The 141,457-nt window shown below is 37.8% G+C and overlaps 11 protein-coding genes and 6 long non-coding RNA genes across 37 annotated transcripts; 9 read left to right on the top strand and 8 right to left on the bottom strand.

Moving 5' to 3' along the window:
- Positions 1-5,066: 5,066 nt before the first annotated feature.
- Positions 5,067-8,608, top strand: LOC126619965 (APETALA2-like protein 3). 3 transcript variants are annotated; one of them, XM_050288406.1, is made up of 11 exons: positions 5,067-5,904; positions 6,005-6,030; positions 6,126-6,156; positions 6,268-6,355; positions 6,452-6,597; positions 6,849-6,893; positions 7,001-7,104; positions 7,206-7,342; positions 7,482-7,598; positions 7,956-8,230; positions 8,345-8,608. In XM_050288406.1, exons 1-10 carry the CDS (start codon positions 5,441-5,443, stop codon positions 8,205-8,207), a joined length of 1,410 nt encoding a protein of 469 aa, XP_050144363.1. In that variant the 5' UTR covers positions 5,067-5,440; the 3' UTR covers positions 8,208-8,230; positions 8,345-8,608. The 3 variants fall into 3 exon arrangements, with proteins under 3 accessions (XP_050144363.1, XP_050144362.1, XP_050144364.1); XM_050288405.1 differs by having other exon boundaries at positions 5,068-5,904; positions 7,956-8,608; XM_050288407.1 differs by lacking the exon at positions 6,849-6,893 and having other exon boundaries at positions 5,069-5,904; positions 7,956-8,608.
- A 9,446-nt stretch (positions 8,609-18,054) lies between these two features.
- LOC126619971 (uncharacterized) lies at positions 18,055-22,852 on the bottom strand. 2 transcript variants are annotated; one of them, XR_007622208.1, is made up of 4 exons: positions 22,515-22,852; positions 22,312-22,422; positions 20,919-20,985; positions 18,055-18,262 (listed from the first exon to the last, which is right to left on the bottom strand). It is a non-coding gene; the product is annotated as an uncharacterized LOC126619971 (long non-coding RNA). The 2 variants fall into 2 exon arrangements; XR_007622209.1 differs by lacking the exon at positions 20,919-20,985 and having other exon boundaries at positions 22,515-22,845.
- A 1,108-nt stretch (positions 22,853-23,960) lies between these two features.
- On the bottom strand, positions 23,961-26,983 carry LOC126619969 (uncharacterized). Of its 5 annotated transcripts, none has more exons than XR_007622207.1 (3): positions 26,662-26,967; positions 25,153-26,569; positions 23,961-24,381 (listed from the first exon to the last, which is right to left on the bottom strand). It is a non-coding gene; the product is annotated as an uncharacterized LOC126619969 (long non-coding RNA). The 5 variants fall into 5 exon arrangements; XR_007622204.1 differs by having other exon boundaries at positions 25,153-26,538; positions 26,662-26,966; XR_007622206.1 differs by having other exon boundaries at positions 25,153-26,037; positions 26,193-26,965.
- A 9,136-nt stretch (positions 26,984-36,119) lies between these two features.
- Positions 36,120-37,435, bottom strand: LOC126619972 (uncharacterized). The gene is made up of 3 exons (XR_007622210.1): positions 36,571-37,435; positions 36,303-36,480; positions 36,120-36,171 (listed from the first exon to the last, which is right to left on the bottom strand). It is a non-coding gene; the product is annotated as an uncharacterized LOC126619972 (long non-coding RNA).
- A 3,655-nt stretch (positions 37,436-41,090) lies between these two features.
- LOC126618042 (uncharacterized) lies at positions 41,091-41,602 on the bottom strand. 2 transcript variants are annotated; one of them, XR_007621637.1, is made up of 2 exons: positions 41,517-41,602; positions 41,091-41,375 (listed from the first exon to the last, which is right to left on the bottom strand). It is a non-coding gene; the product is annotated as an uncharacterized LOC126618042 (long non-coding RNA). The 2 variants fall into 2 exon arrangements; XR_007621636.1 differs by having other exon boundaries at positions 41,509-41,583.
- Positions 41,603-42,842: 1,240 nt separating this feature from the next.
- On the top strand, positions 42,843-45,627 carry LOC126617694 (L-ascorbate peroxidase 2, cytosolic). The gene is given in 12 exon segments (XM_050285737.1): positions 42,843-42,980; positions 43,157-43,289; positions 43,398-43,572; positions 43,710-43,721; positions 43,723-43,776; positions 44,376-44,424; positions 44,515-44,597; positions 44,692-44,771; positions 44,954-44,999; positions 45,002-45,061; positions 45,194-45,252; positions 45,370-45,627. Coding segments are annotated over 11 exon segments (753 nt in total). The 5' UTR covers positions 42,843-42,980; positions 43,157-43,170; the 3' UTR covers positions 45,386-45,627.
- Positions 45,628-45,758: 131 nt separating this feature from the next.
- LOC126617695 (uncharacterized) lies at positions 45,759-50,075 on the bottom strand. Its single transcript, XR_007621486.1, has 2 exons — positions 49,436-50,075; positions 45,759-46,412 (listed from the first exon to the last, which is right to left on the bottom strand). It is a non-coding gene; the product is annotated as an uncharacterized LOC126617695 (long non-coding RNA).
- Positions 46,330-47,222, top strand: LOC126617696 (uncharacterized). The gene is made up of 2 exons (XR_007621487.1): positions 46,330-46,680; positions 46,817-47,222. It is a non-coding gene; the product is annotated as an uncharacterized LOC126617696 (long non-coding RNA).
- Positions 50,076-65,551: 15,476 nt separating the features above from the next.
- On the top strand, positions 65,552-72,496 carry LOC126619543 (probable LRR receptor-like serine/threonine-protein kinase At1g67720). 2 transcript variants are annotated; one of them, XM_050287948.1, is made up of 15 exons: positions 65,552-66,062; positions 66,389-66,920; positions 67,120-67,625; positions 67,801-67,933; positions 68,042-68,113; positions 68,231-68,299; positions 68,375-68,443; positions 69,208-69,276; positions 69,568-69,722; positions 69,819-70,057; positions 70,630-70,756; positions 70,833-70,901; positions 71,019-71,205; positions 71,644-71,779; positions 71,947-72,496. In XM_050287948.1, the coding sequence occupies exons 1-15, from the start codon at positions 65,996-65,998 to the stop codon at positions 72,286-72,288; spliced, it is 2,772 nt and encodes a 923-aa protein (XP_050143905.1). In that variant the 5' UTR covers positions 65,552-65,995; the 3' UTR covers positions 72,289-72,496. The 2 variants fall into 2 exon arrangements, with proteins under 2 accessions (XP_050143905.1, XP_050143906.1); XM_050287949.1 differs by having other exon boundaries at positions 65,553-66,062; positions 66,392-66,920.
- A 9,446-nt stretch (positions 72,497-81,942) lies between these two features.
- LOC126619984 (nuclear transcription factor Y subunit B-like) lies at positions 81,943-85,359 on the top strand. 4 transcript variants are annotated; one of them, XM_050288440.1, is made up of 7 exons: positions 81,945-82,129; positions 82,261-82,491; positions 82,596-83,212; positions 83,331-83,405; positions 83,546-83,596; positions 84,324-84,447; positions 85,080-85,359. In XM_050288440.1, exons 2-3 carry the CDS (start codon positions 82,268-82,270, stop codon positions 82,729-82,731), a joined length of 360 nt encoding a protein of 119 aa, XP_050144397.1. In that variant the 5' UTR covers positions 81,945-82,129; positions 82,261-82,267; the 3' UTR covers positions 82,732-83,212; positions 83,331-83,405; positions 83,546-83,596; positions 84,324-84,447; positions 85,080-85,359. The 4 variants fall into 4 exon arrangements, with proteins under 4 accessions (XP_050144396.1, XP_050144397.1, XP_050144394.1 ...); XM_050288439.1 differs by lacking the exon at positions 84,324-84,447 and having other exon boundaries at positions 81,943-82,129; positions 82,257-82,491; positions 85,115-85,359; XM_050288437.1 differs by lacking the exon at positions 84,324-84,447 and having other exon boundaries at positions 85,115-85,359.
- Positions 85,360-89,681: 4,322 nt separating this feature from the next.
- Positions 89,682-97,210, top strand: LOC126619976 (E3 ubiquitin-protein ligase UPL4-like). Of its 4 annotated transcripts, none has more exons than XM_050288421.1 (17): positions 89,682-89,928; positions 90,555-91,135; positions 91,209-91,358; positions 91,448-91,564; positions 91,648-91,806; positions 91,897-92,058; positions 92,309-92,461; positions 92,549-92,670; positions 92,750-93,923; positions 94,239-95,414; positions 95,521-95,751; positions 95,837-95,941; positions 96,054-96,134; positions 96,214-96,282; positions 96,369-96,497; positions 96,595-96,678; positions 96,779-97,210. In XM_050288421.1, exons 2-17 carry the CDS (start codon positions 90,575-90,577, stop codon positions 96,842-96,844), a joined length of 4,539 nt encoding a protein of 1,512 aa, XP_050144378.1. In that variant the 5' UTR covers positions 89,682-89,928; positions 90,555-90,574; the 3' UTR covers positions 96,845-97,210. The 4 variants fall into 4 exon arrangements, with proteins under 4 accessions (XP_050144378.1, XP_050144375.1, XP_050144374.1 ...); XM_050288418.1 differs by having other exon boundaries at positions 90,461-91,135; positions 96,405-96,497; XM_050288417.1 differs by having other exon boundaries at positions 90,461-91,135.
- A 3,060-nt stretch (positions 97,211-100,270) lies between these two features.
- LOC126619978 (pentatricopeptide repeat-containing protein At3g09650, chloroplastic) lies at positions 100,271-102,954 on the top strand. Its single transcript, XM_050288424.1, has one exon. It carries the CDS (start codon positions 100,523-100,525, stop codon positions 102,746-102,748), a length of 2,226 nt encoding a protein of 741 aa, XP_050144381.1. The 5' UTR covers positions 100,271-100,522; the 3' UTR covers positions 102,749-102,954.
- LOC126619977 (probable DNA helicase MCM8) lies at positions 102,779-108,470 on the bottom strand. 3 transcript variants are annotated; one of them, XM_050288422.1, is made up of 16 exons: positions 108,142-108,468; positions 107,705-107,963; positions 107,387-107,609; positions 107,140-107,303; positions 106,663-106,926; positions 106,153-106,248; positions 105,902-106,054; positions 105,338-105,408; positions 105,140-105,258; positions 104,744-104,873; positions 104,457-104,508; positions 104,165-104,321; positions 103,880-104,054; positions 103,436-103,606; positions 103,238-103,351; positions 102,779-103,083 (listed from the first exon to the last, which is right to left on the bottom strand). In XM_050288422.1, the coding sequence occupies exons 1-16, from the start codon at positions 108,325-108,327 to the stop codon at positions 103,030-103,032; spliced, it is 2,388 nt and encodes a 795-aa protein (XP_050144379.1). In that variant the 5' UTR covers positions 108,328-108,468; the 3' UTR covers positions 102,779-103,029. The 3 variants fall into 3 exon arrangements, 2 of the variants coding, with proteins under 2 accessions (XP_050144379.1, XP_050144380.1); XR_007622213.1 differs by lacking the exons at positions 102,779-103,083; positions 103,238-103,351 and having other exon boundaries at positions 103,460-103,606; positions 103,880-104,076; positions 108,142-108,470; XM_050288423.1 differs by lacking the exons at positions 103,880-104,054; positions 104,165-104,321; positions 104,457-104,508 and having other exon boundaries at positions 108,142-108,469.
- A 2,740-nt stretch (positions 108,471-111,210) lies between these two features.
- Positions 111,211-115,769, top strand: LOC126619979 (uncharacterized). The gene is made up of 8 exons (XM_050288425.1): positions 111,211-111,485; positions 111,974-112,171; positions 112,284-112,547; positions 113,061-113,095; positions 113,176-113,268; positions 113,582-113,732; positions 113,839-114,464; positions 114,696-115,769. Exons 1-8 carry the CDS (start codon positions 111,353-111,355, stop codon positions 115,296-115,298), a joined length of 2,103 nt encoding a protein of 700 aa, XP_050144382.1. The 5' UTR covers positions 111,211-111,352; the 3' UTR covers positions 115,299-115,769.
- An 871-nt stretch (positions 115,770-116,640) lies between these two features.
- Positions 116,641-117,627, top strand: LOC126618163 (NAC domain-containing protein 41-like). The gene has a single exon (XM_050286249.1). It carries the CDS (start codon positions 116,641-116,643, stop codon positions 117,625-117,627), a length of 987 nt encoding a protein of 328 aa, XP_050142206.1.
- Positions 117,628-126,008: 8,381 nt separating this feature from the next.
- LOC126619980 (interactor of constitutive active ROPs 2, chloroplastic-like) lies at positions 126,009-130,686 on the bottom strand. 4 transcript variants are annotated; one of them, XM_050288426.1, is made up of 4 exons: positions 130,379-130,686; positions 128,898-128,996; positions 128,129-128,303; positions 126,009-127,945 (listed from the first exon to the last, which is right to left on the bottom strand). In XM_050288426.1, exons 2-4 carry the CDS (start codon positions 128,924-128,926, stop codon positions 126,287-126,289), a joined length of 1,863 nt encoding a protein of 620 aa, XP_050144383.1. In that variant the 5' UTR covers positions 128,927-128,996; positions 130,379-130,686; the 3' UTR covers positions 126,009-126,286. The 4 variants fall into 4 exon arrangements, with proteins under 4 accessions (XP_050144383.1, XP_050144384.1, XP_050144385.1 ...); XM_050288427.1 differs by having other exon boundaries at positions 128,129-128,300; positions 130,379-130,685; XM_050288428.1 differs by lacking the exons at positions 128,898-128,996; positions 130,379-130,686 and adding an exon at positions 128,741-128,887 and having other exon boundaries at positions 128,129-128,300.
- A 3,272-nt stretch (positions 130,687-133,958) lies between these two features.
- Positions 133,959-134,789, bottom strand: LOC126619985 (salt stress-induced hydrophobic peptide ESI3-like). Its single transcript, XM_050288441.1, has 2 exons — positions 134,568-134,789; positions 133,959-134,208 (listed from the first exon to the last, which is right to left on the bottom strand). The coding sequence occupies exons 1-2, from the start codon at positions 134,646-134,648 to the stop codon at positions 134,125-134,127; spliced, it is 165 nt and encodes a 54-aa protein (XP_050144398.1). The 5' UTR covers positions 134,649-134,789; the 3' UTR covers positions 133,959-134,124.
- Between the last annotated feature and the right edge of the window lie 6,668 nt (positions 134,790-141,457).

Genomic DNA, 141,457 nt, shown 5'->3' with positions numbered 1-141,457 from the left:
CCCCTGCGGTAGTCTGTACGACTGAATTCATAGCTCTAAGTCAATCTAGCCGGAGTCACTACAATGACCTATACGGCAATATACTGCACATAAGTCGAAACCACTAAAAGGGTCTGTACGACAAGATTGGGTGTAATATAGTTATGCTTAATTTTACTCTCTCATAATAGTCGGGCGATAAATCGCTAGTCACCTACGAGTCGGAACCATAATTAAGGTCTCTACGACAAGACTGTGCACTTAAGTTAGATCCAATATGAGCATATGGTGTGGGAGGTGACATAAATAAACAAGCATGTACTTCATATCTCTAGCTAAATCACAATCACCCTAGGTGTAGTTTTATGAGCTCAACATTATTCAATCACATATCACATCATCGATGATTCATATAACCAAACATGACTTACCTGGGCCTACCTAAGCGTCCACAACACCACAATTATATATAACGTATCACACACCAATTCATAAACGAATTATACACTCATATGCATGGCATTCAAGGCATAAACATTTAAACATATTTTTCTGGGAAAATATCAAGTATATAGTATATACTGAAAACCAAAAGCCCACTCACTGGTATGTCGACGGGTCGTAACCCCCGAGTCACCCGTGGATACACTCGTCCCCGGGATAAGTCTCACCTATATGCGAATTAACTATAAAAACGTTATTTTAAAGCACATAGACAAAACAAGCTAATAACTTCTCATACATAGCTCAAAACGGGTATATGAATATACCACAGTGACCTACACAACCTCAGGATCATCCCCATATTTTTAGATTAATTTTTGGACCCCTTACGCGCCACCACGTGCCGGCGAGTGCATGGCAAAACGCGAGGCCACATGCAGGGAATCCTGACGGATTCCTTAACTGCCGTTAGGAATATTTCGTTAAGTCCAACGGTAACCGTCCAAACTAACTGACGGCGTCATCATATTCCGTCAAAACTGACAGAAGATTCTGTCTTCGTCCTCGGCGAGTCGCCGGTCGCCGGAAAACTGGGTAAAACTTTAAAACCTTTGTTCTCACTCGTTTTTCAACCATTTTTCATGAAATTTGAACCATATGAAAGCTTAGAGTGAGAAGAATGGCGTTATACCTATTTGAAGCTTCAAATCTCACGAAATCATGTCGAGGAAACTTCAAAATTCTGACCAAAACTGCAACTCACCATTTCTCGCGATCTCGACGTCCAAATTCCTCGAACGAACTACCCCGAGACTCGTGAGGACCTCATTAAGCTTCCTATGAGCTTAGATTTCCCAGAAACTGGTGTTAAACGATTCGTAGCACCACGAGGAACACAATGGTGACAATTACACCCTCAATCTGCAAGGTTTGGGGTGAGTTGAAGCTTGTCCGTACGAAAAAGGGAAGAGAGAGTGAAAACCGAGAGAGAGAGTACGGGAGTGAGAGAGAAAAGGGAAGAGTGATGTGTGTGGTCCAAAACTAGTCAACAACCCAATCACAACCAAAGCTTCTTAGTTCCTAAGTGGTTCCAAAAACTTAGGAGAAGCTTAATTAATCCATCTCAAAACAAATCATGCGCCACACATTTTAACGTCCAAGGGTAAATTAGTCTTTTCACATCAACGATAATTATTTCTCGAGACGGGCTGTGACAGCTACTATTTACTTTACCCTTTATTTTGTCTTTATTGTTCAAACTCAAAGTTTTCAAGCCATTTTCATTAGTTTTCTTTCTTCTTTTTTCTGGACAATATTTTTACACTAAAACTATTTCCAACTCATGGGATAAAACTTAAAATATAAATTTTAAACACCCCCCAAACCATCTCCAACCATTGGACTAAAATAAATCTTGGGGAGAAAATATATATTTGGGCTAGATTCTCCCCAGAATTAAGCTGACTTAAATTATTCTGGACCCACCAAACTATCATATTTCAAACATTTTTTTTACTTAGAATCCAATGGCTGTGATCAAATGAGATTAAATCTAATAGAAAAAAAAAATCTAAGACCCAAAATTAAATCTAATGTCTAAAAGAATTTAAAAAAAGTATTTAAATCAAATTTCACTTAAAACTTATGTGATTCTTAATTATTTATTGAAATTTAAATATTTTTAGGTTAAAATGTTCATAAAATAAATTAGGATAATATACATAAATTTTATTTTAAAAAAGTTACCAAAACAAATTAGGCTAAAATCATTGTTTAATAATCTCAGGCTAAAATTTGAAGCTGTAATCATTGGAGAAGAAAATCAGTTTCTGAGTTATGACAAAAAAAAAAATTGGCTTAAATTTTTATAGCTATTTGGATGTGCTTTTAAAATAATTGAAAACGCTTTTGGTAAAAATGTTTTTGGAATCAATTTTTAGTAAAAATGCAAGTAATTCCTGGAAAAGCACTTAAAGTGCTTCCTGGAATAAGCACATAACTGGTGCTTTTTGCAAAAGTACTTTTGGAACCTAAAATCATTTTCTCTAAAAGCTCTTTCAGTCAGTTTAAAAACACATCCAAACAATCACTTAAGCTTTATCCTTGTGGTTGGAGATGATCTAAGGGGGTGGGGGTGGACGTAGCCTCATAATGAGTTAGCAATAATGTGGTTTAAATTCATTTTAGCGAGAATCGAACCTATTACCTTTCACTTACAAGTTAAGAGGAATCATAGTACTAAGTGAATTTAACAACTATTAATAACTCATCTAATTCAATGTTTGATTCACTCATCCTATGTTGTAACTTCACAAGCAAACATTAAAAAAAAAAAAAGATAAAAAAGAAAATGCATAATGTGTGTCCAATTTAACCCCGACCAAATAAAATCAAAAAGTTATAAAACTTGTACGAAAGAGTTTTTTAAATAATTGAAAATGTTTTTAAAAAAATATTTTTGAGTTTCAAAAACATTTGAAATATTGCAAAAAGTATAAGTAAAGTGCATTTTACAGGAAACACTTTCATGTATTTTTTTTTAAATTTACTTGTATTTTTATCAAAAATTGATCCTAAAATAAATTTCATGAAAAAGCTTTCAATTATTTTTAAAACATTTCTAAAGAAGCTCATAATGTTTTGGACGAAGTCTTTATTTATCGATATATGCGAATGGCCAAGTGTCAGCCATGTGAGAGAGGGGTGGGGGTGTGGTTGTGGGTGTGAGTGTGTTAAGGTGAAATCTGAACAGGAAAGAGGTGTGCGCGTGTGTGTTTGGGTGCAATATGAACAAGAAAATGTCTTTTCACACCACATATTTAAGATCCGACACATTTTCACACCCCGTTTTTTGACTGATTTAACCCCCCCCCTCTCAATTCTCAGCCCACCATTGAGGATTTGGATCCTCTCATGAGCAGTGGATTCTAATCATCCTGAGCATATAACAATGATCGTTGAATTTTGATCAAATTGCTACAATTATTATAATTTTTAGAGAGATCTCATGTTTGTAGCTGTTGGATTAAAATCCAATAGCCCTTGTTATCTGCTCAGGAGGATTCAGACCCCCCCCCCCCCCGGAATGCTCAGGAGAGGATCCAAATCCCACCATTGAAACCCCCAAGTCCAAGTTTTTCATCTTGAAGGCAATACAACGTTGATTCTTATTATTGAATGTTGTCTTAAATAATTAGAAGTTAATGATTCTTCTTTAGTTTTTTTTTAGTGTAGATAATATCGATTATTTAAAAAAAATGATTGTTCTCTAATCAAGTATCTTATATATTTTATGAATAATCGTTTTGAAATTAACGTTTTTAAGAAGTGCTATTGTCAATGGTTGAAATGCGCGTTGAAACTTACTCAAGTACAAGAACTATTATTACTTAACGACAATGTTCAGTTACATAATATTATTTTTTGTTTGAGTTGCAGTACAATCAGACAACCAAACAAGCGAACAATTTATAACTGTTGATGTATGTGAGACCACGTTCCATTATCTTTTTTTTTTTTTGGGTTAAAAAGAGGAAATTCATTAAAAAGAAGAACTAGTACAATAATAAAGGGCCAAAACAAAAGGTGAGGAATAACCCAAGATAACTAGGGAGGTTCAGACAAGCTTAAACTTAGCAAAAGAAACAAAAGCAACAAAAACCTCTAAATCTCCAACACCGGAGAGTAGCCCGTTGCGCCTGCACTGCGCATCATGCTTGCACCAAATCCAAAACCACACACAAACCATAAGATTAATCTTGAAGCATCGAATCAAATCGAACCTCCGAGATCCGATGTCGTACAACACCTGCAAAGAGAACCAGAGAACCAAAAGAAAAGAAAAGAGGAAGGGTAAAACGGTGTGTGCAAAACGCCTTTATTACGACATAAATAGTTCCACACTTGGTTCAAATTTTTCAACATGCGAATAAAAAAAGGGGTTGGGAGGTTTGAATCCAGAATACTAATTGGGCCAAGCACTTGAAGAATAAACTTGTGGGTGAGCATGAAGTGGGATGCGGGAAAGAGTGGCACGTCCCATTAACCTTGTCTCATGAGTTATAAACATATAAAATATCAATGATATCAGAAATATCGATAGTCTAAAAATACAGAATTTTTTATGGAAATATCGGGATATTATCGATATCGATAAAAATTAAATAAAAACTACGGAAATTGTAAGAAAAACTTGGAAATTTTTATTGAAACTTTACATGATATTTATTAAGTTAATTATTTATTAGTTTATCACAAAAAAAAAAATTAGAAGGAAATGCATTGCATGATGGATTTAACTGATTTAAGTTGATTATATAGTGAGCTGACAAACATTATGAGTATATAAAATATGTAGTAATTAATGAAAGAAGTTTAAACACACATAATCATTTATATGTAATGAATTAGTATAATATTTTACACTACATACATTGCATGGTAAGATACATGAGTGACGTAGTACTACATAGAGTTCCTATCAAGGTCTAAAATATCGATAATATCAAAAATATCGGTAATCTAAAAACATGAAAATTTCGATAAAAATATTGGGATAATATTGATATTTTTTATCTTGGTTAGCTCTTGTATATTGTAGTAGATGCAAAAGCTACACGCGCCAAAAACAAAAGGAGGAAGAATAGAAATTTGGAAACTAGGAGAGAGGCACTTGTTCTTTCCTCCATCACCAAGCGGTTAATCTAACCTGTCTCTCTCTAACAACTTTATAAACTCCTCTATTTCTTGTGGGTATGCATGAATGAAAGAGAAAGAGAGACTCGGTGACTCACTCACTCACACAGCTGGCCTCCGCCTCCCTACGATTCTCCCACGCCGGCGCTTCCAGATTCTCCGTCTCTAAAATTCTCTCTCGGTACTTTCATCAAACACGTTCAAAACAAAGCACCTCCATGCCTCCTTCCCACCCCCTCCTCCCTCATTTTCTCCTCCCCACCTCCTCCTCCTCCTCCTCCTCCGTCCTCTGAATCAACGTCCCAATCCGAAACCACCAGCAATGCTAGATCTGAACCTCGGCTTCGTCTCCCGCTACGACGTTTCCATGTCCCAAAACAAGCTTCTCACCCCCTCCCCGGTCGAATGCTCCGGAAGCTTCAACTCCTCCTCCAACCTCACTGTCACCGGCGACGACGATGACGACTCCACTACTCTCAATTTCCTTGCTCCGAACGACGGCGTATCCGCCAATCACCAAGACGGTCGGAGGACCATCCAGCTTTTTCCACTCGCACAATCCGTAAGCTCTTCTTCTTCGTCGTCGGCGGCTTCTAAAAAGCAGTGGCTGGGACTGTCGTCCGGTTCCCGATTGGAGCTTGAGCCGACTTACTATGCTCCCGCGGTGCCGAGGATCGCGCACCCGCAGCAGGTGAAGAAGAGCCGGAGAGGGCCCAGGTCCCGGAGCTCGCAGTATCGGGGCGTTACGTTTTATCGAAGGACCGGGAGATGGGAATCCCATATTTGGTTGGTGTTTGGTTACAGTGATACTGATGTACTATTACTCTGTTTGGATACTCTGATTGTGTACTGAATTTGAGTCCTCTCGCTGTCGATTATTTTGTAGGGATTGCGGGAAACAAGTGTACTTGGGTAAGAAAAATGAATCAAAATCCACCATTTAATCTTTATTATTATTATTTTTTTTATTTCTAGCGGATTATTTTTAATTTTTGAATATTTTTTAGGAGGATTTGACACTGCCCATGCTGCTGCTAGGTAAGAACTAAGAAACTCAGAAGTGTTAACAGTAAATATTTCAATGTAAAACTTGGTTTTCAAGCGGTTAATTTTTTGGGTAATTTTGTGGTTGTGGTAAAATGATCTTAGGGCGTATGATCGAGCTGCGATCAAGTTCCGCGGAATTGAGGCTGATATTAATTTCAGTGTCAGTGATTATGAGGATGATATTAAGCAGGTCGGTTTTCTGAGTGCATTGTGGATGTAATGTGGAGAGCTCTACTGGTTTTGTTTTGTTTCTTTCGATTTGGGATTGATTTTGATTGCAATGCAGATGAGTAGTTTTACAAAGGAAGAGTTTGTGCATATCCTGCGTCGCCAGAGTACCGGTTTCTCCAGAGGAAGCTCAAAATTCAGGGGAGTCACTCTGCACAAATGCGGCCGCTGGGAAGCTCGTATGGGCCAGTTTCTAGGCAAGAAGTAAGAACCCTTTGCTTTTTCACTGTTCTTATTTGAAGTATCATTTTGTCCCTTATTTTTCGGAATATGGATGTTCATAGTCCTTTATGTATGTGGTCTAAGTGATTATGATCAGTGAACAAGGGAACGATACAAAGAATTGTGTTCATCGAGGACCAAATAAATAGTTGGGACTTGGTTTTATGTAAATTGATTGGATGAATTGGGAAATTGGTTTTCATTGGGTATGGTATTTCATTGCTTGCCTGCAGGTATGTATACCTTGGCCTATTTGATAGCGAGATTGAAGCTGCAAGGTCGTTACGATATTATATAGGCACCATTTTACTCGATATCTAGACTTTGAGATCTTAATGACCTTGGGATTCACTTAAGTCAGTATAGTGTTGCTCTTTGAAACCAGGGCATACGACAAGGCTGCCATCAAATGCAATGGACGAGAAGCGGTCACCAACTTTGATCGAAGTTCGTATGATGGGGAGATAATGTCTGAGGCCAATAACGAAGGTATTAGTGTTGTTAGAGAACATCAATTTAGCAGAAACCAAATCAAACAATTCTTTTTTGTTTTTGTCAGTAAATATGTATATAATATCCTCTTGGTACAGGCAGCCACCAGAGTCTTGATCTGAACTTAGGAATTGCTCCGCCTTTGGTTTCTGAAATCCAAAAGGAGAACATGAATTTGAGAAGCTTTCCTTTTCAGCTAGGCTGCGACGACATTCCCATTCACTTGAGAGCAAGGGTATGTTAAGATCAATTTCTGAATACCCCTATCAGTTCAATTCGCATTTTATGTTGTGTAGAAATCCGTGATCTTGTATCTATATGTTCGTTGCAACTTAAGCTACTCCGTTTTAAGCAATTCGTTGTTCTCTTTACAGAATGAGATCTCTGTTCCAGCACCCATGAGGTCTCATCTTTCTCATGGGTCAATTGTGGCGTCTAAGGAGCCTCCTATAATGAGCAACATGAATTCCAGTTTCTTTCCCTTTCATATGGTAATATTTCGTCACTTCTAGTCATTATAACTTTTTATTCGGATATGAAGTTATAAAACCTTAATTCTTCTTCCTTAAGTATTTCTTGTTGACCCTTGCAAATTTTCATTTGATTAATGTTCTTGTCACTGTTAAATTTTTTTGTTAAATCTTCAGTGAAATATTACTTTTCGGGTTTTCATTTCTTTCTTTTGTTAAACCTTATTGGTCCTTTCTTTTTCAATTTGTGGAAGAAGCATCGCAATCTTCCCTAATGCAAACGTGACAAAATTCTTTGTATTTCATGTTTATTGCCAGTTACTGACAATTCTCATTTTACTTTGTCCGTTAACAATTCAATGTCTCTATTGTTTTCAGGAAAGAGCAACGGAGAAGAGTATGGATGTTAACTCATTTCCCAATTGGGCATGGCAAGTCCAAGGCCTGAATGGCGGGGCAACCTCCATGCCACTCTTCTCTGCTGCAGCATCATCAGGATTCCCCTCTTCAACAGCCACTTCATCGTCATCAGCTGTCACTCAACTTCATTTCCCTAACACGGCCATTCTCCACCACCATTTTTCACCATCATTCACCAACAACATCCCCCATTTCTATTGCAGAAGCTGAAAACCAGAAGCAGGTCATGATAGGTTAGTATTTTAATCTAGAATGTAGTTTCGGACTCTTTAGGGAGGCAAGGTAACAAGGAATGAGAAAAGTAAGTTTAGTAGTTGTCAACCTTATTTTGCTTGCATTTTGTAAAGCTTATGAAATCGAGCATCTTGGTATGGCATGGAAAAACTGCGGTATCTTTGCCTTCGGCCAGCGAATATCATAGACTTCCGGTCACACATTGTTCTCCATGCTTCATTTGGGGTGCCGAAACGCAGTCGGAGCAAAGTGTACTTTTTGCAGCTTTAGAATAAAACTTCAAATCTTGTTTTACTTATGAAGCGTTTGTACTTTGTAGTACTTTAGCTGGAATGCTAATATGTTTCTGATATCCCAGATTGGTCCTTGTTTTCAAACTTTGTGTATGTATTATGAGTTAGCAAGCCCTTTGCACTAAAGTTCGAAGTTCTTTTTCCGTAATATATAGATTAGTTAAGGATAAATTATCACCTGTACAAAAAATTATATACTAGTACGGAGTTTTACGATATTAAAATTCAAACATATATTCAATTTGAAACTAATTTAAAAATATGAGGAAGAGATTTATGTTGGTAAATATGTTCCATATCTGTGCTGGGGGATTCAAACTTGAAAGTAAAAGGCAAAGTAAAAAGTATCCGCGTTCCTGGGCTTTAAGGCTGAAGAGGTGGTGATGCTTTATCTGCCTGCAGGCCCTGCACTGCAAATAGGGGATCAAAGGACCGATAGAATCCTCGTCCAGTCTGTAAAATTAAAAGAACAAAACAAAAGAGTAAGATAATAATATTAATATGGTGTGATTATTTTGTGTAATTTAGTGCTTGTGATTAACGAGCAGCATGAAAAGCCTGTTCTACTTTTATACGTCTCGAATACTAAAACTGTAAAACCATTCATCATTACCCCAGAGAGAGTCCCCAGTCTGAACCACCGCCGGGCACCAGCCTTTTCGACTTACCTGCCCTTTATATTATTAAGAGGCAATTGCAGATATGATTAGTCAACTTTAGCCAAATTCAAATTTTAATTTCTGAATTAAAAATTCGTATATATTAGTTTTTGGATTCATTAGAATTGTTGAATAATGAGTATTTTGGCTAATTCTGTTAAAATTCGTATATATTAGATGGAAGATATAACAGAGTTAGCTAAACAAATCATTGTTTCACATTATAACAAGTTCAAAGAATAATACTCACTAACTTTTAGTTCAAGAACCAAAATCTTAAAATGGTGTATTGTATTAGTGGTTGAGGCATTACTCAACCTATTGCGTCTCAAATTCGAACATTCTCCTTCATAGTAATAAGAATATTGTTTGTATTCAAGAGTAATTCAAAACTAACTACTGTATCTGCAAATAAAAAGTGGTTATCGTATGTTTTCTTCAAGCATTTGAGTCGATAAATTAAAAGAGCTTATCTGATTTATGGGTATCAAACTCTTGTTTTAAGTAGAAAGTGCCAAAGTTGTAAGCCTTTTTATACAAATATCTTTTTCTCAGCCACTTTTAAGATCTCTCTCTGTCTCTCTCTTTGTTTCTCTGTTTCTCTGCAAACTTGTAGGGGTTAATAGGAAAGGACAGGATAGGATAGGGCTGTGGGCTATGACTGGCATCTTGGTACAAACCTGAACCTGACGTCATGTCATAGCTTTATTTGGCGCTTCACAGCAAGGTTTTCTGTTAGCCTTTCGCCTCCTCATTTCCACTTTTTCTTTTATTTTATTTTTATAGAATTTGCAGTCTTACATATTATATATATATATATACATGGAATTATTATTAATATTTTAAAAATTTTATTTTATATTTCAAATTTTTTATATTAAGAAAAAAAAAACTTTTATAATAATTGTAGAATAAAATTTTTAAAATACCAATAACAATTATATATATTTATATATATCAGTTTCCACATCGGGTATTCAACCAATCTCTTAATTCACTACTGTTCATTGATGCTGCCATTGCTGGTGTTGTCTTCGTACCTCTTGAATAATCAACTCATCAAAGTAACCCTAGCTCCTGCCCTACTCTATCAATCTTAATCTCACTCCCTTTTGTCTATCATTTTTTGAATCTCGGTCTCCGGAGCTCACAAACTAAAAGATCATATATCATTGATCGAGAGAGATTCAGTTCCCTCAATTTCAATCATATATTTTACCTCAATCCATTGATCCACTTCATAAAAAATAAAAAAAAATAAAAAATAAAAAACTTGAACCATTCAAATCTTTCTCAGAGTGAATCTCATTTCCATTTATAGGATGCCCTATCGTGGGAAAATAAGAGAAGAAACTTAGATAGATTGAGTACATCGTCATGTTAAGATTTCAATTCAATAACATAATGACACATGTTGTTCTTACTTTATATGATATTGTCTTATTAAATCAAAATACAATTATGATAGTGTACTTTTCACATTTAAAATAAAATCTTAGAATAAAACTTTGAAGTGTAACTGTTTTACTTTGCTCTCGTTTTTTTGTTCTTTCATCACCAGAGACTAGAGAGATTGAATAATGAAATGGTCCGTGGCATATTGAAAATTTTTAGACAATAATCGCTTGATTTAATTCACAAAGAGAATTGAGAACTTATTCTCAATAACCAGTAAAAATCTGCATAAGATATAATCCTTGCTTAAAACGCTTTCTCTTAAAAGAATATATTTCGATGTGTTAATAATAGTTTCTTAACGATAATTCATAACAAAAATGTTCTACCTAGTAAAGCAACCTCTGTACTCTGCACGCGAAGGGTAATGTTTGCATTCACTGCATGGCAGTTGGGAGTATTTTACTCTCGAGTGGCACTATTTATGCATATGGAGATGAATAGCTTGTTCCACACGAACTGTACACAACAGTACCAGACTCATTAAATTTGTTTTCGAAACTACGCCACGAAATCAAGTGCTCGTCTTCATACAATATATGAGTCTGAATCACAGACTTAGACAATAATCAACGATTCAAATCATATAGTCTAAGAATATAAGCATCCTAGATTTTAAGATAGTCAAGTGAAATATTAAGGAAAGAGATCTTCTCAAATGAGAAAAAGGATTTAATGACAAAAAAAAAAAATGAATGAGGAGCCGTCATATACAGTTATGTAGATTGGCACAGTAAAGATGACTTGTTTGTCAACTTTTCCACCAACCTTCAAAAAGCTAAACTCTACCGAAGTAAAGTTGCTAGTGTATACTTAATCTTTGAAAATCACTATATATACATATACTTGGTATAGGCCATAATTTACAATAATATTATGTAGTCTTAGTAAGGGGGGAGGGTAAATAAATAATTTGAAGTCACCTTTTTTTTGTTTTTTTTCTGTCAAAGTTTGAAATCACTTTCTAGAAATAAATAAAAATTAGCTAAAATCTTCACATTTGGTGCATCCAATTTGATAACTGTCGTTAATTTAAGTAATTAATTTAAAAAAAAAAAAAAAAAACAGTTAATGGTTTTGTCATGACAATTTACCTATTTCAAAAGTCAAAAAATAAGTATCGTTAATTTGGTGCATACAATTTGATCGATAGGCAAATAACAAACACACAATGCTGGGATGTCTGGAATGGAATGCATTACCACATTGTACGTACGTCCTTGCAAACTATTTGATACAGAAAAATAATGCAGTAGTACAAACAAGTACTTACACTACTCTCTCCCTCTCTCTCACTCTCTTTCTCTAAACCCTAAACCTCTACATGTATACATACATACATACATACACATATATATACATACACATATATATATACACACACATATATATATATATATATATCAGAGAGCTTAAGGGGAGGGATCCCCATTTTTTGAAAAAAATGGGGATTAGATGTGGGGCCCACTTCACATCTAATTTCAACGATCCGAACCGTCTATTTTGATAGTCTCGATTCATAGATCATCCTTGCAAAAATTCAATTCAATCCGAAACTATTTGCCTATTTAATTATCAATATCAAATTTCATATTTTCTTATATAACAAAGTATTCGTTCATTTCCTTGAACCCAATTAGATATCTTAAACATTTCCAATTTAGCTAATATTTTGCAAGGATGATCTATGAATCGAGATAACAAAATAAACGGTTCGGATCGTTGAAATTAGATGTGAAGTGGGCCCCACACCTAATCCTCATTTTTTTCAAAAAATGGGGATCCCTCCCCTTAAGCTCTCTGTATATATATATACATATATATTTGTAGATGGTGGTGTGGCAGCAGGAGAGATGAGTAAGGTGGTCCAGTCAAGAGGGTCTATCATTAGGGTTAGGGTTGAACAGTTGTGGACATTCATCGTCCCTCTCAACCTTGCATGCAAATAAACCTGGGTTCCTCCTAGGTTTCCTTTCACAATAATGCACTCCCCAACATCGTGACACGCATCATCATATTCACTTTTCTTCTGTACCTCTGTATATGATCGAATCTTCAGTGGGATGAAAACGTTGATGAGTCACCATCAAAGCAGCCTATATACCAACCTAGCATTCTGTTTTTACTGTGTATTTATCTACCTCCCAGAAAGAATGTTGACTGACATATTTACCCATCATTTTTCTTTGGTTTTTCTCTTCGGCGGATCAGCAAGAGGGAAAGCTTCACTTTTTAAAGGCAAACAAGGTCCCCAATAGTTAGTTTGACTACATGCGGACCATCTGAGTGACCATTTGAATTATTGGAGTGACAGTTCATGAGGACCTCCTTTAAACCCTCTAGAGAGGAGAGGAGAGGTCTTCTCGTCCTTCAACTCTAGGGTTTCAAGATAGCTTCCATGGCTATGTGTCTCACCAGCTCAATTTAAGACTTAGGGTGGACGCGGTGCGGTTCGGTACGATTTTGAGTGAAACCACAACCACAACCAAAATTGAAGCTTTTTACGGTGCGGTTTTGAAGCCAAAACGAATGAAATCAAACTGTTTGATTCGGTTCGATGCAATTTCAAACGATTTCGGTTCGATTTTTTGAAAAAAAAAATTACAATTTGAAATTTACACCTATCATCATACATTAATAAATAAACCTGCAGCAAAAGAGTTCACCAAAATAAAATAAAAATACTACAGCAACGGAAGTCAGAGATAGAGAGATTTGTCTAACCATATGCAACAGTAGCACCAATCTAGAATACACAAGCATTAAAGAAAGTATATATGTATACATCTTTCATACTGCACAATTTGTTTAAGTTATATATCAAGATAAGCATTGTTATGAAGCACATTTCTCAAGCGAAAGAATGTTGCTATTTACAGGTGTGCTGCATTAATCAGGTTCAAGCTTCTAGCACATCTATGAACTTTGTGAGTTATTTAGATCGAGTGAAGTGTTGTGATCAAGGGTTGGAATTAGTAATTCTACTGCAATATGAGTACTATTGACTGCACAGCTTCTTGCGTGTGTCCAAATAGATGAACATGAGTTTTGAGAGAGAGAGATGTATGGACTTGAATAGAGGTGCAAAATTTGATGACATTTTATTCTAGTGTAGTTGAGTCCATACCATAAATGTATGGACTCTAATAAAGAACCAATTAGAACATAACACTCAATATATGGTGCGGTTTTGAAAACCCAAAATCGAAACTAAACTGTTTTCTTGGCCGCAGTTCAGTTTCGAAACCAGAACCGTTTCAAAACTGCAAAACTGAATCGTTCAGTGCAGTCCAATTTGATTCGTGTTTCGGTTTCAGTTTTCGGCTCCAAATGCCCACCCCTAGACTTAGGTTTTCCCACTAGGGTCCATTAGGTGGATAGAATCAGAATTTTGTATCAAACCTAAGACTAATTTTGATTTTGAATTTTAAGGGTATGTTTGAGAACTATGCTGCTGACCAAAAACACCTTTATCTAGGAATGGGCATAAAAAATGGCCAAACCGTAAAAAACGAAATCGAATTATGATAAAATAAAACTGTAAAAAATTGTGTTGATCCAAATAGTAAAAAATGGGGACAAAAATCGAATAGACTGTCTCAAATCGGTTTCGGTTCCAGTTTGAAAATACTAAGACCATCTCCAACTGAAGGGTCTATGTTTACCCCATTCTACCCCCTACCCCCAGCCCGTCCAGATTGTAGCCCTGCAAGAAATTATTTTTTTAATGAACAGTGCCGAACCATATTTATATACCATTTTCAACCGAATGGGGCTATTTGTAGCCCCCTCAATAATAATGGGCTATTTTTAGCCCCCCTCAATAATTTATTATTTTAAGTTTGTTCTTTAATTTTATTGGTTAATTGAATTAAATTACCATATTAAAATAAGGTTTTTGGACATATTTTGAGTGTCACTTGTTGCTAAATAAATAAGCATCTAGACATATTTTGAGTGCCACTTGAAAAAGTGACCATTTGAAAATTATTGAAAAAATTAAAGGAAGGATTATTGGAAGAGGTAAGAGGGATGTGTATTAAAAGAGTGTTTGGGGTGAATAGAATGTGGAGAATTGAAAGGTGAATAGAATGTGGAGAATTGAAATAAAATGAGGTAAAATAGTATGTAATTGTGAAAAGGATGTGAGAAATGTCTTAGGTATTTATAGGAAAAAAATTAGAAGTTTAATTTTTTTATTTAGTAAAAATAAAAATAAAAATAAAATTGCAGCTGGGCCCAAATAAAAGGACGGGCTAAAGATGGGCAGCCCCCTGGCTATATCACTGGAATTTGGCCAGGTGGGTCTCAATATTTTTGGCCCATACCTCAATTATATTGGAGAAGGGTTTTGTGTCAAAAAGGAATATCCTTCGGCCTATTACCTTATGGCCGACCCGGTTGGAGATGGCCCAAGAACCAGAGGAATCGAACCAAACGGTTTTTAATATAAATTATTATGGCTAATTATATTAGCACCCCACAAGTTGTTGAATAAACCCCACATACTTAAAACACCCCACATTTACTTTTTCAATTAAAAATGATCTTAATACACCACACTTCCTTCCCCATAATACCCTCACACTCCACATTCTTAATATACAACTTACATTTTCTACATACACCCCCACATTTCTCAAATATTGTAACACTCATTTTTAATTTTGCTAATGATTTCAAACCATCTGAACGTTAGTTTGCCGAATGATTTCAAATTGAATGATTTGAAAAAAAATGTTTAGGTTCATTTGAACGTTTTTCAATAAAAATAATAATAATTTCAAAGCTACCATGTTGTTTCCATTTTCTTGTGCATATTTTGGTCAAACCAAGTCGACCTACAAGAAAGCACCTTATGAATGTCATTGACTCAATCTGCAATCAGTTCGCATGCCATGGTTTTTGAATTATGAGATTCATAAGTGCTAATTCTTGAATTATTAGATTGAGTGAGATTAAATAATTATCGATGTCGTCGAAATCACTAAAACAAAGAAAAATATGAAGTCTTACCTCATGTAAAGCTTTCGAAACACTGATTTCACGTTCTGGTCAAAAATAATTTTTCTCAATCAACATGTTTGTAGTTTCATTGCTTAGGGTTTTATTCAACAATGGAGGGTGGGAGAGGTTTTGATAGTTGAAATAGATAAATAATACGTTAAAAGTGATTTGGGGTGTATTTAGAAATTTTTTATTTTTTTTAAACCTAATAAGGTCAAAATTGTAATTGCATAGTAGGGTAAATAAGTTATTAATATTAAATTTTAATGTGGGGTACATTCAACATTTTGTGAGGTGCTAATATAAAATGCCATTATTATTTTGTTTTTTTTTTTTTAAAGAAGTCATTTTTCCAAGAACATGAGCCCAATACTTCTAATTTCTGAAAGACCGTGGAGCAATTAACCAATATATATATATATATATATATATATATATATATATATATTGTGTACATTTTAATTTTAGTTTAGGATATATACTTTGGTCTTGAATTGAGGTTTTCCATCTTTTGATTAAATTTTATACATACACTTTCTATAGTCTGATCACAAATCTTGTAGATCTAGTAGTGAGAACTCAAATTTACATGAATTTGTGGTTTAAATATGTATTTGGTATTGGAAGTAGAAGATTCGAAAAACTATATATATAATTTTGGTTAGAACTATAAATTGGCATGAAACGAACCGGAATCGGTGTGAACCGAACCGTATGATTTTAGTAATAAATTTAAGCGAAACTGCATTAAATCGAACTGTTGATATTTTTCAGTTCCGATTTGAGGGTGGAACTGGCCAAATCAAAGCGTGCCCACCCCTACTTTTATCTATGTTTGTCTTATATCAATGTGTCATGCAACCTAATGAATCTGTAACGACCCGTCCCATATTTTATGGCTTTATAATTTTTAAAGCGTGAATTTACGAAATGCCCTTTGATGTAAAACGTTGACTTTTGTTGACTGCCGCGTCGTGTCACATGAGATTCATTTCTTGGCGTATCCTTGTAGCACTCATTACTACGAACGTGTGGGTGCAAGTGGAATCAAAATTGGAGTTACGATGAACGTTTTACGGAACTATGAAACCGATGGGCAAAATAGTCAATTCACCATTTTAGATATTAGGGTTATATATTTTATTATTTTTTGTCGTGTGGGGCCCACACCCCACTTTCTCTTCCTCCTCGTGTCATCTCCCTCAAATCTCTCGAACCCTCTCCCTCACCTCTCTTCTCTCAAACTCTTTTCCACTCTTCAAGCACGAACCACCCACACCAACACCAATTTTTGAGTGAAATCCATACCAATATTCCTTGATTTAGGCGTAGCTTGACCTATGGACTTGAATGGTGGCATTGCATGTGAAGATCAAGTACTCAAAAATGAAGAAAGCCAACCATTCCCTCTAAGTGAAAACTCTCCGACGAGTTCTAAATCAAACCCATCCTAAACTATGGAATTTCTCATTTGAGGTAATGTCCTGAAACCCTTATATATTGAATTTGAAGTAGAATTAAGGTTCCTAACTTCTGCAACTCATTTTTAAACATGACGACATTTTTCGACGAGAACCATAGGTTTAAGACCACTTTTTCGGCCACGGTAGGACCTTGTGTTGGTATATTCCTCTTCCTCTTCTCTTAAGCTTCATTTTGGTAGGAAGAGTGTGAAAAATGGTTGAGTTTTGACCCTAAACCGGTCCAACTCATAAGACCTAGAACTCAGATCCAAACCGGATCAAACTCAGCCCAACCTAGCAACTCGGCCTAACCCAACAACCCAAGCTCAGATCCGACCCGACCCGAGCCTGATACCCAGCTTCCACGATTAGCTCGTGGATCCGCGCGTAGGAATTGTTGTGGTCAGCGCGTGGAGCACACGCTCTTCTTTGCCGTCCAGGGCAGTGCCAATGAATTTTTTGGCGACCCATCTTGGCGCGAGGCAGCACATGGCATCTCGGGTAGCCATACGGTGGCGACGCGTGCTGCGGCGTGTGGAGGAACCCGAGGTCCCTCTTTGGGTTTTCGACGTGCTGCATCCGAATCCGCTGTCCATTTTCCCAAATTCTATCGTTTTAGTAGAGTTTTACTAAATGGTTTCTAATTGTGTTTAGGTGCATCGGTGGAAGTGACCTTGTTATCCCTAGTTTGAGCAACTCCCAGGTAACGGAATATTCGTGAGTGGACCCCTTCTCAAATTGCATGTTTTATAAAGTATTAGGATTGTATACATATCATATTTCATGAATTGAGCATGTTTTATATTATGTTTTACAGATTTCCATATTTATTGACACACCCCGACCGAAATCGAGACATGCTGGCCGTCACATGAAGGTGACGTAGCCATGAGCGTAGAGCAGAAGTGATAGTGATATAAAAATGTGAGTAATTAAAAACCAAAACTAACTAATTTACACTAAGATAACTATAAAAGTGAGCAGATGTGTTTAAAGTAGTAATGCAAGTACTCAAAGCATAGGTAACCTAGATGCAATCCATCCAGCTAAATATTAATTATACAAGACATGAAGGAAATTCCTACATTATTTGAAGTCTATCAGAACCGCCGTAGAGTCTTCGTAAGCCACCAACACGTACGTCTAACTAGAACCTGAAGGGGCGCAAAACAGAAAACATGAGTGGGCAAAAACAAAGCTTTTTAAAACCATTTCTCTTTCCAAAAATATAACCCCTCACCGTAAAACCCGTATAATTTCCCAGAAAATAATAATACATACATATTTAGAAATCATGCTCGAGAGTAGTGAAAACCAACAATATGCCATGTCAAGTATCTCATCAATGAAATAAGTAAGCCATGTGAAATAAATCAATGTAAATTGATATGTCAGCTGGAGTCACCTAACATGACCTGTACGGCTAAACCTATAGCTCATCTACCAATTCCTACACACGAGTCGGAACCACTTAATATGGTCTGTACGACAGGTTGGGTGTAAATAGATAAGTCAAGTGCTACGATCACGAGAAGGCTGTGCGAAGTATCGCAAGTCACCTACGAGTTAGAACCACCTAATGTGGTATGTACGATAGACTGGCACCTACCTTGGATCCAAGGTGAGCGTGTGGTGCGGGAGGTGAACGATCACGTAAAGGCTAGGCCTTAGCCTTGGGCAGAGCACTAACACCGGGGTGCAGGATAATGAGCACTAAATGCATATAAACATAACCATACACACTGCAATCACTATCATCAATATACACTCACTTGAAGCTTACCTGGGCGCCCGCAGCGTCATGCAATAATATGCATATCTATACTAATGCATATACTAAAATGTAATGTAATTAACATGGCATTTAAAAATGTAAATCCATTTAAAACAATTTATGGGAAAATGGAAAACATATATACATATATATAGAAAACCAAAAGCCCACTCATTGGTATGTAGTAGGGTCGTAACCCCCGAGTCTCGCCTGGCTATGCTCGTCCTCCGGAAACGTCTCACCTATATGCGAAACAACTAATTTAACATTAAATTTAAGCACATAACCAAAACCGTGTAATAACTTCTCATACGTTGCTCAATTGGGGTGTTTGAATATACCATCATGGCCTACTTAATACCGCAAGCATTCCCATATTTTTAGAAAAAAATTCTGATGTCACACGCCGACCAAGGCACGTGCCTGGCACATTGACGGAATCCCTAACGGCATTAGGGAATATTCCGTTTAAAAACTAACGGAGTTACCTAACGCCGTCAGTATATTCCATCAAAGTTGACAGAATATTCCCCTTCTTATCCGGTGGATTCGCCAGAGCCGCCGCCGGCTGCTGTCTGTTACCTCAGAAACTGGAAACCTTTTAAAACTTCAATATCTCCCTCATTTCTCAACCAAAATTCACGAATTTTATACGGATTTGAAGCTCTTGAAGTATAGAACACAACCATACCTATTTAAAGTCCTCAAATCGATAGAAAACGGTCGAAAAAATCCTTCAAGATTCCGGCTAAACCTACAACTCAGTGAACCTGTGTTTCCCGACGTCCAAATCACTTCAAAACTAGCCTAGGGTCCCTATAGAGTTGGTTAGGACCCTCTCTAGACCTTAAAACCTTGTAAAACCTCGGCGATCACATCGGAGTAAACTTCCACCTCGTCGGAGCTCGTAAATTCTCTGGTTTTTTAAGTCATTTCCTTGAGCCAATGGTACTACCAAACTTAGGAAGTCGAGAGGAGTACGAAGATGCTAACCTCGATCCGTGGTGTTTTGATGGTGTTTGAAGGTTGGAGAGCTCGGGTCGTACAGACAAGAGAGAGTGAGAGAGAAGGAATGAGAGATGAGGGTTGCATGTATGTGTGTTACGGGATTGGCCAATTTCAAATGGTCTCAAGCCCTAATTGGGCTATAGAATTTAGGGCTTAAGTAATTGAGTCCAAATGGAAATAAAACCAACCCCAATTCCACTTATTCATTTGTAACATTTATGTTACGAACCCGATTCAGCCCTAACTCACGTCAACACGCTCGTGACGACGTGTACAATTTAATTACGTCAGTGAGAAAAATAATTTAAAACTATATGCATACATCCACATCACCAAGCAAATGAGGGCATAATTGTCATTTTCACACATTCGAGGAGAAAATATATATTTATTCGAGACGGGTCGTCACATTTATGGTTTACGGAGAATATATGATTTATTTAAATTACTTTCACGAAATATTTATAATTTATCAAATGTACATTTTACTAAAGGATATAAATTATGGGATATTCGTATGTGAAATTCTGTGCACTTACGAATATGAATTATCATGGGTTTATGAGATGAGGTTGTGAGCTTTTGAGCTTTGGTGATTTGGTATGATTTTTTAGATATGTTTTCGGTGCTTATCTAGTGGGTTATCATATAGCACATACACACAACACGGGTATGTAGACGTCTATGGCCATAAGACACAGTTAAGTATATTTATGTCATACCCCCAGCTTCACTGGTGAAACCAGTGTCGGACAGTTTCAATAGCCACTGCCAGTGTCAGTGTGTTATGTTATATGTATATACATATTATCAGTGACACACTCTGACCTGGAAAGTCTCACTTGGACTTCGAATCGAGTTGTGCTGGCCAACACCTGAAAGGTGACGAAACCATAAAGTGTAGTGTAGTGGAAAAAGAATGTGAATAAATTTAAACCTAAAAGTGCCTAAACAAAGGAGTGCGGGAGTGAGCTTCACACGTGATGTTAGAGCATAAGACAGTATAATGAATAGGATAAGGGTTATACCACTAATGATAACCATCTCCTGAGATTTACCAGAATCCTCGTTTATACGTAAGCACATCTACTAAACCTGGAGGGGCGAAAAACAAAGTTAAGTGGGTTAGCAAAACAACGTTTTGTAAAAACCTTTATTTTCGAATATACTAACCCCTCGCCGTAAGACAAGTACAGTTTCCTTAAAACATACTACGTAAGTATGTAAACAAAAATACAACAGCATTATAACTGGAAATATGCCAAGTCATGATATATAAATGCCACAATAATAAAAGCATGTGATAATCAAGTATAGCTAAGTGCTCATCCATCTAAGCTGACACACAAGTTCGAACAGATAATTTCTGACAAGAACAGGACTGGGTGTAATCAATATGCTCTAGTACTACGATCACGTGAACGCTGGTGCAGAAGCACGATCACATACAAGTCGGATTGCCTAATGCAATTTACCCGACAGGACTGGCACCTAACTTGGATCTAAGTAGATCGAATGGTGTGATGTGAACATACACATGAAGGACTGGCCTTGGCCCTGGGGCGAGTACTAACACTGGTGCAGCAAGATGAGCATGTACAGATATGTATGAATGTCATGATAGTAATATCCCAACCATATAGCAGCATTTATCACAATTCATATCACAATAATGATACTAGGCAATATAAGCGTAAAATGAAGTAAATACGCATTCATGGAAACTATAATATGTATAGGTATAAAAACAAACTGCCCACTCACAAGTACGTCGCTAAGTCGTAGCCCCCGAGCCTAGCCTGGCCCCGCAATTCCTAGGGATACGTTTCCCTTATATGTGAAATAACTAAAATAGAATTAATTAAAGCACATATACGGAAACCTAAATAAAACCCCCATAGTTTGCTCAAACCTAGGGTTTAAATATATGAAATCGATTTACTCGACGTCATGGACACACACGTCGGCTGGAGGTCGGACATGCCGTCACATGCCGCCATAAAGGGCTACACAACTTGCCACGTGCTGCACGCGCTAATGGCATATAGGTGGTCAAGCGCGTTCACGCGCCTACGAGTACGCGTGTACTCGCTTTCTCCACGATTTTCTGCAGTTTTTGCAGATTTTTGCGCCAACTTCCCGAGGCCTTAATGAGCTCGATTCTCAACCAAAAACACTTCTACAAAGCCAAATTAAAGTTAGGAATGTGATGAATCGATCCATTTTCACAGAAGGTTCAAGTGTGGTCCGTGTTATCCAGAAACGTGGTCTGAAAGTGGCCAAATGACCATGGCCAAACTTTTCCAGAAAGTTGGGAAATTTCTTCCCAACTTCCAGAGTTGAGTTCTAACTCGAAAGTTAACCAAATTCGATGATTCAAAAGCCTTTTTGAAGTTAAGAATGTAGAGAATAAGTCTATACCTATTAGATGCTCAATCGTGGTCTGTGTTGGTCGGGGAAATGGTTTGAAAGTGGCCTGATGGCCATGGTTCTCCTCCAAAAATCTGGGGTGTTTCTTTCTTCAAATCGATTCTGCATCAAATCGTCAACAAGAAAAACCTATAACCTAATGATTGTTGCAGGACAACAAAAAGGGTATAAGAAAGAGGGTTCTCATGGCCTACCTTGATCAGAAAATGAAGTTTCGCTGGAGAAGGAAAGTGAACAGTGGCAGTGGTCATTGACAGTGTAAGTCCTAGTTCTTAGGTTGAGAAACTCGCATATCTCATCGGAGCAACCCTGCTAGTAGTGGTGATGGTAATGTGGCATGACAGAGGTGGAGGAACTCGCCGGAACGACGTTTGTGTGGTGGCGGTGTCCCTGTGGTTATTCACCAAGAGAGAGAGCTTGAAATGAGAGCTTTAAGTGAAAGAGAGCACCTTCTAATTTCTGATTAGGTGCAAGGTTGAGGGAAAACAATTTGATTGGTGGAGAGGAAAAGAAGGAAAAAGCAAAAGTTTGATGGTTGATAGGTGTGAAAGAAGGGATCGGATCCCTTTTAAGGATTGGATGGATTTGTACAATTTTTAATGTACAAATATATCTTTTCAACAATGTTTCGACACCATAAATTTGTACGCGCGTGTACAAAATTACCTGTGACTAACGTACTTTAATAGAGCGTAACTCTTTCGTTACAGATCTGATTCAAGTCTAACACGCACTCACGCATTCATAGCGACGAGTACTATTTTAGTATGAAATCAGGAAAATGAAACTGAAAGCCGAAAACCACGTCCACGTCAGATTCCACTTTTGTCCAAAAAGGGTATGACCGTCAAATTACACCAACAATTAGAAAATTACAATGAAGAGTAGGGACGAGTCGTCACAATCAAACCCTTTAACAAGAGGGATCCTCATTTTTCTAAAAAAATGGGGACACCCTCTTGACCGTTGGATTGGCATTAATGAAATTGTGTGGTTGAAATTAAATCACAGGCCACACAATTTCATTAAAAGCCAATCTAACAGTCAAGATGGTGTTTCCATTTTTTTAGAAAAATAGGGATCCCTCTTGTTTAAATGATTCCTATGTATATATTCTTTGGCATAACCCAGAGTTGTACAGCTTCACCTTCGGATGATGGGGCCTACCATGTTTCTTCACTGGCGTAACCCAGTGTCTTACAGCTTCACCTTCGGGTGATGGACAGGTTATGCCTTTGGGCGACTATGATACCCCTAGTTGGGTACATAATTGATGTGATTTACAGATGTTTTATGGATTTTCCTTCGAGCGGCTATACTACCATCTCTGAGCACTGTTTTATATGTACGTATTTTATGAACATTTTTCTTGGCATGCTAGAGTTTTCAGGAAAAGCCTATTATGTAGTATTCACTAGTACAAAAAAGACTTTGCGCGACATATGTCCTTCGTCACGCAAAGTCAAAAATTAGTCCAACGAACCTTCGTCGCGCATCCACCGTCGCGCCAAGGCAGTGACAGTAAGGTTAGCGCGACGAAGAATTGACCTACATCGCGCAAATCTTTTTTTTTTTTTGGCAAAATTTTTTTATATTTAATTTTTAATAAATACTGTAATTAAATTCTAAACAATAATTAATAAACCAAGAAAAAGTATTTAATTATAAAATATATGAAAATGTACATACAAGATGTCTAAACAAAAGAGACAAAACTACAAGTCTTCTAGGTTCAATACATCATGCTATTGGGTATCGGCTGGGCGAAGCGGCTGGGAAGTCGAAGGTGGAGCAAGATCAGGTGCTGGCATCAGGATTTGGAGGCCGGACATCGCTAAGACCCGTACAATCATACTCATCTTCTCGTCCTGGGCCCTAATGTGCCCGACTCTGGAGGACGAGGAAGAGTGATCAGAAGGCTCCGGCTCCAACAAACAATTCATTCGAGAGACATCACAATGATCGACCAGGGCAATGCTTACGTTGTTGCGCGATGCTCAACCAGAATATGCCCTGCACCTAGAGCTGCCTCACGTACAGACTCATTTTCATCAGCAAGACCTGTACAAGTATAAGATCCCAATAAGTTTAAATAGTGCACCAAAGTCCTATAGTGATACATGATACCATATTTTACAGACTACCATCCACAAACTGTACTTACCATCTAAAATACCATATTTCACTAAATACCTTGAAAGTAAAATGGGTCGAGAATCATTTAATTAACCGATAAAAAAAGCATACGATGGATAAAATAAATGGCCTAAAAAGTTATGACATTATAATTCACAGCATAAATAATTAGCTTGTAATTATTAACAGTATCAATGAAAGCTGATCTAAACTTAGTGGGAATGGAGTGAAAGGAAATCAATGTATATTTAAGTTACCAAGTATGCAAAAGAAAACTCTTATTTTCAATATACAAAAAGATACATTTAAGTTACCAGATATGCATATGACCATGTTCCCAGCTTTTCAAGCATGCAATTCAATTTCCGTTTACAAATTAACAATTAATATGAGATGCAATGGAAGTTTAAAAGTGCTCAGACAAAAAAATAAATAAATAATTTCTTATTTTAAAGAGTAAAACTGATCTCGCTCAACCCTTGAGCTGCTCCAGAGCGCTCATCAGATTTAAGCGTATCAAACTAACACCATAGCACACCATGTTGCAACCGTATACTACTTTGGGAACCAACACGGCTGCACCCACACAAATTCGAAACCCACACGTGTTCGCGTCTTCACGTTAAGAGGCGCTTAGACTATCGATGATAATATTCATAATCAATCGCAGTCAGTCAACAAACAAATTCAAATTACCTCAAGTTGGGCTGAAATGAATCTTGGCACAGCCAAACAATCTTGCTGGCATGCCCCCTAACAAACTTCAGTCGGAGAAAGCTTGTTTCTAGCTTTCTCTGACATTCCCGGGTCAATCTACCCCCATTCTTGGGATCATATAGTGAGCTGGGGTTGCTATACAAACACCGGCCAATGCCACTGTATCAACGTCCATCAAACAAAAAATCTTCTAGAGAAAGATATTGCAATTTTCCTTAGTTCCAAAATGATGTTCCCGCCACTGAAATCCCCAAATGCTTAAGAAGCAGAAAGCCTCTTCCTAAGAGGAGGCAAATCAAATAAAAAATAGCTGCAAATGCTATCCATTTCATAGTCTCCGTGCTCTCCAAAGCCTCTTCAGATTGATTGCAAACGTCGCTGCAGGAAAACCCATATTTAGTGAGAGCTAGAGCAGTAGAAAAAGTTTCGTATCATGATCAGTTGATCACTACCTTCTCAATGTATTTATCTCTTCCTGTTGTTCACTTGGAAAAAAGAGAAAAATAGAACTTAGAACAACAACAAGAACATGTCAAGGAAATGGCTACGTCTTACTTTGATCACTGTCACACATAATTCAACAGAAAATGTAAGCCGGTCGTACAAACCAAACCCAACCCCGCCACACCCATCAGGACGTTCTTCGTGAAGTTGAATTTGCTTTTCCATTTTCAATTCTGAATTGTTAGCATTTTTAGCCATTTTACTGTTGCAGCAAGTGTTATTTTCATCTCTTTCTCTTTCCTTGGGGATCAGTCTATACAACCATGCGATGCAACACCAAATCCAAATATACAAATAATAGAACAAGATAGCTTCACCTGTAGGTAGCAACATGGCGGGTTTGACATTTCCAAGGTCTCCCTAAAAACAAGGGCATTAATTAGAAAAAAAATATCAATACATATACACAAATGGATTATGTTCTGCTCCCTGCTACCTGCACAACTTGCATTAAAAGTAATATAATCATCTATTGACATTGTCAAAAAAATAATAAGAAGTCACCAAATCCTCACCAGTGTTTTAGAATATGTGTCCTCCCCTGGTCCTTTCAGCCAATCTGGTAAAGAAAACCAGGGACCAGAACCGAGGTCCACCGTGGAGCTTGTAGACAACCCGCATGGATACGTGTTAGGACAAACTTGAACCAATCATTAGCATTAAACTATGTATAATACTTTTAATTAGCCACCAAATCATCACACAAATTCAAATGTCTCAAGTTGAGCTGAAAGGAGTCTTGTACAGCAACACATTCTAGCTGGCATGCCCCCTAACAAACACCGGTCTCTGAAACCAACACGGCTGCACCCACCCTAATTCGAAACCCACATAACCTCAAACCCTCACAAATCTGAAACCCTATCAAATCAGAACCAACATCCAATTTTATCTGGAGATTTCGACAAAGTACTCAGAAATCAACATGCAATTTGACCCTAAACCCTAAATAACAAAAACCCATCGAAAATCAGAAACCCTTACCTTGATTTTGGGACTTGATTCGCTTCGGCTTCGAGATTCGCGTGGCTGCCCGTCGTTTAGAACGAGAGGGAGAGAGACAACCGACAGAGTAGTGGTGGTGGTTGGATTCGAGATTGTGAAGAGGAAAGACAGGTCTGGGTTCAACATTTGGGGTTCAAGGTTGTGAAGAGGAGAGAGAGGTCTACGGGAAAGAGAGAGGGAGAGAGGAGCGAGAGGGAAGAGAGGTCTACGGGAAGAGAGAGATCTATGGGCTTCAAGGTTGCCAAACTTGGAAAATTGAAAAAACAAGGCCTGTGTTTCACTATTGCACAGCCAATATAATCACAATTAGCGCGTATACAATTTGACGTCGTGTAATGTATTATTTTTTTAAATATTATAAAAATTGTTGAAAATGTGACTTTATTCTTTTCAAATTTAAATTTGTTTACATAAATACCACAATAATATATTTTTTTAACAAAAATCCATAATAATTTTTTTTACATATATATCATTCAATTTCTTAAGTGTTATAAGTACAAAATAAATAAATTAAAATCTACTTAGTAAATATATATATATATATATATATCATTGAACTTGATGGGAAACGCATTGTACGAAACTAGTTTCAAATATCCAACCATCAAACTTATTTGTATATGCTTCAAGATCGCATTCGCCAAAAATCACAAAAAACAAATATGCAGAGATCAAGTAACGGAATAAAACTTTTTAACGGTTATAAATGAAAAAGCACGATTTAACTGTAGTTTTAACTCTGATTTTGATGATTTTTTACAACTACACTCCTAGATCCTATATGAATACAATGAACTAATTCAATCGTCAATTTAAAATATTTACACAAGTTAATACCACAAAATCTTATGTTATACTTAATGAACGTATAAATAAACTCAAAGTGTTAGTGAATCTATTGTTTTGATGGGAAACACATTGTACGAAACTAGTCTCAACGATCCAACCGTCAAACTTGTTCGTATATGCTTCAAGATCGCATACGCAAAAAATTGCAAAAAACAAACATGTAGAGATTATGTAACGGAACAAACCTTTTCGACGGTTATAAACAAAAAATCACCACTTAATGGTAGTTTTAACTCCAATTTTGATGATTTTTTACAGCTACACTCATTGATCCTATATGAATACAATGAACTAATTTGATCGTCAATTTAAAATATTTACACTAGTGGATATCATAAAATCTTATGTTATACTTAATGAAAGTATAAAATAAACTCAAAGTATTAGTGAATCTATTGTTTTGATGGGATACGCATTGTACAAAACTAGTTTCAATGATCCAACCATAAAAAATGTTTATATATACTTCGAGATCACATCCGCCAAAAATCGCAAAAACAAACATTCAGATATCAAGTAACGGGGCAAACCTTTTCGATGGCGATAAACGAAAAATCACAATTTAACGGTTATTTTAACTCCGATTTTGATGATTTTTTACAACTACACTCCTTAACCCTACATGAATACAATGAACTAATTTGATCGTCAATTTAAAACATTTACACAAGTGGATACCACAAAAGAAAAATGCAATGCAAGAACCCCAAAAGAAAAGCAAAAGGGAAAACAAAAAAAAAACAAAACAAAACACTTTGCGCGACGAAGACCTACGTCGTGCAAAGTGTTTTTTTTTTTTTTCTCTTATGAACTAATTCGATCATCGATTTAAAACATTTACACAAGTGGGTACCACAAAATCTTATGTTATATTTAATGAAAGTATAAATAAACTCCAAATGTTAGTGAATCTATTGTTTTGATGGGATATGCATTGTACACGAAACTAGTTTAGACGATCAAACCATCAGGCTTGTTTATACATAATTCGAGATTGCATATGCCAAAAATCACAACAAACAAACATTCAGAAATCAAGTAAAGGGACAAAACTGTTCGACGGTTATAAATGAAAAATCACCATTTAACGGTAGTTTTAACTCCAATTTTGATGATTTTTTACAGCTACACTCCTTAATCCTATATGAATACAATGAACTAATTCAATCATCAATTTAAAATATTTACACTATTGGATACCACAAAATCTTATGTTATACTTAATGAAAGTATAGATAAACTCCAAGTGTTAGTAAATCTATTGTTTTGATGCGATACGCATTCTATAAAACTAGTTTCAACGATCTAACTGTCAAAATTGTTTGTATATGCTTTGAGATCACATACGCCAAAAATCGCAAAACACAAATATTCAGAGATTATGTAACGGGACAAACCTTTTTTACGGTTATAAACAAAAAATCACGATTTAACGGTAATTTTAACTCCGATTTTGATAATTTTTTACAATTACACTCATTGATCCTATATGAATACAATGAACTAATTCGACCGTCAATTTAAAACATTAACACAAGTGGATACCACAAAAGAAAAAGGTAATGCAAGAACCCCAAAAGAAAAGCAAAAGGAGAAAAAAAAAAAAAAACTTTGCACGACGTAGGTACGCCTGCGCCGCGCAAAATAGCTTTGCGCAACTTAGGTGCCCTTGCGTCGCGCAAAGTTGGGAAAAAATGGGTAAAGCAACTTGGTTTGGCACTAAAATCCTGCGCGATGCAAAAAATGTCACGCAAACATACTTTGCACGACGAAATTTGCTGCGTCGCGCAAACATGTTTTTGTACTAGTGATTATATGAGTTTTCAAAATAGGAGGTTAGTATGTTCAGAAAGAAAATGTTTTTCCTATTATTAGTATTATTATTATAAACCATAAAATGTTTTTCCTATTATTAGTATTATTATTATAAACTTTGGTCCACTCACCATTTGTTTTGCGGCCCCTTCAGGAGTTAGAATCGTGGCATTCAATCCCAACGTCACGGCACTTTCGTATAGGTATCTTCGAGTCTTCTCAGCATAGGACCCACTCCATTATTCTTACATTTTTTTAATTGTAATTTTTTCACATTATTCTTAATTAGTTGTATGCTCTGAACATGTTTCCGCACTGGCATAATTCTTTCTAATTACCTATTTTATTTGTATGCGTGTTAATATGGCTTCGTCACCCTCGGGTGTCGGCTAGCCTTGCCTATCCTGTATTTGGGGATATCGAGGTCGGGGGGTGACATAATTAGTTGGGAAAAAAACAAAATTAGAAACAAAATGATAATGAGCATGTGTGAGTGTATGTTCCGTTTCAAGTTTTAAGTTTGACCGAAACAACGCACAACGTCACCACTTTAATGTATGCTTTGATAACCGTCTTTTATGGTTGTATGTTTAACTTTCAATTTTTCCATTGACGGTGCTTATAGTGGTCTGTTTTGATTCATTTTATTAGCTTATGAGAGTTAGGGATGTAATTATAAGACCTCGTGGTTTTAAGTGGATCGAGATAGGAATAAGAATTAGAATCTTCTCATGCATTCACTAACACAAAATTCTGACTCCACTACTGTTTATAATGGGCGGCAAAGTTATATTAGGGACTTAGCGTAGATACCTTACTCTTCTCAGTTTGTCCGATTTCCGCATAATGGCATCGGATTTAGCTTCCTCTAAAACTATAGTTGAAAACTTTAGCAATGACATATGGATTTTAACACTGATGACTTGGTATAATTTAATCTTTTGGATGATCAATAGTGAGAATCCAATTGCATCACATCCTCTTTTTAAAAAAAACCCACGAGGAGCTGCCTCCGATAGGACGCAACGACGTAACTGTTTTTACGATTGTGAAACTGATTGCTGTTCATCGTAGCAATAATTTTCCCCTCGAATACCAATCTGCTGCAGCAACTGCTTCTTATTTTTTTGTTTCCGGGGCAGGATCTTTGGTTTTGGTGATTGACCATTGAGAAAGATGGAGTAATTAGATTGATTTGTTCTAAAAAAAATGCATTGGTTTGTTCTCAAAAGGAAGGTGGAGTATTTCGAAAATGCTTTGGTTATTGCCAAAATGGCAGAGAAAGATATTGGTATGAGAACATATGCCTCGAGTCCTAATTCTCCCGCTTCTTAATCTGTTGTTGATCAATTACTCGAGACCCTTTTCATTGGGAAGGCAGCAAATGGGGAGCTCCTCATCCCCTGCATTAAAGCTCTTGGGAATTTGGCCAAGACATTTGAGGCATCAGAAACAACGATAATCGGTGCATTGGTCCAACTTCTTCATGGACCAGAAGTTGTGATCGCCGAGGCTTGCATTGTGCTCATTAAATTTGTATGTATAGACAATTATTTTCACCTTGATCATGCCAAGGCAATAGTGAATGTGAGGAGAAGGATAAATATTATGTGCCTACAAGAAACTAAGTGGGTTGGTCTTAAGGCAAAGGATCTAGAAAATTTAGGGTTTAAACTTTGGTATTCGGGCACAAATAGAACGAGAAACGGTGTTGGCATCATCGTGGACAAGACCTTGATACAAGATGTTGTAGATGTCAAGAGGGTAGGAGATAGAATCATGGCAATCAAGATTGTAATAGGACAAGAACTCATCAGTGTGATTAGTGCGTACGCACCTCAAGTAGGGTTGGATATGAGTTCGAATGAGAAATTTTGGGAAGACCTTGGAGACTTGGTGCAAGGAATTGCCCAAAAGGAGAAGTTATTTATAGGAGGAGATTTAAATGGACACGTGGGCAGGGAGACATGCAACTATGGAGGTTTTCATGGTGGCCATGGTTTTGGGGAGAGAAACGAGAATAGGGAAGCTATCTTGGATTTTGCAATGGTATATGATCTCTTCTTAGCCAACACCTTCTTTAAGAAGAGAGAAGAACATATGATCACCTACAAGAGTGGGTCGTCAAAAACACAAATAGATTTCCTTCTAATGAGGAAAGGGGATCGTATAACTTGTAAGGATTGCAAAGTTATACCGGGAGAGAGCTTGGCTAATCAACATCGCTTGTTGGTGATGGATGTACATATCAAAAGAGTGAGAAAAAAGAACAAGACTTGGAAGTGCCCAAGGACTAGATGGTGGAATCTAAAAGGAGAAAAACAAGCCATTTTCAAAGAGAAAGTAATCACCCAGTGTGGGTGGGATAGAGAGGGGGAAGCTAGCCAAATGTGGGATTCCATGGCTAGTTGTATCCGAAAAGTAGCAAAAGAGGTATTAGGAGAGTCCAAGGGCTTTGCCCCACACCAAAAGGAATCTTGGTGGTGGAATGAGGAGGTACAAACAAAGGTGAAGGCTAAGAAGGAATGTTGTAAAGCCTTATACAAGGACAGGACCGATGAAAATGGTGAAAGGTATAGAAGAGCGAAGCAAGAGGCGAAGAAAGCTGTGAGAGAAGCTAAATTAGCGGCTTATGACGACATGTATAAGCGACTAGATACCAAAGAATGAGAGTTGGATATCTATAAACTAGCTAGAGTAAGGGAAAAGAAGACAAGGGACTTAAACCAAGTGAGGTGCATCAAGGATGAGGATGGAAAGGTTCTTGCTACAGAAAATGCGGTCAAAGACAGATGGAGAGGTTATTTTCATAATCTTTTCAATGAAGGACATGAAAGGAGTACTTCTTTAGGGGAGTTGAGTAACTCAGAAGAGTGTAGAAACTACTCCTTTTATCGTCGAATCAGGAAGGAAGAAGTGGTTGTAGCTTTGAAGAAGATGAAGCATAGAAAAGCAGTGGGCCCAGACGATATACCGATCGAAGTGTGGAAAGTCTTGGGAGAGACAGGTATAGCATGGCTCACTGACATTTTCAATAGGATTTTGAAAACGAAGAAGATGCCAACTGAGTGGCGAAAGAGCACTTTGGTGCCTATCTACAAGAATAAGGGCGACGTACAAAATTGCATGAACTATAGGGGTATTAAGCTAATGAGTCATACAATGAAGCTCTGGGAGAGAGTCATTGAGCATAGATTGAGGCAAGAGACACGGGTTTCGGACAACCAATTCGGGTTCATGCCAGGGCGCTCAACCATGGAGACAATTTATCTCTTACAAAGATTGATGGAAAGATATAGAGATGGGAAAAAGGATTTACACATGGTCTTTATAGATTTGGAAAAAGCGTATGATAGGGTCCCAAGAGACATTCTTTGGAGGATTTTAGAGAAGAAATGAGTACGAGTAGCATATATCCAAGCTATAAAGGATATGTATGAAGGAGCAAAGACTGCCGTAAGAACTCATGAAGGACAAACCGAAAGCTTCCCCATAACTGTAGGATTACATCAAGGCTCATCCTTAAGTCCTTACCTTTTTGCGTTGGTAATGGATGAGTTAACAGGACATATTCAAGATGGTATTCCTTGGTGTACGCTTTTCGCAGACGATATAGTATTGATAGATGAAACTCAAGAAGGGGTAAATGCGAAGCTTAACCTTTGGAGAGAAGTGTTGGAATCTAAAGGTCTTCGTCTAAGCCGATCAAAGACAGAATATATGGAGTGCAAGTTTAGTGCAAATGGAGGTCAAAATGAGTTAGGGGTGAGGATCAGAGATCAGGAAATACTAAAGAGCGATCGTTTTCGCTACTTAGGATCTATCTTGCAAAAGAACGGAGAATTAGATGGAGATCTCAACCATAGAATGCAAGCTGGATGGATGAAGTAGAAGAGTGCATCCGGCGTGTTGTGTGACCGCCGTATGCCACTGAAGCTCAAGGGAAAATTTTATAGGACGGCAATAAGGCCGGCGATGCTGTATGGCACAGAATGTTGGGCGGTGAAGAATTAACACGTACACAAAATGGGTGTAGCGGAGATGAGGATGCTTCGTTGGATGTGTGGGCACACGAGAAATGATAAGATTAGGAATGAGGATATCCGAAGTAAAGTAGGAGTAACCGAAATTGTAGGAAAATTGAGAGAAAATCGGTTACGGTGGTTTGGACATGTGCAAAGAAGGCCTACTGACGCTCCGGTTAGAAGATGCGACTACGGGACAGAGGTTCAGGGCCGAAGGGGTAGAGGAAGACCTAGGAAAACTTTGGAAGAGACTCTAAGAAAAGACTTAGAGTATTTGGATCTAACAGAGGACATGACACAGGACCGAGCACAATGGTGTTCTAAGATTCATATAGCCGACCCCACTCAGTGAAGAAGACTTTGGTGTATTTAACACAATACATTGAAATGAAGCAAAGCTTATTTATTGATATCTCCGATAAGTTACAAATAGGTACATATACATGAGTCAAAATAAACAAACAAGAGGGAGCCTTCACAAAGGTTGCTTAGAAAAAGTTTCAGCAGTCGGTAGAGCCCCAGAAAGAGAAGGCATCGGAGGGGGATCATTCGGAGCCTCAGTACTGGACAGAACCCTAGAAGGATGAGGCATCGAATGTTGATCATTTGGAGCTTCATTACGCGATACAGCCCTAGAAGACGAATGCAAAAAATGCCTTTGGAACAAACCCACAAACCGCTGATGATCAAGTAAAACCTGACCATCAGATTCCTTCATCTGGTCAAGCTTCCTCTTCATGTTTGTAGCATAGTCATGTGCGAGCCGGTGCAACTGTTTATTCTCATGCTTGAGCCCTCTAATCTCCTGTTTGAGACTCATCACTTCAGCCGCCAATGATTCAACTTGGCGGGTTCGAGCAAATAGGCGCTGGGCCATATTAGACACTGAACCTGCACACTGAACACTTAGAGCCAGAGAATCCTTAACAGCCAACTCATCAGACCGTTTGGAAAGTAGTCTGTTATCTTTGGGAGTGAGAAGGTTCCTGGTCACCACCGCAGCAGTCATATCATTCTTCATCACGGAATCCTCAACGGTAAGAGGACCAGTAGGGGATAAGAAGGATGGGCGCCATATGTTGTCTGGAGAATGCGTGGTTGCCTCTTCAACAAGGTTCAAGTCAAAACGACGGTCGGATGGGCCAGACATTTTCAAAGGTGTTGAAGAGAGAAGAGGTCGGACAAATCAAGATCTTAGAAGTGCAAGAAGGGAGCTTCTACTGGTGAGGATTCAAGTGTGCTTTGGAACTTAATGCCAGCCTCTATAAAAATCTGCACTCGACGGAGCTTCAGAAATCGAAGAGGTGCCTGCCCAGAAATCGAAGAGGCGTTTGCTTTCTCAAAAGCTGGGCTGCTCAGAGACCACGAGGGCCGATCTCAGAAATCGAAGAGGCGTTTGTTTTCTCAAAAGTTGGGCTGCTCAAAGACCACGAAGGCCGATCTCAGAAATCTAAGAGGCGCTTGCTTTCTCAAAAGCTGGGCTACTCAGAGACCACGAGGGCCGATCTCAGAAATCGAAGAGGCACCTGCTTTTTTCAGCCTTGTCAGCACCTGTCACATGCATACTCAGCTTTGCTGAAATTACGGGCATTCTGTTAAAGATTTCTGGTGAAGTAGAAAGCACGTGAATCTTACTATTCAATCATCCACTTTCCACACGCACCATCAGCTCATAGGTACCACAGATAACTTTGCTAAAGATCTCTGACAAAGTTTAGACACGTGAAACTTGCAGCTCCCACTACATCGCTATGACCAAGAAGGGTAAAAGAATAGCAAAGAAACAGCACTAACAAAGTTTAGACACATAACTTTTGAAGGTCTAGCTACCATATTATTACCCACAAGGGTAAAAGAACAGCACCGTTGCTAGATATTTGGAAAGTCCCTGTGTGTCAACCTCTGTGCTCTGTGGCAAGGTAGACTAGCAAACATGCCCAACCTTTACTTACATTCGAGAAAACACTCCCACCAAGATTGCTTGCTCCAAAATCGAAGATGCACCGTCCTCCGAATCTCGAGAGCCAGACTCCCAACATGATTACCTTCTCAAAAATCGAAAAGACACCGCTCTCCGAATCTCGAGAGCCAGACTCCCAGCAGGATTGCTCTCTCAAAAATCGAAGAGGCACTGTCCTCCGAATCTCGAGAGCCAGATCCCCGACAGGATTGCTTGTACAAAAATCGAAGAGGCACCACTTTCTCAACTTCGAGAGCCAGATCTCCTTGGATAAATCTTGTCTGCAATCTTCACACGCAACATCAGCTTTCCCGATACCACAGACCACTTTTTCAAAGTGCTCTGACACACGTGAAGCTGGCAGCTCCCACTACCGTGCTATGACTAAGCAGGGTAAAGGAATAGCATTACTACTTGTTGTTAGGGAAACTCCTATATATGTCGACCTCCATCCTCAACGGACAGGCAGACCTGCAAAAATGCTCAACCCTTTCTCATATCTGAGAGGGCACTCCCAACGAAGCCTCTCGAAATACTCAGCTTTCTTTCCCCCCCCCCGATAATACCTCTGCAAACAAGCTACACCAGAACAAGAATATCTCATATCATCAGGGTTAAAAGCAAGAGTATTCCATATCATGCTTTTTCCCTGTCTTTTCCTTTGGCCTTGTTCTTACCTGCAAGACAAGGAGAAAGAAAGCAATCAGTCAGCACTTGGAATCAAGCTTCCAGTCAGGAACTGACTGCCTGAAACCCCTTACCTGATTACTTACCTGGCATTACTTTCGAGTACTCATCTTCAACATCTTATGCTTCCAGGGAAGATACCACATCTGCCTGAGGAACAGATAGGGAAAGTGAGAAGGATACAAGGAAGCATGTGGAGACAAGCGTAACAGAACACGTGCTGATACATCCACTACTTTGTCAACAGCAAAAGTATCTCATATCAGCAGGGTCGAATGTACTCTAGATTTGATGGACTTGTTTTGACCCTCAAATTCTTCAGTCGGCCTTATACTCTGGAGGAAACCAGACAATCCTCCAGCCCAGTTCAAGAATAAGCCTATGGAAAGTTACTTCTTCAAAAGCAAAAGTATCTCATATCATCTATTCTCCTTTTCTTCTCTTTATCCTTCATGCTGCCTGCAAGATAGGGAGAATGAGAACAATCAGCCGGAACTCGAAATCAAACTTCTGATATGGGACTGATTGCTTGGAGCTCTGATTGCTTACCTTGTCTGTCACCTCTTTCAGCAGATCCCCTAGCTCGGCGACTTGGGGGACTCCCATTACATGGTTTGTATCGCGCTTGACCAAGCCTAAAACTACAAGTAAGCTTCAAGTGAAATTGATACATTACCTTGTGCATCTCCACCAGTTAAAGATACCACCCCTGGATGGAGGAAGCGTACTTCCAGAGAAGATGCCACATCTACCTATGAGACAGATAAGGCAAGTGAAGACGAGAGCTTGAACATATGTCATTTGTACTAAATCATTCACTTGTACTCACTAAAGGAGAGCTTGAACCTATGTACTTGCGTAAACCCTTCACAATTAATGAGAACTCCTCTACTCCGTGGACGTAGCCAATCTGGGTGAACCACGTACATCTTGTGTTTGCTTTCCTATCTCTATCCATTTACATACTTATCCACACTAATGACCAGAGCAATCTAGCGAAGATCACAAACTTAATACTTTCTGTTGTACCAAAGTCCTCACTGATTTTGTGCATCAACAATCCTTAAGTCATTACCTTTTTGCGTTGGTAATGGATGAGTTAACAGGACATATTCAAGATGATATTCCTTGGTGTATGCTTTTCGCAAACGATATAGTGTTGATAGATGAAACTCAGGATGGGTAAATGCGAAGCTTAACCTTTGGAGAGAAGTGTTGGAATCTAAAGGTCTTCGCCTAAGCCGATCAAAGACAGAATATATGGAGTGCAAGTTCAGTGCAAATGGAGGCCAAAATGAGTTAGGGGTGAGGATCGAAGATCAGGAAATACCAAAGAGCGACCATTTTCGCTACCTAGGATCTATATCTTGCAAAAGAGCGGAGAATTAGATGGAGATCTCAACCATATAACACAAGTTGGATGGATAAAGTGGAAGAGTGCATCCGGCGTGTTGTGTGACCGTCGTAGGCCACTAAAGCTTAAGGGAAAATTTTATAGGACGGCAATAAGGCCGGCGATGCTGTATGGCACAGAATGTTGGGCGGTGAAGCACCAACACGTACACAAAAGGGGTTTGGACATGTGCAAAGAAGGCCTACTGACGCTCCGGTTCGAAGATGTGACTACGGGATAGAGGTTCAGGGCCGAAGGGGTAGAGGAAGACCTAGGAAAACTTTGGAAGAGACCCTAAGAAAAGACTGAGTACTTGGATCTAACAGAGGACATGACACAAAACCGAGCGTAATGTCGTTCTAGGATTCATATAGCCGACCCCACTTAGTGGGAAAAGGCTTTGTTGTTATTGTTGTTGTTTGTACATGTATCAGTAACTCATGAGAAACTTGCTACGTCTTGAGTGCTCATCATGCTTCACTGCACATCGACCACCAATCTTATCGCTCAAGGTCAAGCTCTCCTTGATGGTCTGAAGGCTGCTCGCAAGGGGATTTTCTTGCTTGGATGTGGAGATGGTGATTCTAATGTCCCTGTTGATGCTTTGAATGAGAACTCCTCTACCCTTAGCAGCTATCTACTTTGGAAGCCGAAATTCAGAAACTTGCTTGCTACCTCCAAGACATTTCATTCCGTCATATCTTTCGTGAATCTAGTTTTGTGGTGGATGCTCTAACTAATGTTGGCCATTTGTCTTCTAATGTTCATATGAGGTGGCAAAATCTTCCTGTTGAGGCTCGTCCTACTTGGTTTTGGGACTTTTATAGGCATGCATAATCCCCAGTGACCTAGAAAAGGTGAATTTTTTGGACCAACCCTAGAAAAGCAAAACCTAAATTAGATGACTGCAAGCAAAAATGCCTATAACAAAAGGACGAAGACCTAAATGAACTACAAATGGATGAGAGACTAGAAAAACACGAGGAAAAAAAAACACCAAGATGCAAAGAAATAAAATTTCTAGAGCGTACTACTGAATAGAGAAAATCTTAATTGTAATCGGGTGTATACACTCAGGAATAGCTAAGGTTCTCCCCTACTTAGCGGTCTCTGATAGTATATGCCCTAACAGTCGACCAAATCACTACCACTAACTTAACTTTCAATTCAGCATTCATTTGTGACAATTATACACTTGCTCACTAGTGAAAGTAATAAATCTTTAACAAAGGTCAATATTGGGTACCATCAGATTCATCCATTGAGTAAACAAACGGACGGACTTGTTAATACCAGTGCCCTCAACTCTGCCTGCAAAAAAAAAACAACACAAATAACTAATTACTATGTTGAGAAGCATTTTTCTGGACATGCGAACTTTAATTTGTCCTCCGCAAACACAAACTATCCAAATTTACAAAAATAAGTGGCAATTTTTCAGACATTTGGACTGTATTATGTTTTTCTTTAGCACAAACTAAGCATATGCTGTAAGTGCAATCACTATAGTCTATAACACATTGCAATGCATATCATTGGTCAATTCAAAATCTCATTAACATAAATCTTGAAAACGGACATTATCTGTTTCAATATATATGATGTATGTATAACGTATCTCACCTTGCTTTTAGAAGTTGCAGCGGCCCATCAGTGTTCCCTCATATCAATGATAGCATATCCATATCCTTGCTTAGGTAACATGTGGCTTCACTACATGGAGACTGTTTAACTGCATTGACAGTTACAAGACAGACCAGGAATGTCGGTACTCGAGGCCTCTTACTAGCAAATGAATGCATAAAATTCCTTCTAGCTGATTGTTCCATTCTGTCAATGCAGTGATCCTTGAACCCATTACTTTGTCTTTTCAGGAAACATCAAATTCCAACAAAAAGAGAGACAAAGGATGAAGCTCCATCACATAGAAACAATCAACATCAACCAGGTCATCCACTCAGTCACACTTGACCCCAGTCAAACGTGAAAGAGAAGCTCCAGCTACAGAAAATCTCACATTTCAAATGATCTGTTGTTTATATGACTGAAGTAACTTGTTGGAGAAGGTATATTCTCATAACAGGGAATGAGCTTGTTGAATGCCAGTAGATTGTTTCTCAGTAGATTTGATAAACCAAGACTGTAACACTATTGACCCCATTCCATTGCGCCCAATCATTATTTGATAAATTCATATCACTGGAGTGTTGATTGGGGGTTGCGCAAATGAAGATGGGTTGTTGGGTTGGAATTGATCTGGCTGCTGTGGAGTAATTCTTTGTGCATCATTTAGGTAAGAATAACTATTCCTGAAATGGTCTTGAAATCCTAAGTTCTGCGGGGTAGAAGTTGTCTGTCAGCATATGAAGCCTAGCATCTGGCTCAAAAGAATAATAGGACAAAATTAAAAGGACCAAGAGGATTGGAGGAGGGCAGTGAGTTAGTGTACTCTCTCTACACTTAGAGATGGGCGCCACTACATAATCTCACTCTCTCTCACAGAGAGCTCGGTTTTTAGCCACGACATAATTTCACCATTTTCATGCTAGTTGGGTCTTCAGCCACCACATAACCTCACCATTTTCATGCTAGTTGGGTCTTCGGCCATGGCAACATCACCACCCATCACCTCAGCCACTAAACCATCCATCCCCCTGAAAACCCAAAAACTTTGGCAGCTTCTTTCACAACCCTGCTTGCTCTTGGATGACTGTTGTTTGCTATTGGTACCAGTCCTCCAGGTACCTTTGTGAGTAATGATGCCCACAAAAAGTTGGTTTGGGTTGTCGATTTATGGGTTCTATTTTCTACGGACTGGTATTCTTATCTGCAAGATTAAAATACCATCTCTATATATGGGCTGGGTTATCCCTCACTTGGATAACATTTTGGTTCGGCGTCCATCAAGACGTTCATCCTATGAAAGACTTCCACTATCCGGATGAAGTCTTTCATGGGATAACCGTCTTGATGGACGCCGAACCAGAATATTATCCAAGTGAGGGATAACCCAGCTCATATGTAGATAGGGTATTTTAATCTTGCAGATAAGAATACCAGTTCGTAGAAAAAAAGAACCCAAAGAGAAACTGACAACCCAAACCAACTTTTTGTGGGCATCATTAATCACAAAGGTACCTGGAGGACTGGTACCAATAGCAAACAACAGCCCAAGCAAGCAGGGTTGTGAAATAAGCAGCTAAAGTTTTTGAGTTTTCAGGGGATGGATGGTTCGTTGAGGTGATGGGTGATGCTGTGATAGGTGATGTTGCCATGGCTGAAAGCTCAGCTAGCATGAAAATGGTGAGGTTATGCGGTGGCTGAAGACCCAACTAGCATGAAAATGGTGAAATTATGTGGCGGCTGAAGACCAAGCTCTCTATGAGAGAGAGTGGGATTATGTAATGGCACCCAGCTATCTGTCTAGAGAGAGAGCACTACATACATTAACCTGAAACGATACCAAGTGCTGCCACTCCAACAATTTCTTGTCATAAGGTGTACGACATACTGGACTGTGGCCCTCCTTTCCATCCTTCTCTCCCATTTCCATAATGTGATGCCAGCACCAAACACATACGTACCCCAGCAAATGGCGAACAATCAGAGGATTAGAGGAAGTCCACAAAGAAATGCCACATAAATCTGAATACATAGTTTACTTACCATGAAAAACTACCCGAAGAAATCAAATCTTTCGCCAATTATACGAATTACAATGTCATCAAATTTACACATTCATTCATCCAGACTTTTATATCAAAGTTATTTCCACTATAATCGACGAGAAAATACACACATTGTCACAAAGAAATTACATACAAATAAAACTAGCAAGTGAATTTAGTGTTTCGCTCAGACCTCATAACTGCATTTCCACGGCTTTAGTTGCTGATCCGTCAAATCCATTTCCTCGGCACATATCAGACACGTTTTCTCTTCGATTTCACTCATGATTTTCCTGGGAAACAAACAATGCCATAACTACTACTACCCAAACAAAGCAGTTATCGCACATCGACATTGATAATGTACTATTCAAATCCAAAACTATCCAAACGAAGTCCCTCGGAGGCATTGAAGCAAAGACGTACAGACTTACAGCGTGGGACGAAGAAGGAGGAGACGAGAAACAGGAAATGAAGTGTAGGTGATGAAACCCTGGACAGGATAAAGCAAGGAAAAGTACAGAGAGGGGGTTTGAGGGTTGGGAAAAGTAAAGAGCCTTTTTTGGTGGTTTTTTGCGCGTCTGAGTCATCTCCAACCCAATGGTCCAGAGAGCTAAAAATAATTCGATTTCCAACTGAAGGTTAGGTCAGAGGACTCGTGGGCCTCACGAAATCTGAACGGGCCAGAGGGCCAAAAGGCTGGCCAGCCCACTTTGATTTTTTCTTTTCTTTTCACTTGCCCAGCCCGGTTCCATTTTTGTGTTTTTGTTATTTCAGCCCATTTTAGGGCCTTCAATTTTTTGTATCAGCCCATTTTTTTTGTTTTTTTCTTATCAGCCCACTTTTTTTATTTTTTGGAAGTTTTTTATTTTTTAATTTTTAATTTTTTCCTACACCATTTCTCACATATTTTTTCACCATTTCATACTGTTTTACCTCATTTTATTTCAATTCTTCACATTTCATACTATATCCCCTTGGCCCTTGGTTGGAGATGGTTTTTTGTGGCAGGGTTAAAATGAGCCATCTGGCCCTTGTTTGGAGATGGAGGCAAATATAGCTCTGTATTGTTCATTAAAATATTAATATCTTGAAGGGCTAGATGGCTAAAATGAGCTATCTGGCCAACATTCGGTTGGAGATAGCCTTACAAACATCTTATATTTTCATTAAAAATAAATTTAAATCGCATTACTATAATTAGTTGATTGTGTGGCCTCCTTAGGTTTGCAACTTTGCTACGAGTGAAGCTAGATTTGTGTTGTGCTAAACCACCTTAATATTTTGATAAAGATGGTTTTGATTGGAAGTGGATCCTGTTCGGATATATTTTGTGAAGATTCTAGGGATTCTTACATCTCAGTCATTCATCGTAGATTGTGCGGTTATTTTTCGTCAGATACTATTTATGTTTAATTTTAAATAAATTTTTTCTATTGCACGATACACGATAAATGACTAAGATGTAAGAATCTTAGAATCACAACAAAATGAATCTGGATGGAATCCAATTCCGTTTTGATTGTTATGGTCTCTAGAAGCTACTGCTCAATTGATTCAATCATTTTATGAAGAAAAAAACAAAAATTAATGATCCAAACATCCATGTACGTCCAAGTAGTCACACTCTACACCACCCTCCATCCGACACGTGGCCCAACCAATTGCAAATTTCTGTTTCCTTTCCCGCCTCTAGTCCACACCTCAGCCCTCGCATACTTGGCACGATCTTGGCCGTTGGTTCAGCACCAGAAGACTAAAACAATCGCTAGAACCTTCGTCCCCGAAAAGCGCTTCCTATATATCCATTTTGCTGTGTCTGAAACTCACTGCTGAGACCTGTGCTGTGCTCAAATCCGTAGCGTTTGCTTCTACTTTCTAGCTAGATTGTTTGGATCGTAAGTTTTATTTCTTATTTTCTTATAAATTTCGATTGCTGAAATGCTTGTTTTTCAGTATTTGATCGATATGTGGCCGTTACGTAATGGATATGTGATTAAACTTTCATCTATGTGTTCATGAGTATTTGATTTTGATAATACACCTACCTTTGTATAATTTGAATGCGTGGAAGGATTGATCGTCAACATGGTGAAACAATACCCGACTATGAGCGAGGAATACCAGAAGGCAGTAGAAAAATGCAAGAGAAAACTCCGAGGGCTCATCGCTGAGAAGAACTGCGCTCCTATAATTCTCCGATTAGCGTAAGAACTCATAAACCTCTATTTATATATTTATTGATCTGACTCTTTTTGTCGTTGGCAATGATCGAGTGGGTGCTTAGTGTTGGATCTTTTGAATGATGGGCGCAGATGGCACTCAGCTGGTACGTTTGACATAGAAACGAAGACTGGAGGACCATTTGGGACCATCAGGCACCCGGAGGAGCTCGCTCATGAAGCAAACAATGGTCTTGATATTGCGGTTAGGCTTTTGGAGCCGATCAAGGAGCAGTTTCCGATCCTCTCATATGCAGACTTCTACCAGGTACATATCCATTAAGGGAATTCGTCTTATAAAAGCGATGTTCGACACTAAATTAATCATCGAATCCTAATCTTTTATTTGATGTGATTAGTTTTGTTATTTTAATGAAATTTGATGTGTTTTGCTGTGAATTGAAGTTGGCTGGAGTTTTTTGCCGTAGAAATAACAGGAGGGCCTGAGATCCCTTTCCACCCTGGTAGACCAGTAAGTAAACCCTTGTTTTTCTCCGCAACTTTAACTTTTTTTATTTTATTTTATGACACTTAATGTCCCGTATTGTGAATGGAAACTTGTTAGTGGGCTTATTTATAATTTATACACTATGATTTCTTTACCAATTTTTTCTCCCCTTGGTAATAATCAGAAGTTTTGGTAGGATTAAAGGATTTGGTCGACTGAAATTTGGCTCTAATGACATTCACAATGCAATATATGGTTTACACTCTTAGGCATCGTTTGGTATATTGTATTGGATTGAATTTGATAGCTTGCTAGATTTAATGTATGTAGCAAAAAGTGGATTCCAACTCCCAGACCTTGTTCGAGTTGATGGTAGAAGATGGATTATATATAAAGGCCTTCCTCCTTGGTAGGATTGGAAGGTGAGGAAGGGAGAGGTATTCATCTTCTACCTTCGAATTGGATAAGATTTAGGAGTTAGACAACCGTTTCTTGTTCAAGTTTAATCTAGTGACTTATCCAAACCACTAAACGAGGCCAGACTTTAGGATAGAGTAGATAATAATCATTGGTCGAACTTGTTTTCCTTCCTAGAATCATCTAACCTTGTGTACTAATTTTAGGATAAACAAGAACCACCACCAGAAGGTCGTTTGCCAAATGCCACCGAAGGTTAGTAGCTGCTAAATCTAGCAATTTCAAGTGTATGATTGTAAGACGAATGTCTTTAATTATTTCTTTCTGTGTTGGTATGTGCTCTAGGTTCGGATCATCTGAGGGCTGTCTTTGGACACATGGGACTTAGCGACAAGGACATTGTTGCATTATCCGGTGGACACACCTTGGTCTGTGCATGACCGTCACATTCGTCCTTCTGTCTAATTACCATAAGAGTATGTAATACTGAAGTATTGTGTATTTGGGATCTTTTTTTTGCAGGGTAGGTGCCACAAGGAGCGTTCTGGATTTGAGGGACCCTGGACAACGAACCCTCTCATCTTCGACAACTCCTATTTCAAGTAAAGATTCATTCCATTCAGTTTTACTTTTGCTGAATTAATAGCACTTTGCAGATTAAATGGAACCTTGCGCTGCAAGTCATCTAATTATCCCTTTTATACTGTGCATATGTTAATTTTGGTACTACTAACTATTTGTAAAAAGTATTGTCTGCCTGATTTACCATCATTTTTCCAAACAGGGAACTTCTTAGTGGGGAGAAAGAAGGTCTTCTTCAGCTGCCATCAGATCAGATAAAGCTCTACTCGAGGATCCAGTCTTTCGCCCTCTTGTAGAGACTTATGCTGCGGTTTGTATCTAATTGTGCAATTCTACTTAATCTAAGTAACTTATGGTTTTACCATGCAGTGTATGCATATGCTCTGCCACATTGATGATCGTCTGATCCAACTTTTGATTTCTTTGGTTTTGCTTCAATTAGGATGAAGACGCCTTCTTTGCTGATTATGCCGAAGCACATTTGAGGCTCTCCGAGCTTGGGTGAGTACTGGAAACTTAGAACCCTAGTTTTTGTTGTTTTTCCTTTGATTATTCTCGAGTATTTCAATTTATTTATAAATCTGAAAATTTGACTCGTGTAACATTTTTCTTTTGCAGATTTGCGGATGCTTAGTAAAGAATTGTTATTTGTAGATTGGTGGGGGGCTGGCTTGTGCGATTTCTTCTAGATTTGAATGAACAAATGATTGTAAAATTACGGTATGTTATTTTCTGTCGAAGTTTTTCTCCTTGTGATTGGTAATAATACTATGGCAGCATTTGCTGCTTATAATATAATGTCACGTGTAGTCATAATGAACAATGCTAGGAAGACTTTATTATAATTTCATGCTGTGTACCACTTTTTCAATGTAATGTCGCATGTGTACCCGTAATGAACAATGCTTCTAATGAATGTAATGTCACAGGTCTGCTGAAACTTGGCTTTCATGACATTCACAATGCAACATTTGGTGCACACTTTTGGCCTTGCTTGGTGGTTAGTATTGTAAGAACAGTTTATAAATTCTCATTCAAGGGATATAGATTCAACCAATCAACCACAACTCATATCAAACAATCAACAAGCAAACCGAAGAATGAATACCCTTAACACTTCCGTGCGGATTCGACCCAGATGATGAAGCCATTGCAGCTTCTTGTGCTCAAACCTTCTCTTTTACAAAAACAATAGCTCTTTCAATCAATAGGTTCTGGAACAAATAACAAGCCGGTGATTGCAAGAGCAGTGGTTTGAACTTTATATAGTGTTCCTCCAACTATTCCCTATCGGAATATACAAACCATAAAGATCTATGAATCTAATAAGAGTTCCAGTACTAAGTTCTAATCCCAAAAGTATTGAACTACACTCAATTCTGTTATCCCAAAACACTAGGGATAACTAATAGCTTTTAATCAAGACTTTTCCACATCAATCTCAAACATTATAACCGGTTCTAACATATGCTTCATATTCATAATCTTACAAGTATTCAGAGGCGGATGCATTGAGGGGGCAGGGGGTTAGCTGACCCCCCTAACTTTGGTGAATGTATGGATAACTTGAGTGTTGACCTCCCGAACTTTGGTGAATACCCATAGATAACTTGGATGGTGCCCCTTTGTAGATTGGAGTTGGCTTCATACATGCCCTCCAACTGTAAGAGTAGCAATTCTTATTATTTTTTTTTTAATAAATATTACTTTGTCAAAAAGACATAGTTTTGGACCCTTAGTTTAATATAAAAAAAAATTTTAAAAAAACACCAAGAGCCAAAAAAATAAACGCATGTAGATGGATATGTTACTCGAGGGAGATCACGGCGTGGAGCTCGAAGAATCACAACCTTCCATCATTATCATGTGGAGCTCTTTGTTGCTATCGTTGATAAGCGACTTGTGGAATTAAATAGTCGCTTTGATGAGGTAAATACAGAGTTGTTTCTTTGTTTGGCAAGTTTGAGCCCGAATTATTCATTCTTGGTTCTTGATGAACAAAAGCTAATTTGTTTTGCACAATTTTATCCAAATGAATTACTACGTCAACTCTTGGCACTTGAAGATCAACTTGGGCATTATATTCTTGATATGAGTTCGAGTAGTGAATTTTCTCAATTGAAAGAAATTGGTAGACTTGCAAAAAAAAAATGGTGGAGACGGGGAGGAATAGAGTATATAATCACGTGTATTTGCTAATTACATTGGCTTTGGTTCTACCAGTTGCTACTGGTTTAGTGGAGAGATCTTTTTCCGCTATGAATATTGTGAAGACTCAATTGTGTAACCGAATGAGAGATTAATGGTTGATAGCATGATGGTTTATATTGAGAGCAATGTTTTTTCTTCCATTGACAATGAAGCTATAATGCAACGTTTTCAAAATATGAAAACACGTTGGGGACTATTGTAACTTGTATTGTTATTTGTTCTATAAGTTATGAATGATGAAACTATGATTTAATTTTTAAGGTTATTATACAATAATTATACAATACACGCTATCGATTCCACATATTAACCAGCATCTAGTCATATGGAGCACAACATAAGGAATTCCCTTAATTACTATTTCTACTAAAAATCTAATAAAGTACCTAACTCATCTCCTGACTTCCATCTCCATCTCATGCTAGGTAGTAATGCCAAGTTCAATAGGTATTCAGTTGGTAATCATATCCAAAATATTATCAAACAATTTTTTTAAATCCCATAATTGTCATAACATTCATCATAATTATCAATCACATTATTAAAAAGATAGTTAAACACATATATATCACAACCTTCATCCGTGCACAAGCCAAATCCTATTTAATAAGCATAGGATGGCTAAATATATATAAATCACATTTCAATAGAAATCATATTTATAAAACCAATTCTTATTCACAATTGATACCAATAAAAGAAATTAAGATAATAAACATATCTCATATATTCAAGTCACTATCTAACCAACATAGGCCCATTGGTCACGTGCTTTCGCATGAGCCGCCGCGGGTGGCGGTCGGCCGCCCCGACTCGCCCGAAAAATTTAACTATTTTTAAAAATTACCAAAAATTACAGAAATGAAGATCTTTAGGAGTAGAGCAAACTTTATACCTGTGGCCAAGTCCAATTTGGCCGGTAAGCGCCTCAAATTGGCTTGCACCCGTCGAAACCCTAAAGTGGGTGTTCTTCAATTCGTCTCCCTTGGTGTTCCAACGCCCCAACCACCGATTGGGTCTTGTTCCTAGGTCCAAGGGAAGTTGATTAAATGGTGATATTCACCGAAATGACAAATCATCGTCGAGAACCCCCGATTCTTCGATGGAGTTCTACCCGAATTAGACCTTAAAAACCCTTGATTTTGGGTGGAGATGGAAGGAGGAAGGTAGCTAAGTAGGTTGCAGGTAATGAATGGGTGCAAAACGCTTGAAAAATGAAGGATTTTGGCCTGAAATTGGCCGGGTCGAAACCCTTTTTTGTGGGTGCACGGGTTGACCAAATTGGGGGGGGGGATCCTTTCCCCCCTTTTCTTTTCTTCTCTCGCTACTTCTGTGGCGCATTTTTTTTTTAAGCAACACAACTTCAAACATCCATAACTATACCGTTATAATCCAAACTCGCAAACAGTTTTTGCCTATGCGTTCGTGACTTCAAGACCTATTTGAAAACGTTACTTGTGACCTCAAAAGGTCAACGAGTAAATAATAATTTTCCAAACTTCACTCTTCATAACTAGTTTAATTGAAATCTAATTTCAAATAAATTAATATAAATTCTCGAAAAATAATATAAATCTCAATAATACAAATACGTAGATTATAATAGTGAAATCCAAGAGTGGGATTTCACACAAACAAGACTAGACTTTAAAATAGAGTCAAATAATATTGCAAACTTGTTTATCCTAGATACCAGGGTCCAAGAAAATTGTACCCACCGTTAGATCCTAATCCTAATCCAATTGTAAATAAGTGCATATTGACACTAACAAAAAACTATACTTGCATGAAATTTATGGATAAGATAAGATAATAAAAAATAATAAAATGCAAAAAGAGTATCCAACAAGTCCAAAATTTAAAAACACATTAAGCATATATGCCATATAACCATAGTGAGGAGTATTGTAGGATGACAAATGTACAACAAGTTCACAATTTTAAACCACTTAGACTTAGATAGGATTTTTTATTTGATTTTTTAATTTCATTTAAAATATATATATATAAAAAAACCGCCTAGCTCCGCCTAGCCCCACCTAGCCCGCCTAGAGCCAATTCTATTTTTCTAACCGATTTGCAAGAAAACGCCTCGACTCACCACCGCTTAGCGCCTAAGCGCCGCCTAGGCCGTTTTTTAGAACAGTGCCAATAGTAAATGGTCATTTAGGTCTCGTTTGATAGCTTAGACTGTACTGACTATTTCAGTCAGATAGGATAAATAGTCATCGAATTGTACTGACTAAATTAATCGGGCGTTTGATGTAGTGCCGAATTAATCTATACATCGGATAATACGTCAGACTATAATAATTTTCAAAAACAATTCACCAAATAATTGTTGTTAAAATGAATAAAAAGGAGAAAATTAATATAAAAAATTAGGAAAAAAAAAAAAGGAAACCCAGCGTGGCTTCCTTTCTTCATCTTCCCAACCAGCTACGTATCAAGAAATGCGGCAAAGATTGAGTACCTTTTGGATCTTAGCAAATTGACGATGAAACCGAAAGATCCTGGACCGGGCCGGTACGGTACGGTTCAGCCTCCATGTTGTAATTCACAGTCGCATTCGGAGTAGGGCTCGACCTTTGAACCCGCGAAACAGAGCTCATTGATGGTTGATTTGCCACCGGTTCTTGAGCGGCGTCGGTGGCCAAGAAGGACAAATTGAAAAGCTCGTCGATTGCGTAAATGATCACTAACCCATCATCTAGAACTGTGTTAGGATTAATACCCAGATCGTTGATCGACAAATAGCCTTGAAAATTTGGGGAGACAGTGACAGTGAGGGAGTATTTGGGGAAACAAAGTCAGGATCTTTGTATTGGGGCCGAGGTACTTGAAGTTTGTTCACGTAGATTCTTCTCAGGGAGATGTTGTAGAAGATGAATAGGAGAAAGGGCTGGCCCAAGGGCATGAAGGCAACGTCCGGCGGAGCGAAGATGGTGGCAATGGGCGATTTGAATTCGATAGAGTTGGACACAAGTTGGAGGGTAAGGGACATGGAGAGGGAGCCGGAGTTCGAAAGCCCACTTTGAGAAGTCGTTAAGGGTGGCTTCGTGAAGATGGAAAGGACCCGACTAATTATCCCAAGCTTTGAGGGTGTTTTAATAGTCCGGTGTCAACCCTATAAAATTTAATGGATCGATTAACGAAGCAAGTGTTTATTTAGTACGAGAATATACCAAACAACTGCTTCTATATTAATAATCATATCTGATGCGCTATACGACATGTCAAACGAGGCCTTAACTTTTAAATAAGATCAAACCAGACTCAATAATATTGATTGGTCCAATTTACCTTCGTCACCAAAGTTGCATCAAAGCACCCTAGAAGAGGGCAAGAAACAAGCACACTAACTACCAATTAATGGGACCAAACCATTACCACAAATAGAGTTAGCAGCAGAATGAGTGATTTTAGGGAGCTCAACTGAAGTTTAATATGGGACTTAATTTAGTTGGAAACCATCATAACTAGTTGATAAAAATTCTTGAATTTATGGTTGTTTTTCTCCACTCGACACAATAAACGATAACAATAAGACACGTTCATAACGCTATAGGTAAAAGAGATGAGCATCCAACGAAATAAGAAGAGGCCACTTTATAGTATTTGACATAAATTATTACTGTCATTCACAAAAATTAGTTGTTGACTAACTTTTTGAATCTTGTTTCTAGCAGAACGTTTAGTGTTGCATACTTTAACCTTGAAATTAGTTGGAGTTTTGATTAGATTTTTCTTTTCTCGGTTATTTTACGTAGATGCGTATCGTAAGCTAATATATGAAGAAAATCTTATGTAAATTGATACTGATAACGAGCCGCCATAATCTCTCCGTTGCACCATGATAAATGTTAGTTGATGGATTATAACATTTAATATATGAAGAAGGTCGATTTATGTACCGTCACTGAATATATACACATGTGTAGTTCAATTAAATATGGTAAAATACCAAAAATATATATATGACAATATTTGAGAATTTCTTATATATTCATTAATCTTCAAAGTGGAGTATATATGGAAGTTTCAATTGGTATTACATATGCACTTCGTCAATATGGGATAACAAACTACTATTTACACTTTAACTAATATATAAATATATAACTTGCAACACTCCCCTCAAGTTGGAGCAAAAATGTCACGCATGCCCAACTTGTCAAGCGAGTTAGAAAACACACTTTTAGACATAGCCTTAGTAAGCACATCAGCAAGTTCATCTTGAGATCCCACAAACGCAAAATTAATAATTCCAGCATCCAATTTTTACTTGATGAAATGTCGATCAATCTCCACATGTTTTGTTATCACAATAGAGTTTCATAGCACCCTTGGGTTTAAATCTAAGATCTCTGAACAATTTTTTCAACCACAACAACTCACATACACCATGAGACAGACCACGAAACTCAACTTCAACACTTGACCTAGCCACCACCTTTTGTTTCTTGCTTCTCAAAGTAACTAGATTACCACCCACAAAAATAAAGTATCTAAATGTAGATCGCCGGTCAGTGATAGAGTCTGCCCAATTTGCATCTGTATACCCTTCTACATCAAATGACCATTAGTGGAGAAGACCAAGCCTTTGCCAGGAGCCATCTTCAAGTACCTCAAAATACAGATTATTGCATCCATATGAGCTTTACTAGGTGAGTGCATAAACTGACTTACCACACTAACTGCATAAGTCATGTCAGGGCGAGTGTAAGACAGATAAATTATTCTCCTCACAAGCCTCTGATATCGTTCTTTATTAGTAGGAACTTGATCCAGAAATAAGCCCAGACAATAATTCTGCTCAATCGGAGTATCAATAAGTTTGTAATCTAACATACCTTTTTCAACTGATAAATCAAGGACATCCTTCTGTTGAGATAAAAATACCATGCTTGGATCGTGTAACCTTGATTCCAAGAAAATACTTCAATTCACTCAATTATTTCATCTCAAATTTAGTAGCTAGGTAGTTTTGAAGGTGTTGTACCTCCGCCTGATCATCACTAGTCACTATCATGTCATCAACATAAATAATCAATGCAGTTAGCTTACCATTTCATCGCTTTAGAAACAAAGTATGATCTAAATGACATTGAAAATATCCAAACTTCTTCTTTGAACTTGTAAACCTCCCAAACCACACTCTAGGAGATTGTTTCAAACCATACAAAGCCTTTCGCAATTTGCACACAACACCTTTTTCAGGAGATATACTGATATTGGGTGGGAGATCTATATAAACTTCCTCCTTAAGGTCACCATGAAGAACATCATTTTTAACATTAAACTACAATAGGTGCCAATCCTGGTTTTTGCTAAGGACATAAGAACACGAACAATGTTAAGTTCGGCAACAACAGCAAAAGTCTCCTGATAGTCCACATCATATGTTTGAGTATAACCCTTAGCAACTAACCTCGCTTTGTACCGGTTAATAGAACCATCTACTTTATGCTTAATAGTGAACACCTACCTACATCTAACAACTTTCTCCATATTTGGCAAGGAAACCAAATCCCACTTAGGGTCAAACAAAGCATCCTACAATTTTGTTAGACCTGATACATTAGATAACTGACATATGTAAGATGAATATGGTTTGGACAAACGATGAGTAGACACATATTATGCATTGCAAGCTCATATTTCCACAATTAACTTGTGGAGGCAACTAATAAGTAGAATAATCATAAGAATTTACCTCATGTGTGTAACCATCTTGTACCAAACCATTAGTAGAATCATCACTGGATGAACCATCAACAGGTAGCTTGTTAGTCATACCAATAGTAGGCAACTGGTCATCAAAAGGCAACTCGTTAGGCACATCCAATGGGTTGTTAGTAGAAATAGTCTTGGGAATGATAGTTGACTGATCGTCATCTATAGCCAACTGGTTAGTATCACGCAACATAATAGGTTTCGTTCACAACTCTACCTGTAACGCATTGTCCATACCATCTTCTCGAATCTTCATTTCACTCCCTCTTTCCCCCTGAAGTGGAGAGTCAGAAGAAGGTTTCACAAAATACGAAACTTCCTCGTAGAAGATGACATCCATGGTAATATAAATTTTTTGAGTTGGAAGATGATAACACCTATAGCCTTTTTTATTTTTAGCATATCCAATAAATACACATCAAAGCGCAAATACATCAAGTTTATTCCGTTGAAGAGAGTAAATATGCACATACGCCACACACCCAAACACCTTCAGAGGAAGTTTGGATACAAAAATAGAAGAAACATATTTTCGTAGCACATCAAACAGTGTTTGAAAATCAAGAACCCTACTTGGAACATGATTTATCAAGGACACAGTAGCCAAAACAGCATGTCCCCACAAATGATTATGAACATATTTATCCAACATTAAGGAGCGAGCAACCTCCATTATTTGACAATTCTTCCGTTCAGACACCATTTTGTTGGGTGTAAATGGAGTAGTTGTCTGGTGAATAATACCATGCATGAAAAAAACATGCCAAAGTGTGATTCACATATTCTCCTCCATTATTAGACATGAAAACCTTAATTTTGGTCTAAAACTAAGTAAACACCATTGCACAAAATTCTTGAAGAAGTAAACGGACATCACTTTTATTCTTCATCAAGAAGACCCAAGTTAATCAAGTACAATCAACAATAAAAGTAACAAACCAACGAAATCCATCATAAGTAACCTTCATCGGACCCCACACATCAGAATGTATCAAATTAGATGGCAAAGTAGCTTTAGAATCAGTTATGGAAAAAGAAGCACGATGACTCTTAGCCATGACACATGTTTCACGCTTGAACTCTGAATCACTACAAATGCGAAATTAAGAAGGAAATAGATACTTCATATAACTGAATGGTGGATGTCCCCAACATTGATGCCACAACTAAATTTGATGTTTGTCATCTACTTTAGCACTTAGAACTTGATGATTATTTGAACCTGAAGCAACACTATCCTCCATAATCAAAATGTACAAACCCTCAATTCTTTTACCATGATCAATTATCTTCTGAATTTGAATATCTTGAAAATAACAATATGTGGGTTAGAAGTAAGTGGAACAATATAAGGTATCAAGTAGTTTTCCTACCGACAAAAGATTACACTTAACATCAAGAACAAGTAAAGCATGGACCAGTGATAAGGTCGGGGTGAGAGAGATAGTGCCTTCACCTTTAACAAGGGAAGATGCTCCATTTGCACTAGTAATATACGGATCATGAACATGGTCACGTAACTCATCAAACATTTTAGGGTCATCAGTCACATGATCAGTTACCTTAGTATCAATTATCCATATATGTGTTCCACAAGATGCATAACAGCACTATGATTATATTGAGCCATTTAGCTAAAACATGAACAATAAAGACACAAAAGATATGCAGCTGATTTAAGACAATTTACTAGAACTGTAGCATAATCACTGTTCCGGCATTGCACTGTTCACGACACTGCTCAAGGTACTATTCTCGTATTGTAGCACGACATTGTTCACTTTTTTTTTTTTGCACAATACTAAGGAAAGTGGGGACAAATTTAAAGCACACAAGTCACCAAGAGTGAACTGCTCTGATACCAAGTTGAATTAGACATAGTAAAATACCAAAAATATATATGACAATATTTGATAATTTCTTGTATATACATTAATCTCCAAAGTAGAGTATACATAGGAGTTACAATTGGTATTACATATGCACTTCGTCAATGTGGGACAACAGACTACTCTTTACACTTTAATTAATATTTAAATATATACCTCGCAACCTGTGTGTTATTATCTCTCATCACGTGACTTAATATCGATAACGAGCTGTCATTGACACACCCCGACCCGGAATGTCCACCTAGACTCCGAATCGAGATGTGTTGGCCGACACCAAAAAGGTGACGAAGCCAGATAAGTATTACGAACAGGTATTCGAATAATCGAGTTACGATGTAGGAAATTATGTATTATTGACGACATCACCCCAAGTCTTTTTTTGACATCCTTTTAGTGTAATTCCAAAGTTTTAACGTAGTTGACCGCCGAGGCGGCTCGATTGACCTTTTAGGGTTGACCGTTGACTTTTTGTTGATTTTTTATAAAATATGTCGGGGACCCTCCTAAGCATATTTCGACGTCCAGATTCCAAATATGCACTCTTTTTTTTCAAATTTAATTATCTTAGTGGAGTATTACTAATGAGACCTAATACTATCCTTAGGAGCGATTACTATCGAAGACCTAATGTGAGTGGGTATTTTCTTTTATAATATATATATATATATATATATATATATATATTTGTTAGCTTCCATTTATATATTTGATAAAGAATTTTCTATGTTACAACTAGATTAGGGTAATGTGTGTGTGTGTGTGTGTAAATTATCGTATTGACAGAATTCATGCAATTATACTACATCCTACGGGATGCACATGTATGCGTACTAGTATGGATGCTTTAATAGTATTTACGATTATGAATAGCATTGCATTGATTAGAATTATCGAATTATCGAGTTACTATGGCATGATCATATTTACGTTATCTGCTCATCGTGTGCTGCACTGGTGTTAGTACTCGCATGGGCCAGAGCCAGTCTTTCACATGTATGTCACATCGCACCGTACGCTCACTTTGGATCCATTGAAGGTGCCAGTCCTGTCCTAGATTGCTATAAGCAATTAGGATTCGTATGTAATGCGCATAGCGCCAGTCTTCACATAATCGTAGTACTAGAACGTAAAACATTATTACACCCAATCATGTTCATGGCAGAATACCTCTATATGAACTCGTGTGTCAGCATGTGTCGATGAGCACTCTATGTGATTTATTTATTTCTGCGAGATATTGTGATTTCTAAAAGTTATATGCTTATTTACGAATTCATGACGTATTAAAGTCTTGAGATATTTCTAGAAGTTATGCTTGTTTATGAATTCATGACGTATTAAAGAGATATTGCAGGCTACCGTCAGTATTTTCATACTATACGTAGTATGTATATTTTGGAAACTATACTTGTTTTACGGCGAGGGGTTATAATGTTTTTCAAAAAGGTTTTTATAAAACTTGATTTTTGGGACAAAGCCATAAAGTGTAGTGGAGTGGAAAATGTGAATAAATTTAAACCTAAAAGTGTCTAAATGTAAGAGTGCACTTTTGAGCGGGAATGAACCCATTTCACGCGTAATGTCAGAGCATAAGTAAAGTACAGTAAAGTAGGATGAGAATTATACCATCGAAGGTAACCACCTTTACCGAGATTTGCCAAGAATCCTCGTCAACACAAAAACTCAGCACTAAAACCTGGAGGGGCGAAAAATAAGGGTGAGTGGGCCTAAAAATAAAATTTTATAAAAATCTTTTTCGAAAACATTAAAACTCATCATTGTAAAACAAGTATAGTTTCCAAAATATACATACTACGTTTAGTAAGAAAATACTTACTAGAGCCAGTAGTATCTCAAGAATGCAATACGTCACAACTTTCGTAAATAAACGCATAACGTTCGTAATCACATATTCTAGCATAAATAAACATATCATATCAAGTGCTCATCGACATATGCTGTTACACGAGTTCATGCAGAGATATTCTGACATGAACATGACTGGGTGTAATAATGACTTACGCTCTAGTATTACAATTACGTGAAGATTGGCGCTATGTGCATCACATAAGAGTCTGAATTGCCTATAGCAATCTAGGACAAGACTGGCACCTACAATGGATCCAAAGTGAGCGTACGATGCAATGTGAACATACACGTGAAAGATTGGCATTGGCCCGAGCGAGTACTAACACCAGTGCAGCACACGATGAGCAAACAACGTAAATATGATCATGCAATGGAAAACTGATAATTTGATAAATAACCCTAATCAATGAGATACTATTCATATTTGAAAATACCATTAAAGCATCCGTACTAATACGCATACATGTGCATCCTGTAAGACGTAGTATAATTGCATGAATTCCGTCAACACGGTAATTTTATATATGTTACCCTAATCTAGGTGTAACGTAGAAAAATATGTGCGTGTGTGTATATATATATACACACACTATATAAAAGAAAAGATCCACTCACAATTAATTGCGATGCCACATCCATTCGAGCTAGGAAGCCGAAGTCTCTGATAGTAATTGCACCTAAGCATAATATTGGGACCCATTAGTAAAAATCAAGTAAAATGATTAAATTTGGAAAAACGGAGTGTGGATTTGGAATCGGAGTGTCGAGATACGCTAACAAGTCAACCGAGATGGTCAATCGTAAAACAAGTCAACGGTTAACCATAAAAGTCAACCGAGACACCCCGATGGCCAACTATGTTAAAACTTCATAATTTTCCTAAATGGATGTCAAAAATGGACTCGGGACATCGAAATTAGCCCAAGAGGGCTTCCAAGAAATTTTCGAAAAAGTCAGCACATAATATTCCAAAAAATATTCTTAGAATATTCTGAGCCCTTCCATAATTAGGCCTAGCTAGAATAGTGGCCCAATTGTTTAGGCCAGGTTTGGGCTTAGGCATTTTTTTTAAACCAAGTTGGGTCTACCCGGTGGGCTCACGGGTTGCACTTGCCGGACCTAATGAAGGAGAACATCGGAAATTTTGGCCAGGAACTTCTTCGACTCCGATCAACCACAAACTTTACTAAACTTGGTTAGTTTAGCTGAGACGTGGAATCCAATTTAAGTTGTGACAATTGAGGTGTTGTCTATTTCCTACCCTTGTTCGAACACCTTTCGATAACATTGAGAATCTTGAAATCCAAGATGACGTTTCTTTGAATGATTTGGTTGCATACCAATGCAATATGACGAAGTATTGCTTATGTTTCCCAACAGTTGAAATCATATGAAGTGAACCAACTTACTCCGTACTTAGAGTCAACAACTACCATCTTTACTTGAAACCGAATGACACTTCTCAATGGAGAAACGTGTCCAAAATCTTTACCAACCTTAAACTTCTTAAATGCACTGTCATTTGTAACGAGCTAGATTTCTGACAGCAGCAATGGAAGAATCAATTCAACGCCTACAATTGCACCATCATGTATCACCTCGGTTGTGTAAACGTAGTTACTGAACACCTATTCCATTTCAGTTGGAATTCAGGAGTATTGATATGGCGTTACCAACAAACCATAAAGAAATCGTTCGAATGGTTATAATCATTTCATGTATCCAAATAGAGATGGAGAAATATCACCATAAGCTCCCGGTACGAGTTATCTTGTACATGTGGAGATTATGATGATATTTCGGTGATTACTAACCGACTTGACAAATCAACCCACTTTCCGTAGGTCCAGATGGACTACATTTTAGATTTCTTGACAAAATTGCTAATTCATGACTTTATCGGATTTTTTGGTGTTTCGATCATCATCTACTCTGATTGTAATTCCATATTCACCTCTTGGTGCTGGAAGGCATTCCAGTCAATCTTGAGTGCATATCTATCCTACTGCACTTCGTATTACTTTTGAAGTAGACTGACCGTTTAGGTAAATCGCTCGAACATTTAAATTTTAGTTGTGATCATTAATTCCTCAATCACCTAACAAATACTCTATTGAACAAATCATTACCGTTTGTGATTGAATATTTTGGAAACTATGATTGTAGTGAGATGTTATGCATTCAATCCAGTTATCTTGTACTCTAGATTTGATAGACTTGTTTTGACCTTCAGATTCTTGAGTGTTCTTTTAGCCTCTCGACATAGTTTTTTCACTAAATTCGAGGGAAATTCAATGTGAATTTGCTCACTATGGCGTTGTGAACTGCATTGTTCAGCTATATGGTGTGTGTGTCACTACTACATCTCACCGTGACACGTGTTTCACTTCCAAGCCCTGGGAAGTCTTCTTGAAGGCTATGAGTACAAAGTTGTTGTCCGATACCACACTTAACCTTCGGACTAATGGCCAGGCAGAACGAATTATCTGGACTTTCGTGGACATATTGTGTTTATCCATTCCAGAACGAATTATCTGGACTTTCGTGGACATATTGTGTTTATCCATTCCATAGTTTTAGCATGATTGTAATAGACACTTATCTCTATTGCATGTAACTATGATTACTATTTTGATTTTTGGTATAGCACCATTCGAGATGTGGTATGGAGACTTTATGCACAGTACATGATTGACAGAGGAGTAATACGAACATGTATTTGAATAATCAAGATTACAATTTAGGAAATTGTGTGCTATTTACGTTGTCACCTGAGAGGCTAGTACGGGAGCACGGTTGAGGTGCTAATCAAATGATTTATATATATTTCCCAAAGAGGTGCAAGATGCTAATATTGCACCCTAGGAAATTTGTTGCTTAGTTGTCAAGACAGCAGTGAGCTGCTAATATTGCTGGTTGCAGGCCGTAATATCAATAACTTATCCGTTGTGTTCGTTAAACAAGTGGACAAGTAGGTTTTTTTACATTAGCACTTTTAGTTATTTACTGTTTGGGCTTGACCCCAAAGATACTACACACTTATCTTCAGAGTATGCGACTCATCAAGTGCGTAGGTGAAAAATATTCTAGGTTCAGTTTTAATTTCAATACAGTTATTTTGACTTTACATTACTATATATATGTATTTTGACGTGATGTTATTATACATATATAAATATTTTCGACTTTATGTTTTTATAAAGAGTATTATATTATAGTATTGTACTGAAGGAGAAGCAAAATATGAGTTTGGAGGCATGAAGGAGGAATCATTGCACTCCGATCGCGATGGAAAGGCATTCATTTTTATGCAACCGCTCTAACTTGATTTCTTCCTTATATGTGTACTTTGTTCTTATCTTTTGGAGTATATTATGTATAACAAGTTATTTCAAATTTCGGGGACGAAATTTTTTTTAAGGTGGGTAGATTGTGACAACCCGTCCCTACTTTTACGATTTTATTAATTTTGAAAGCGTGAATTGATGAAAATGTCCTAGAGGCAATATTATTTTCCGTTGACCGTTAGGTCATGATGCGTATAGGTTATTACTTTACCATATTCCTGAAGTATTCGACGGTACGAACTCATAGGCGCAAGTGGAATCAAAATTGGAGCTGCGATGAACATTTTACGGAACTACGAATTTGAGAACTACTTTTGTGAAAAATTACTATTCTATATTTTATGCATTTTTCAAAATTATTATATTATTATATCATTATTTTAATGTTTTCTAATTGGATATTTTAAATATTTAAATCATTTATTTTTGGCTCATGGGGCCCATACTCACCCAAACTCTCCTCTCATTTTCTGCCATGTGTTTCCTCTCCTCCCTCACTCTACTTCTCTCTTTCTCCTGTAAGACTTCCCTTCCTCTCTTCCTCGATGAAACCCAAGGACGTTGGGAACCACCACCACTACGCACCTCACCGGCGAGCACACCACTCACTGAACCTCCCATCACGAACCCAGACTTGCGTGAGGTCCCTCACTCATTCTCTTTCCCTGCACAGTGGCGCCGCCACTGTTCAAAAATTTCTCCAGCAAAGGTAAGCTTCTTAAACCCTTCAAATCTTCTTGGATCATGCTTTCGAGTACGATTAGAGTAATTTAGAGAAATTATAGTAACGTTTGAACAGAGAATCATGTCAAGGAAAAACTCCCCAATTTTTCTGGCGAGATCCTGAGGTTTTGCAGGCCATTCCTAGCCAACTCCGGCCACAGCTTCGTCCCTCATTGGTATATTTTGAACCCTCACCTCTTGAGCTACATTTTATCTTTTGAATTCCCGATTTTGGTTGAGAAATGAACTAGTTATGGCATTTGGAAATTTCCCAGCCAAACTCGGCCTAGTTCTAGCCAAATCAGATCCAAACTCAGATCCGAACCAGCTAACCCGAACCCATTTAGGAACTTGGAACGAATATTCCATTAACTTTCCAGTTAATTTTAACAGAATATTCCATCTGAGGATGGAATATTCCGTTAAAGTTAATTGTTGATTATTTGTTGACTTTTTCAAAATTTTCTCGAGAATCCTCCTAGGCTAATTTCGACGTCTCGAATCCATTTTTGACATCTGTTTAGTGAAATTCTAAAGTTTTAACGTAGTTGACCGCCGGGGCGTCTCGGTTGACTTTTTAGGGTTAACCGTTGACTTTTTGTTGACCTTTTACGAAAATTGCCCGGGACGCTTCTTAGCGTATTTCGATGCACTGATTCTGAATCCATCGTTCATTTCTCCAAATTCAAACGTTTTAATTTGAGGTTTACTAATGGGTCTCAATATTATGCTTAGGTGCAATTACTATCGGAGACTTCGGCTTCCTAACTTGAACGGATGTGACATCGCAAGTAACTGTGAGTGGGTCTTTTCTATATGACTGCCGTAATTAAATTCACATTTATAGGAAATGACGTAACGATGAGAATTAGGAAATCATTATAAATCCTATGCGATGCTTTGATTAGAATTACAGCTATGGATAATATTACATTGACTAGAATTATTGAATCATTGAGGATTGACTATATTTATGTTATATGCTCATCATTTGTTGCACCGGTGTTAGTACTCGCCCAGGTCAGGGCCAATTTTCACGTGTATGTGCACATCGCACCTTACGCTCACTTTGGATCCATTGTAGGTGCCAATCCTATCCTAGATTGCTATAGGCAATTAGGACTCGTATGTGCTGCGCATAGCGCCAGTCTTCACATGATTGTAGTACTAGAGCGTATACTATTGTTACAATCATTCCTTTTCATGTCAGAATATCTCTGCATGAACTCGTGTGTCAGCATTTGTCAATGAGCACCCAATGTGATATATTTATTTCTGCAAAATATTGTGATTTCTAGAAGTTATGCTTATTTGCGAAATTTGTGGCGTATTGGAGTCTTGAGATATTGCAAGCTACAGTAAGTATTGTCATACTATACATAGTATGTATATTTTGGAAACTATATTTGTTTTACGGCGAAGGGTTATAATGTTTTCAAAAAGGTTTTTATAAAACTATATTTTTTTGGCTCACTCACTCTTGTTTTTCGCCCCTCCAGATTTAGTAGCTGTGCTTTCGTGTTAACAAGGACTCTTGGCAAATCTCAATATAGGTGGTTACCTTCGAGGGTATAATTCTCATCCTACTTTACTGTACTTTACTTATGCTCGACATCACGTGTGAAATAGGTTCATTCCCGCTCAAAAGCACACTCTTATACTTAGGCACTTTTAGGCTTAAATTTATTCACATTTTCCATATCACTACACTTTATGGCTTCGTCACATTCCTGATGTCGGCCAGCACAACTTGATTCGGAGTCCAGATGGACATTCTGAATCGGGATGTGTCAGCCATAAATCTCTCCATTGCATCATGAGATGCTAGTTGATAGATAATAACTTTAAAGCATGGGAGTTTAATACAGTCGTATCCATATTTTTTGTTGTTATGGAAGTACAGTCATATATACTTAGATACTAAGGAACATGTTATATATATATAACTATATGTTAAGCCTTGACTATCTGTCTGAGTGTCTGTAGCTTTTGATTCCACTCCAAACTCCAACAAGCAAAAGCATCGTGCCATTAAAAAAAGCTTTCTTTTTGTAAAGTTAATCTGGACAAAGCTCGACTTATACACTTTGGTAAAAAAGAAAAGAAATTAAAGGTAAGATAAGATTCTAGGTCTATCATTGCTGCTGTGGTGTGTACATGAGCGCATTAACCTCTTAATTTTTGACATTTTGGTACTTAAATTTGAATAACACATATCTTTGTTTCAATATATAAACTTATTCAGTATTCAGTTTATTTGTTTCATTATATACCTTGAAAAGAAAGAGTCTGTTAGTGCATGGTAGTTGTTTACTTCACACCCGCATGGAATATTGTCATTAGCACACAAATATGACCTGATTGTGAATCGTTAACGATAGTTAGATAATCTCATATACGCCTCCAATATCTTAAGTAAACCTTCTCTCTTTTTTTCTTTTTTTTCATACAAAAGTGATTTATGCAGTCATTCGCTCTTCCTTTTTATATACTCATGTTTATTTCTTATCTTTGAACTGAATAAATCAAAGAAAAAATAAGAGACACAAACTAACAAGATTGTAGAATGCAAAAAAAAAATAGTTGTGAGCAATTCATTTTTCTTTTTACGTGACGTGCGGTGCTGTGAGTAATTGTAAGGCAAAAACACGTATGTTATTCCATAACCACCTCTTAAGCAAGGTTTAATATTCTAAGTAGGGCAAAAAATACAAACAGAACCAGCTCAATTCTTCCACTTCATAATAAGTACAAACAATGCATGATTTCATGGGAAATTTCATCTTAAGCAAAGATAAAGTGTAAAACGACAATCGTTGTTGGTGTTTTGTATAACAACTCTATCTGGTCGAAACAGCAAAACCCAATGCCCTCTCTGTCAAACATGGTCAACGATTTGGTCAAGCAACCGTCCCAAGCAACACAAAGCCACCAAATAACATGTAGAAATTAATGTCGTTTTTTAAGTTTTTTGACATTTTGGGAGCAGCCTCTCCATAAATAGGGGTAAGGCTAGCCGACATTCACCTCTCCCAGACCCTGCGTAAAGCGGGAGCCTTGTGCACTGGGTACGACCCTTTTAAGTTTTTTGACATTAATATTTTTTTATAAATATTTTTAAATAAATAACATTAAGAATTCAAGACCATGTTTTACTCAACAATAATAGGACCAAATTATTTGTCTTGTTATTATTATGTTGCATTTGATTTAATTTTGTGGTCATCAAGTATGGAATGGTAGGTGTGGCTAAGTACCAAAGTAGATGGAATGTCAAGCAATAATATGGATCATTAACTTCTTCATTCTTATTAGATATATTTCACCAAACTTTGGTAGTGTTTCATTGCATATATCATATATGAAAGTTGGGACACCAAAACTTATCAAAGTATTACGAATCACGGCGTGATTAAGGACTATCAAGTAGTTATGCAAGCAATGAGGGTCCTTGAATCAAAAGATCTATGTGTGAAACGAGATGGACCTGAAGCTTGATAAAAGTTAAGAACTAAATGACACGCTAATTTTAACTATTAAATTTCTTCTTCATGTTCATAACTTTCAAAATAACTTGGGCTTAGCTAATTTGGTGAGAGCAATGTATTCTCTAAACCTCTTCGTAATTTACTTAATTATTTCATAATTTAGTTTAAATTTTTGTTACCCATATATAGGCTTTCTAAAAACATGAGTATGAGAATGTTTCATTTGTTCAATTTTGCTTTTTATATAAGAAACAGTCATAATTATAAAAAATAATCACATACTATGACATACCATATGTCCCTAGGATAGGATTTTGACCCAAATTTGATTTGAACCGATATAATTAATAGGATGGATCGTGATTTTCAATCTGATTATTCGTACAAGACCTGAACCCCATAGTCTAATTATACATGGACCCGGATACGAATCGAGGCTGATCAAATTGGACTTAATATAACATATTATTTGATTTTTATGTTATTCACTTTTGTATAATGGCAATTTAAGTTTTTTATGCAATAAAAATACACTTATATTATATTTTCTATTATTCATCATGAAAGTTTTAATTAAAAATAGAAAATATAATAAAACAATGAGATTACTAGTGATATTTTCATCTTTTCTAGGTCTTAAATTTAATCCGATAAATTTGATTACGAACCTAATCGGATCTGGAATGACAAGTTAAATTCGATGATCCGAATATGGATCAATACCGATTCAATCCGAATCCAACCCGTTTACAGGTCTATATGCCACACTATTTAGTGAATACAAACTGCACTATAACTAAAAAAAAAAAAAAACTAACTACACTAAAACTTAAAGGGAAACGCTAGTTACATTCCTGCTTGTACCTTCTCTTTTTACCATTTTCTTTATTTTTAAGAACTTTTAATATCACTTGAACATTAGTTACATTTCATTTGTAAATTCGTCTAGTGAAAGCTCTTTTGCTGACAAAATCAATTTTGTTGGCTCAAAATTCGTCGTTAGAGATGGATTTTCTAGTAGTGTGATAATGTTAACCGATTATTTTTTATTTTTTATTTTTTTAAGTTACTATTCAAAGATCATCCTTACAAAAAAAAATAACTAAATTCAAACTCATTTAGTCATCTAACTTCTTGTCCAATAAGAACATAATCATATTTTATGGTTGAACAAAGAAATCATGACAATTAATCAAAAAATTAACTAAATTTTGATTCTGTTAATTTTTTAAATAGTTCATCTCTATAGACTGCTGGTCTATAACATAAACGATTTCGATAATCTAAGTAATATTATTGAATCTTAAAAATAAAGAAAAATATAAAAGGAGAAGGTAATATTGTAGAACAAAAAAACGACAAAAAGTCACTAAAATTTGGTGAAGTTTGGAATGATTGATGAATGCAAAAGCAAAAACAGGTGGGCGTGTGCGATGTGAACGTGACATGGTGCAAAAACAAATGGGGGGACCAACTCTTCTCAGCTCACTTCCTCAACCAAATTACGAAAACTGGAATCTTGTCCTTGCAAACCCATCCCACCGTTTCACCAACGCACCATCGCTCCTACTCAAATTTGAGCTTTCCCTCTCTCTCTCTCCTCCGCAGGCAGATAGAGACAGTGAGGAGAGAGGGAGTTGCCCAGTCGCAACCCCTCACTTTATCTCCTTGCGGGGCCCCACTGGCCAACTGCTCTCTTACCCATTGTGGAAAAACATTGGACCCCCTGTCGTCTCAGAGACTCCTCTCTCTCCTCTCTCTCCTTCACTTGCTCTCCACGGTGTTCTAACTAGTAACTTCTGTTCTTCTCATTATATTTTATTTTTTGTTCCATTATTCGGGTTTGTTGGTTGGATTCACTTTTCCCTTTTATTCAAAAAAAATTTCATCCCCCTCAGTGCCTCACCACCTTTTCGAGTTATTCCTCTTAGCCAATTTTTATGGTCTCTCCATCTCTCTTCCATCTTTTCACACCGCCATGGAGGTTTCCCCTCTCCTTCTCTCTCTCCTCCTCCTCCTCATCCCCTCCTCTGCCCAAATGCCAGGTACCCTTCTCTCTCTTTTGAATCTTTACGCTTTACTCAAATGATTTTAGTTTTCTAGTATTTTTCTTCGTTGAACTGGTTGAATCCGAACAATTGTACTAAAAAGGCATGATTTTTTTAGTATTTTAAGTACAATTTTAGCTTGTTTCTTAGTTCTTAGAAAAACCCATTGTATGAAAATTACTTTAGAAGTGAAAAATCGGCTTAAGTTTTAATGAATTCAGCCATGGATCACAAGTTTCTAAGTTTTTTATTAAACCCATGTTTTAGTTTTACTCAGTTAGTCAAAATTCCTTTATAAAGTTCCTTCCTTGTGTAATTTGAAGCAGGATTTGTGAGTTTGGATTGTGGAGGTGAAGAAATTTTCACTGATGATCTGGGTCTGGAGTGGACTCCTGATCAGCTCAATTACGGCGAAACGGCCTTTATAGCTGTTTCAAATGAATCGAGGAAGCAATACTCGACGGTGAGGTACTTTCCGGCGGATCCGAGAAAATATTGTTACACATTGAATGTCACAAGTAGGACTAGGTACCTTCTAAGAGCGACATTCTTGTATGGTAACTTTGACACCAATAATGCTTATCCCAAATTTGACATTTCTGTTGGGGCAACGCATTGGTCTTCGATTGTAATTTCGGATGCCAATACGATAGAGATGCGAGAGCTTATATTTCTGGCTATGCGTCCGACTGTAAGTGTGTGTTTGTCCAATGCTACGACGGGACAGCCTTTTATATCGACTCTTGAGCTTCGACAATTCAATGGTTCTATGTATTATACTGAATTTGAGCAACAGTTCTATCTCAGTGTCTCCGCTAGGATTAATTTCGGTGCGGATGATGAAGCGCCAGTCAGGTATGCTAAATTTATCTTCTTAGAAGGGCTTCACAGCCTACTCTTTGATGTAGGTATTGGTCCAAATGTGTGCAACAAACTACTGCAAAATCAAACTTTGTAATAATTCAATATCTGAGCTGGGAAATTTGTAGTCTGAACTCTTTTCGCAATGACAAAGATTTATGATTTTTAAGGTTATGCATTCTGTGAATTTCAGGTATCCTGATGACCCCTTCGATAGAATATGGTTATCAGACTCTGTCAAGAAAGCAAATTACCTCGTCGACATTGCTGCTGGAACCAAAAAAGTGTCAACCAAGTTGCCAATTGACATTAATAGCGATGAAAGGCCGCCCGAAAAAGTTATGCAGACAGCTGTAGTTGGCACAAATGGAACACTGACTTACCGGCTGAACCTGGATGGTTTTCCTGGTTTTGGATGGGCATTTACCTACTTCGCAGAAATTGAAGATTTAGCTGAAGATGAGTCTAGAAAGTTTAGGCTAGTACTTCCGGGATATACTGAACTCAGCAAAGCTGTTGTTAATATTGAGGAAAATGCTCAAGGAAAATATCGTCTCTATGAACCAGGGTATACAAACTTATCCTTTCCGTTTGTATTATCGTTCAAATTTGGCAAAACATCCGATTCTTCCAGGGGGCCGCTCTTGAATGCAATGGAGATAAATAAATATCTGGAAATAAATGATGGTTCTCAAGATGGTAAGTTCAACAGTAGTGTCTGGATGGTTTATGGCTCCCCTTCTCACTTGACGCTATGGTGCTAATTTTTTTGCACGGTTTATGCTATTACCACATGGTCTTGTTCATCATGCTCTCAAATGAATCTTTTGAAGCTTTCCAGTTTTATGTGATACTTGGTTTGTATGATTTTCAGGAGGTGTTATTTCCAGTTTTGTTTCACACTACTCATCAGCAGATTGGACTTTGGAAGGCGGTGATCCATGCCTCCCAGTTCCATGGTCTTGGGTTGAGTGTAACTCAAATCCACAACCAAGAATAGTTAAAATGTACAGCTTATATTTTTCTAGTTAAAGTTATAGTATGAATTACTACTGCTTCTGCATAGGTATATAGTTCGGAGCTGACGACGACTTTTGTATCCCTTTGCTTGGCAGAAAATTGTCTAGTAAGAATATTACCGGGAATATCCCTTCAGACTTGACAAAGTTGAACGGTTTAGAAGAGTTGTAAGTTTCATATTGCGTTCTTGTTTTTATGAATGGTATCTAGTGTTTCCAAGTTTAGTTTTGTAAAACCTGATGTTCTTTGTTGTTTCATCGTTTGTATTTGTGTTCTAATTACAGATGGCTTGATGGGAACTCACTGACTGGTACAATACCTGATTTCACTGGATGTGTGGACTTGAAGATTATGTAAGTGATCTTACTTATTCTAACGATGCTTTTCTTAAAGAGCTAATACTAATAAAATAGCTTTGGATTATACAGTCATCTTGAGAACAATCAGTTGACGGGCGGACTCTCCTCTTTCACAAACCTACCAAGTTTGAAGGAACTGTAAGTTTTCGGGGACTCACATTAGTTTACTTAAAATTGGAGAAAAAATGTGTGAGACTGTGTGTCAGTTGTTCTTTCAAGCAATCAGTCACATGGCCCTCTTTGTGTATATTTTTATCAATTAATTAAATGATTTTACTGAAATAGTGATTAGTATATAACGTGTGGCTTCCACCACATGCTTCTGGCACAAGTTATACATTAACAGACTTCGGTATTTTTTTCAGCTTAAAAGACCTTCAATGTGTGGGTGCCAGTGTTGTAATTAATGTTATATATTGTCGTCCCGTAACTAACAACTTAAGTTTTTGGCTCTAGTAGTTGTCTGACATGGTATTAAAGTTCGGGTTGCTTGATTCCTGGGTTCAGGACCTCCATTCCCCAGTTTCCTCATATTTTTTTATTGCAAGGTGCATGTCTGATGAGTTATACATCGCTTGGCATCTCTACGTACTAGAGGCTGCACATGAAATAAAATGTTAGCGTGAACTAAATTTTGGGCCATTCCCTAATCACTTAAGTTTTTGGATGTGTTTGTACATGGAACATTTTCATATGTAAAGATAGTCTAAGATACATCATACCATAAATTCCATGTCTATTTGAGAAAAACGAATAGAAGATTATTATGACTAAGTACTTGGAAAATAAGTAACTCTAAGAAATTATTTATGCTGCTCATTTTGCTTTTATTTTCCATTTTTCTAATCAATTTCTGACATGCTGGTTTTTATATAAGATCTTAGCGAATCTGATGTTTGCAGGTATGTTCAAAATAACATGTTAAGCGGAACAGTGCCATCGGGTCTTCTCGATAAAGTGGTTAATATGAAGTGAGTGGCATTTTTTGCAAATAAAACTGAAGAGCATGAGAAGCAAGCTATATGTGAATTTTAAAGCTTAAAATCAGTGTAAACCTTGTATTATGTTTATCTGTTTCAATTATAGTAGAAATCAGTGGGTCCTAAAGTAAGTGCATGTCTTCATCCTTATCTTCGTTCATCACATCTCTCTCTCTCTCACTCCCAAAACTATCCAATTTCTCTCTCTACTCTAGTCATGTGGACTGTCTAGGATTTACTCCAATGTATTCATCACCGCTCTTTTATTTTGTTTTCCGACAGCTACACTGGAAATGTTAATCTTCGGAAAGGGAAAACAAGTGGGAGCCGCACAAACATTATTATTGGTACGTCAGTTGGGGCTGCTGTCTTGGTCATAGCTACTATTGTATCTGGCGTACTTTTACGGAAGGGGAGGAAGAAATGTTACGAGCATGGTACAAGTCTGAAATAACTTTGAGGTTTACATGGTTTTAGTTTTCTCTTAATTTTACTTTGCTTGAATGTGGTGACATTATTCTAACTTGCTACAGACCAACTTGGGCATCCACCTGCGCAAGGAATACATTTTTCTAAGTGTGATGCTCCTAATGAATCTGCACACTGCTTCTCTTATGCCGAAATTGAAGAGGCTACTAGAAAGTTTGAGAAGAAAATAGGTTCCGGAGGTTTTGGAGTTGTTTACTACGGTAAAATGAAGGATGAAAAGGAAATTGCTGTCAAAGTTCTAACCAGCAATTCCTACCAGGGAAAGCGAGAATTTTCAAATGAGGTTAGTTTTTGTAATATTGGACATCTTTTACATTTCAGGTTACTTTTTCTTTCTTTGAGAGGATGCTTAACCCTGTCTGTTTGCTACTGTGGTAGACTGGTAGTGCCTTTTGTATCTTTCTATTTATTGAACTGGTGATGATTCTTCTTTTTCTTGGGGTCGAAAATTTATTTCGTATTTTTGTTATGTTTCCCATGCATATAAAATATGAAATGTAAACTAGTGGCAAACAACTGCTTGGAAACCTCTACCAATTTAGGAAGAAATAATTAACAGAAAGTTAAGTTGGACGGGGAATTCCAAGGATTAAAGTGTTTCCACATAACCTTGAATTTGCATTGATATATTTTTCTCTAAATCATAAAATATTCCGATTTTGCATCACTTTTGGAAACTAAATGGGATGAAGCAGAGGTGTTTTTAGAATTTCTCCGCTGTTCCCTTCTAGTGTAGAAGAGCATTCATAAAGAAAATTTCTCTCGTTGTTCTAGACATATCCTGTCACTTGACATTTACTGTTGGATGTCAAAACTGGAACTGTACGGACTGACATATGCTTCAATATCATCTAGGTAACTCTTCTTTCGAGGATACATCACAGAAACCTGGTGCAGTTTCTTGGGTATTGCCAAGAGGATGGAAGAAGTATGCTGATTTACGAGTTTATGCATAATGGAACTCTCAAGGAACATCTTTATGGTAAGCTTGCTTGTTATTCATTGAATCTATCGAAATTTGGACCGCGAACGAGTTTTGAATTGTTTGTATTATGTAGGCCCATTAACACACGAACAGAGTATCAATTGGATCAAACGCCTTGAGATTGCTGAAGATGCTGCAAAAGGTCTAACAAGCTAAAGAGTTCTCGTTAGTTATTATTTTTCACTTTAAGTGGCAGCCAAAGTAACTCTTCCGTAGTTATATTATTAAATAATTCATGCTCTTTCTCGTGGTTGTTCAGGAATCGAATACCTTCACACAGGCTGTGTTCCAGCCATCATTCATAGAGATTTAAAAAGCAGCAACATTTTAATTGACAAACACATGAGAGCAAAGGTTTCAGATTTTGGTCTTTCCAAACTTGCAGTAGATGGGGCATCCCATGTGTCAAGCATAGTTCGGGGCACTGTAGGGTATCTGGATCCTGAGTAAGGCCTTGATTTCCATAGAAGTTTCTGTTTCTCTTTGAGTTACCATCATATTGAGATAAGTTAAATATATTACTGCTTCTGTTGTTGAGTGACCGTGAAGCGGTAAATGCCTTCCTTTGGTAGGGTGCTCCAATTGGTAATTCAATTGTGCTATACATAGTAGGGCTTTAGAAGGTAGCGACGGCACAATAGTTATACTTAATGTCTGACTACTCACAAAAGCAATCAAAATAAAATAATTTCTGCCACAGAAGTCTCTATTGAAAGCCGTTCTCAGTGTTTTCCTTCTGTGTTTATTACAGTAAATACATAATAAGAGCTTTTTTGGTCAAATACATGGATCAAAATTGAACTGAACCGTAAATTTTACAATTTCATCTCTTACCCCGTATTTCTGTGCGTTAAATTGAGTTCTTTGTCGTCATTGGTGTTCAGGTATTACATCTCCCAGCAGTTGACAGACAAGAGTGACGTATACAGTTTCGGTGTCATTCTGCTTGAGCTGATATCAGGTCAAGAAGCGATATCTAATGAAAACTTTGGTGTTAACTGCCGTAACATAGTGCAATGGGTAAGAGTAGTTTGCTTTGCATTGCAGTGAAGTATTTGAAACTTTTGATCACTGGCCGTAAACTTTTGATCAGTATTAATACTGAAAGTAAAACATTGGCATAATACTTAAAATTACCATCATTATGAGTTGTTCCCCTTCTTACCTGTGAAAATGGTTTGTCACAGGCAAAATTACACATTGAGAGTGGCGACATTCAAGGAATAATCGACCCCTCACTGGATGGCGAATACGACATCCAGTCAATGTGGAAGATAGCAGAAAAAGCCTTAATGTGTGTTCAAGCACACGGATTCATGAGGCCGTCCATGTCAGAAGTTCTCAAAGAAATCCAAGATGCAATCTCAATGGAAAGGGATGCCGGAGCAGTTAGAGAAGGTAACTCAGATATATCGAGGAATTCAATCCATTCAATTCATTCTTCCTTGAACATGGGTTCCCTGGACCTTGGCAGAAATGATAATTTCTTGTCGATCGATGAGTCTGTCGCACGGCCAACTGCTCGATAGTAATTCGGTTGGCATACACGACGTATAAATATTTTTCTTCTCCTATCATAATCTTTGGTTGTACATCGAGTTTGCATTAGTATGACTCTTACTCTTAGCCATGTCGGTAAGTCTAGGAAGGAGAAAGGGATCAAAATAGCTACGATTTTAGGTTGCATGTTTTGATGGTGCAAAATTATTAGCATAATGGAATGCTGTATTGAATTTTTGATTGAGCGCCCTTTACAAAAAGTGTCGTGCGGAAGCGTCAACTGATACGTTCAAGATTATGAGCGAGAAAGTAAACGAATTACAACAACAACATCGAGATTTATACTGGTTCGGCTATGTTAGATTGACAAAGATTTACGAGGTATGTGCAACACTCCAACATCTCTCACACCTCTCGTCAACAATTAATCGCACGAAAGAAATGGCATTCACAATGAACATCGACATGGTCTTGAAGAACCCGAAGTCACGAACCAAACCTTGAAGCCGAATAGCTTCCTTCGTGGAAATAATAAAACACCACTGTACGCGAAATGTACCGTAAAATCCACTTCGCAACTTGTCAAAGTCCTTTCCTCGGATTATCATATATCGATATATCGACTCACAATACCAACAGCTTGAATATGAAGTCAAGTAAAAACTATAGCAGACGTCAAATTACAACATCATTTGTGCCAGGAGACGTTGAAACAGCAAGTTTGAAAAGAGAGTCAAAAGGTGTACTGATTTGGACTTGTCATCGATCCTGACAAGCCGTTTATTGAAAAAATAAACACAATGGTCATGACTTCTTGTGTACTTCTGGCCAATCATAAACTGATCAAATTACGTGTCCGATTGTCGTGAAAACTGTTTCTAACTCATACAATACGTTTATGTAATTTACGAAGTCAATTAGCTTTATCAGAAACTTTTAATCCTTGCGAGTGATGCATGCAAGTATTTTTTTTCCAATCATCGTGCAAGAAAGTCGTCTTAATATCAAGTTGAGCCAACTCAAAGTCGTATTGCACATCCAAAATCAATGCCTTCTTTCTGAGCGAAACTTTTGCTATCATTCTAGTTTTGAATCTTACAGAAGATTCCAACTTCTTGGCCTAAATCCATATGCACCCATTTTTCTTCCCATTTGGTAACTAAACCGGATTCCAAAGTTTTATTTTTATGAAGAGACTTCATTTCCTCTCCCGTAGCCACTGTTCTAAACAAGTAAAAAATTTCGCCTAGTTTCCTAGGTCCTGCCTAGGTGCTAAGTGATAGTCACTGCATCGATTAATCTCTTCAGTGTTTGAAAGTTAAGAAATGGAACCTACTTAGGCACCCGGCCAGGCCCACCTAACTTGCCCAGACCTGCCTAAGCGCCTATCTAGCCCGTCCAAACCCATTTAGGTCGCGACTTTCACTGAGACAAAAAATATATAGCTTTCATTTTGTATTTTATTTTTCAATAAATTGTAAAAAACTTGTTGAATACTAACACACTTTTTATGCTAGTTACCCAATGCAATTATGTTTTTTTTTAACAAATGATATTATCTACACTAAGGGGGAGGAGATGGGCTTAGCCTCACAATGGGTTAATAATAATGTGGTTCAAATTCATCTTTGGCGAGAATCGAACCTAAGACCTTTAACTTAGAGTAAATTGTAGCAATGATCCCTCAACTTTAATCAAATTGGAGCAATGGTCCCTCAACTAAAAATCCATTACCATTGGTCCCTCAACTTATCAAAATGTGTAGTTATAGTCATTTTTCATCAATTTCGTCAAAATTTTGTTAAAATAAGTTATGTTGGAATAATCATTTATATAATTAGGGTCTCTCAACTCATCAAAGTGTGTAATTATGGTCTTTTTCATCAACTACGTCAAATTTTTTGTCAAAGCGAGTTATGTTGGAAGGACCATTGCTACAATTAGGTTAAAGTTTAGGGACCATTTCTCCAGTTGAATTAAAGTTGAGAGACCAATGGTAATGGATTTTTAGTTAAGGGACCATAGCTGCACATTTTGATGAGTTGAGAGGCCAATGATAATGGATTTTTAGTTGTAGGACCATTGCTCCAATTGAGTTAAAGTTAAGGGACCATAGCTACAATTTACTCGGTAACTTACAAGTGAAAAGAAATACCACTAGACCGTAGTACTAAGTGGCAGTGCAATTATGTAGTTCTTAAGTATAAGCATACACTTATTTGTACGATATATAGTAAAAAAAAATTAAATTCACCTAGTCAACCTAGGCTCCAGCTTATCCCTTGACTAAGCCTGACGTCTTTTAAAACCTTGACGGTAGCTTATTCAAATCTTCATTCTTTAACCTTCTAATTTATGCTTTGTAAGTAAACGAAATGTCATCTTCAATATCTGGAAGTGCAAACCAGGAAGAGTGGAGGAAGAAAACATAGTGAGAAATAGAAGATGACGGCTAGACCTAAACCCTAAGGGGGCGTTTGTTGCACTAGACTATCTCAGACTGGACTAAGCTCAGGGACTAAGTTAGACTGGCTTAGACTAGACTAAGCTGGATTAATTTAGTGAAGCGTTTGTTCCAGTGTCGGACTAACAAGTAAAATAATATTTTTTTTTCTTTTTCCTTTACCATTTTCCAGAACACTTTCTCTGTCCGACAAAGTTCTCCCTTTTCTCCATTTTTTCTTGAAATGTTATCCTCACAACCCAGAATCATCGTCTGCTTGATTGGGTTCTTCTGATAATCCCCATGTGGAGCCTCTGCAACCACAGCTTCATCTCAATATTTTGCACATCTTCACAAATTTGCTCAAATAAAAAAACCCATATTCGCTGGAATTGCAAAAACCCATATTCAAATCACAAAACCCAAATTCAATCCCAAATTCGCTTGAATCACAAAACCCAACTTCGTTGGAAGTGCAAATCCCATATTTGAATCACGAAACCCAGACAAAGAGATCCTGGGTTCGCGATGTAGGCAATGGTGAAGTGAGCAAACGAAGCAAGCCGGGAGAGGAGAGTTCGAGAGTGTAGGCAGGCAACGGCGAAGCGAGCAGACGAAGCAAGCAGGGAGAAGAGAGTTCGCGAGTGTAGGCAACAGCGAAGCGAGCAGATGAGAGGAGAGAGGACGCAACGCAGACAGAGAACGGGACACAGCATGGTCTTAGCAATCCCATGGTTTTTTGGGGGATTGGCTAAGAGCTCCTAGTGAAGGAGATAGTCCGTGCGAGTCCCCTTTAGTCCCACTTAACTTAGTCCCATCACCTATCAAACATGGGACTGTAATCCAGTCCAGTCCAGTCCCATTTAATGAGGCCAAACAAACGAGCCCTAAGAGTGCGAAAATCCTAGGCCCGATTTTAAGTTGGTACCATGTAGAATTATGTATCCTTGTTTTAATGTGGGTAAGGGTACAATATAATAGGGATAAGACAAGCCCTATTAAGGTAGGATGCAAATACCAGTTACAAATATACGACTGACAATAATTACAGAGAAGAATTCAGAGTCAAACATCAAACGAATGACATCTGCTTCTGAAAATCCTAGCTATTCTTAAGGATTCTACTCTAACTTATCAAGAAGGCTTTAAAATGACATGAAAATAAGCAAGACAACCAAATATATGTAATTAGTCATAATTTCTCAAGCTAAGTATGATTCGTGCGCTCGGTCCCGTTTTTGTTGTGGTGTCTCTCTAACCATGGAGTGCCTGTTGAGAACGAGTCTCACACTGATAGGAGGAGAGATTTTGCATGGGCTTATAAGTAGTTGGGTTACTCCCCATATTGCCAATTGATTTTATGGTGGAGCCCAACTTTCTTCATAATATCAGAGCAGGTTGTCCCATATATGACGCCAAACGGCCATACACGCTCCACATCACCCTGTTGTATTGTCAACATGTTAGACTTGAAAATTCGGCATCTGCATTGATGATAGGAGGGACCTTGCATGAGGTACTCCTCATGTTGCCAATTGATTTTATGATGAAACCCAACTTTCTTCAATGCCTCACAATACCCTAATATTGACAAAACTTCAAAAATGGATCAGACTTACTCTCTACCATTTTCTTATATGAGATTCTTGATTTCTTATTATCACTTTTGATTTTCAATCATTTTCTTCTGCTTCGATAATATTTCCAAGACAACATCTTTATGCGTCATAATGTACACACATACTCTTCTAGATTCTAGACAAGTCATCAGCAAAGAAGACAAAATAATAGTTCCTCCCAAACATGCATTATCGGAAGGACTACACACATCAGTGTTAACATAATCTAGAATACCTTAGATACGATGAATTGCAACCAAACTTTACTTAGTTTTGTTTTCCCAACACGCAATGTGCATACATAATGTGTACTTGTCTTACCGGATTATAAGATATCAACTCACATAATCCAACAACTAGGAACATTGTTTAGGATAACACGTACGAAGGGAATCTCTTTAACCTATATGCTCGAGAAGACTACCATTTTGAAATTACCACAATTCATATGTATGTAAAGTTATTCATGGACTCATTACCTAGAATACATCTAGTAATTCTACTATAGTGATCTTGACTTTGTGATTAATCAATGGACTAACCATTGTATCACTTTAAGCAATTCACTAATATTGATTATTTTGAAGGCATACATCCAACAATGGTGAGTGACGATCCGATTATCACGCAACCTAGCTCGCTAGTTGGGGTCAGGAGTTTCTCTTGAAGCCAGGGGAGTGGTTTCAACCGGATTTCCTTCCGGGGTTGAAGTACTCAGGAATACGAATTTGGAGGTCGAAACTTAAGTTTGAGGAGTGGTTCCACGAACAGTCCCCAGGTCCTTTATCCGCTTTTCCATATCAACAATGTTCGAACAGTTCTCTGCCTAGAAGCCTTCGAAATCTTTTGGAGATCATCAACAGTTACGCAGATATTCTTCAGGGCTTCCCAAATCTGGTCCTTGGTGGTTGCTAGGGATGGGCAATGGTTCTGGTGGGCGGGTAACAACGGTTATTTATCCATAACCGTTTATTCTCATACCCGCATAACCGTTTACCCGTTGGGTAATTTTCTAAACGGTTATACCCATACTCATAACCGTGTACCTATTTAACCGTAACCATTTAGTACCCGTTTACCCATTTATCATTTTTAAACCCGTTTATCATTTCTTTTTTACCATTTAATAATTTTTCACCTGTCTACGTGTTTTGTAAACAACTTGAAAATTAAAAAAGAAAAATTTGTCATAATTTTGTTTTTCTAACAATTAAACATCGTTATAGGTACATTCATCGTACATTTTCACATTTTAATTTTTTAAGTCCGTATATTATTCCAATAATTGAAATAATAGTTTACAGACGATATTTTTAACTGTTAGCAATGAAGGTAATATAAAATTTGCTAAGTATTCTTGGGTTACAAAAACTGTTAAAAGACAGTATTATTGGATTATTTGACTCGGAATGTAAAATATTAACATAATATATATAATGGACCATGAAATTTAAAGTGATTAAGGAAAACTATATTATATTAGCTATAGAAATCATGCACTATAGTCAATAGCATTGATATAAGTTTTGTCCGATAGGGGGGTTTGCGTTAATTTTACATATATAAAATAAATGAGTAAATGGTTACCCGTTTATAACCGCGGTTAATACCCATAACCGCCCATTTAAATTTTGCGGGTAAACGGTTATACCCATAACCGTTTATTTATCAAAACGGTTACCCATAACTGTAACCGTGAAATTTAAATAGACGGGTAACCGCGGTTACCCATAACTGATAGGTATTTGCCCATAGTGGTTGCGCTCTCTAAAAGCTAGTTGCTTCCGTCTTAGGTGGTAGCGTCATTGTTAGTGGACATGTTGAGCATTCAGTTATTGTGAGAACAGTAATCTGGTTTTCAATGAAAGCATCGATTGTTAGAATTAAATTTCCGTACCAAAAAGTCATAAAACGACAAAAGTATGTCTTCCACAATATAATGTGGTTCATCATAACAAGTCATTGAAAATATCTTCCATAAAATAGACAAATAATCTAGTTTCCCACAAAATAAAATCAATTCCCACTGCTTCATCATTTCTTTTCTAACTACTTCCACCCTATACTTCAGTTCATGAGTTGACAACAAATCTGGATCGACGTTATCAAAATATATCGTTTGCCCTCCACATATGAATATACTTTAATGTAAACAAATCAGCATTTGCAATTTGACAGCACATGTATCTCAACCTATATAATGCTAAAAAGTCACAAATGCACAAGAATAACTTAAAGAATTAAATACAATGGGTTAAAGATATTGCAGTATATATGCATTGTGAAAGAAATTAAAGAATTAAAGACAATGGGTGAAAGGCACTACAGGAAAAATCACATCTTTCACGTCTGCCCTCCTCTCCTCATATGAACTTTATGAGCATAAGAAACTTAAAGAATTAAAATTCAAAGAAGATTAAGACAAAAATTGAAAGGTTGTGTACTACCAGACCATGGCCTGCATGAAACCACATTATCTTTTTTTTTTTTAACAAACGATATTATCTACACTAAGGGGAGGAGGTGGGCTTAGCTCATAATGGACTAGCATTAATGTGGTTCAAATTTACTTTTGGCGAAAATCGAGCCTAAGACCTCTCACTTACATATGAAGAATAATACCACTAGACCGTCATACTAAGTGGTAAACGAAATTATCAATTAAAGACAAAATTGTAAGGCCTGTATGCATTCAAACTGGTATAAATTGATAAAAAAAAATAAAAAAACAATTCAAATTCAAATTAGATTAAGACTCTAACTCATGATCAAAGACATGTTGGCACTAGAAAAAAAAAAACAAGGGTTTATTAAAGGCATTAGGATTTCTAAACTAAATACATAAGAAATTAAGCGCGACTTCACCTTCACCTCTTCTCTTAGCCATTGACATGGTTTTACAAGTTTAATTCACTCTTCGACAGCGTTCAAATTTTTTTGCTGTGAAATCTAATTTCAGTTGAACCATAAGTCATACTAAATGTCCACGGCATGGGATGTAATTTGGATTGAAATGACCAATTTGACCCCTCTATGTGAAAGTCACATGAGTTTATTTAGCGGAAGACTAACAGAAGTTTAGATTTGGCCCTCAATTGCTAACTATGCTCACCACGAGGTTTTAATTAACAACGTTTTCACCACGAGGGTCACATTAAAAATGTCGTGTCACCACAAGGACCAAAAAAAATATTTGGCCTAATCTAAGATACCAGTGTGGTACTAGCCAAAGGGTATTTGGCAGTCAAGCTAGTATAAAATCTTAGAGCTTAAGCAGTAGACAAGATAGCAAAGTATGTGTTACCATGTGAACCTTAGGTGGGTGTATTTATACTAGTAGGGAGAGAGTCCTTAGGATATTGAATCCACATTAAACTGGGAGATTTCTGAAAGATATCTAGCATAAGATATTGCTTCTTTTTAGGATTATCTAGCAAAAGTCCTAGGTTTAGTTTGGTTCCTATGTTTGGATTGGATAGTCACAAGGTTTAATGTATGTTGAGTGAAATCTCCACTTCCAAAATTGTTTAAGTTGAAGGTATGGATAGATTATTCATTAAGGAAATCCATCTCTCTCAAGCATAATATACATTAACAATTTCGGACAAACAAACACCCTAGGGCTTGTGTTTGGTGTCTATGGTTAGGTTGGATACTAATTAGATTTATTGCATGTTGAATGAGAAATCAATGACAACTTCCCAATTTGTCAAAGTTGAAGAAGATGGGTTTATCATGATGAAGACTCTAGAACTTTGTTTATTGTCTATTGTTTAATTGGATACTCGCTAACCAAGGTATAAAATATCGATGATATCGGAAATATCGGGATATTATCGATATTCATAAAAATTAAATAAAAACGATGGAAATTGTAAGAAAAACTTGGAAATTTTTATTGAAACTTTGTAGGATGTTTATTTAGCCAATTATCTATTAGTTTATCACAAAAAAAATTGGAAGGAAATGCATTGCATGATGGATTTAACTGATTTAAGTTGATTATATAGCGAGCTGGCAAACATTGTGAGTGTAGAAAATATGTAGTAATTAATGAAATAAGTTTAAACACACCATAATCATTTATATATAATGAATTAGTACAATATTTTACACTTCATACATTGCATGGTAAGATACATGAGTGACTTAGTACCACAGATAGTTCCTATCAAGGTCTAAAAGATCGATGATATCGGAAATATCGGTAGTCCAAAAACACGGAAATTTCGATGAAAATATTGGAATAATATCGATATTTTAGATCTTGGATTCAACGAATGTTGAATGAGAAATGGATGGCAACTTCGAAATTTGTCTAAGTCAAAGGTAGTAGATAGATTTATCATGAAAGAATCTGTCTTGTTCCTTCAGTATATTAATGATTTCGAACAACAAACACTCTAGGACATTGTTTGGTGTATATGGCTAAATTAGATACTTTTTTTTGGTCAAACAATAAATTTTGTTAGATTAGATACTGATGGAGTCTGAACCCATACCATCATGCAAAGACTCAACACATTTCCAGTATTGTGGTAAAGAGCCACTTGCTAGATTGGATATTCACTAGATTCAATTCATGTTAAATGAGAGATAAAATGACGACTTCGAAATTTGTCTAAGTTAACGGTAGTACATAAATTTACTATGAAGGAATCTCTCTTGTGCATTACATGTATAAACGATTTCAAGTCGACAAACAACATAGGACTTTGTTTGGTGTCTTTAGTTGGATTGGATACTTGCTAAATTTAATGCATGTCGAATGAGGAATGAATGCGAACCTCTAAATTTGTCTAAATTAGGGTATATACATGTGATGCAAATAACCTTTTTCTCTCATTTTTAACAACCATTAACAATTTCGAACCAACGAATACGTAAGGCATTGTTTGTTTTCTATGATCAGATTGCTCACTCATTCACTAGATTCAATGTATAAGTTTGAAGGAGGAATTAAATGTCAACTTCTAAATTTGTCTAATTTAAAAGTAGAAAACTTATTAGTAATGGAAGAAATCATTTCTTAATCACACCATTTTTGTAAGAATTGAAGAGATTAGTTTCCTTCATAGCTAATCCATTTTATACATTTAATTTGAACAAAATTTGGAAGTTGTCATTCATTTTTTCTTTCAACATGCTTTGAACCTACTCTGATATCTAATCCAATCCTTACACGAGTTGAAAATGTTGGAAAAAATGACAATATTCATTAAAATAATTTCAATAGTACAACTTGTATAACACACGAACTCAACTTAACGGGCAAAAACAACAAATTCAAAGAATTAAATTAAAACGGATAAATCCGCACAAACAACTAAAAATCTTACAAAGACTAAAATTTTGTTATTAAATATTTATAAAATCTATTACCTAACTTATACATGCCGACGTTGTTCTAAAAATCTTCAACTACCGCAGTAAATGTCATGGTGAAAAAATGGTAACTAGGACCTACCACCGCGATTTTGTCGGTTGGATCACTGGATGGATAATTACAGGGACACACAAATGATGATTTCAACAGGGAGTTTCTACGACGTCGTTTAGCGTCCACCCGAAACTCCAAACCACGTGGTCTAATCGTTATGAATACACAGCGCCACAACCGTACCCGCAGCAGAACACGGAATCGCTCTCTCCTCTCTCTCTCTCCTCCGCAAATATAAAAAGGAAAAACCAACGGTGCTGATAAGCATCACTCTCATCCCAGTCGTCTCCTCTCTCCTTTCTTCTCCAGCGTCCGATCTAAAATCCTCCCTGCAATCTGCATCTCTCGCGCCAAATAAAATCAAACAGGTTTTCTCTCGCTCCTTCATCCCTCTCTCTCTCTCTCTCTCTCTTAATTATGGCGGGTTTAGGGTTTCTGATTTTTTCGATTTCGGTACCGTTATGTGATTTCTGTGCCGTTTTGGATGTAATTAAGCTAGGGTCTCAATGGCGGAAGCTCCCGTGAGTCCAGGCGGCGGCAGCCACGAGAGCGGCGGCGACGGGAGCGGAAGCCCGCGCTCCAACGTTCGGGAGCAGGACCGGTATCTTCCGATCGCCAACATCAGCCGTATCATGAAGAAGGCGCTTCCTCCGAACGGCAAAATCGCCAAGGATGCCAAGGAAACCGTCCAGGAATGCGTTTCTGAGTTCATCAGCTTCATCACCTCCGAGTACGACGTCGTTTTGTAGTTTTTGGTCGTAAATTATCATTTTTATTTTTGTAAAATTTATCTGTCGGTTTTGTTTTGATGTGTGGGGGTGGAATTATGTGCAGGGCGAGTGACAAGTGCCAGAGAGAGAAGAGGAAGACGATCAACGGTGATGATTTGCTCTGGGCAATGGCAACTTTAGGCTTTGAGGATTATATCGACCCCCTCAAGGTTTACCTCACCAAATACAGAGAGGTATAACTCTGTTTGCTAAGTTGTTGCGCCGTACTTGTTTGGTTGCTGAGAAAATTTAGCTGCAAATGAAATGAAGAGAAAAATATTGATCTCATTAGATTGTGGTATTTTTTGAATTACTTGTATTCAATTAATCTCAGAATTCCGGATTTTGTTGCGTAACAAAACGGAGGGTTTTCTTATCTCATTTGTTGTAGGTTCAAATTTGGTAAATTCATTAGTAACATCATTTCATTTTGATTTTGTCGCGAAACAAAACCGAGTGTTTTCTGATTTCATTTGTTGTTGGTTCGAATTCGGTAATTCGTTAGTAACATTTCATATTGATTTTTTCGCTAAGCGAAACGAGTGTTTTCTTATCTCATTTGTTGTAGATTGGAATTTGGTAAATTTGTTAGTAACTTTTCATTTTGGGGTTTGACTAATACACTGCTGGTTTTGGTTTCAATGGTTGTCTTCTGGCTCGATTGGGATGTTTCAGGTGGAGGTGAGTTAAACTTAAGACTGTCATTTTCTATTTATGCAGCCGTTTTAATAATTTGTACCGTTTGCTTTGATTTACATTTTTTTCGCTTGTAATTGGATTTCTGTTTGTGGGGTAACAGGGTGATACCAAGGGCTCGGGGAAGGGCGGAGATTCATCTTCCAAGAAAGATGCTCAGCCAAGTCCAAATCCTCAGGTTGAATATGGTTTAATCTTATTAATGAAGCGATGGTCATTTTTGTTTTGTGGGTATACAGTATGCTTACTTCTATCAGGGGATTGTAATTTATATGGAAGTTTGTCTTATTCTTATGGTGGCAATTTTTCTTATGGTAGATTGCTCGCCAAGGTTCTTTCTCCCAAGGAGGGAATTACTCAAATTCTCAAGTAATATCTTGCTCTTTATTTCTCCATACCTATCTGTTTTTCAGATTTTTTTTTCTCTTTTAATCAAGTTTCTTTAATACTTATCGGTGTTCAAATAATAGACAGTTGTCCTTTTATCACCAATATATTTCCGTACAAGTTATTATCATTTCCATCTATATATAAGCAATACATTTATGATATTTTCCTTTGCAGAGTTCTCTTTTATTGAGGGCTACCGCAAATAACCTTATTTGAAGGACACCTTGTAGGCCCCCACTCCGATTGTATTTTAAGATCCAAACTGTGTTTTTTAGATATTTCCTTGAACAACACCCTTGCATAAAATTTGACATATCCGAAACCATTAAGATATCTAGTTGTACCCAAGAAAATGGTATCCCAAGAAAACACTAATGACAATTGTTTAATTAAGTGGGTAAATGCAAGGATGAACTTTGAGGGAAGACCTAAACACTGATGGTTTGGATCATTGAAACACAATAAGGAGTGGGCCCTCCAAGTGTGTGGTATGATGGAACTCTCAAATAAAGCTCCCTATTCCTTTACATGTTTTGAGCATGATTTGTGCAAGGCCAAATGATGGTTCTTCAGGAAGAATCATTGACAATTTTTTTCCACATCATGATTTAATCTTATTCCTGGCTCTGGTTGATTGGGTTTTTTTCACTTGGGTTAAAGATACAGAGTTGCAATTTTACGTAATAATTGTGCCTGTCATTGATAGAATTGCAAGTATATGCTGGATGATCATTTGCTTGTGGAAAATGGATAAGGTTGTCTCTATGCAAAATAAAGTGAAAGCTGCACTCCTACACTTAAACATGCATGGTTTGAGTGACATGTTTCTGGTAACAATACATTAATTTGGCTTGACATGAAACAGTAGTGTAATTTTGGCCACCCTGAACGTCTGTTGAAAGTTTCTGCAGAGTTTGTAGTTGCTGCTATAGTAGTGTAATTTTGTCCACCTGGAACGTCTGTTGAAAGTTTCTGCAGAGTTTGTAGTTGCTGCTATGTTTTTCTTTTCACCCAATGCATGCTAGGTAGGTGTGTGTCTTCCAATAGTTAAGGCTAGCGCTATAATGTATACATTTGGCTGGGGAGATAATGAGATGTGGCAAGCCACTAAGAGCACTGTATTGTGTTTTAGTTCCGCTTCAAGCTTTCCAATAGTTGAGTCTAGCTTCAATAATGTTAAATTTTGGGTAGGGAGAACATGAGATGAATGTCATACCAGCTGTGCGGCAAAGTTACTGATGAAAGATTCTTAAATCTTCAGATGACATTTCTGCATGTCAAGGATTTTTTGAGCCTGCCTTTTGTGATATTATGCTTCGTCTGTTTGGCTTGTGTTACAATTCTATTGTACATGATTATTGCTTTTCATTTATCTTTGGTATCGAGAATCGCTTTATGAAAGAAACTATAGAAGTGTTATTGCTGGTGGTGAGTATGTTGGTTTTGTGGTTTTTGAACTCAGGATGATCTGATTTAACGAATGATTTATCGTCACAGAACCAATACAAGATAGCTCCTATGCAAGGGTCAGAGTAGATCAAGTCTTCTTCAATCGACGCAATAAATCAGCTGCCCTTTAGTGTCCAGAACAAACAGCGACAAGTAACGTGTTAAATTATCTGTTGTGAAAGTTATAATGCGAGGGTAGTATTAGCGATTTCGTTTGTTTACACTAGTGCTTTCTTTTCTGTATGGTTCGTATGTTAAGGAGTTTATTTGAGTTGAATTTCTAGTATTTTAAATCTCGGGAGGATCTGTATTCTTCTGATTTAGACTTTATCATGGCATTGTGCCTATTACGGGAGAGTAACTTACATCGTACGGAACGCCATTGTGGTGCTGACCCGTGCCATGTTCGTCCTCCTCCTATAACGGGCCTCCAAATATTTGGCTTCTTACTTGTAAGGAGTCATCTTTGCAGGCAAATTACAGAACATGTGTAGGAAATATTCTTGTGATCTTAACGAGTTACTGTTGCATTGCAAATGTGTCTGGATTGTATTCACTGGCAACAAAGAATGGCTCTGCATAAGCCAAGCAAATGTTGTCATAAGATTCTCTTAGACTTCATGGTCTAAGAAAATTGAAGTCACTTGCCGTTCAATTTCATTCAACGGTGGAGAAGAAAGTACAATAACAAAAGTTACATGCTGTTTACATTAAGATCGAATTGTGGCGGTCATAATTTTTCTGAACCACCGAATCTAGGCGAATGGGACCGTACAATACGTTAATCTTCGTTGTACGATGACACTTCACGTCTTATCTCATGTCTCCATTCAATCCATAAAAATACCAGTATCGTGCACAGAAAGGAAAAAGAATCCGTAAGAGAGTAAAAATTCAAATGGAGAGGGTCGAATGTGTTTGTGGGCGGAGGTCCACGTCGACATGTTGCTTTTTGCGCGCCCAAATCCGACGTCGAATGATTCGGGGTTTGCGCGCGGTGCACGAATCCTGTTCGTTTTCTTCTCCCATACCTAAAAACTTTATTAGTGGAAGATGCCTAGATATTAAGCTCCATTTATTTCTTTTTTCTTGTCGTTAGAGAAGCATAAAAAGGTTGCTTACAACCTCCTTTCCTTCTCATGTAACCCATGCATATGTCTTGTAAAACACCTAATTAAGAGCCGTTCCATACTGATTACTTTCGGATGAAGCACTTCTGGTAGTAAGTGTTTTTTTTTTTAAGGTGCTTTACAAAGAAGCACTTATATACTCTTTGCAAAGCACAGAAAAATGTTTCTATAAATTACGTATCTAGTAGATAACTTGTCAAACGTTGTTGCTAGTTGATATGCTTTTATTCATCTAAAAGCGCAATTAGAAACATCGCTTCTAAAAACATTGCCAACTAATTATCAAATGAGGCATTGCTTTTTTCATGTCAGGTCATGCTTAGTATTGGTCCTTGGCTTCCAATCAAAACGTAATAAACATAGTGGCAAATTTGTCAAAAGGACCAACCTAACGATTCGGTATATTATTATTCCCATTCGTCAAGTTGGGTTAGTTTTCCTTTTCCATGTCTGTTCAATCATAAGGATCACAAAAATTCAGTTATTTAGGGTCAATTTGGGATTGATGAGCTTTTAGAAAAAAAACTGATCTTTTAGTGTTTTAAGAATAATCAGTTGTAAAATAAAACAGTTGAGTGTTTGATAAACTGTATTTTTAAAAGTGTTGTGAGTTTGAAAAACAGTGTAAAAATAGTTGGTAAAATTTAATGTAAAAATGATATAATTGTGTATAATGACAAAAATGGACTGAGAAGTTGGGGTGATGGTGATGACAACGGTGGCAAGAGCAATGGTGGTGATAGCAATGACAAAGGTGGGTGTTTGGTGGTGGTGCCAATAGTGGGTGTGGTGGTTGAAGTGTAGAGGTAATAATGGTGGTGAGACGACGATACCTATGATAGTGGCAGGTGTGGTGGCAGTGGCAGCGACCTTGGTTATGGTGGTGGTATTGGCGGTGGCGAAAATGATGGTGGTGGTGGTGACGTTAGTGGTGTTAATGGTGGTGGTAATGGCAGTGGTGTAAGGTTGGTGCTTGTAATGGTAGGCGGTGACGATTACTTTGTGCTCCAAGAGATAAAATGAGTGTAGAAAGTTAAACAATGTCATTTTAAAAACTAATGAAGGTATTACAAGAATTTGAAATATTCATTAAAAACTCAACTCTGTTTTTTATTAAATTAACTTTTAAAAGCAACCTACATACTGTTTTTTATCTGGAGGCCAATGTTTTTAAAATAAGTAGGTCATTTTGTTTTTACCAAAAACTTGTTTATTTTTTAACTTTAAAGTGAAGCAGTTTTTGGTGAAAAAAAAAAACAAATGAGGCATGTATTTATGCATTAATTCGAGCTGTGCTTTTGTATTATGCATAAAATTCACTTTATATATATATTTGAAACTAGGAATATCATTCCAGGGCAAAGAAGCTAAAATGGTACACGAAAGCCTACCTAGAGGCAAACACCATGAAAGACAAACCAAGACAAAAGTAGTAAAAGGGGATACATCCAGGATACTTCAACCAAGTGAAAGTGTCACCCCAATCACCACCACAACAAAATTAATGTGGACACGGAAGACCATTATTGTTCAAAACATGTACCAATGAAGATGGGGGCCTATCAACCCAAACAAAATCACTCATCTCTGTAAAACCAACCAACGCAAGAACATCCGCCGCCATATTGGCTAATCTTGGCACCCAAGACCAATGACAGTTCTGGAAAGCCCCACTCAACTATTTGACCCTTGCCAAGATAGGGTAAGCCTCCCAACTACCACTTTCAAGAGAATCACCGAGATAAGAGACAGCTTCGAGAAAGTCTGATTCAAGAATGATAGAGCTAACACCCAAAAAGACACCCAATTCACACCCATAAAGCGCGGCAAAGCTTCAGCCACCGCAGCATTAGGAGCCATAATAGAGTACCTCGCTGCTACCAAAAACCTATCCCCTCTGCCCGCATCACCACCCCAGCGAAACCCAACTTAGTCACCTTGGACCAGCTAGCATCAACATTAATTTTTGAATATGAATTTCATTTTCCATCCCCTAGTATCGGACACGAGCAATTATTTTCTCATGAATTCATTTTCTTATACCAAACTTAGTTTAAGAAGTGAGAAATAAATTGGTATCAAACTAATTATTTATACAACTCAAATTTTAAGACTTTTAACTTACACTATGTTTGGAAGAAGAATTTTCTATCTTTGCTTAAAATTTATAATTTTATACAATTACTCTATGTTAAATATTAATTACAGCAAGATTTACAATTTTTATTCTAGTGCGACTTAGCATTTATATAAAAAAAAGAAAAGAAAAAAAAAAGAGAGACTTAGCATTGGAATTGGGGCTTAATTGAAGGGCACTCATAAGGCGGTTTCACTGAAGCTAATGAATCTCAATAATCGGAGGGTCCAGATCCATCCTAATCATAATTAAGAAGAGGGTCCCGGGCGCATCATTACAATGCGATTCGGGTAAACAATAGTCAATGGCTAACTGCCAGCCTTAGAATTCTAATTAATAAAGGAATTTGGGGTAAGCAAAGCATTCCAAATATTCTTGGGGAGATTATCTTTCCAATATATTTTCATCCCTTAAAGATCTCTAATTTATCATTTGAAATGCACTAACAATTAAAAAGTGCAATTCTTATTAAGAACATAACTAATTCAACAAAAAAAAAATGAAAAAAAAAAACTAAATAATCGTAATCTTATTGGGTATCTGGATATTTCTATTTTATATGAAAAACATGCGTTTTAAGTAGTGCTAATCTATAATATGAGGTCACATATGATGTGACTCTACCTCAATTATTTTCTTCTCTTCATCAAAATAATTCACAAAGGATTAAGGTATACATGATACAAGGTTTTTCTTTCTATAAAAAGTTAATAACTTATTAAATCAAATATCTTTAAGGGAATTATTATTAGCATTTCAAAAATCTCATTTGACATTCCAAACTTTTTATAATTAGAATGAAAAATACACTTATGAGGAGTGTAGAATGAGATTTTTAGAGTGCTACTAACCGTTCTCATCTTTAATTATTAAGTATAAATTACGTTAAAAAGGATAAATGTTATTAGCACTCTAAATATCTTACTATACACTCCTCGCAAATGTATTTTTTTTTATAATTATAAAAAGTTTGGAGCCTAAAATAAGATTTTTAAAGTACCAATAGTAATTTCAAAAATATATTATATATAATAATACAATAAATTTTTTATTAGCAATTCGAAATAGTCTTGATCTATCCTAATTAGTGATTATTATCACATTACCATTCTCGAGAATATTCAGCAATTTTTTTTTTCCGAGATTACTTAGCGGTGATCATAACAAAAAATAAATAGTTAAGATTGAAAATAGAAAATAATTATAAAAAGTAAATTCAGCTGCTAAACACCTGTAACATCGAATTGCTACGTAGTATCAAGGCCACGCTTAAAATTTAGAAGTATTTAAAAAAGAATAATAGAAATTTTAAAAATAAAATAAAAGTGAGGGCTTCAACTTTAAACAAATCTTTTAATTTAATAAAGATTCAGCTCCCACATACATATCTTCCGTTCCCTCCCTCACACTCTCACCATCATCCCCACCACCGTGACACCGTCGTCCTCCAGAAGAATTTCCAAGGCGAAAATACCCAGAGACAATCGAACCCTTCACCCCTACGAAAAAACCCTACACGCTTTCCTCTACAATTCAAGGTCTTCGACTCCCTCGAAGGCCGATTAACCACAGCAGCAACAACTACTGCACCTCAGGTACAATTAAACAACCATAATTCGCAAGTTTGATTGATTGATTTATTTATTTTTATTTTGTGATTAATCTGTTGCTTTTTAAATACATGATCACTCTTATCCGTGTTGATATGAAGAACCAATGATTTGTTTTTTTGTTGCATGTGGATTTTTGTTTTTCTGGGTTTTTTAATATATTTTTTTATGAGTCGGTTATTTTTGGATTATGATCAAGTTTTTGGAGAATTTGTATTGCTGCTGAAGATTTGAGTGTTGGGTATGAGATAAAAACGCAAGCTTTCACATTAGTGAAATACATTTTGCTTCCAGCTTTTTGCTGATCATCTGGGTGCTTTTTGACGATCGTCTGTTTTCAGGTTTCAATTTTTTCGGATTAAGATTGTATTTCGTGCTTCTGTCTGTTTGAAGTGATATCTAATGCTAAAGTTTGTTTCTTTTTAATAGTTTGGTAATTCTGATTTGGATTTCTGGGTTGAATTAAGTTTTAGTTTTAGAACTAGAGTTAAGGTGGATTTATGCTCTGATCACGCAGGAGTAGATAGATTTTGGGTTTCTGTGAAAGGTTGAGTTATAAATGGAGAGTCGAGGTCAAAAGCGTACTGAGCTTGATGATGAATTGCCCGCAGATAAGCGGGTGTGTAATTCAATGGAGTTTAGAGCTAGTTCATCGAACTCTTCAGCTCAAACCCATATGAATTCTGTGAACTCCACACCTGAAACCAATGGCCATGATATGGATACTTCCTCTTCTGCTTCGGCTAATAGTCGCTCAGAGGGAGAACGTGAGAGGGATTCAGCATATGGGTCTTGTGATTCAGATGATGCAGACGAAAGACACAGTGAACTCAAGGACTACCAGAGACGGAGATCTTCGGGTGATCATGGAAAGTTTAAGAGGTTCATATCATCTTTAAGTGAAGAGACTGACCCTTCTGGGCAGTTAGCTGTGCTCACCGAGCTATGTGAATTCCTGTCATTTTGTACAGAGGATTCACTATCCGGGATGACATCAGACTCATTATCACCGCTTCTTGTTAGACTTGCTAGGCATGAGACTAACCCGAATATCATGCTATTGGCTATAAGGGCTATAACTTATTTATGCGATGTGTATCCGCATTCATCGGGCTTCCTTGTTAGGCATGATGCAGTTCCTGCTCTTTGCGACAGACTAATGGCTATTGAATACTTGGATGTAGCTGAACAGGTAATGTTTCTGTACTTGGTCATATTTATGTTATCCAGGCATGACATTTATGGGATTGTTTATACAATGTAAGAATGGGGTTGCATGGGATTCTTTTACTGTTTTTATGCAGTGCCTACAAGCATTGGAAAAAATGTCACAGGAGCAGCCACTTGAGTGCTTACAGTCTGGGGCAATAATGGCTGTCCTGAATTATATAGATTTCTTTTCGACAAGTATACAGGTAATTCAATCAGTGATGTGTTCTTGTTTGGAAATTGGATCATTGCTCTTTTAATGGTTCGTATATTAATTATACTTTATTTGCATCAGAGAGTTGCCCTTTCTACTGTGGTGAACATATGTAAGAAACTTCCTTCCGAATGTCCTTCACCCGTCATGGAGGCTGTTCCCATTCTTTGCAATCTTCTCCAGTGTGAGGATCCACAGGTATGGACTGTGAAGTGCATTTTTAAGCCTTTTGCATAGATTTCATATGACCTTAGTACTCAGCCTTTGTTTTAATTTCTCAGCTTGTCGAAAATGTTGCTGTTTGCTTGATTAAAATTACAGAACGAGTGAGTGAGTCTACGGAGATGCTGGATGAACTTTGTAAGCATGGGCTGATTCGTCAAGTCACACATTTTATGAGCTTGAATACCCGGCCAACTGTATCCCAGCTAATTAGTAATGTAGGCAACTTAATCATGTTTCATGAGATCCGCTGCTTCTGTATTTTACTGTCTTGGACTATGTTCTTACTGTTGTACTTTGGTTGGCAGGGTTTGATGGGGGTACTTGTCAAACTTTCTTCTGGTTCAGTTGTAGCCTTCAGGACGCTGTATGAGCTTAATATTAGCAGCATACTGAAGGATATCTTATCTACATATGACCTCTCGCATGGAATGTTCTCTAATCATGTGGTGGATGGGCATTGCAATCAGGTTTACAAGTGGATATTTTGGTTCTATTCTTTTTCCAGGGTTACTGATTCTTATTGAATCATTGGAATGTCAATTGTGTTTATGAAAATGTTGTGACTTTACCATTCCTTTTTTGTTTTATGAGATAATTACCGACTTCCTAAAAACATAAATGTAAAACTCATCTGTGATTACAAAATAAGCATGTGTTGTCTTATTATATAACTTGAGGAAAGTGAATGGGATCATTGTTTCTATTTTTCTCCTTCAGGTATATGAAGTTTTGAAATTGCTAAATGAGCTTCTTCCAACTTCGACCAGAGATCAAGAGAATCCACAGTTGTCAGATAAAGAATCTCTTTTAGTTAATCAACCTGATCTTCTGCAGAAGTTTGGGATGGATATACTTCCATTGTTGATTCAGGTTTTGTTTCTGATAAATATATGGCACTTTATTGCAGTCCATCCAACAAATGAATAGTGTTGTAATGTTTATTTCACCTCTCAACAGGTTGTAAACTCCGGTGCCAATTTATATATTTGCTATGGCTGCTTATCTGTTATCGACAAGTTAATTTATTTGAGCACACCTGGCATGCTTGTAGAACTGCTTCAGAAGGCCAACATTTCAAGGTGATTTGGTCTCCTTGTAATTTTTTTAATAGAGATCAGCAAATTATGCTAATTCTATTAAATCCTCTTAATGTGGCAGTTTTTTGGCTGGAGTGTTTACACGAAAGGATCCCCATGTGTTGATATTAGCTCTACAGATTGCTGAGCTAATCCTGCAGAAACTTTCTGATTATTTCTTGGACTCTTTCATAAAAGAAGGCGTCTTTTTTGCCATCGATGAACTGTTAACACCGGACAAGTGTCAATTGGTGACCCTGGAAAAATGCTCGAGGTTGTTGTTCCCTGTGTCTAGTGGCTCACAGATTTTGTTGGATCCTCGTCAGAAGTCTGCCTCGAGTGAGGTCTTGAGGTGCTTATGTTATGCTTTTGCTACTGATAAATCACCATCAGTGTCAGAAAAAGGAAGTTGCATGCTTGAAAAGGATTCTGTTTATAATCTTGCAAAGCATATAAGGACCAAGTACTTTGCACAAGAATTATGTGACCCTGAGAAAGCGTTAACCGATGTCCTTCAGAAGCTTAGAAAATGTTCTTCTGCATTAAGTGATTTGACCATGTCCATGAATGATGACGCTCTTGATCAGCATGAAGAAAGGTTCTATAGTATCATGCATCAAGTAATGGAAAAGCTTGGTGGAGGAGAACCCATTTCCACGTTTGAATTTATTGAATCTGGAATTCTAAGGTCCTTAATGACTTACCTGTCCAATGGCCAGTACTTGAAACAAAAAGGGGAGCTTAGTAGTGGTAACAGTGATATTTATTCTGTAGAAAAAAGATTTGAGGTGTTTGCAAGGCTGTTATTTTCTCCTTTAGACATGATCCCTGCTGACCTGCCCATGATAACATTAATACGCAAACTGCAAAATGCGCTATCTTCTTTGGAAAACTTCCCTGTTATTTTGAGCCATGTGCCCAAAATAAGTTCTTATGCTACAGTTCCACATGGGCGTCGCACACCATATCCATGTATTGAAGTTCGTTTTGTGAAAGACAAAGCAGAGACATGCCTTTGTGATTACTGTGAAGATGTTCTGACTGTGGACCCTTTTTCCTCATTGCATGCCATTGAAGAATTTCTGTGGCCTAAAGTCAATGCAAAAACAACCGGCCACATTAATTCACCTACACAAGTTAATGACCAATCTGAAAGTCCACTGGATCAATCACCATCAAATGCATGCTCTAGTCAAGGGCGAAGTCCACATCCTATGGAGCCTGAAAGCATGTCGACAGACTTGCCTGAGTTGCAGGTTTTTATTCTGTCTCACAATTAATTATACTGAGGGGTGCATTTCATTTTTTTGAGTTCCTGTTGGGTGCATTTCTTCATCCTCAGCCTTACTCTCCAGGTTGATGAGGTCAATTTAACACTGGCCTCGCTTGAACAAGCGATAAGCTTAGGATAGACAAGCCCAGGAAATCTTTAATGTACTTATGTTTAAGAAAATATATTTATTTATTTTTCTTGGGAAAACTTTGGATAAATTTAGTCATGATTGATTCTTCTAATCAGCTCTAAGGTGGTGCAAATGCTCTTACTTTTGTTCGGTTGTGTAATGTTTTAGGAACCTGTGGAAAGAGAAGCACAATGTCCTTCAGAGGAAGACACTGAGATGGAAGAACAGTATCCTGCATCATTTAGCAATGAAGATTCTTCTTCGAAACTGTTACTTTACCTTGAAGGGCAACAGCTGGAGCCGTCATTGACATTATACCAAGCAATTCTACAACAACAAATGAAGGAACATGAAATTGTCATTGGTTCAAAACTGTGGAGTCAAGAATACACATTAACATACAGAAAAGCTGAAGGTCATCATGGTACACGTACAGAAAGTTCTGCTGAGAAAGCTGGGGTACATGAGTTGTACACTTCATTTTTCTCCAGCATGTTTGCTCATGAGCTTGCTTCTGACTTGGATAAGTCAAGTCCTATTTATGATATAATATATATCCTCAAAAGCTTGGAAGGCATGAATAAGTTTATATTTCATCTGATATCTCGAGAAAGAATATGTGCTTTTGCTAAAAGGAAAATCGATGACTTGGATAATTTTCAGACAGCAGCTATTCCAGTGCCACAGAATGAGTTTGTGAGCAAAAAATTGACAGAAAAACTGGAACAACAGATGCGGGATACTTTAGCAGTGTCCGTTGGTGGTATGCCTTTGTGGTGTAATCAGTTAATGGAATCGTGTCCCTTTTTATTTAGTTTTGAAGTTAAATGTAAGTACTTCCGCTTGGTGGCATTTAGTCCACTGCTAGTTCAGCCTCATTCACCATCTTATAGGGATTCAGGGGTGACAAGTGACAGGCGACCAAGCTCTGGAAGCATTCCTCGAAAAAAGTTTTTGGTTTTCCGCAACCAAATTTTGGATTCTGCTGCCCAAATGATGGACCTGCATGCCAGTCAGAAGGTACTCCTTGAGGTGGAATACAGTGAAGAAGTTGGTACTGGCCTTGGTCCAACCTTGGAATTCTATACCCTGGTTAGTCATGAGTTTCAGAAGTCTGGTCTAGGCATGTGGAGAGAGGATCATGGGTCTTTTGCCTCTGGTGATGGGAATACTGGAATTTTGATATGTCCTTTTGGTCTTTTCCCTCGTCCATGGTTGGCTACATCTGATGAAGTAATTAAGAAGTTTGTTCTTTTGGGGCAAATCGTAGGTAGAGCGCTCCAAGATGGGCGGGTCTTGGATGTGCATTTCTCCAAAGCCTTCTATAAGCTTATTCTTGGCAAGGTACTCTCCCAATTTCTGTATGACTTATTATTGAAAGTGAATGTTCATCAATCATCATCACTTACGAAGCAAGTTTTCTTCTCAAACATATGTTTTCATATTGCAGGAGCTTGGTGTGTATGACATCCTGTCATTTGATCCTGAGCTTGGGAAGACACTGCTAGAGTTTAAGGCTCTAGTAGACAGGAAAAGATTTTCGGAATCTGTTCCTGGAGGAAGTACAACATTGGAATTCGACTCATGCTTTCGGAAAACCCAAATTGAGGATCTTTGTCTTGATTTTACACTTCCTGGTTATCCTGATTTTGTTCTTTCCTCTCGGCCTGATCATAAAATGGTAAGTCTCACCTAGCTATGATCCCATTTATTGTTTCATGTTTTTCATTTGGTGAACCGTAAATTTAATTTACCCCATTGTTTAGGTAAATATGACAAACTTGGAAGATTACGTCTCACTTGTTGCGGATACAACGGTACATGCTGGTATTTCTAGACAAGTGGAAGCTTTCAGATCTGGTTTTAATCAGGTGTGTACCATTATGAAGTGGCTTTTCAGTACAAGAAGGACGTTGACTAAACTACCTCAATGCCTTTTAATTTTGGTATAAATTTATGATTTCTTTCATCATGATGTTTCAGGTTTTCCCTATTGAACATCTTCAGATTTTCACTGAAGAAGAATTAGAGCGTTTGCTATGTGGAGAACGTGATTCTTGGGCTGTATGTCTGCAACCACTTATTTTTTATTTTTTAAAGGCTATTAACTATATTCCTAATTTATAAGTTTTTATTTTGGCAGTTCAATGAGCTCCTTGATCATATCAAGTTCGACCATGGTTACACAGTTAGCAGTCCTCCCATTATCAATGTTAGTCTGTTCTCTTGTCCTTGGTTTGTTTTGATATTTCACGTGCATTTAAAGAAATTCCATATTACCATTTCCTTGAATTTCAGTTGCTGGAAATCATACACAAGTTTGACCATGAACAGCGAAGAGCGTTTCTGCAATTTGTGACCGGGGCACCTCGCTTACCTCCTGGAGGTTTTGCATCTCTCAGTCCGAAGTTAACTATTGTTCGAAAGGTCCCTATCAGAAAAACATCTTTTTTTTCCTGATTGCTCTTTATTATTTATTTGTATAGGCATCATTTGATCATTGTTTGCTTCGTCTCTCTTACAGCACTCTGGCAACTGCGAAGACTTAGACCTCCCAAGCGTGATGACTTGTGCAAATTATCTTAAGCTACCACCTTACTCTTCGCAAGTGAGCTTTGTTTCTTTATAGCTTTTCGTGTTACTAGAAGTCTTTTGTAGGGAAACATTGCAGCGACAAGATGCTTACATATTTTCATATCCGTTTTCAGGAGACGATGAGAGAGAAGCTCTTATATGCCATTACAGAAGGGCAGGGATCATTCCACCTTTCATAGCCTTCCATTTCTCAATCTGAAGGATCAGTTCAACTGTAAATTTGTAATTATTGGAGTAGGCCTTTGCCGGTGTAGACAAAAAGAACGGGTGGCTGGTGATGGTGGTGGAACTGATTGCTGAAAGGGGAGCTAAATCTGGTGAAACAAGAGGCTTCTTTGACCGACTAATCAGTAGGACGTGTAAATACCTGGAAAGTTTTAGGTTGTTGGGAAATTTCAGGTAGCTGTACAAAAGAAAGGAAGGGGAAGTTTAGATTGATACGTTGGACTTTAATAATTTTCTTACTGAGCTCTAGACACAGGCTTTCGTTATTACACAGTTTACCTTTTTGGTTGCAATGGAAGTTTAGATTGACGCTTTGCCAATTCCTGACTTTTGATTTCAATCTTGAACACATTTGCAATCGTATTTTGTTTTGCTAATTTTGTTGACCGCCGTCATTAGTTTATTTCATTTAAAAGATCGTCATTAAAAAGTTCATTTTATTTGTAGATCATTGTCCATCATGTGTGGAACACATCGACAATTTATGATATCAAGTAATATTCTCATAATGATTAACCATCAATTTATTTGATTTATACGAATGACTAAAAGGTAATCAAATGAAAGTTTCTAGAGACGATGAAAGGAATGACGAGTTCGAGTTATGATGTTTGTACAAAAAAATAATGTCAAGTCGTGCCAACTAATGCTGTGATTTCGGAGCTCGTGGATAATGAGTCCAAACCGTATTATAGGTAGGTCACTGTGTGACATTGCTTAATCTTCATTTCTTAATGTTAATATATCTTTGTGTTAAAAGAACAACAGTAATTACATCCTTATGTGAGGAATGACCTCTTAAAAAAAAAAAAAAACTGTCCCTATTGCTCACCAAAAATAGAGACCAACCTCAAATGTCCCCATTTTAGCTAAATATCTGCAAGTAGCAGCAACAAACACAAAATAAACAAGCCGATAAAATATAGTCGACATACATTTTGATAGACTTTTCGGTATGTCGGAAATACGACTTTGGTATATGAAGTGTTCATAATATAAGTGGTTGAATACTTGAAAAAAATAAAATTCAACCACTTTATTATAACACTTGATGTACTGGACCGTGTGATCGGCACACTAAAAATTTCTTTACATTCTACGTTTCTCTTTTAATGCTTAGTGTTAGTTCATATATGTATATAGTGCTCTTTTTAATGCTTCTCTTTCCAAGTAACTTTATGAATACACACAGAACAACCAATGCTTCTTTTCCCCTATGAAAGATGTAACATTATAATGCAAGGTTTATTCTTATATATAACTGGTCCGACCAAAAAAAAATTATGAATACATGGAGGTTATTCACTTATAGAGTATTACTATAAACTATAAAGCTTTATTGTACAAGATGATTTAAGAAGAAAATTCAATTCGCTAAAGCTTGAGAGTAGGGATGGGCAATGGTTATGCGGGCGGGTAACCACAGTTAATTTACCCATAACCGTTTATACTCATATCCGTATAACCGTTTACCCGTTGGGTAATTGCCTAAACGGTTATACCCATATCCATAACCGTTTATAAACGATTAACCATACCCATAACCGCATACCCATTTAACCGTAACCGTTTAATACCCGTTTACCCATTTATCATTTTTAACCCGTTTATCTTCTTTTTTTTAACCATTACTTTTTTTTCACCTGTCTACATGTTTTTTAACAACTTGAAAATAAAATAAAAATTGTCATAATTTTTTTTTACAATTAAACACCGTTATAGGTACATTTATCATACATTTCCATATTTTAATTTTTTAAGTCCTTATACAATTCCAATAATTGAAATAATAGTTTACGGACGATATTTTTAACTGTTATCAATGAAGGTAAATATAATATTTGCTAAGTATTATTGGGTTACAAAAATTGTTTAGAAGACATTTCTGTCAATTTCACGGTTACCCGCAAGGAATTTAAATTAATTTGGCCAATTCCATGATGATGAGAATCATCATTCCTGTAGTAGTGTTATTGAGAGAATGACCGATGAATTCCTTGCTAATTTATTGGGTGCTAAGTATTATTGGATTGAGAACATGGTTTGTGTTAGTTTTACATATATAAAATAAATGGGTAAATTGTTACCCGTTTATAACCGTGGTTAATACCCATAACCGCCCATTTAAATTTCGCGGGTAAACGGTTATACCCATAACCGTTTATTTGTCTAAACGGTTACCTATAACCGTAACCGTTTAATTTAAATGGACGCGGTTACCCATAACCAATGGGTATTTGCCCATCCCTACTTGAGAGACCTATTTTCTATTTGCTTGAAGGCAAGTTGTAGTCAATGAAATTCTTGTTTGTCTCGTGTTCAACATATAATCAATTTAGACGTAATTTCTAAATAAGTGGAGTTTGAGTTTTAAATTGACAAAATTTTAGTTTGGTTGGTATTTGTGCACACCTCTAACAGTCCAAGTGATGTTTGCAAATTTTAAAATTTCAAAACCACCTTGCCTTGCCTTAAATTTAGAAGAGTAATTTATGCACATCATATTTCGTTTTTGTGCACTCTTATTTATTTTCAGAAATTATTAAAGAAACTATATTTTTAGACCACATTTTGTAGATTACATGATGTGATGATTGATGATTGATAATTGAATTTCTTATTTAAATAATTAAATAAAGAATCCAACCATCAACCACTACATCACATGTTCTGAAATATATAGTTCAAGTAGATAGTATCTCTAGCATTACCTTTACTTTCGGCCACTAATAAATAAACAGGATATGTTGATTTCAACTAGAAATTTATAGAACTTTTTGTAGTATTCCAGAATATATATATTTTTTGTCAAATGGTAGATTTTGTTATATTAAATGTTAGATTAACCACCGATGGGGTTTGAACTCACGTCGTCATACAAAAACTCAACACTTTTCTATCATTGTGGTAAATGGCCACTTGTTAGTATTCCAAAAAATATGATACTCCAGATTTTTTAACCATTTGATTTTTAGTTTAAAATACAAAATAAAAACTAACTGTTAAAATATCTAAAACATTCTATACTAGCTAGTATGCTGAGAAATTCGTCACATAAAGAATCCGGATCCTCTCCGAATTCTCTTTGTGAAGATTTCGAGGATCTGTGAATCATATCCGTTCGTCGTAGATTCTACGGTCAAAAATCATTTTAAATATTTTTAATTAAAATTAAATACAAATAATATTTGACAAAAAATAACCGCACAATGTACGATGAGAAAATACGATTTACTGATTCCCAAAATAATTCGCCAAAAGCCAGAGAGGATCCTGTTGGTCACATAAATAGCATTTTGTTCAACTGTCAGTGTTGCTGGCTAAAAATAGAAACCAACCTGTAATTGTCCCTAATCTGAATATCTAAATATCTGCAAGTAGCAACAGCAGCAGCAAACACAAAATAAACAAGAGGATAGAAATATAGTGGACGTACATACTATCCCTTCCACTCACCCAAAACTCCCTCCCAATCCCAAATCTCTCATTTCTCCACCTCCATTATCTTCTTCTTCTTCTTCTTCTTCCTCCTTCAGTCTCTTCAACCTTCCCCAATTATTCATCTTCTCCTCTCTCTCTCTCTCTCTCTCTCTCTCTCTCTCTCTCTCTCTCTCTCTCTAGATGGACCAAACATGAACCTCAAACCACCATCTTCTTCCCCGCTAGCCCCCAACTCTAACAACCCAATTCCTGTAACCCACCACTCTCTCACTCTCCATTGGGTTTCTTCCCCTCCCTACTTCCCCTCCATCTCCAACCCCACGCGCCCCTTTCGCCTTCTCGCCACCGCCAGCCCCACCAACCCAGCTTCCGACCTCTCTCTTACACCCGCCGCAGCGCCGCCCAATGAAGACCACAAGCTTCTAACGCTCCTCCGCCAGAGGAAGACAGAAGAGGCTTGGATTGCCTACACCCAGTCTACCCACTTACCCAATCCCACTTGCCTCAGCCGTTTGCTCTCTCAACTGTCTTACCAGAACTCTCATTCCGGCCTCACACGCGCCCAGTCCATCATCACGCGCCTCCGCAATGAGCGCCAGCTCCGCCACCTCGATGCTAACTCCCTCGGCCTGTTGGCCGTCTCCGCCGCCAAGGCCGGCCAGACCCGCTACGCTGTATCCATTATCAAGTCCATGCTCCGCTCCGGCTACCTCCCTCACGTCAAGGCCTGGAGCGCTGTTGTGAGCCGCCTCGCTGCCGCCACCGATGACGGGCCTTCCGATGCGCTCAAGCTCTTCTACTCAGTTACACGCCGTGTCCGGCGGTTTGCAGAGCCGGAGCTGGTGGCGGACTCGCGGCCGGACACGGCAGCCTTCAATGCTGCGCTTAATGCTTGTGCCAATTTGGGGGACACTAAGAGGTTCTTGAAGGTGTTTGATGAAATGCCTGAGTACGGCGCCAAGCCCGATGTGCTCACCTACAATGTTATGATCAAGCTGTGCGCCAGAGCTGGAAGGAAGGACTTGCTTGTTTTCGTGTTGGAGAGCATTCTTGACAAGGGCATTGCGTTGTGTATGACGACGTTGAACTCACTTGTGGCGGCTCTTGTCGGTTTTGGTGATTTGGAAACCGCGGAGAAGATGGTTCAGGCAATGAGGGAAGGGAGGAGAGACCTTTGCAAGATTCTAAGGGATTCAAATTTGAATTCGATGAGTTCAAATCCGAGTCTAAGCAATGGGGATGTTTTCGAAAAGTTGCTTCCTAATTCGGTTAGAGGAAATGATTCGGAGCCGCCATTGTTGCCTACAGCGTATACTTCTGACTCTAGAATTTACACCACTCTAATGAAGGGTTATATGAATGCCGGTCGCATTACTGACACAGTTCGGATGCTGGAGGCACTGAGGCACGAGGATGATAGCGCAAGCCATCCTGACCATGTAACATATACAACTGTTATTTCTGCATTTGTGAAGGCTGGCTCCATGGACCGTGCTCGTCGAGTGCTTGCAGAGATGACAAGAGTTGGTGTGCCTGCAAATCGGATTACGTATAATATTCTTCTCAAGGGTTATTGCCAGCAGCTGCAGATAGACCAGGCCAAGGAGCTGCTTAGAGAAATGGCTGATGATGCGGGGATCGAGCCTGATGTGGTTTCATATAACATCTTGATTGACGGATGCATACTGGTTGATGACAGTGCTGGGGCACTTGCATTTTTCAACGAGATGCGAACGAAAGGAATTGCACCCACCAAGATCAGCTACACCACACTGATGAAAGCGTTTGCCTTGTCGGGTCAGCCGAAGCTGGCAAACAAGGTGTTTGATGAGATGCTTAATGATCCTCGGGTGAAGGCTGATTTGGTTGCCTGGAATATGTTGGTTGAAGCGTACTGCAGACTCGGGTTGGTTGAAGAAGCCAAGAAAATCATTCAGAGAATCAAAGATAACGGGTTTCACCCCGATGTGGCAACTTATGGCAGCCTTGCCAATGGAATTGCATTGGCTAGAAAACCTGGAGAGGCGCTCTTGCTCTGGAATGAAGTGAAGGAGAGATGTAGGGTGAAAGAAGAGGGAGAAACTTCAGGTGCTTCCGACCCGCCAACACTGAAACCGGATGAAGGGCTATTAGATACTCTGGCTGATATCTGTGTCAGGGCTGCTTTCTTTAAGAAGGCTTTGGAGATTGTGGCTTGTATGGAAGAGAACGGGATTCCTCCGAATAAAACCAAGTTCACTAAGATTTATGTGGAGATGCATTCCAGGATGTTTACTAGCAAGCATGCCTCGCAAGCCAGGCAGGACCGGAGGAGCGAGAGGAAGAGAGCAGCTGAGGCTTTCAAATTTTGGTTGGGTTTGCCAAATTCTTACTACGGGAGCGAATGGCGGCTAGAACCTATAGATGGAGATGAATGATATTATGCTTTTGAAAAACCTGGTATGTAATTCCAGTGAAAAGAAATATTCCCATGTAATATAATCATGTTACATTATAGGCAATAGATAATTTGGTCCTTCACAGAACACATTTGATATGTGTGTGTTAAATATCCAGGCCACTGTTTCGACTACAAAATTATCCATTTCGAAAATCTAATACAATTTGGCTTTAGATTCTGCAAGTGCTTTTGCTTCTGAAACAAACTTTACAAGAAAGATGAACAAATTTCGATGTGGCGTGAACTGCTGCACTAACCTTAGCCTCTTGATCTTGAGGACGATTGACTCCGAGAATAAGACGATGATAGTACCTGAACAAAAATCATGGTTAAATAAGAGCTGCTGGACATAAAAATCATCATCGACATTGAAAAATTTAATAGGGGTAATTGTTTGTGTTGTCGGCATTGGAATCTTATGAGTTACCCAAATAGGTTGCCTATGGTTATCTGCAGGTTGTGGTACCTGGTATGTCTTTGCTCCTTTCTTCAGTAGATAACCAACGCTGTTTAAGTTGTCAACAAATGTGTCGATGTCTGGAACTCTTAGACCAATCCTATCTGCCAAACTGTATATTTCCTGAAACAAAAGAGGATTGCTCGAATATGAGTTACTAAAGGAGCATGAATAATTGCAAAATCGCATAAAAGCATGCAGACGTACAGAAATTGTAAAACAGTCTTTCTGCTGCAACTCTGATTGCCTATTGAGGGCACTTAAGAACCGTTTTGCTTCTTTTTGTTGACTCATCCCTCCACTCCGACCAAAATCCACAACACCATGCTCATCAATGTACTTGTCATACAAGGATTCTCTCATGATTTCAACCACATCCTGCAAAATAGAATGATTCAGAAGGTCTATCCAAACTCAGTTGTCTTAATTTTTTATCGATTGTGGAGTAGGCCATTAGCACATGAATAGCTCAATGATTAGCATTCAAATTCTTTCCCAATAGGACTACTGAAAATACTGGATCAGTGAATCTCACATCCAGAATACTAAGTCTTCCATGACAATGTATACTTGTATCGGATCCTGGACCTTCCTATATTGGGAGAGCAGGGTAACTGAAAACATTTGTTAGATAGAAGAATAAGAAGTAACCATTGCATCTTGGGCTGTTATTTCTTCTCTCAAATCTAGCCTCGCTCGAGCTTCGGTCAGCCTCACCAGACTCTCTAATTGCCTTGCTGTTATTGGTGTGCTATCAGCAGATGTCGCATGGTCTCTCAGTTTTAAGTAAAACTTTTGCAGGATTTCTGCTGCAGGCTTTGACATCCTGGTTCACCCCAAAATGAAAACTTGAAGGAAAAAAATGGGAGAATTGAATTGCAATTCTTGCAACAGAAATTGGATGCACAAGAGTCACACAAGTCATGTGAAAATCACCTAGGAAACACAAAAGTTCTTGCATAAGCAATATACTTGCGGAGGAGTTGTACTGGTAATGGAACAAAATCCTCATCCTTCTTCGGGTCAAGCCTCAATCTTGAAACCAAAGAACCACCTTCTCCACTAATATCTATGCCTTCCGCACTCTGTGATGCTGCACTTTTTGATGCAAAAGGCAATATCTTGTTAAATAGAGAATTGTTTGTATGCGGAACTGCATTTTATGATATGAAATGACTCCCTTGCTCTACAAGAAAGAACTAATATGTCTGGATATGTTAGACACTACCTCTACGAATCTTTTTTGCAGCTGGCGAATTTTCTCTAGATCCAGCATGAAGCTACATGATAAACAACCAAAATCCTTGAATTAAACACTGAACAAAGAAAATTACCTGGTAGTCTGTTATCGCTTCTTTTGATCTTTTTTCGTTACTGCCATTACAAGTTCCTGAGAACCCGGTTTACTAAGCTCCTACCATACTCAACCAATTTCATTACACATACGTAGTATCAAAACACTAGCAAATAACTAAAAAGACATATTGTAGGTAGGGATCAGATACGAGAACTTACTGACATGATGTGTTCTGAGACTCGCTTATCCAAAAGTTCATTAGGTTTGTCAAGTAATATGAAAACCAAATCAAATCGCGATAAGAGAGCAGCACTTATTTTCAAATTTTCATTCACTGTTTTTGCACGGCTGCAAATTTGAAATGTTAACGGTATCAAAAAATGCAGGACTGAAATGTAACAATATCAAAGCAAAATATATGTTATTTTGTTAATGAAGGGAAATACGAATGGGAATTCGCAGATTGATATAGAATTCTCTGAAATGAACTACAAGGGGTATGAAACAAGTTTCATGTGGATTTAGTGTAGGAAATGACAATGGGATCAAAACTTAATCCATTATCAGAATTGTAACAGTGCTCTCACCACCAAGTTAAAATTAAAAAGCATTACTTATAATGACCACCAACAGGATTTGCAGCTGCTAAGACAGAAGTTCGTGCCGACAAACTTGCCACCAGTCCAGCCTTTGCGACTGAGACACACTGTTGTTCCATGGCTTCCAGTAGAGCCTGCAGCAATGTCAAAGTAAAAGAAGCTTCTTGCAGAAATTAAATAATAGAAAATAATACAGAACAACTGGGGACAAACCTGATGCTCTGAAGACATTTTGTCAAACTCATCAATACAGCACAACCCACTGTCCGCAATTACCATTGCACCTAATCCAAAATTTGATTATCATTTATTAGCGCACAGCATTTTATACTTGTTCATTACTGACCGAGTCATGGGTTGCAAATGATCTGGACTTAGATGTCTCTGTACCTATAGCATTTCTAAAAGTTAAAAATTTAGTACAATTATGTAATAGATGAGAAGCGGATCAATTATATTTCTCTTTCTCATCCAGTATGTGTGGCCGTACCACTTGGAAAAACTCTGAGTTATTGCTTTGGACTACCAAATTAATTATTTTTTTCATAATCGTTTGAAGCTATAACAGCAGAACACATACTGGAAGAAGAATAGTTATCCTTTCCCTTGAGAGAGATGGATTACTAGTTAAGTCTCACCAATCAACTATGAAGTTAATCATAAGTAGACATTCATAAGCAGATATTGCATTCAATTACAAGATAGCATTAGGATATCTTTATTGCCAAGAAAATAGCAGCAAAAAAGGATGATGAACGAAAGAAAGAAAAGAATTACCAGCTTCAAAACCATAATCACTTGTCATAGGATCCTTTACAACAGCAACAGTGAGGCCAGCTTTGGTTGTGGCATTACCACACACATAAATGCCTCGTGGAGAAATGGCTGCCGCTGCTTGGAGAAGCTGGCTCTTGCCTAGTCCGGGATCACCTAAAAAAATGAGGAGGTACATGTTCATCTTCTGTTTTCCACCCACAAATTACCAGGTTTAGTACCATTTTTAAGAGCATGATGGGGTTCAAATATACCAACAATTATGACATGGATATCTCCTCTAACAGGAACCTTGTTCTGATCATTTGAATTCTTCCGCACACCTCCAAAGAGTGCCAGCAATATTCCCGCTGTAAAAAAAAAAAGTAAATTAGCATCATCATAACGCTTAATGATCAAGTTCAGGAGATATTCTTAGTGAGGAGTCAAATGTGGAACTTGAGAAACTAGGTGGGTTTCATCATCCATAAGTGACTTATATTACTGTTGGCATCTGATTTTCTACCAAAAAACAAAACCCTTGTTCAGTGAAATTTTAAAAGAACTAGTAGTTGTGAAAGAAAACTTTGGACCTAGTGACATTATTAATGGAGATATTTCTGGATATTTTCCTTTTCATCTAGTTCTGAATAAGTTGGTGCAATGTTATCACAATTACAGGGATAAAATATAAGAAAATTGAGGAAACCGAATCAGTAGATAACCAAAAATGAAATAGCATGAAATTTTTAGGGACACAATATGGACAATAGTATTAAGGTTACCTTTAACAAGCTCGTGACCAAAGATTGATGGACAAATAGATTGAAGTAGTTGCCTGAAGGTATCTGGACCATGTTCCTCTGTGAACTTCACAATGAATTCCAAATCCCTTGGGGAAAATGAGGAAAGATCAACAAGTGCCATAGGTCTGTCATTAGAACTAGAATCTTGTAAATCCTCGGGCATAGATTGTGACTTTGTGTTTTTAATGGAAATAGCTTCTAGATACAAATAGTAAATTCCTTGAGTTTTTCCCTTCGATTTGCCTGAAATGATAAAAAAATAAAAAAATAAAATCCAATGTATATTAGTGGTGGGAATTGGTTCAAGAACTGCAATTGTCTGTCATTCATGTAATTGGAACTATCCTTTTTTCTGATCAGTTGCACACTTATGAATCAGATAAAATTATTTCCAAAGGCATAGAAGCTTGAATGTGCATGCAGGATACTGGATTGAATTAGGAAGAATTTCTTTACCTCCTCCAATGTCCATGTAATTGTTAATGACTCTTATAATCCCAGTGAGAGTCACCACATCTCCTGGGATGCATGCATCAACAAGATCTTCAAAAAGTTCACATTCTACTGTTCGAGGCATCCTGCCTTCTTCATGATCTTCAGGCTTTAGTAGCTCCTGTATCCTTAAGAAGCATCAAAGAATTTTAACAAGGTTCAATAAAGGAAAATATAAATTGTGAATTTGGTTCATATCCAAAGTGCCTACCTTATCTTCTGAAAATCTATCGTCACAGCAGTAGATCGAATGGGGTCAAAATTTCTGCTCTTGCACCCATTTAGATCGCATGTTGTTGGCGGTGAAAATTTCCCATCAGGACACATGCGTGTAATACTTGTTTTACACTTCACACAGTCAAAATCCATTTGCACCACAAAAGGTTTGACATTGCTAACTTTTACTACTGTACCACGCACAGATACAATCTTGTCTGTCATGTAATCACCTCCACATTAATTCTATACAATCGACCAAATGTATAACACGTGAAAACCAAAAAAAGGCCTTAGAGTATAGTATACATACCAATACATGCAGCTTTTAAGTTCTTCAAAGCAATCATGGATTCGGGGTAGTTATGCAATCGAATATTAATTTTGGTACCGTCCTCTACCCTGCAATTGTCCCATTGAGTCAGCAGGACTTTGTGAACTGCAGCACTCATGCATAAGAGGATTATCTTGGGTTTCTCCTCTAAAGCTTCATAAAACTCCTCAACATCACAAATTTTTCGAAATTGCTCGAAATCAATCGGCAACACCGCTACACCGCCATCATCCTTCACCTGCACCAAGTGTCATTCCAAGTACAAATTACGAAATTTAGGCTCAAATCAAATGTTTCATAAACCCTAAACCCTAATTAATGCAATTGATGGCCGATACCAAGTAATCGGTGTAATCAAATTATACATTTTGCGTGGAATTAACAGATTTTATAGAAGGAGGAGAGAGAAATGAGACCTGGGAAAGGAGAGCTTGCCCCGGCGTCGTGGAGAAGAAGCCGATGAGGGAGTGTGTGAGACTGAGCCATGGCTTGTCGTCGCCGAGCTCGATTTGAGCAAAGTAGAGAGGCCAGATGGACTGGAGATCAGGTGCGTAGGAGGAGCCGTAGTTCGAGCTTATGCTTCTCCGTTGTGCTCCGTACATGGCGGTGGAGAGAGAATGCAGGTACAGCGGTTTGGGGCTTTGCTTATGCGCTTATGGTGTTGAAAGTCCCGGCCCTCCTGGGTTTTGGCGGGAGAAATGAAAGGAGTTGTCCGATACGGTGGTGGATTTGAAGTCGTTTTGCGAGTATGCGATTGCGATCGCCCTATTTTAAGGCTTTTTTTTCTTTCTTATTTTTGTAGGGAATTTAACGAAAAGTATTCGGTAATGTTTATTTTAATGAAAAATTATATTTTTACACTAAAAAAATCAATCCTGGTACTATTCACTTTACCTTTTATTTTGTACTTATCATTAAAACTCAAAGTTTTCAAATCATTTTCATTAGTTTTCCTTAATTTTTATTCTTACATTAAATTTTCACTAATTTTTACAAAATGACTCTTAATTTTATTCACACAACCTTATTCTTCTTATACTAATTTTTGTAGTAAATAAAGTCGTATGTGTAGGAAAAGAAAAATGGTGCATGATTATTATTTTTTTTAGGTTTAAAAAAAATTAAACAAAGTAATGTTAAGGACAATTGCTCGGTAAAAAAAAAAAGGATAATATTAAATTGATTTTGAATGACAAGAATTAAATGTAACATCCCACATCGCCTTATATGTACATGCCCACCTCCTATAGCACGAGGCTTTTTGGAAACTCAATGGCTTCAGATTTCATCGAAACTTCGAAGTTAAGCGAGTTTGGGTGAGAGCAATCCTAAGATGGGTGGCCCACTGGAAAGTTGGGAATTTTCTCATGAGTTCCCATAAATAAAATTGTGAGGACGTGGTCGGGGTCCAAAGCAGACAATATCGTACTACGACGGAGTTGAGATTGGGATATGTCATTAAAACACATAATTTGATAAAGAGTAATGATGTCATTGCTTGGCGGAGGAATCTTATAGCACATTACTAACCATATCAGTATCATGGTCATTGATTACATCTTTCTTCCGCTTGATCATTATTAAAAATATCTTGACATTAAACCATTTCTTGATCGTTATGAACCTTTGTACCTCGCGAATTTTCTTTGATACATAATTCACAAAAGAATAGTAATTGCACTATTAAATTAAACTCTTATACACAAAACAAATACTTTAATTTACAAACACCTTAACATATATAATATTGTGTGTGTGTGTGTGTTTTTTTTTTTTAAATTTTGGTTATCTACACTAAAGGGGGGTGAGCTTAGTCACACAATGAACTAACAATAATGTAGTTAAAATTCGTCTTTAGTGAGAATTGAATCTAAAACCTCTCATTTATAAGTGAACATGAATATCACTAGACTGTAGTACTAAATGACAAATACGTAGTAGTTAAGTGTACTTGAATGGAATCAAAGAATCAATTTCTTCTACTTATATTCCTACGCTTAAGACAATCGACCCTAAAATGTCCAAGGGGAAAATTATTTTTCTGGCCCATGTTCTGTGTGAACTATTTAGAGTTACCTTATTATTATTCTTTTGTGGCTTATTACTTTATTAACTTTCAGCTAGCTGAAGACTACCCTCTGTTAATCTTGTCATTTTCCTTCATTTGGTTTCAATCTGACTTCCTTTATAGCCAACATGGAGGGTAATTTGTTTATGGTTAAGTCTTTTTTTTTTTTTTGGGTCAAAGGTTAACTCTTTTTTGGCCATAAGGCAAAGTAGTTAGTACATGATCCCAAAATTCTAGCAAACTATCTAGAAGTATAGAACTTGAATTTTGTCTAGAATAGGATGACCAGCATAGCCGTGAATATGTCGCCCCTTGAATATGGGAGCATCAATCATAAAACCCTCCTCGTTTTTGGAAGATGATAGATTAAAGGGGAATTGGATCCCATCCGGATCTTAGGATTCTCACATCTTAATTATTCATCGTGTATCGTGTGGTTATAAATTATTTGACATTTTTTATTTAAAATTAAACACAAATAGTATCTGATGAAAACTGGTTATATGATATACGATAAATGATTAGGATGTGGGGATCCCTAGGATCTCCACAAGTGGATCCGGAGATGATCCCCTTCCATTTAAAGGAATGGACTTTCATTTTTTTAATGGGGATTAGTTGTGGGGCTCACATCACATCGAACTTCAACGATCTGAACCGTCTGTTTTTCAAGTTGCACCTCATACATAATCTTTGCGAAATATTAGTCAAATAAAAAATATTTGAGATATCTAATTGACTTCAAAAAATTGACGAACACTTTGTTCTATAAGAAACAATGTAATTTCATCGTGATAATTAAATAAGCAAATGGTTTCGGATTGAATTGAATTTTTGTAAGGATGATCTATGAATTGAGACTTACAAAATAAACTGTTTGGATCGTTGAAATTCGATGTGGAGTAAATCATACAACTAATTCCCTTTTTTTTTCCAAAAAATAGGAATCCCTTCCCGTAAAAAAAACGTGAGATCAACTATTTGTATATAATATGTGAATTAGTAAAAGTCTGACAATATAATAATGGTCGCACTAAAAAATTGCGCGAAATGGTCGCACAAAATTTATATTAAAACACTCGTTTTGAGCAATATTTTTTTCGAGCAATTTATATTAAAATTTATCTTAAATGTTTTAACCATTAGATCTTAATTTTATATTTTAAAATAAAAATTTAACATTAAAACACTCGATATATCGCATACTCCGAGTAGTGTACAAAAACCTCGAATGAGTATGGGTCTTATCTAGGCCTATCGCCAACTTTTTGGGCCCATGCAATAAGTAAAACAACGTTAATCCGGTCTGAGCAAAGTAAACACAACACGCTCCCATTATCCTTCCCCACACATACAAACTCCCTTTTTATTTTGCCCGAAAACAAAAACAAAAACTCCCTTTTTATTTATTTAATTATTATAATTCCAAATTTGAACCGCCGCTTCTTCGCTGTTCAAATATTTCACTTCATTTTACTTTCTCCATAGAACGACCTGCGCTTTTTCCATCACCGCAGCAACCCCGATCCAATCCGATTCGATTTCGCTGGAGCTCCAAAATGGACAAGTCCGAGTCGACGAACAAGAGGACCGATGCCGGCCAATCGAGGCGTCTTAGCCTTATCGACGTCTCGGCCGAGGACGATTCGCTCCTCAATTCCTTTGCTGGAGACAACATGTTTTCAATTTCAGGTCCTTTCAATTTTACGATTTATTTTCGGATTTATAGGTAATTGGAGCTTTTTCTGGAGGCATATTGATCTAGTTCGCGCAATGCTCGGAATGGTTGAAATTGAACTGATTTCTTCTTGTTTGAAAGTATATGAATTTTTGGTGCATTTTGTTCTTTTCGTTCATTCGATACCTGATTAAGTTGGCATCGGTATTCTTATTGAAAAAGGGGAAGGTGGGAAATTGTTTTTGCTCAGTATTAAATCAGAAAGTGAAAGCTTAAGTTTGTGTGATGGAAGCATGAAAAATTGATTTTCTCACAAGTCTTGAATTTGTAATGCTGTACAAGTATGTAATGCAAAGGCTGTGCCTGGAGCGATGAGAGGAAAAGAAAAGTACCCTTCGCAATTTCACAATTTCCAGATTGCTGTTATTGTTACTGAATGCTTTTCAATTATTTCTGTGGTTGGTGTCACATTTAATATAATCTTTCGTGATGTGGTATGCAGAAGACCAGGAAAACAGAAATTTTCAGTTGTTTGAGGGTATGGCCGGTAACAAACTAGAGGACGTGCCTGAAAATTTTGAGCTAACCCAGCAAGTAACTGAACCTTCTGAGTCATTGGAACCTGAAATGACAAAGCAAAGTGGGAAGTATAATCTTCGCAAAAGTTTAGCTTGGGATAGTGCGTTTTTCACCAGTGCAGGTACGCTTGTGTGTAGATTTGATATTCAGAAGTTTTTAGGGCAATGTGATTTAGGTTGTTTCTGTCATGTGCATTCCAATTAATAGCGGGGATAAACATTTTGTGAATTCAGGTGTTCTGGATCCCGAGGAGCTGTCTTGCATGATTGAAGGAGATAAGACTGGGAAAAAGATGTTACCTGGAATTCAAGAGGAAGTTCACAGATCCTCTGATTCAATCTCCACATTAGAAAGTGATACTTTGACACTAGAAAGTATTGAGGCTAATTTGTTTGAAGATGTGAGAGCTTCAATCCAGAAATCAAGTAAAGCATCCAAAGCAGTGAATGAAAGTATGAAAGATGGTTCGGGAGTAACAGAAACCAACAATAGCAGTTGTAAGTATACTTTTGTCTATACCATACTTCACCAATCCCGAAACCTACCTACCGATACTGATCATGTGTGACAAAGATTTGGACCAAACGGTGATCTCTTGTTTAATCGGACACCCTCATAAATTTGTGAATTAGCCTAGTTTATAAGCTCGTAAATTTGTGCTTGATGGAGAGGATTGGAAGCAGAAATGGAATTTAGTGCCACACTTTTTACTTGTTTCTTTCTTTTTGTCTCTTTTCTTGATACAATCTAACTGTAGAAATAAATTGAAGTTGATGGGATAGAGGGAATTTAACCAATTCTTTTGTTTAGCCTCTCGTTCTCTCGTTCTCTCTCTCTCTCTCTCTCTAGAGAAGTAAAGGTGGTGTTGTTATATAACATATATTCCTCTGTTGAGGAACTCTGGAATTATTTTGAAACCTTTGTGGTGCCACTGCCTTCACACTTCTCATACCAGCCTATTTTCTTAGGAGACTTATTTTCCATACTAACCAGGCCCTTTCATTTTTCAGCTTCGAAGGGTGTAGATGTTGTTTCTCAAAACAAGGTATGTCAAGTTAATGCGTGACTGCTTCAGTTTCCTTGATACGATCGTAAGAATATCTGAGATAATGTGTTGAGTTTCAGGTGATGCCTAGACTTGCTTCTAAGAAGCCAACTGTTAGTGTGCAAAAAGCAGGGAAAGTGAAAAAGCCATCTACATGTCCAGTAGTATCACAGGTATGTAAAACAAAATATACTCTAGATGGCGTGTTTACATGTCCAGATATCAATGCTAATTATGCTATACCATGCAAATGACTCACTAATCATACAAGCAGTTAGATCTGGAACATATACTACTGGGAAACCAATCTATTCGTAATATTGTAACGACAATTTAACCAACTTATCAAGCTTTAATGCTATTTGAATTCAACGATACAGAGAACGTATTTCTTCTTTATGCTGATTTAGTCATTTAAACATTATTAAAAATATATCTGATAATGATATTTTTAATTGACGCATCACTTATATTCTCTAAATGAAGTCTGCTTCTGTACATCGAGACGCAACCTCCCTTCTGAAGCAAACAAAGCTATTAGGGAAGCCTAGTCCTAGCCCAACACCTTTAACCAAGAGGGCTTCTCTGGGTAGCAATCTTATCCAAATGGAAAAGGATAACGTTAAAAGCACAACTGGTAACAAGACCTTCTATTTGATTATATTTCTTCATTTTTTCCCTTGAAGGTAGAAGTGTTTACACATGATATAAAATAATCATTTATCCTAGTTTGATCACTGCAGGTAGAGGGGCTCCATTGCCAAAAATACCCTCAAGTTCACGAGTTCTACCTAGGCCTGGACCATCTTCCTCCTTGGATGCTTCACCCGGAACTAAGAGAGAAGCAGCTTCTTCCTCAATTGATAATTCTGGCAGCACTTCTAACAACATTGGTCCCTTCAACTCCAAAAGAAAAACTGATTCCAATCCACCTTCCTCTGGTTCTACCTGCAAAACACCACCACGAATTAAGCCAGGAAATAAAAGTCAATCTGGAAAATCTCATCTGTCAACTAACAAGGTGCCTGGGACAAAGCTGCTTACTATTACATCCCCTGCTCGCTCATGGTCCTCAGAGTCGTCATCATCATCATCATCAATTTCAACTTTAAACAAAACGTCATACAGTCCAAGAGCTAGCCTTGACACAAGATCTTCCAAAAGCGGTTCCGTAGAAGGTGATGCACCAGAGACTATGGATTTGGAGAACCATGCCTATGATCAAAGCTCAACTGGAGATGAAACTCAGGTGACTGGGGTGCTTCGTCGTTGTGATGTGAAAGCTTCAACTGAAAATAGTGCACTTCCTCCAGCTTCAAAACCTTCCGGACTACGATTGCCATCACCCAAAATTGGCTTCTTTGATGGGGTTTGTTTTTCCTTGCTTCTTTTGATCCTTGTGTTCTAGATGGGAAATTATTATCTCCAGTCACTCCCTAAGTTGAATAAGATAAACTATACTGTTAATGAAAGGCCTAGGCTAAATAACTTGAAAGTAGCATTTTTGTGAATGTGATGAAAATTATGTCAGCAAAATCACCTTGTTACTTTTCTTTTGTTTTCTCTTTTAAATAACCACCTGGTATTTTACTTTATGTAGGCAAAGTCAGTGGTGTCCTCCCCGAAGGGAAGTATGCAGCCTCATCCTGTCATACGTAGTGGCTTGCCTAAAAGTGGGGCACGAAATGTTAGCCTGAGTGCGGGACAAAACAAGGGAAAAGTGGGAAAGCTTCAAGCTGTTAGAAATGTATCTAAATTGGGGAATAAGACCCCTGATGCTCAAAAAACCTCCTTTAACACGAAACCTAATTCTCTAGTACCACTCCAGCAAGCATCCAGTGCTGCAAAGAAGGTCCTTAGTCCTTCAAGGAACAGCGTTTCTCCTACAGTTCCAAGTAAAGGGCTTCATAAATCTGGCAGAGAAAATCGCTTGAAGGGTGAGAAAGTTGGAACTGAAGGACATGGTATTGACATTAATGAGCGAGAAAACTGTGTTGTAGAGTTGAAGGACAGCTCTGCTTTCTCGAAAGATAAAGTGAGCCCACAATCGAAGGTTCATTCCCATGGGAAGGCTGCGAAAGTCACTCCTATTGATGGCGGGTCCCCTACTATCTTTGATACAAGTTCCACTTTTGATGCTGACAATATAACCCTTTCTGATAAAATGGGTGATGCAACATACGAACCAAGTGATTTCAAGTAGACGGAAAGATCCCATCTCGAAGATCAGGTTGGTGACTTGAGCAAACAAGTAGATGCCATGAACATAAAAACAGAGACTCAGTAAATGCTGGTTGGTGATTCTCTCTTGTCAACTCAATTTCATTAGTGAAGATAATGCTGGTGCTGCTAGAACTGTGATTCAGATGATGTTTATTGATTGTGCCAAAATGGAGTAAGTCCTTAAATTAAGGCCGGAAAAAGCATGTGGGTTTGTTGATGATTCAAGAGGATCAACTGTGCTGAAGGGAGAACAAGCCGAAATTAGGGCAGTAGCGTAGAAGCTGGTCATGTTACATAGGATTGTTGTGTAGGACTTTGCATTGTAAATTGTTTCTTTGGTGCATATATCAAGAAGAAGAACGCACTTCAGTTGCCAATTAAATGGTTTTTCGTGTACTCTTATTCGATATTATTAAGTCATATATTTATAGTGTGTTTGTTTTGTTGTGGACGTTCTTTTTTGTTCCTGTTTGGCAAACTATGAATTGAAGTGAACTGGGCGGATCCACAATACGAGCCACTGTAAGCAATTTTGTGGACGTTCTTTTTCGTGTACTTGGTCTCAGACAGACTCGTCAAAATTACCAAGAGAATATCAGAATTTTGACACAAGTTGAGTTTTGTAATGAAGATGAAAAACCTCAGATAAGTAGCAGATCAACAGCTACAAGATTTGAGGCCAAGCAAAACCTTCAGTTCATGCGAAATGTAATGAAACGACACATTTGCCGTGGCGGAACAGAAGAGTGAGCATAATTCCCAAAAGGAACGATTGGAATGTCCCAAAGTTTCAATTAATTAATATCAGTCCTAAAAAAACTTTGATCCTAATTAATATTAATATTAACAAGGATCCAAAGTTTGGGTCCTAATGAAATAACACTATAATTAAGAAATTTGTATCTAATTCCATCCCAATTAGTCATAATTGAACCAATAAGGTAACTTAAAAAAAGAGAAAAATTTAATCGTTTCCAAATTAAACACGTGGTTAAAATGCGTAATGACTTAGCCCATTCCTCCGTCCCGTCTAAATACTATAGTTTGTTAAAAAACAATTGAGTAACGGCTATTTTCTAAGAGTCAGGACTATATCTCGGTACTGAGTGTTTTTGTTTCTTACTCTCCAAGCAACTACTTAACCCTATACCAAAACCCTCACTCACTGCCCCCTCCATATCTATAAATATTCCACTCATATATCCATCCATCCATCACTCTTGCTCTCTTGCTTTTGTCCGATCAAAACGCAAGGGCAAACACTACCAGACAGATCAAGAAACGGGGGTTTCCATCTATCTCTCTCTCTCTCTCCGGTGTTAATGGACAATCATTCCCTTGTGCTGTGCGGTTTCCACTTCAAACCCACCGATCAAGAACTCATCCATCACTTCCTCCGCGACTTTCTGACGAACAGACAGCTGCTACTGCTGCAGCCATACAACACCATCATACAGGAGTGCAATCTCTTTGGCAACAGATCCGAACCCTCTGAGATTTGGGAAGCCTATGAAGGAGGAGCTCAGCTCACCGATCAATCCTTGTATTTCTTCTCCGAGCTCAAGAAATTAAACTCCATGGGTTCCCACATTGATCGAAAGATTGGAAGCGGAGGTACTTGGAATATTGGCAAGGCAGTTGCCACATGGGTTAATGGGACTGATGGAAGCCCTTCGCCCATTGGACTAAAGAGAACCTTCTGTTACAAGAATGAAGGCTCGGAGGACAACGGCAGGTGGTTACTTGACGAATACAGTCTTTTCGCCAGTCATAGAAAGAACTACAGGGATTCTAGGTATGATTTTGATTATGTGCTTTGTCGGCTGAGGAAGAAGGACGGATCACTTAACAAGAGAAAGTGTTCAACTTCAGAGGATCAAGCGACGAGTTCAAAGAAGAAGAAGTGCGATGACGAAAAGATTTTAAAAGATGATGATCACGAGGGATCAAAACAAATTATGAATGCGATCAATGCTGTTGAGGAGGAAGGACCACAAGGCACTTCTTGTCTAACTAATGATCTTGTGGCTTTTGATCATGATCAGATCAATGAGTTTACGGTCGGTTATGATGTTGCTGCTTATGTTTATGACATTGATGCGAAAGTTAACGAAAAAATGACAATCAACGTTGCCAAATTAGAAGAACTAGAAGAACTATTGGGTCAAGAATTCCAAGAAGCGCCTCTGCCAACTGCTGCTGGGGTCGTTGTTGCTGATGGAGAGCAAGCTTTGAATTCAAGTATGTTAGAGGAGTTAATTAAAGAAACCCAAGAAATGCCTTTGGCCGCAGCATGTAGAATCGCTTAAGATGGAGCGGTAGAAGAGAAAGCTTGGGATCCAAGTTTAGTAGAGGAATATTGGCTTGCAGAACCCAAGAACAGGAACCTCAGAATCCAAGTTTAGTACAAGCATTTTACCGCCGGAATCGTTGCTGATAGAGGAGTAGGAGAAGCTTATCATCCAGGTAACTTTGACAATGTGGTCGACCAATCAATATTCGGCACTGGCAGTAGTTACTTGAATCTGTTTTTTAAGTAAATTTACTCTTGATTTGTTAATCTGTCGACCAAATAATGGAGATCAAGCCGTCAAAGCAGGGCAGTAGTGCATGTAGTAAGTGGGTAAAGAAAAAATAAGATTTTTATTTCAGTCAAAACTGTAAAATCTATGGTGCATAAGAAACAAAATTCATTTTCCAATAGGCGAAGACGTAGGTGAGACATTTCTTGGATAGCCTTATCTAGGCTAAAGCCTTAAGGCATGAGGCAAACCCTTATGGTACGGGTCCTATAATTTTTATTTCATATATAAAATATAATACTTTGAACAAATATTATTTGTCATTCAAAAGTGCAAAAGTCATAAACAATAACTCACAAACATAAAAAAAACAAAAAAAACTAAAAACAAAAAGAAATCATTCATCCAAATATGGTCCACATACTTTGAAAATAAAAAATAAAAAAAATGTGACAAACATATTTTTACTCTCATTAATATCCATTCATTTTACAACATTAATATGATCCACATACATTCCTTACCCACTCTCTTTCCCTCGGTACACACTCTCTCTCTCTCTCCCACTTTCCCTCTTCCCTCTCTCGCTCGTTAATATCTATTAATTTGCAACATTAATATGGTCCACGTACAACCTCCACCCACTCTCTTTCTCTAGGTACACTCTCTCACTTTCCCTCTTCCCTCTTCGCTCGCTTTCCCTCTTCCCTCATCTCTCATCTCTCACTCTCACTTTCCCTCTTCGCTGGGCGGTGGCGGTGCTCCTCAGTTGGTGGTGTCATGCTGAGAAGAGGAGCGTTGAGTGTTTCACAGAGAAGAAGAAGAAGGCGAGGATGTCGAGGACTCGAGTGTCGAACGAAGAAAGCTGAGAGGATGTTCCATAAAAAAAAGCGCCCAAGGACGCCCTAAGGCGCACCTCGACCACATCTAGGCGAGCTTTCGCCTTCTCCCACTCGGTAGAGGCTTTTTCACCCTCCCCGCCTCCAAAGTCGTCTTGGCGTGCCTCATGGCGCATTTTTGAAATCATTGCAGTTTTTTCACACAAAAACTGATACAGTTTGATACCTCTGCCACGGAGGAAGCGTGAACAATGTGTATGCAAGCTTCATCTTGTTGATAAGTTCTCCAAGGGATTCAAAGCTTGTAGCAGCCTGCCTAACTGCCTTTGGTACAGTTGTACGGTCTCGATTTATCTTATCACTGGCTCAATCAATCTTCTGCTTGTCTGCCGGGTCCAATTTCCCATCAACCTTCTCATCCTTGACGATGTTCCTCAGGTTGTAGGTGTATTTTTCGAGTTCTTGGCATCCAACTTCCTCTTATCCTCCTCATTTTCAGCATTCTACCTCTCCGCCTCCTGCAAAATCTCTCAATCTCTTCCTTTCTAAACCTGCCCTTGTCATTGGTGGTCTTGCTCTTCACAAAAGAAACCGCAAAGCTCTCAGTCTTCTTCGTTCAGAAGAGATGCAATCGAAAAACTAAGAGGAAACCAATCCCTAGCATATGAGAAGACATACAATTGAAAAACAGCATCAGGAGATCGAATTTCACTACCTTGAAGGTGCCCATGATTGTCGTTTGTTTGCAACATTCTTCCACATCTAGTTCCAAAACACGAACGAGAAACATATGTCCTACTGAACTACCCTGCAATTGTGCAATCTCCGTACAAATTACAATCATACTAAGCTATATCCAACATAAGAAATACCATTTTCTGTTGGCGTTCAAATTTGATAACAAGAGTGAGGCATTGTATGTACAAGTTTGATCTTACTAACAAGTCCTCCAAGATTCAAACAAGGGGTGTGATATCCACACACCCTTTTTTACTTCGTACACACCCTCTTAATTTGTGGCCATCAGATTGACTGAATTAAAGAAGATCAAATGGAAGAAATTAACAAAGGTTGTGTGAGAAGTAAAAATGGGTGTGTGAATAGCACATCCCTTCAAACAAACTACAAGTTCGAAATCAAGTCAAAATAAACACTTTAGGAATTTGATCCCAATCAAACAAATACTTAATGGGACCAAATATTCCTGCATTGAGAAGAAAAATATATTTACAAAAGAATTTGAATGGGAAATGAACACACTTTTTCTCATCTGCCTGCACAGTCGTGTTTAATTTTGTTCGTTATTCATGTTTAATTGATTTAATCCAACATCAAGATATAAAAAAAACAAGTGAATAAAAAGAGAAAAAAAGATGTGTGTTTATCATTTCTCATTTAATATTCGATTTAGCTTTAGCATAACTCCACTTTCAATCCAAGAATTAAAATACAAACAACAACAACAAAGCCTTTTCCCACTAAGTGGGGTCGGCTATATGAATCCTAGAACGTCATTGCGCTCGGTTTTGTGTCATGTCCTCCTTTAGATCCAAGTACTATAAGTCTTTTCTTAGGGTCTCTTCCAAAGTTTTCCTAGGTCCTCCTCTACCCCTTCGGCCCTGAACCTCTGTCCCGTAGTCACATCTTCGAACCGGAGCGTTAGTAGGCTTTCTTTGCACATGTCCAAACCACCGTAACCGATTTTCTCTTATCTTTCCTTCAATTTCGGCTACTCCTACTTTATCTCGGATATCCTTATTCCTAATCTTATCATTTCTCGTGTGCCCACACATCCAACGAAGCATCCTCATCTCCGCTACACCCATTTTGTGTACGTGTTGATGCTTCACCGCCCAACATTCTGTGCCATACAGCATCGCCGGCCTTATTGCCGTCCTATAAAATTTTCCCTTGAGCTTCAGTGGCATATGACGGTCACACAACACGCCAGATGCACTCTTCCACTTCATCCATCCAGCTTGTATTCTATGGTTGAGGTCTCCATCTAATTCTCCGTTCTTTTGCTAGATAGATCCTAGGTAGCGAAAACGGTCGCTCTTTGGTATTTCCTGATCTCCAATCCTCACCCCTATCTTATTTTGGCCTCCATTTGCACTGAAATTACACTCCATATATTCTGTCTTTGATTCCAACACTTCTCTCCAAAGGTTAAGCTTCGCATTTACCTCTTTCTGAGTTTCATCTATCAACACTATATCGTTTGGGAAAAGCATACACCAAGGAATATCATCTTGAATATGTCATGTTAACTTATCCATTACCAACGCAAAAAAGTAAGGACTTAAGGATTGTTGATGCACAAAATCAGTGAGGACTTTGGTACAACAGAAAGTATTAAGTTTGTGATCTTCGCTAGATTGCTCCGGTCATTAGTGTGGATAAGTATGTAAATGGATAGAGACAGGAAAGCAAACACAAGATGTACGTGGTTCACCCAGATTGGCTACGTCCACGGAGTAGAGGAGTTCTCATTAATTGTGAAGGGTTTACACAAGTACATAGGTTCAAGCTCTCCTTTAGTGAGTACAAGTGAATGATTTAGTACAAATGACATTAGGAAATATTGTGGGAGAATGATCTCCTTTTATAGAAGAGAGTTTCTAACCTTGTTCTGACATTGACACGTATCGTGTTATGATTGGCTTCCGATGTTGGCACATGTCGTGCTATGATTGGCTTCTGATGTCGACACATGTTGCTCTGTGATTGGCCTCATGGTTGGAGGGAAACTCTTCTGGGTCCTTGATGGTGTAACGTTGATCGGTGCTTGGTAGTTTCGAGATTGGTCAAGTATGGTACAAACAGTGCTCCCCTAAATTCTCGAGTGAGGGAAGCTCCTCAGTTGGGGACTTGCAAGATACAAGCCGTTGAGTAATCACGAACTTCTAAGTACCGAAGTGTGGTATCGTCCTCACTTGCCTTATCTGTCTCATAGGTAGATGTGGCATCTTCTCTGGAAGTACTCTTCCTCCATCCAATTGTGGTATCTTTAACTGTTGGAGATGCACAAGGTAATGTATCAATTTCACTTGAAGCTTACTTGTAGTTTCAGGCTTGGTCAAGCGCGATACAAACCATGTAGTAGGAGTCCCTTAAGTCGCCGAACTAGGGGATCTGCTGAAAGAGGTGACAGATAAGGTAAGCAATCAGAGCTCTAAGCAATCAGTCCCAGATCAGAAGTTTGATTTCGAGTTCCGGCTGATTGTTCTCATTATCTCTATCTTGCAGGCAGCATGAAGGATAAAGAGAAGAAAAAAGAAAAGAGATGATATGAGATATTTTTTCTTTTGAAGAAGTAACTTTCCACAGGCTTATTCTTGAACTGGGCTGAAGGGTTTTCTGGTTTCCTCTAGAGTATAAGGCTGACTGAGGAATTTGAGGGTCAAAACAAGTCCATCAAATCTAGAGTACGTTCGACCCTGCTGATATGGGATACTTTTGCTGTTGACAGAGTAGTGGATGTATCGACACGTGTTCTGTTACGCTTGTCTCCACATGCTTCCTTGTATCCTTCTCATTTGCCCTATCTGTTCCTCAAACAGATGTGGTATCTTCTTTGGAAGCATAAGATGTTGAAGATGATTACTCGAGAGCAATGACAGGTAGGTAATCAGGTAAGGGGTTCCAAGCAGTCAGTTCCTGACTGAAAGCTTGATTCCAAGTGCTGACTGATTGCTCTCTTTTTCTTTGTCTTGCAGGTAAGAACAAGGCAAAAGGAAAAGATAGGGAAAAATCATGATATGGGATACTCTTGCTTTTAACCCTGATGATATGAAATATTTTTGCTCTGGTGTAGCTTGTATGCAGAGGTATTATCGAGGGGGAAAGAAAGCTGAGTATTTCGTGAGGCTTCGTTGGGAGTGCCCTCTTAGATATGAGGAAGGGTTGAGCATTTTTGCAGGTCTGCCTGTCCGTTGAGGATGAAGGTCGACATATATAGGAGTATCCTTAACAACAAGTAGTAATGTTATTCTTTTACCCTGCTTGGTCATAGCCCTGTAGTGGGAGCTGCCAGCTTCACGTGTTTTAACTTTGTCAGAGCACTTTGAAAAAGTGGTCTGTGGTATCTGGAAAGCTGATGTTGCGTGTGAAGATTACAGACAAGCTTTATCCAAGAAGATCTGGCTCTCTAAGTTGAGAAAGCGGTGCCTCTTCGGTTTTCGAACAAGCAATCCTGTCGGGGATCTGGCTCTCTAGATTCGGAGAACGGTGCCTCTTCGATTTTTGAGAAAGCAATCCTGCTAGGAATCTGGCTCTCGAGATTCGGAGAGCGGTGTCTCTTCAATTTTTGAGAAAGTAATTATGTTGGGAGTCTGACTCTCGAGATTTGGAGGGCGGTGCCTCTTCAAGTTTGGAGTAAACAATCTTGTTGGGAGTGTTTTCTCGACTGTGAGTAAAGGTTGGGCATGTTTGCTAGTCTACTTTGTCATGGAGCACAGAGGTTGACACACAGGGACTTTCCAATTATCCAGTAGTGGTACTGTTCCTTTACCCTTGTGGGTAATAATATGGTAGCTAGACCTTCAAAATTTATGTGTCTAAACTTTGTTAGTGCTGTTTCTTTGCTATTCTTTTACCCTTCTTGGTCATAGCGATGTAGTGGGAGCTGCAAGCTTCACATGTCTAAACTTTGTCAGAGATCTTTGGCAAAGTTATCTGTGGTACCCATGAGCTGATGTTGCGTGTGGAAAGTGGATGATTGAACATTAAGATTCACGTGCTTTATACTTCACCAGAAATCTTCGACAGAATGCCCGTAATTTCCCAAAGCTGAGTGTACATGTGACAGGTGCTGACAAGGCTGAAAAAGCAGGTGCCTCTTCAAATTTCTGAGATCGGCCCTTGTGGTCTCTGAGCAGCCTAGCTTTTGAGAAAGCGAGCGCTTCTTCGATTTCTGAGATCAGCCTTCGTGGTCTTTGAGCAGCCTAGCTTTTGAGAAAGCAAACGCCTCTTCGATTTCTGAGATTGGCCCTCGTGGTTTCTGAGCAGCCCAGCTTTTGAGAAAGTAAACGCCTCTTCGATTTCTGAGCAAGCGCCTCTTCGATTTCTGAAGCTCCGTCGAGTGCAGATTTTTATAGAGGCTGGCATTAAGTTCCAAAGCACACTTGAATCTCCACCAGTAGAAGCTCCATTCTTGCACTTCTAAGATCTTGATTTGTCCGACCTCTTCTCTCTTTAACACCTTTGAAAATGTCTGGCCCCTCCGACCGTCGTTTTGACTTGAACCTTGTTGAAGAGGCAGACACGCCTTCTCCAGACTATATATGACGCCCATCCTTCTTATCCCCTACTGGTCCTCTTACCGTTAGGGATTCCGTGATGAAGAATGATATGACCGCTGCGGTGGTGGCCAGGAATCTTCTCACACCCAAAGATAACACACTACTTTCCAAACGGTTTGATGAGTTCACTGTTAAGGATTCTCTGGCTCTTAATGTTTAGTGTGCAGGTTATGTGTCTAATATGGCCCAACGCCTATTTGCTCGAACCCGCCAAGTTGAATCATTGGCGGCTGAAGTGATAAGTCTCAAACAAGAGATTAGAGGGCTCAAGCATGAGAATAAACAGTTGCACCGGCTCGCACATGACTATGCTACAAACATGAAGAAGAAGCTTGACCAGATGAAGGAATCTGATGGTCAGATTTTACTTGATCATCAGAGGTTTGTGGGTTTGTTCCAAAGACATTTATTGCCTTCGTCTTCTGGGGCTGTACCGCGTAATGAAGCTCCAAATGATCAACTTCCGATGCCTCCTCCTTCTAGGGTTCTGTCCAGTACTAAGGCTCCGAATGATCACCCTCCGGTACCTTCTCTTTCTGGGGCTCTACCGACTGCTGAGACTTCTCCTAAGCAACCTTTGTGAATGCTCTCTCTTGTTTGTTTATTTTGACTCATGTATATGTACATATTTGTAACTTATCGGAGATATCAATAAATAAGTTTTGCTTCATTTCAACGTATTGTGTTAAATACACCAAAGCCTTCTTCACTAAGTTCGTTGAATTCTTCTTTTGTTGAAGCTTGTATGTTAAAGCTTTGTGAGTTGAGCATGTAGGTTGAGGTAGTGTTCCCTTAATTTCCCGAGTGAGGAAAACTTCTCGGTTGGAGACTTGAAAAATCCAAGTCACTGAGTGGGGTTGGCTATATGAATCTTAGAACACCATTGTGCTCGGTCTTGTGTCATGTCCTCCGTTAGATCCAAGTACTCTAAGTCTTTTCTTAGAGTCTCTTCCAAAGTTTTCCTAGGTCTTCCTCTACCCCTTTGGCCCTGAACTTCTGTCCCGTAGTCGCATCGTCTAACCAGAGCGTCAGTAGGCCTTCTTTGCACATGTCCAAACCACCGTAACCGATTTTCTCTCAGCTTTCCTACAATTTCGGCTACTCATACTTTACCTCGGATATCCTCATTCCTAATCTTATCATTTCTCGTGTGCCCACACATCCAACAAAGCATCCTCATCTCCGCTACACCCATTTTGTGTACGTGTTGATGCTTCACCGCCCAACATTCTGTGCCATACAGCATTGCCAACCTTATTGCCGTCCTATAAAATTTTCCCTTGAGCTTCAGTGGCATACGGCGGTCACACAACACGCCGGATGTACTCTTCTACTTCATCCATCCAGCTTGTATTCTATGGTTGAGATCTCCATCTAATTCTCCGCCAAGAATTAAAATAACTCCAAATATTTTGTGTTTAATTTGCTTTTAGTAGACGGCATAATAATTTATGCATGCTCGGGTCTTTTGATATCCATCATTAATGAGAACAATATTTCATGCTAAGGTCTTTTGTTACCCATGATTGCTGAGAGAAGCATATGCTTTTATCGTTGAGGTTAGAATTCTCAATTACGTTTTATTATATTTATAGGAGAAGGTTGCTTAAAGCTGACCCTCAAAATATTCTTCTATTGTTATCCATTTCATCATTTTTTTTTTAAATTTTCGTTACAAGCGATATTACTACTCTAACTCCAAGCTACACTAAGGAGAGGAGCCATAAAGGGTTTAAACCCGAGACCAAGTGATTTGAAGAGGAATGTCCTATCCACCAGGGTAATCCACCACTTGCTTTCTTCATCTTTCTAACTTGAAACATAGATGCAAAACTTGAAACAACACAAAGCATACCCCGGATTTTATGTGACAAGGCGGAAGATTTAGCGCAAAGGCGAAAAGATGCTTGTGCATTTTGAACCCTTTAGTCCTGAAAAGGGACAGTGTCCGGTTTGAATCCGGAAGGTCCGTTCGTTACAAGGGACTGGATGCATTAGGTCAATATTAACATAATGCAACCTTGAATGGTAATGAAATACGAACTGCATTGTGCTTTAATTAACATATATGGAAATACTCAAAGTAAAATACAACATTAATCAAGTCTAATCCATAGCGATACATCAGGTGAGATAGGACTTCTAAAAAGTTCGCTAGTTTCCACATACAGTCTGCAAACATGGTCTTTACCTCCATACGAAACTTGGGTACCCTCCAAAATACCTGTCAAGATTACAACAGAACATACTGAATCCAACAAAATAATAACGAGCAATGATAAGCAACTTGTCCCATAATTCCGACTAGTTTTGGCCCTTCTTCCATAAGACGCCGATCTTCTTTAACATATTCCCGTTTTTCTTCTTCGGCGAGTCATCATTCATGTCTTCTGAATAAGGTGAACTCAAGGGATTGTAGTTGTTGCAGTCAAGAGAACCTGTTCTCTCGACAAGTTTCCCATTGTTTCCAGTTGAAAGCATGGCAGCAGCTGCCTCAGCAGCCTTCCTCCACTGATCCGCCTGCACCTTTAACTTCCTTAACTCAGCCTCCATTTCAGAATTTGCAGCCTGTGCTGTATCCAGCTGCTCAGTCACCCGTGCGGCTCTCCTGGTACTTTTATGTACTTCCTCTGTCGCATAGCCAAGTTTCATCAAAGCCTCTCGCTCTGCAGCCCTTGCAGCTTCTGCCGAAACAACAGCATCGTCATTAACTTTATTCCTCTCCGTTTCCTTGTTTTTAAGTTCCATCTTGAGCATTTCATTCTCCTCAGCTATATTCTGCAATTCTGTCTCCTTATCCAACAAACTCGCCTTCAACTCTACCATTACAGTCTCCGACTTCTTTAGCTCCAGTGCAATTTTGGATTCATTTTCAGTTATACTTTTCTCAATTTTCACGGCAACCCCATCATTTTTCTCTGATGTACTCTCTAATTCAGTTTCCTTATCCATTAGCTGTGCTCTCAAGTCTTCAATATGATCCTTTGCTTTCTTCATTTCTGCTGCCAGCTCAGCTTCCCTCTCCAACGCTTCAGATTTCGCAGTGTCAAGTTCCTCGTACACATTCCTAATCTGCAATGTGCTCTGTATGTATTCTTCCTGGTACCTGACCTCAGCTGCATCCAATGCAGATCTCAATTGACCCACTTCGGATTTCAAAGAATTCAGTTCTGCTTGTAACTGTTTTCTTTCTTCATTTTCTTCACCTTCCTTGACAAGTTTTACATTGTCTGCAGAGTTTACCAAATGATTTCCGTTCCTATTAATCAGTTCTGCTTGAAGTTTGCTCACAAGACCCTCCAGTGATTTAACTCGAGCATTGGATTGCTCCAACTCCAATGGTAGGGAGTTGTAAGATTCCATGGCTTTCATCCCATTCGATTTGAGCATTTCTATGGTTGCATTTGCGGCTTCCAATTGCATATGAGTGCTTTGTATAACTTCTAGGGCCTGGGATTCAGATTCTTTGCATTCATTGAGCTCAGTCTTCAATTTCTCAACCAGAGATAAAGTTTCGGAAAGTTCCATTCCCAAGGTCTGGATCTCACCATATGCTGACTCTGCATGCCTGTTTTGGGCATCCTCAGACTCAGCCACCCTTTCGAGCTGTCCCTTTAGCTTCTGAATTTCATTCATAGCAGAAGCCAGGGCAGTAGAATCCATAGCACGCTGCTGTTGGACAGCGTCAAGTTCAGACTCCCATGCTCTATCCCGATCCTGAGACAGTATACGAAGTTCTTGAAGACGAGCATCTTCAGAAGTAGAAAGTTCCATAAGTTGCTGTTGGGATTCTTCAAGCTTCGCAGACATGGCTAATATCTGGTTCTTCGCTTCTTCAGCCTCCTGCTGGGATCGCCTCTTCAGTGACTCAGTTGAGTTCAACTGGTCCTTTGTCTTCTTCAGATCCTCTTGGAGTTGAGCAAGTTGTGTTTCCAACTCTGAAACTCTTTTCTGTTGTTTTTTCTGAAGCTCAAAACAAGAGAAAGGGGCAGTAAACTAATTAAAACTATGATATTTTCATATCAAAGGGTAGACGATCAATACACTTCAACAGTTTTGGATGCATTAGCTATTCCAAGTATGATAAGAAGCAACACTAGAGAACCTTCCATAATTCACAAAGCTATAAGTTCTCAAAAAGAATACCTCAGGTACTGGGCTTTGTGGTGACCTGCGCTCAATGACTTTTGGACTTCTGTTTTTCGGAGTCCTCTTTGCCATATTTGGAGAAGATATCGAATCAGGCTCTGATCCAGGTGTCTTGGTAGTTCGAGGTGTTACTGGAGATCTCCTTTGAGGCACTTCCAAAGAGCCAGTTCTGCTATCGATTAGGAAAGGCATTTAAATATTAGAAGACATGCATCAAAAAATAAAAATAAAGAGAAATTGCACAAATTGATGCATCAAGAACACGAAACACAAAAAAAAGATAGATTCAACTTATAGATGCAAATACAATTTTGCTTCAAGTGGATTCACCCATAACTGGACTGATTAAGCATAAGTCACCCAAGCATTGCTCAAGCTGCTTCTTAGATATATACTAGAAAATGACGAAGAAATTCCATAGCAGTCTAACTCCAACAAGGATCTTTCAGATACAGTGCGAGAATAATTTAGGCAGAAAAGGGAAAGAAAAAAGATTCTTACAATATAACACGAATTCTGGTGATACTGGCACATAGCACGAATTCCGCATTGGCCAAATACAAATACGATATGTATCACTCTAAAGACTATCCTGTTTCGTTTTCTTACCTTATTGTGTCGCCGTTGCTTTTATGGCCAATGTTTCAAAATACTTGCAAAAAAGGACATAAGATTCGAAGACTAATAGTGATTATTAGCACACTACAACATTAAACAAACAAATGTTAATGTTCTTATAAAAGACGCAAATAGATGTTGATCTTACTTTGCTTTTGGTGTCTGCATCTTCGACATCTATTTGTTATAACCGCTGATTGTGTTGTCCTAATTCGATCTCCCTTTCAAATCCCCTGACCCACAACACCTGAAGTAGTTCAGAGAAACAATCATTGGCTGAGAGAGAAACATCAAAGAGAATATCATACATATATATATATATGCAAATAAAAACACAAGAAAAATGGCTCACAAAAGATGGCCACCTTAGATCCCTTTTTACTACAAAACCCAACAAACAAACAAATACCTGCCTTCAAAGAAATCCCACTAAAACTAACACCACTACTACCAACCAATCCCACAAAACAGTCAATAGATATATGTGTGTGTGTGTGTGTGTATGTAAGAAAGAAAGCTGCAGCTTCAAGATTCATTGAGTATCATTAAGCAAGCTATATCACAACCTTTTCAATTGCCCTTCTCCTTTGCCCACCTTTATACTATGTTCCAAACAAATGATTTAAGACACAAGGGGCCAGCAAAAGTTAGCCACGTCTGATTGCCGCTTGTTAATTTTTACTTTGCATCAATAATGCCAAATTGCCAATGATTAAAGGAGGGTCTTTGTGTTAATAGCTGATTAACTGTGGGCATACTGGGCCCAGCAGAGCACAGATGAACCCCATTTCTGTTTGTTTGATGAAAAACCCAAATATTTCTTGATTAACCTTTTCTGCAAATTAAAAACTAGGACATAATATCCTTAAAAAGCAGCAATGCAAGCAAATGAAATTAGAAGTGTTCTTAAATTATAGTAAATTACAGAACCAATATATTAATGAAACCCATAGATTTACGAAACAATGGATTCGAACAACAGATCTACAGAAAATTAATACATGAATAACTTAAAGAGAGAATCTGGGAACAGAGCTTCATGGTTAGCAAAATAGGAAAAAAGAAATGTTCTGGACCAAAACATTTTAAAAGAAAAAAACTAAGGAAAAGGAAGAAGCTTAAGCTCTTCTTCTCCAGTAACTCTTCAAAAAACCAGAGATTGCATTTGAAACCAGAGCTTGCAAAGTAAGAGACTTTGAGCTAAAATACCACAAACCCACATTTTCATTCAGAACCACAAGTTCCCAAACATGTAAATTAAACCAAAAAACAAATATAACGTAACAACAAACTAAAAGCAACAGAACCCATAAATTTAGTCTAAAACAAGCTCTTTAAACCCAGAAAAAGGCTATTAACCCAGAAAAGTTAACACATTTTCAATAAAAAGGCAACACGACCCAGAAATTCATAGGCTAAAACAAGCTCTTGAAACCCAGAAAAGGAAACACATTTTCAACAGAAGGGAACAAATAAGAGTAAAATCAAGTTGAAAGGATAGTATAAAAATGGGAAAAGTTTTGCAATGAAAACCATGACACAAAAATATAATTTGAATCCCTCGCTCCCTAGTTTAGATTAAATTAGAATATCGTTCACATAATTAAAAAACATGACATTTGGTCTTACCAGAAAGATCTCTGCCTCTCACTGGGGTGGCTAATATTGCAAAAGGTTGGATAGTACTAATTAGCAGATGTTGGCTTTGAAAATGCCAGAAAACCCTAGAGCTTGCTTGGTAGCTGCTTCTGGGTGTCCATTTCCCAAGTGAGTGACACTCTTTTACTCCATTTCTTTGTATTTGTCAGCGGAGGGAGGGAAGCGAGCAGCAGAACAAAGCAATGCCTGACGCGCCTATTAATTCACACGCTTTTCACGCCCCAATCACATGGGTATACCTTATGTGATTGCTACAGCTACCCAAATAGTTTTGGTTTGGGGTGAAGAGCAAAGCTTAATTCAAGTTCCAACATCCAAAAAATGGGGTGGATTAGTGATTATATATAGCGTACTCGTACTGGTTTGGTACTGAGGTGCTTTTATAAAAAGTGGGTATAAAAAAAACTGAGCTAAAAAAAATATTTGGTAAAGACTTAAAAACATCTTATTTTTAAGGTAATCCCAATAATTTGTTTCCAGGTGTTAGTTGGAGTGAGGTTATGATATTTAAACTCTTATTTTCTCATTGATACGATCGATGTGAGACATTTCAACACATTGGGTCACACATGGGAGATCCACACATCGACAACCACGTGGAGTCACCCTACACACGGGGCCAAGGGGACCCACCCATCATGTGGCAGTATAGTACGGGCCCGCTCCCTGGCCGATACCATGTAGAATTATCAAACAATACCAAACCAACCCTTAAGGTAATCCCAATAATTTGTTTCCACATGTTAGTTGGAGTGAGGTTATGATATTTAAACTCTTATTTTCTCATTGATACGATCGATGTGGGACATTTCAACACATTGGGTCACACATGGGAGATCCACACATCGACAACCACGTGGAGCCACCCTACACACGGGGCCAAGGGGACCCACCCATCATGTGGCAGTATAGTACGGGCCCGCTCCTTGGCCGATACCATGTATAATTATCAAAGAGACGGACCATACGGCCCACTTCCAACAACACCGATATTGTTCCCAACTTAGTAATTACCACCTACACAATCCGTCAGGTGTGAGGTTTTATCACAAAAGGCCTCGATGTTAGTTGAAGTGGGGTTATGATATTAAAACTCTTATTTTCTCATTGATACGGTCGATGTGGGACATTTTAACATAGTGGAACCCATCTATTTTTTCTACTATTTTATAATCCCCAACCTTTACTCCCATAAAACTAATTTTGTGTTCTACTGCAGGAGTTTGATTCTTATAAAATTAGAATCAAACCCAATATTTCTGCCCAGTGTGAAAGAGCTTAGGGGTGACAGAAATAATATTACTTAATAAAGATTCATGATTAATTAGGTTCGGAGATTATTCATGACCCCAATTTTCAATAGTGTTTATAAGACTTTCAAATTATAACTACTTTAAAATAATGAAGAGATGTTAGTTCTTCTCAGTTTTCAATTCCCATGTTTCCAATTTAGTTAATTGAATTAAGGCATATCATCCTTCACATATCCACAGCTCTAAACAGCTGGTTTGCACAAGCAATTGGGACACACTTGGATTTGTCAAAGCTTCAATTTTTTCAAGTTTTCTTCAATGGTTTCAAAGCTTCAATTTTTTCAAGTTTTCTTCAATGGTTTTAGAGCCCATTGGATGCTATAAACTCACCAATTTGTTGATCCCCAATTGTTACTTGGAACTTTCTTGTCCTTCCTTTGACCTAGGACTCTTGTTTGGTCAATGCAACCGATCAATGCAACTGATATATAATGACTGATAAGACATAGATTGATTAGGCTATGGATGCATTTTCAACCATCACATGTGCTAAGTCTTTTACTTAGGGTTTACGAGACACAAATGGCTGGTAATTAGCTAACTAGTTAGGTCCTTTCTTCCATGGGGTCCCCCCCCACCCAACAAAAAAAAATTGCACCAATTATGGGCAAACCACTTTGTACTTGCAGTTATTAGTATGCTCAAACTATAGGCTTTCTAGCTTTGTCAAGTCAGTGCAGTTATTAAGGAGTAATGCATTTGGTTTAGAAAATAGTTCCTTCTGCATGATGAATCGTAGCGTTATTGGAGAAATTCATGGGTAGATCATGTTGTTTTCTGATCACACACTCAAAGTGCTCAATCCCCCCCCTCCTTTGTGAACCTACGTCCTTTTGTCTAATGCCCTAAACAAGTGTTCGGACACAAAATTCTCTCGTGTTATTGCTACAATCGGTCATTCCAATGATCAAACTCATAGATCTCAGTATTGTTATTTATTATCACTATATTCTCGTGTTAGGATGGAGTATATGTTTGCTTTGAGCATTCTAATTTTTTTGAAGTAACAGCATTGAGTGAATTCTTAGGTGTGAACGCCCAGAGACCACGTGATCGTCTTACTGCACACACAAAATCTCTCATCCTCCTTGTGTCTGGTGCCTCGTATGAATAACCAAACACAAAATTATCTTGTGCTAATGCTACAATCAGTTGTTCGTACGCAGGCGTGCGATTCCTTATTATTGAATCACACTTATTATTGAAGCAAGCAAGACCCACAGTATATCCAAAGGTAGGATTCACCAAACGCACACATGGGCAACCAACTTAGTCCACAATAAAAGCTTATAAAAATGCAAAAAAAAACAAAGAAGATAGCCTTCCCATTATATCAAAGCGTTGTCAAGTGTCCTCGCAGTGTGCATGGCATGAGTCGATATAAATTAAAGAATGGTGCATTCATTTCTTTAATTCTATCATGTCAAACGTAAGTGGAAGCAAAAGGTCGCCTGTTTATAAATATCATAAAAATAGGTTATAATTTTGTTCATATCCTCGAACAGAACGAGGTAAAAGCAAAAGATCGATCTGGAAAAGCAAAGGGAAAGTCGCACTCATTGCTCAAAAGTTGCACTAGAAACTAAGGCTTCGGTTGTTGTTTTAACTTTAAGACTTCTCTGAAAGGGAGAGGGCATTTAGTACGTACATGTCCACAACAACTTGATGTATCATAGCCCAGTCATCCATTCATCCGATTAGGTTTTTTATTTTTTATACGTAAATTGGTTTGTTGCTTGTACAATGATCAAAATGAGATAGGGAAGGAGGGTGGAGGTGGGGATCTTTGTCTGTAAATTACATCATTTCTCCAACTGCTAAGGAAACAAAATAATGCCTTTGCTTAACGAACTTGCATTTTGCATTATGATTGTTTTATATTGTCACTATCATCATATCAGTATTACTGTAGCTCGAGTTTAGTAATATTTTTTTTTTCTCAATATAAACAAAATTTCAAATTTGAATCCGTTGATCAGAAAAGAAATGATGAAAAAAATATTCAATTAGTATTAAACATGTATAATGTGTAAGTTTTATGGAAAGATTTACAGAGACATTTTAGCATTTCTCTTACCAACATCGTGTGTAATTCATCAACACTAGAAATCGAACTCAAGACCAACGTGTGCCTGAAATTCTCCCCAACTACTGAAACACCCGTGATGGTTAATTCACAAAGCTTCATTCAGCCCATACCTTCTTGCGTTTTTTATAAGCATGCGGGAGATGAAAACTTGACAAAAATGAAAGACTTTGATCTTAAAATATGTCCATCAGATCACACATCACACAAATTGATCACTAATTAAAAATGAATGTACATTGTACTATATCTAATACCTATAACTAAACAAGCCATTTATTTGATCCAATAAAAACTTGAATAATTAATTAGCAAGTTTATACAACCAAGACATAAACTGCATATATAATTCCTGGTATATATCCAAACAGCGTCAGCAATACGGCAATCCAAAACTCCACCTGCAATATCCCAAAATAAAAATGACGATGATAAAACTATTTTGTACTATCTCTAGCCACGTGAGGATAGAGATAAAACTATATGCAATGAATTCTAATCATGTGACTGAAATATAACCACATAATTTTTATAAACAAAAGTTGTTTTTCCTCGTAATTTTTGAAACTAACTCATTCAAATTACCGAATGAAGATAGATACATAATTGTATGTACCTAATGATAATTTTTTTTTTCTTCTCTCAAATGTGTGCATCACAAATTCTAACTTCGGTTAGATAGATTACTAGATCGCTAGTTGAGATAGTAAATGTAAAAGAACTCGATCTCAATACAAATGGTAAGAATGATGTGACTTACCCCGCAGCCATAGCGAATGAAGACACCAACTGGTGGAAGAAAAATGGCACACAAGACTTCTAGGAATGTCTCGGATCCCATCTTATTAATTCACTGAATTATTATTGGCTTTTTGTTTGTGGCCGAAGGTTTGTATTGGGAGAGATGATGAGATGAACATGCAAAGTTAGTTGTGGAAAACCGCAGGAACAAAGGCTACGTTTACTTGGCCAGTAGTACACCTGTCTTTAATACACGTGTCTTTCATTCCACCAAACAATGCTTTGGTGGGTTTATCATTTAGGATTATGTGCTTGGTGCTCTGATGATACTTTTAGGTAATAGCTGCCTAGAAAATTTTATTTTTACGAGTGTAAATGGTATTCTATACTAATTTATATTTGAGTTTGGAACACAATGAGTTAAAAATAAATGCCCTACCTATTAAAGCAGTTCATCACTTGCTAGATGCCTAAACATTAGCAGATTCTAAATGAATTATTTTTTTGCTGCAGCCTTGTAAAGTACAAGATGGATGGATGAAGTTAGACCCGGCAATTTCTGACACGATGTGAAAAAGACATGAAAATAACAGGTTTCGGATCAACAAGATAACTTATCGGGTCATTATCCGGTGACCCGTTAACAACCCGTTAATAACGGGTATACACGTGGGTAACACGTATTGAGGGTATAAATGTAAATGTAGGTAATAAAGATCCTACTTAGATATTGGATAGAAAGTTAAGTTTGTTAGATGGTTTTCCATATACTTGTATATATACAGGTTGTATTATAATCAAAGGTTAATGAAAAAGATTATTTCTCAATATGGTATCAACCGCCTTCTGTCTTACGACCTGATCCAAACACGCTTCACCGCCTTGCGACCTTTCTTCTTCCTTTCTTCTACTTGCGATCGCCGTCTTGATCTCCCAAACCCTAACTCTGTGCATCAATGGCGGTTCCTGCTTCTTCGTCTGACTCTACTACTCATGGTCATCAACCTCCGTCCTCTGTCACGGTCTCTCCTCCGGTGACTTCCTCCATCACAATTCAAAATATTGGATCTATGGTACCAATTAAGCTTACCACTACCAATTACCTTACGTGGAGTGCTTTGTTTGCTCCAATTTTTCGCCGCTACAATCTCACCGGCATTGTTGATGGCTCAACGCCTCCGCCGTCTCAAATGCTATTGGATGACTCTGGCAATCGCACGTCTCTCATCAATCCTGATTATGTTTCTTGGTATGAAAATGATCAAAACATTCTCATTTGGCTCAATTCCACATTGTCTGAAACCCTAATTCCTTACACTGTTGGAGTTAATTCTTCTCGCGAACTTTGGGCAAAATTGGAGTCACGATTGGGTGCTGCTTCTCAATCTCACATTCATGATCTTCGATCGCGTCTATGCACAATTACAAAAGGTGAATCTACTGCTGCTCAATTTCTCCAACAAATTGAGGAAATCGCAGATGCTCTTGCCAGTGCTGGCACTCCGGTGGCCGATTCCGAGCTCATTTCTGTCACACTTCATGGCCTATCATCGGAGTATGACTCCTTTGTTGATGCTGTTCAATTTCGTATCGGATCGACTACCATTGATGAACTGCATGGTCTTCTTCTGAGTAAAGAAATTCAGTTGAATAATCGCAAGAAATCGCCTCTCACTGCTCCTTTCCAGGCTTTAATTCTTCTACGGGTATTCTTCCCACACCACCTATGGCTCATCAGGCTTTCACTGCTCCGGTTTATTCTTCACAGCCTTTCTCTCAAGGTCGTTCTTTTACTTACTCTTAAAATCGTGGCAGTTCTTCAAACCCTAGAAATTTCCAAGGCAGGGGCAATTTCAGAGGCAACTCTCAACGCACCTATTACCGGTCGAATAATCAGCGCTCTTCTCGTAGTGGTCGGTCATTCTCTGGCAAACGTCCTTCTTGCCAAATCTGCCGTCAATATGATCATGAAGCTTTTGACTGTCCCCAACGCATGAATCCTAGCTACACTGGATCTTCTTCTCACTCTGCTATGGTTGCTCATACTACTTCTACTTCATCTGCTCCTACTTGGCTCGTTGATTCTGGCGCCAGTTCTCACATGACAAATAACTACACAAATCTGCAAAATCCTGAGCCTTATCGTGGTCCTGAGCAGGTCTACATTGGTGATGGCAAAGGTTTGCCCATTCATCACTCTGGTTCTTCTTCTTTAAATACTGATCACCATTGTTTTCAGTTGAAAAATGTTCTTCATGTGCCTGATTTAAAGCAAAATTTATTATCTGCGAATCAATTTCTTCTTGACAACTGGTGTTCCATGCATCTTTATCCTTTTCACTTCACTGTGAAGGATATTTCTTCGGGGAAGATGCTTTTTAGTGGACCAGTTCGTGATGGATTCTACCCTTTTCATCCTTCGTCTCCTGCTCCTAGTTCTCCACACTTGTTTGCTGCTACAACAATGGCTTCTCAGGATCTTTGGCACAAGAGACTTGGCCATCCATCTACCAAAATTTTAAATAAATTGGCTTCTACTTCATGTATTTCTATGTCTCATACTATGAATAACACTTTCTGTTCAGATTGTGCTGTAAGCAAAAGCTCTAAGCTTCCTTTTGTTTCTAGTTCTTGTACTACAAGCAAGCCTTTAGAGCTTCTTCACATGGATGTCTGGGGACCAGCTCCTATTTCTTCTGTACATGGTTTTCGATACTATGTGATCATTGTTGATGACTATACAAAGTATTCTTGGCTTTATCCTTTGCAGTTCAAATCTGATGTTCTTTCTACATTTGTTCACTTCAAGTCTCTTATTGAAAATAAGTTGGGTGTCAAAGTTATCTCTATTCGTTCGGATTCTGGTGGAGAATTCTTAAGCTCCAAGTTCTCACAGTTCTTACTTGACCATGGTATTACACACCAATTCAGCTGTCCTCACACCCCTGAGCAGAATGGGTGTGCTGAGCGCAAGCATCGACATCTTGTTGAAACTGCCCGTACTCTATTGACAGTATCTAAAGTTCCACATCGATATTGGGATCATGCATTTTCTACAGCAGTTTATCTCATCAACCGGATGCCTACTGCTCATACTGTATCTCCATGGGAATCTTTATTCAAGAAAGCTCCAGCGTATGCTTCTCTCAAAGTCTTTGGTTGTAGTTGCTTTCCTTGGCTGAAGCCTTACACTACCTCTAAGCTAGAACCAAAGAGCAAACATTGTGTTTTCTTGGGGTACAGTTTAAATCACAGAGGGTATAAATGCCTGGATCCTTTATCTCACCTAATCTATATATCCCGGCATGTCATTTTTGATGAGCACAATTTCCCTTTCCATAATCCTTTACCCGTTGCATCCTCTCAGCCTATATCTTCCTCACCAGTACATACAATACCATCTCATCTCACATTCAATTCTTTTCAAACTTCCCAGTCATCATCACCCCATACCTCTCCTTTCCCACTTTCATCTCATCCCCCATCTACATCTCCATCCCAAAACCTTCATATATCTCCAAATTCACATTCCTTACCAAATTCCTCTTCTGCACATATTTCATCCCAACACCCACATATCCCTTCTATACCACTGACCTCTTCTTCTCTCAACCTTCATCCTATGCAGACTCGTTCCAAATCTGGCATCTTCAAACCTAAAGCCTTGCTTGCAACTAAACATACTCTGCCATCTCATCTTAGTGTTGACTTTGTTCCTACTACCTATCATCAGGCATCCAAATATTCCCACTGGAGACAGGCAATGCAAGAAGAGTTCAACGCTCTTCTCAATAATGGTACCTGGTCCTTGGTTCCCTATTCTCCTTCTCAAAATTTAGTAGGTTGCAAGTGGGTATTTCGTATCAAACGCAAGCCTGATGGATCTATAGATAGGTATAAGGCCCAATTGGTTGCAAAGGGTTTTCATCAACAGGAAGGGCTAGACTACACAGAGACTTTCAGTCCTGTTGCCAAACCTGTCACCATTCGTCTTTTACTCACTTTGGCTGCTCAATATGATTGGTTTCTCAACCAACTTGATGTCAGCAATGCTTTTCTGCATGGTACTCTTACAGAAATTGTATTCATGCAACAACCTCCAGGATTTCAGGATTCTACACAACCTGACTCTGTTTGCCGACTTCATAAATCGTTGTATGGCCTCAAACAAGCTCCTCGAGCTTGGTATGATAAACTACATGGTGCCTTACTCTCCTTGGGATTCGTTGGCTCACAATCGGATCATTCATTGTTTGTTAAGAAGGATCCTCACTTGGTGTTTCTACTTGTCTACGTTGATGACATCCTTGTCACAGGCCCTTCTTCTTTAGCCTGCAAGCATGTTATTGATCAACTCAGTGTTCTCTTTCCCATCAAAGATCTTGGTTCTTTACATTATTTTCTTGGCATTGAAGTCAAGCGTTCTTCTCAGGGTATTTTCATCTCTCAGTCGAAATACATCCTGGACCTGTTGCACAAGGCCAAAATGGATGGTGCCAAACCCTGTGTCACTCCCCTGAGTACATCAAATCTTGATCACTCTTCTCCTCTCTTGGATGATCCTACTGAATATCGATCTCTTGTTGGTGCTCTTCAGTATCTCACATGGACTCGGCTCGATCTCTCTTTTGCAGTGAATCTTGTTTGCCAGTTTATGCACTGTCCTCGTATGTCTCATCTTCAAGCTGTGAAACGCATTCTGCGTTATCTCAAGGGATCCATTGAGTGTGGACTTTGGTTTTCTAAAAGTTCTTCACCACCCTATATCACTGCTTATTCCGATGCTGATTGGGCAGGCTGCTCCATAGATCGCTGTTCAACTGGTGGTTTCTGCATTTTTCTGGGGAATTCTATCATTAGTTGGAGTGCTAAGAAGCAATCCATCGTGGCTCGGTCCTCTACAGAGGCTGAATATCGGTCGTTGGCTAACACTGCTGCCGAATTATCTTGGATATGCAAACTTATTAGTGATATTGGTCTTCCACTACCCTGTGTACCACGGCTGTGGTGTGACAATATATCGGCTATCTTTCTTGCCAAGAATCCTATTTTCCATGCTCGCACTAAGCATGTTGAATTGGACTATCACTACATCCGGGAAAAGGTTTTGGCAAATGACCTTTCTCTGCATTTTGTTTGCTCCCAGGATCAGGTAGCTAATATTTGTACCAAGGCTCTGTCCAAATCCTGATTTCTGTTTCTCCGGTCCAAACTTGCACTTCGGCACCCTCAGTTCAGTTTGAAGGGGGATATTGAGGGTATAAATGTAAATGTAGGTAATAAAGATCCTACTTAGATATTGGATAGAAAGTTAAGTTTGTTAGATGGTTTTCCATATACTTGTATATATACAGGTTGTATTATAATCAAAGGTTAATGAAAAAGATTATTTCTCAATAACACGTAGGTAACCCGTTTCGACCCGTTACGAAAAAATTTATTTTGATAATTTTAAAGTTTAATTACTAAAAGATTTATTATAAAATACAATAGCCACATTAATATATACAATATATTCTATATTAAATATATAGTTTTGTATTATTATTCTATATAAGTTTTAAAAAAAAGTTTTAGTCATTATTTATTTTTATTATGAGAGTTCCTTATTATCATTACTAAGATAAATTTTACTTAGCATGTTGTCCAAAATTAAAGTAAACTAATATAGTATTTGTATAGACAAGAACTAAGAAGACATACAATTTAACCGTCAATTGTTATTTACACTTTATTCTTCTTACTGAATTTCATTTTTAAAATTTTCTTTTTTAAAAACATGATCATCTGGCAGATGTAAGAAGATGAACGGCTCAGATCTTTGGTATCACGTTTCGATATTTACGGTTAACTGAAATATGAGTCGATGTCATATAGTTTGTAGAAACTTTATAAACATCAAGCAATATTTTCACTACCTGTAAAACTCTGAATATAATATCAATGATCCAAACCGTTCATCTTCCTGCATCCTCTAATAGATCAAGTTTTCAAAAAAGAAAATCTGAAAAAAACAAAATTTGATGAGAACAATGAAGCGTAAATGTAAACAACAATCAACGGTTAAATTTTGATCTATGATTTATATGATTATAGTGGCGAATTTCGAAGTTAAGCTCTTCATGAAAGTTGTAAAGCTTGTCATTACGAGCGTTTATATATTTTTTCTATAATTTTTTACACTTCTACATTAATTAAAAAACTATTAAAGACTTTAGGTAAGTGAAAATATACTTAAAAGAAAAATGAGCTTTTATGTTTTGGATGTGACAATATGGCATGTATATACTTATTTAGTATTATGTTTTTCATTTGATTATTTATTGGTTTAAACTATATTTTCCTTAACGGGTAACGGGTCGGGTCATATTACTTGTTAATATAATCGGGTCGATTTCGGGTCATGTCATTTTACCCGTTTATTTTAACGGGTGTTACACGACACGACCCGTTAAGATATCGGGTATGACACGAAAACGACACGAACACAGAAAACACGACACAAATGCCAGGTCTAGATGAAGTGGAAGAGTGCATTGGGTGTTGTGCGATCGTCGTACGATATAAAAGCTTAAGGGACAATTATTAAGGACAATAATAAGGCCATCAATGCTTTACGGCACATAATGGTGGACAATCAAACATCAACATGTGCAAAAGTTAATGTAGCGGAGATGAGAATGTATTGTTGGATGTGTGGGCATGCGAGAAATGACAAAATTAAGAACGAGGATATTAAACGGTGGAGGTAGACTGTTGTCTAGGCCACTTGCGTTGACGTCCGTTGAGTCCTATCGTCTTCATAGGTAGATGTTTGGGCTAGATTTGCTTCGACATCCTCCAATGCTTCGTGGGTTGCACCACCTGCTTGGTTCTTCTTTTTTTGGTAAATTGGGTATGCATTGCCAG

The sequence above is a fragment of the Malus sylvestris genome, chromosome 4 (genome assembly GCF_916048215.2).
Source record: "Malus sylvestris chromosome 4, drMalSylv7.2, whole genome shotgun sequence".
Classification (NCBI taxonomy): Eukaryota; Viridiplantae; Streptophyta; class Magnoliopsida; order Rosales; family Rosaceae; genus Malus; species Malus sylvestris.
The sequence above is the reverse complement of the archived record's forward strand: the minus strand, read 5'-3'. Positions and strand labels throughout refer to the sequence as shown.

What these genes read in the sequence shown, in the direction of transcription:
- LOC126619965 (XM_050288406.1), top strand. Translation starts at nt 5,441, where the DNA reads ATGCTAGATCTGAACCTCGGCTTCGTCTCCCGCTACGACGTTTCCATG. An exon ending in CGGGAAACAAGTGTACTTGG is followed by an intron (nt 6,031 to 6,125) that starts GTAAGAAAAATG and finishes AATATTTTTTAG; the next exon opens with GAGGATTTGACACTGCCCAT. An exon ending in GTCTGAGGCCAATAACGAAG is followed by an intron (nt 7,105 to 7,205) that starts GTATTAGTGTTG and finishes CTCTTGGTACAG; the next exon opens with GCAGCCACCAGAGTCTTGAT.
- LOC126619543 (XM_050287948.1), top strand. Translation starts at nt 65,996, where the DNA reads ATGGAGGTTTCCCCTCTCCTTCTCTCTCTCCTCCTCCTCCTCATCCCC. An exon ending in TGTGTGGACTTGAAGATTAT is followed by an intron (nt 68,300 to 68,374) that starts GTAAGTGATCTT and finishes TGGATTATACAG; the next exon opens with TCATCTTGAGAACAATCAGT. An exon ending in CTACCAAGTTTGAAGGAACT is followed by an intron (nt 68,444 to 69,207) that starts GTAAGTTTTCGG and finishes TGATGTTTGCAG; the next exon opens with GTATGTTCAAAATAACATGT.
- LOC126619984 (XM_050288439.1), top strand. Translation starts at nt 82,268, where the DNA reads ATGGCGGAAGCTCCCGTGAGTCCAGGCGGCGGCAGCCACGAGAGCGGC. An exon ending in ATCAGCTTCATCACCTCCGA is followed by an intron (nt 82,492 to 82,595) that starts GTACGACGTCGT and finishes AATTATGTGCAG; the next exon opens with GGCGAGTGACAAGTGCCAGA.
- LOC126619976 (XM_050288417.1), top strand. Translation starts at nt 90,503, where the DNA reads ATGGAGAGTCGAGGTCAAAAGCGTACTGAGCTTGATGATGAATTGCCC. An exon ending in ATAAGCTTATTCTTGGCAAG is followed by an intron (nt 95,415 to 95,520) that starts GTACTCTCCCAA and finishes TTCATATTGCAG; the next exon opens with GAGCTTGGTGTGTATGACAT. An exon ending in TACCACCTTACTCTTCGCAA is followed by an intron (nt 96,679 to 96,778) that starts GTGAGCTTTGTT and finishes ATCCGTTTTCAG; the next exon opens with GAGACGATGAGAGAGAAGCT.
- LOC126619978 (XM_050288424.1), top strand. Translation starts at nt 100,523, where the DNA reads ATGAACCTCAAACCACCATCTTCTTCCCCGCTAGCCCCCAACTCTAAC.
- LOC126619977 (XM_050288422.1), bottom strand. Translation starts at nt 108,327, where the DNA reads ATGTACGGAGCACAACGGAGAAGCATAAGCTCGAACTACGGCTCCTCC. An exon ending in AGAACTTTTGTGTTTCCTAG is followed by an intron (nt 104,055 to 104,164) that starts GTGATTTTCACA and finishes GGGGTGAACCAG; the next exon opens with GATGTCAAAGCCTGCAGCAG. An exon ending in AAGACTGTTTTACAATTTCT is followed by an intron (nt 103,352 to 103,435) that starts GTACGTCTGCAT and finishes CTTTTGTTTCAG; the next exon opens with GAAATATACAGTTTGGCAGA.
- LOC126619979 (XM_050288425.1), top strand. Translation starts at nt 111,353, where the DNA reads ATGGACAAGTCCGAGTCGACGAACAAGAGGACCGATGCCGGCCAATCG. An exon ending in TGCGTTTTTCACCAGTGCAG is followed by an intron (nt 112,172 to 112,283) that starts GTACGCTTGTGT and finishes TTGTGAATTCAG; the next exon opens with GTGTTCTGGATCCCGAGGAG. An exon ending in ATGTTGTTTCTCAAAACAAG is followed by an intron (nt 113,096 to 113,175) that starts GTATGTCAAGTT and finishes GTTGAGTTTCAG; the next exon opens with GTGATGCCTAGACTTGCTTC.
- LOC126618163 (XM_050286249.1), top strand. Translation starts at nt 116,641, where the DNA reads ATGGACAATCATTCCCTTGTGCTGTGCGGTTTCCACTTCAAACCCACC.
- LOC126619980 (XM_050288426.1), bottom strand. Translation starts at nt 128,926, where the DNA reads ATGTCGAAGATGCAGACACCAAAAGCAAA. An exon ending in ATGCAGACACCAAAAGCAAA is followed by an intron (nt 128,304 to 128,897) that starts GTAAGATCAACA and finishes CCTAATCGATAG; the next exon opens with CAGAACTGGCTCTTTGGAAG. An exon ending in CACAAAGCCCAGTACCTGAG is followed by an intron (nt 127,946 to 128,128) that starts GTATTCTTTTTG and finishes TTTGAGCTTCAG; the next exon opens with AAAAAACAACAGAAAAGAGT.
- LOC126619985 (XM_050288441.1), bottom strand. Translation starts at nt 134,648, where the DNA reads ATGGGATCCGAGACATTCCTAGAAGTCTTGTGTGCCATTTTTCTTCCA. An exon ending in TCATTCGCTATGGCTGCGGG is followed by an intron (nt 134,209 to 134,567) that starts GTAAGTCACATC and finishes GGGATATTGCAG; the next exon opens with GTGGAGTTTTGGATTGCCGT.